The sequence below is a fragment of the Thunnus albacares genome, chromosome 1, assembly GCF_914725855.1.
Source record: "Thunnus albacares chromosome 1, fThuAlb1.1, whole genome shotgun sequence".
Taxonomy (NCBI): domain Eukaryota; kingdom Metazoa; phylum Chordata; class Actinopteri; order Scombriformes; family Scombridae; genus Thunnus; species Thunnus albacares.
The window spans coordinates 11548780-11670675 of record NC_058106.1 but is presented as its reverse complement, the minus strand read 5'-3'; the positions used below and the strand labels follow the sequence as shown (position 1 = coordinate 11670675).

Genomic DNA, 121896 nt, shown 5'->3' with positions numbered 1-121896 from the left:
GCTTGTATAATTGAATGCACTGCTCTGCACAAATTAAAATGGGCCTTTCTGTAGGCTGGTGCTGCTTATATTGAAAATGTTTTACTTATACCCATGTAATTCTGCATGGGCTGAAATCCATTTAATAAATATGTTTTGTACTATATGTATTTGTTATATTAAATGGCCAAACTATGTTTGTTTGTGTATGACTCAGCAAAATGACACTATAGCACATAAATATGATATGTAGTTCTTCAGAATTTGTTTAATTTAGTAAAAACTATTACCTGTATTTGTATATAAGAAATGCAGGGTGAGTAAAGAATTAACTTGGGCTTGTTGAAGCAATAACTTTAAAGGGAGTTTAAAGCTGCCAATAAATGCCAAACAGTAGCACCGAATCTCCCAATCATTTTGCAAGCATCAAGAACCTTTCAGTTCATTAACTGTGTGGTCTCGTCTTATGAACATGTCAGTGATCTAACTCTAAATAATGGACCTACTGTAGGCCTAATTCTGCTGTACTTAGCTGTACCTGTGTATTATCAGGCTGTTTTTATTTAACCCCTCTTTCCCCTCCCTCACAGACTTATCGCTTGTTTCCGGCAACTGCAGCCTCTTGTAAGTCAAATTGATTGAGTTGTCCTTGAACATCTGTTGTTCAGCCAAGCCTCAAAGGTAATCCCGCTAATGGCCCTCTAAGCTATCCACATAAACACACACATAAATAAAAATGTTTCCAAAGAGATTTGGTCATTGACTTGCTACTAATCAATTCTGCAGCCGCATGTGTTGATGAAGGTTTGGGAAGTACAGAGCAAGATATATGTAGCGATCAATGCCTGGCACTAGGCTGGCTGGGCAGTGAGTGACAGTCACGGCTCCACTGGGAGTCAACATTTACACACAGATGGACCGGGCCCGTCGGATGTCTTGGCAAAAAGCTGCTGTATACACACGCACACACACAACACTGAAACACTGACCGACAGAATGTTGTCCATCAACGACACAAGAGGGAAAATTACGGGCTTGTGTGAAGCATAGTCGGTAAAGTGAAGAAGTGGCATTCCATAATTTGAGCTGCTAAGCTCTGGCACAGACAGATATGACTCCTGTTGGATGAATGCCACTTCAGAAAGCCAGTGTTTCGAGATTTGGGGTAAAAAAACAGCGGGGAAAAAAGCCTTTTCAAATTGATGGCCATGTAATTTTTTTATATTTTGTCGACAGCTTAAAATAACTTTTGTGGTGTTGGTGCTTTCTTCTATCCCATATCCACAGGATGTACACCTTCAGCTCAAGGGGAAAATAAATTATGATTACCAAAACTGAGCTGCAATATGCTTACCGTTGAATAATCACACATACAAATAATAAGCATCAAAATATTGCACTGTTAATTATCACAGCCCCATCCTGCCTTTGGCCTAATGCTTTTAATGTGGTGCACAGAGCAAGATAATCACACAATTAATGTTTTATTCTGTCAAAAGCCTTCTGTCCAGTTTGACTGAGGTAGCCCACAGCATGGCCTGCTACTTTTGAACAAAGAACAAAGACAAACACAAAAGGACCGAAACATACCTGCTGCTATCTCAACATGATACTTATGGGGAGAAATTTCTTCAACACCTGCAGCTTGCAGCTCGAGAAATATCTGCATATGACAGACAAAGCTGGGCTTTTTTGGATCACCCCTCCTGCCAAGCAATATTCATAAATTTAATTTCCAATCTGCTCTCCTTTTATTAGTTTGGGTGTTATTAAATGAGATTGCTTCATCTTAATATAATATATTTCCAGGGCTTGCGAATGTGGCTAGGAGCTGATATTCAAATTCAATAACATGGCCTGTACTTAGTGCATGGCACTAATAAATGCCAATGTATGATGCATATGAAGACGGGGCTCAGCGTGGAAGTCACAGCGGGCAATATTAATGCTGTGAATGTCCTTCAGAGGTGAGACATGCCTCTCTCCACCCCTGTACTGCACAGCTCATATGCTTGAAGAAGCCCAGGTGACCTACATACAGCGATAGGCCAGATGGAAGTGCTGAAGAGAAGAGAGGCGGCTGTTCATATTTCCCTGTATTTTATTAACTAGACAAGACAAATCCCTGAAGAATGTATACACTAGCACTGATACTGTATGGCAGAGAGAGGACTATGTAAACCACAACTATGTGTCTGACCTCTAACCTTTACATTGGACACTGGAGAAGACTGACCTGTTGGATCCATCACTGAACTGACATCAGTGCTGTTTGGGTTATGACAAAGACAAACAAATGACCAAAGAGCTACAGTTACAGTACATAGCAGTAGCCTGGCTGCAGTGTCTCACCTCTTGGCCCCTCCAGGGTTAAAACTTGACGCCTCTCTTTTTCCTATTTTATCACCGGAACCTGACAACTGCTCTTGCAAAGGTTGCAGCTTAGGAAGCTTAGCTGCAGCAGCGAGTGACCTTTACTTTTATTATGAATATTTCTATTTCATCATTATTATAAAGTGAAATCTATGCATATGATCAGTACAATGGATTTCTTTTTCATTAGTTGTGTAAAATGCCAGTCAGTGAATGAAGGGGCAGCCGGGGCTGCCTGCCAGATTACCCTCCTCCCCCACTGGAGGGATCTGACAATTGGAATTAATATGCGTGGAGCTTTCCCTCTCTATTTGTTGGCTGAGGTTTTCCAGGCAACTTTACCAGGGGTAACATTATCAAGAGCTTTGCCGAGAGCTTCTTCATCATGCTCACATCCGAGCCTGCCCAACACTTGTCACTGTCAATCACAAGGTGATAATACACAGATGATTCTCTCATTTGGTTTAATAAAATCTCCAGGCTTATTTGAACTGCAGTCATTACAGCAAATAATTGCTGCATTGAGGTTTTAGCCAGGCCATAGCCTCAGGGATAAGGAAAGACTATTGCTATATGAAGGATTTGGCTGATGTTTTTTTTAACCCTTACTCCCCAGTTGTTCATATTTCTAAAACGAATATTACATTTGAATCTTGATCTGGCTTTCTTTATTCAAACTAACATTGTTATTACATATTATCTGGATGTGGAGTCATCAGTTTTCACTTTTTTATGCCCGTGCTGTCAAGACAGGTTTCACCAAGGGACTGCCAATTGTAATTTTGAACTGTCATTTAAACCAAATTGTGGATCTGAATCAGCGGGCCTAAAATTCTCTGAAGGAATGGAATGATAGGAGGAAACATATTTCATCTCAAATTTGAATTCTGGTGCCAGCTGACGTTCTGTAGCTGGAAAATGCAGCTGAAACAATATATACATTTTTGAGTCAAGAGTAATCAGACAGTAAAACATCCCAAATAGTGTACATTGTTGACCAACATGAAAAATTTAAAAGGATCTAATGAAGATATGATGCTTTCTGTTCAAATGTGTGCAATGAATTGGCTGTAGTATAAAAATGTGTCTTACCACTAAACAGTACAGAGGGACTTTACAACTCTTAAACAGTCATATGTATTTTAATTTAAGGTAGAAATGCACCTGATAGAAAATGTTCTAGTATAAAAAAATACAGCTCCAACTGGTCACACATTCAATTATTTAATCCAATCTCCCCACTTTAATTACGTTCATTAGTGTATTTGTTTGACCAAACAAGGTCACAATAGTTGATTAGATAAAGAATCAATGACAAAGACAGAAAACTCATTACAAAAGCAATGGTGTGGATATTTGCACCCTTGTTTGTGTCAGACACTTTATCTCAATGTCGATGAAGGCAAAACAGGCATAAACTTATTTGTTTTGAGGTGGTCTTTGATTTGTACGTGTCAAAAGAGTGCTGGTGACCTTGCCTTCTTGGCTGCCCCAATAAAGAAGCAGGACACTAATTACCTTTGTCAGTGAAGTGTACTTGGGACAATATACAATCAGATAACAATAATGGAGTCAATAATTTGTATTTACTCTGAAACTTGGACAATGTCATTTCTCCCAATTAATGCAACCACTCATCCATTAAATTAGTTTTTTTTTCTCACCCAGAAAAATAATTAGGGGTAATTGTTAGGAAATCAATCAATCAACAGAGTGAACTGCCAATGAAGCGTGGTCAAAAACTAAAGAAATGTGTGACACAGATGGCTTGGATGCGTCCTACCCTCAAGAGACTTTTACTGTGCAGTACACCGAAACATTAAAATGAAGGCAACAGAAATGGAAAGTGTGTATTACTTCATCAATGTGCCCTGAAGCACTTTTGCAGGACTCTTTGTAAACTTCTCTGGAAAATGAGCAGATTGATAGAATAAAAAGATACAAAAAAGACAGGAAGTGACCAAAGTGACTATGCAAAATTGCAAAAAGAAAGTTCCTTTTTTTTAATCTTTGGAGAGCACATGATCTGAGAGACAAATGCTATATTATCAATATTATTTTAAAGTGGTATTCACATGAAAGTGTACTAAAAATAATCCTTAATTCATTTGATCCAAAGTGTTATTTCAGCAGTTTCAGCTGTTAACTTTATGCTTGGTTCATCACAACCAAAATCTATTGCTGTATTAATGATATTTATTCCATCTTTGTTGTAACCCATACGGATGATAGAAGGAGAACATTTACCATCCTAAATAGACTGCACCTAAGTATGTAGTTTATAAAGCAAAACAAAACAAACTAAACAAAGCACAAGGCTACATTAGTCAATAAAATGACTATAAATAATGACTGGGACATTTAATTACTTTTGAGTAATTAATTTAGCTACTTTTACAAATACCACAAATTTTATGTCAGCATTAAAACATTATCAACATGACAGGGTAGCCACAAATAAGAGTGGTGATTGGAAAAAACAAAACAAAACTAATTAAAACAAATTTCTAATTAGCAAAAGTGTTTGGCTCAGGTCTCTCACAGTTTGATTGACAGCAAGCCACGGTTTCATTAGTTATCTTGTTTCATGTTTTTTCGCTCTCAGTAAAGTTCACTTAAAAACAATAACAAATAAACAAACAAAAACACATAATAAAAAAAATAAAGTAAAATAACATTAAAAAGTCCTTCTTCCCTTTCACGTGACTAACCCAGCAAATCATATGCGAAAACGGGTGATCCTGTAGACCAATGAGAATACGCATTCGTAAACGGAAACGCCCCTCATTATGTTAGATTGAACTCTGTCTGTCATATTATCCAGCTAGTAGCTAACGCGTTAGCCGGGATGACACCTTTACAAATGACGAGCAGCTGAACAGTTTCTGCGGCAATTACATCGAGACACACAGTTTAACACTTCTGTTAAAGGATTTTTGTTACAGATCTCTAGCAAATACGGTGAGTTGCATTATTACGCTTGTCTACGTGTAAAATTAAAGGGATAGTCAAGTTGTTAGCAACGGCCAAAGCTATCTTCGTAAGCTAATGCTACATATATTGTTAAGTGAGTCAAAGGAGCAAGTGAGACGGCATTAGTGTGTTAAAATTGACATATAATATGCTTACGCCTTAAAGAAGTATTTGGTCAGGCTCCCTGTCAGCTGTCGGCTAAAATGGCATCAGGTTTAAGTCGTTAAGTTACCCAAAGGTAGCTCCACACCGCTTGCTAACCTAGCACTATAACACAATAACTCGATATTCTATCAGAAATGCCACCACATTAACAGCTAGATTTATAAAAAATTATAACACATTCTTGTAACGTTACTGCCACCCTACACTGATACTACCACAACAGCTAGCCAGCATACTTATTTTGCCGAAATCCAAGTTAGCACAAAGCTAAGCTAGGTTATCCCAAACAAACCCTGCTCTAAGTTTAGATCAGTCCGGAGTAGTAACGTCTCTCACTTTGTACTCTGCCAGCAATTGACGCTAAGATATTTTAATACTTTACAAGTCAAGTTGCTAAGATTATGCTATGGTGACATTAGATTAGCATTACGTGCTTGATTGTGCGTATGTTTCCACGTTGTTTGTGTTTGTTTGACCTCAGCTGCATCAGCACATGATGTGTTTCATGGTCTCTTTCCATCACAGCAGCGGATGGCCTGGACAGAACTTGTCGTGGGACCTACTTAAAACAAGAGGGACACCAACCCGAACCTCTGTATGAGTAATGAACCTAAACCCCTTCTGGAGCATGTCTGCCAATACAAGTCGCAAGGTAAAGTTAACCACATTTAACTGTTGCGTTGGCTACAATAGAACTGGAAACTAGTCAACACCCATTTAAGTATTTTGTTTGTAAACGCTTCAAAGTTGATAGCAATTTGCGTCCACCACGACTGAAAACTTACATTAAATGATAGTGTGTAAATACATGTAGGCCTTACTCTGTAATCTACAGGGCACAGCAGCCATACGTGCTTTACGGAGCCGAACATTATGTACAATACTTTTCAAAAGTAATGGTGCTTGATATGCATAGGATGAGACATTCAACACATTTTCATTTGTCAAAAAACATTTGTGTGAATTGTGCCCATCATGCTTTCATTTTAGATTAAATCTAAGTTGCATCATATTTGTAAATATTGTTCTCTGGTTGATACGTGGACTTTTAAAGGCTTCCTCAAAGGTTTCATAGTGTCATGTTAGAATGTTTGCAGAAAAACCAGAAGAGGTTAAACTCATCGACTTTTGTCACGGAGGAGTGACTTTTTAAAGAATTAGAAGACTGTATTAGCGTCACCAGCACTCTGTAAAATGAAGTTGATGGGTTTGTACTAGTAGGGATAACTTTGTTGCAGATTGTAGACGATAATCATTTAATATAGAAGAAAGCTGGCTGATCTTTCATTTTGATACTATGTCCGATTTATTTTGATTACCTCCATCTTTTGTTTGAACAGCAGGTCAACAGAGGTCCTCAATCCTGCACCTGTTCCCACTTGTATTCATTTTCTTAGGAATCTCTGTATTGCTTATACTCAAGCTGAGGGCATGGTCTTAAACTGTACATTTTGATGACTATAATCCACTCTTTCGCAGTGTAGAATATCAGGAAATATACTTGTTTCAATGATTTAGTCCAGGTAGCTTGTACTAGACTAGATTTCTACCAACAAAGGGGAGTGGAAGTAAATCTTGGCATGCTAGTGCAACTGTTGTGAGGTAGGGAGGAGGCAAACAGTGTACCTGGAGCATGGGCGTGAGTTCATTTTTCCCTGACTAGTCAGAGGAATATTTCCAAAACATTCTGTAGTCAAGCCTGCCTTCAGTGAATGTGCATGCTAGATCTGTTGCATTAATGTCCAATTCACGGCAAGCATTCCTGTCATATTTGTACTAGTCATCAGCAGTGTGGGTTGTAGCTTCCTGATACATTCCTGGCATCCTGCTGCTGTGTGCTTGAAATGCGCTGTGACATTGCACTGTAACTGCTCTGCTCATTCTCAACAGCATGAGCAAGAAAGCATAGCTGTACTTACAAGTGCTTTCTCTGGTCTGGACACTGTTTCTGACTGATAAGCTGCAAACCAGATGGACAGTGTAACCTGAGAGGTTGGTCACAGCACATGGTCACCACCCTGGGCCATCGGTCTACTCATAAGTGTGCATAATGGATCATAAACAGAAGCCTTCTATAACCAGGCTCTCAATATGTCTCTTCTGTTTGTTTTTATAACACAGCTAGGAAATATGTTACAGCTGATGTGTTGAGATTCCTGTTGTATTTGTGTCATGAAACAGCAGAGACCTGACAATGAGGAACAGAGTGGGCATGGGGAGCAGAGAGCCAGCCCAGCCCGGCTGCCCTTTGGCAAAAAGCAACTTCCAGCCATTCCTAAGAATGCAGCCCCCATTACCAAGCCTACAGCAATGGGTACCCCAGCCCAGTCAGCCAATGGCACACACGCCTCCTATGGCCCCTTCTACTTGGAGTACTCTCTGCTGGCTGAGTTGTAAGTAGTAGTCCAGTATCAGATTTATAAGTTTAGTTGATTGGTTTTTGGCACTTGCCACATGTGATTTTCTATGTTTATACTATTCTGTTGGTAGCATTTGTCTTTTAAATCAGTTTGCAAAGTTGTTAACAAATTGGGCTCAAACTATCCATTTCATTTGGTACCTGAATAAAAATGAGTTGCATATATGTTTTTCTCTTTTTTTGTATTGCTCTGACCTCTTTTCATGTGATCTGCAGCACACTAGTGATTAAGCAGAAACTCCCTGGAATTTATGTCCAGCCATCCTACAAGTCAGCACTAAGTAAGGACCTCTCTTTGAAGTTCATGCAATGAATGTTTCATATACACACTAATCAAATCTCATGGATTCCTTCTGGAATGTTTTACAACTTGAAGAGCTTTGTTATTTCAATCTTTAAACATATCTGCACATTTTCACTGCTTGATGTTCATTGTGAGTCTTATTTGTGTTGATAAAAGCAACAATTCCAAACTACTGTGTGTTCCTCTGTTTAGTGTGGTTTGGGGTCATATTCATCAGACATGGCTTGTACCAGGACGGAGTCTTCAAATTCACTGTGTATATTCCAGATAACTATCCAGATGGAGAGTGTCCTGTGAGTAGTGTAATTTTGGCAATATGATTTGGGGCTGTTAAAACACACACACACACACACACACACACACACACACACACACACACACACAAACTTGGCAGAGAATTAAAAGGTGCTGTGTGCACCCAATCATGTAGTATTTTTGCTGAGGGTCCTGGACAACATAAAAAATCTTGAAATTTTAAAATGATTTTCCAGGTCTACTAAGGTTTGGTAAGATTATGAGTATCTTAAAACATCTGGAACCGTCATGACTGGGAAAGTGTTCATAGTCTTATGTAAACTGTTAAAGTACACATTTTTAAGAAAGATGACAACCATGACTAAATATTAAAAGTACAACTCTTGAGTCATCAACAAGTTAACGTTTTGAATAATGATCATAGGAACTAAGCTTTGTGTTATAGCAAAGCAAAACCCTCAACCTTTTCTGCTTTTTGCCTCATTTCAGAAATTAGTATTCGACATCCCAGTCTTCCATCCACTTGTTGACCCTGTGTCTGGAGAGCTTGATGTCAGAAGAGCTTTCACCAAATGGAGGTACTTTCTCTGCTTTTATGCTTACGTAATTTATTCTTCTATTTTCTCCTTCAAAATGCATATTTGAGTGAAAACTAAATAATTAATTTTTTGTGTGCTAAATGCCACCCCCACCTCACACACCCCGAGCCAGTCCAGCCCAGTCAGTGCTTCTCTTTCACTGTTTACTCAGCTGAACATTCTCTGCAAAGTTTTCTTTTGGGAACCAAAGAGAATGAGTCAGAAGGAATAAAATTGTGAAAACAAATTCAGTTATAATTCAAAGAAGTGTGTATATATCTGGATATAGTCACCTAATTTCATATTGCAACAGATTTCATTACCTAGAACAAGGTTATGATTGCAATTAAAATTCTTTGATGTTGGGGTATTCACTATTTTTAGTAGTGGACAAGGAAACAAGAATATGTAACACTTTTATGTCGTGTTTGTTTTCTTAAATCAAAATATCTCTATCCAGTAACTTCAGGTATCCATATTTCTGGTAAAAAAGATTATGTTGTCAACCTCCTATGTTTTGTTTTTGTAGACGGAATCACAATCACATCTGGCAAGTCCTCATGTATGCACGCACAATTTTCTACAAGATCAACACTGCAGAACCACTCAACCCAGAGGCTGCTGTGCTGTGAGTGTTTGAAGAATATTACCTTCATTTTTTTTTTTTTTTTTTTTTTTTTACAATATACAATATTTGCTTTGTCTGACATGTGACACACAAAGATAAATTAAGGATCCTGATGAAGGTCGGCTAAATATAATTCAATTGCACATCTTGGCTCAATAACTTGGGTTTTTTTTAATCCACTGAGCTCAAAGCATAAATGTTTGAAATTAGGTTGTTGCTAAATGGCTCTAATGTCACAAATGTTCAATACTTAAATAACTTAATCAGAACATGGTACATATTTATGAACTTTTCTTGCTTCCTCTCAAACATTTGTAGAATAAATGCCGCTGCAGCAGACATTTTGACCTGTTGCAGGAACTTAACAGGTGTAACAAATAACACTAACAAAGGCTCAGTTCTATTTAATCGGAATTCAGTCATTATTAATTACACCTGTGATTTTCCTGCTGTAAATATTCTTTAATTTTTTTTTCAGCTGCCTGCCTGCTTTTTTCAGCTCTATTTTAACCTGATAATTCATATAGCAGAAGTTTATCTGCAATCTTTTAACCTCCTCTACAGTAAAGAAAAAAATCCAACAGCCTAAAAAAAGGTTTTAGGCTTAATTTGTCACTCATTTCTCACATGTTTTACAAGGCATTACTGTTTTTTTTTTTTTCTCTCAGATATGAAAAGGACGTGCATTTGTTCAAAAGCAAAGTGGTGGACAGTGTGAAACTATGCAACAGTCACCTTTTTGACCAGCCCAAGATAGATGATCCCTACGCAATAAGGTGGGTGGTCTGTCCCAATTTTTAACATTTCACAACCTTCAGCACTACAAGAAAATACATCCTGTCATCATACGTGTGAAGGGGAAAAAATGTTGATGTTCACGCTCTCACTTTCCCCCTCTGATCCATTTGTTACAGTTTTTCTCCATGGAACCCAGCTGTTCATGAGGAAGCAAAAGAGCGAATGTTCACGTATAAAGTAAGTTTTTACCATACTACAGTCACTCAGAGTCCTTTGGTTGTGTATGAGCCTGAGATTGCAGTCTACTGCAGTTCACCTCCCAGCTTTAAAACCCAAAGGGTTTTGTTAGACCGGAGTGTGAGCTATAAGCACTTTGATTGGTCGAGCTGTCTCTGTTATGTGACTGGTAATTTGTTTTTGTTGTTCTAGAGACGACCTGAGGATCACCACAAGGGAACGCAGGTGTCGGGGCTGTCTTGGGTGAAGCCTGGATCGACACAGCCCTTCAGCAAAGACGACAATCCTCCCCAGTGCTGAACATGCGCTGTCGCTGTAGCGGCCACTAGAGGGAGGCACACGCATCAGATGCCACACCACTGGGCTCACCTCAGCTGTTTGCGAACTGGATCCTTGAAACAGTTGGGAGAACTTTTAAATTAACTCTCCACATTATTGCTTGGCTTTAAAAGCTTTGTAGGCATCTCCTCAAACAGCTTTAGAAACAGGAAACAAAGTTTGTATCATATGTAAATCGACGATGACAAATGGATGTCTCAGCAACATCAGTTAGGCTGTGATGCAATCAAAGAGCTTTCATTCATATTTTCGGATCCATGCACATGTTGGGCTAGGTGATAAGATACTGTCCCAAAAGGAGATGAAAAGTATGAGCAAAGCAATTTGCATTCATACGGTAAGTATAGTGGACTACATGATCTAAACCACTTGTTGAAATTGGCTCAGGACTGTTTATTTGTCAGACTTGGAATGTTTGTCAGTCACAGCCATGTGATATCCTAATCTCCACCCATCCCAACACACAATTAGATTTACAGGACATGTTTTATATTTGTTTCTTATTGGACAGTGATTTATTTTTAATTCTGCTGTGTAAACTATTGTCTTACACAGTTCATAATATATAAATATATATATATATATAATGCAGAGCTCACAGGTATGGTTTTAAATGAGATGCTAAATGAGTTAGCTTGTATTTTATTGTCTGATTTTAAATCATTTTGAATGTTTTATGTACCCTTGGCTATTGGTTATTAAAGGTTTGATGTGTAAATAATGGATGCCGTGCTAAGGTTTGACTTCCAAGAGTTGTGTCTGTGTCGATGCTTGGATTTTCTAAGTAATATTTTGGTTTTATTTGCTTTCTTTGCAAATGTTACTTAAGCTCCCTTACAGATATTTTCTTCACAAGTCAAATAAGTTACTGCAAGATTCCTACATAGCTCTGAAGAAATGTATTTTGATATTTTTTAGTTATTCACTTTCGTCTGAGCAGCACAAAATGGGTGATAATATTGTAGAGATTAGTCAAGCTGCAAGACGACACCTTTTCTGTAGTTGCAGGCCAATATCAGTTTGTATATGATGCCTATCTGTAGAGGGATCTGGCTTGATAGTGATATTGCTCAGCACACTTTCAATATGCAATTCTTGTCAAACTAAGGATGTGGAAACAGGATGGCATTTTTAAACTGTGTGGGGACCTCACAAGGAAATTACTATATGAGAACAGCAGATATGATGCTGAAACCTGTTAGATCTAATCATAGTTGCTGTGAAAGGCAAGGATGTAACACACACACACACACACACACACACACATACACACACACACACACTGCCATTTGGGCTGTTGGAATCTTCAAACGAGTGAGTTTGTAATGTGTTCTGTATGGACCCATTTCTGCTCCAGTTTGTGAATGATATTACTGCATAGATGACCTGAGAATTAAATGCTTTTCTCTGAAATCAATAAAATGATTGAAAGCTCAGTCATACTCTGTATTTCTGTTTATGTTCTTGGGTTTGCTATAAATGGTTTTACTGACTTGCAACACCAGTAATGCCCAAACAGGTTATAGGTCCAGAACTTTATGAAATTAATCTGACAATGAAAAAATAGCAATGACTACTTTCATTTAGTACATCAGAGGTCTACATTGGTGGAAATATCACTCTTAAAAGATATCTTTGCATACTGGCGTTGTGTTCACCCAGAATTCATATTTACCTATACTAAAGTCAATTGCACATTTTATATACAAAACAGTATGATACTACATAGCTGTCACATTAATCGTATTAATATGATTTATTAATATAGCAATATTGTATTGATACAGCAAATATTCAAGGGAGAGACCTGAAGGAGTCCTTTCAGAGTAGCTGGGCTCCCTGGCAAAATTAGGACATTGAAGTATGGTTTTATTATACTTGTGTGCCATAAGAGTCTAAAAGTGTCATGAATTTCATACAGTCACAATGAGAACACTGTTGAACACGACAGACAGTGTGGTTAATGACTCAATGTATGGCAGTATGTCGCTTAGCCAGTAGAGGTCGACATGTACCCACACTGGAGGGCAATTCTCCCGCTCCTGTCATGTGTGCACTGAGGAGAGACTCCGGTCCATGTGCGAAAGTAAAACCTCTCCGGATTGGCTCTGGCTGAGACGCGGCCATCTTATGCACTCTGTCAACACAGGGACTTTAGATATGAATCCATTATTTAATCAGCCGCTGACCGGTGCTTGTTGGAGGCGACACTGTACCATAAATACTGGGAGAACAGGCTTTTAATTAGACATGGAAAGGCTACAATGTGGCAAATTGTCAGCGGTCCAATCAGAGAGTAGGTCACTAATATGCAAATGCGTTGTTATCACAGTCACGTCAGCAGCAGCGGTAGAGCCGCTGTGCCGAGGTCGCCAGCAGGAGTACAACTAACAACACAGTCACAACTTCGCCGATAACACTTTGCCCTTTGGGGTTCCTTTCAGGTAAGAAATAACACTTACGTAGGTGTTTTTTTTGAAAGGTGTTTTGTCCTCGAGAGATTGCGTTTCATTCAAGCGAGGAGCTGTCAAATTTCTGACAGTCAGTCAGTGAGGCTCGCCTCAGCTGTCTGATGACACACCGCCTTGCTGACTGTGTATCTTCCCGATGGAAACAAGACTGTCGACTTGCCAAACTTGTCCATATTAGTTTTACCACAGTTCGCCATATAATACAGCTAATGTCATCGTACTTTCTCACAGTTTGCCGGGTAGAAGACAATGCGCGTGTCTCCCAAAGTAGTCCTCCGTGGTTCGTGGTGGTCATGGTGGTCCTGAACTGACAGCGACCAGACGGGCTCAGTCAGCACCGCACTTGGACGGGGACGCCGTAACAGTTCGCGGAGCCAATACGTTGGATATAGATTATAAATTAAAACGAAAGTCGTTCGGGAATAAACAAAACTAGTTGTATTATCACGGACATCATCCATGTCGACCTCTCCATCCATCTCCGCCCTCATATCCCTCCCTCCCTCCTCTTCCTCAGTGAGGAAGCGTCACGACACCTTTTGAATGCCGCTTCCAAAGTGGACTCGTCTCAACACCCCGGGGCTCACGTTTAATCTCAACCCAAATGTCCCACGTGCGTTCATTTTGTTCCCACTTGGCGAGCGGCCGTGCAGAAAGGAGCGCAACACATTGCCGCCTCGCTGGCTTATCAAACACCGCCGCTCGCAGCAGCTGAAGCCATTGCTGGACGAAGATGAAGAGCATGCTACTGACTTCAGAGGTGAGCCCGGTGTCCAGCTAGGAGGAAAGTAAGACTGCTTAAAAAGCATTCAAAACACGACGAACGAGTTCCAATTAATATATTTAAAGACGAGTCTTTGAAATAAATGAAATGCGCTACCAGTTATATCAATACTTTTGCTAACTTTACGCTTTTTAAATTACATTTAATAATACCACTTCTATTTTTATATCAACCTTGCTACTACTACTTGTTGTTTTGATGCTGTTTGACTGAGGTGCGCAGAAAGTGGCCATGTGTGGCCATCAATGGCGACCTCGGGACAGTTATGTACACAATTCTTGTTGATATTAGGCACGAGTTAGCCTACACGTGCCTGGATGGTGTTTACAGCGTCATGATTATGAAGGAAACAGCTGGAAGTCGACATGCTGTGGGGGGACTGGTCTGTGCCTCTGGGCCACAGAGGGATATTTAAAGGTTAGCAGTGGCTTGGCTGGCAGGCTCAGGAATATGCTGCATTGATTTAGGCCACATGGGAAAGATTGCGTAGCTAAACGTGTGTTATTTAAAAACACATTACGTTTAGTTTTCATGTGCTACCTGCTGTTTTATCTGCAGTTTACCGTTAACAGCTTGAATGGACTGTTTGTTTCACCTGCAATCTTTCAGCTTGGGTTTGGCTGTGTATCAGACTTGCTTTGAATGTCACCAACAAGGAAATGTCTGCCAATCAAGTGTTGGAAATAATTTCAAATAAGACAAATGAGTTGAATTTCCATCTCATACATTTTTTACTCATTAAATGTTAGAACACAAACACTTGATACGTTGTCTTACAAACCTAAAAGTGTCATCCTAAATGATTAGCAATGATCAATGAGTACCCTTATTTCCATAATCTGAGTGCAAAGATACAACTCTTTAGATACTTGAAAACCCCTTTACTAGGGTTAGAAATGGTTTAATTAACACTTGAGACTGGGAAAGAGTTGTAATTTTCTACTGTCCTTAAATTGCTGTTGTGATGCACATTTTTTCCATCTCAATTCTTTTTCAAGCAGCATTGTCTGTCTCTTATGCAGTGATTTAACATGCATCCCGATTGGTGTGTTGACAAATCATCAGTACGATGTCTGTGATTATAGGCATCCAAAAAAGCTAATAAAATATTAGTACGTGGGGATGTCACATTTCAAGCAAGTCACATGATCCCCCAGTTAAAGCACTAAAGAGAACCTGAAGTTGGAAGCACAACCCAAACTAAAAACAGGAATGGCTTCATGCCTGTGTGAACACATTTTTTTAAAATTGGGAGCTGGTTGTGGGGAGAGTGGTGTTGTATTGTACAGGCCTAGTTGCATGACTACGAGTAGGAATTGAACGCAGTGGTATCAAACCAGAAAATGTGTATCCACCCACGTTTGTTCAATTTATGATTTCAGTTTTGTTAGGCGTCATGTTTCAAATAATTTTAAAGTACTTTGCCATATTCTGAATATGGAAATAGAACTTATTGCTGCAAATTAAATTAATTAGTGTCAGGTGCGAATTAAGTGTCAAACACAGTGCTCATATTTACCCAGCAGCATTCTATAGCCTGGTTTCAGTCCTCAGCAGAAGTTCTGGTAAGAAATATATTATTGCATTTGTTGTAGTATCCTTCCTGTATGACACATTTTTAAAGGATTTAGAGTGTAAATGTAATAAAGGTAATTAGCTTAGCAAACGAGTGTGCTCCTTGACTTGTCAGACACACCTGGGTTAGGTGAAGTGACACCTGAACAGGTCACAGGTGTGACAAATTATGGTTAGTGCCCAGTTATTTTGAGACTAAAAATCATGAATTATTTCACAAACTGCCTGCATCAGCCCACATAAAACTAAACTGCGAGTCAGCCGCATTGTGACAGGTAAATGAAAACGATAAAGATAGATGATGTTGGTGTTTGGTTTAATATGGTCCGAGCACGCTACATAGGCTAGTTTACCTTCTAACAACATAGCCTAAATGTTGGAAAGGTGGTTATCAGACTAACATTTTAGCGTAATGGCTCAGGCATGTTGCCTGTGTTTATCAAATATGAGGATCCTGATAATGCTGTGCCTTGGGATGTGTATCAGGATTTCAGGATGTTGAAAGTTAGTATGTACTTGTGTGAAATAAATGTGTGTATGTATGTGTGTGTGTGTGTATAATATATATATATATATATATATATATATATATACATATATATATATATACACACACACACACACACACATTTGTTGCTGGCTCTCAAAATAAGTCTCTTTATTTTGCGGTTTATTTGACCTAATATTTCAAATCTCATGTGCAGCTGCTGATGTTTTGAACAGAAAAAACATGAGCAACACCTAGTGTATTTAGAAGTATGCTACAAAGAGGATACCAGTTCCTTGTTAAATCTAGTGTTCAGTCTGTACCACCAATCAGTCATTTGAAATATGTATCAGCCAATAAAAGCAATGCAAGTATCTCTACAAGTTACACAAAGATACTAGAGAAACGTCTGTGCGTATTTGTGCATGTGTGCATAGCAAGTCAGCATAATGACTGACCCAGGTAAGTGTGTCATCTTCCGCTGGTCTGCGGTTGCAGAATACACACACACACACCCACAAAGGATCTCATCTGCCTCTGTCCCTAGCTGTTGAAATTCAGCTGTCTGCACCTCCCACACATTCTGCAGTAGCATGACAGGCAGCTTCATTGGTTGTGGGTATGGGGGGGCTGAGGTGTGTTTGTGTGTGTGAAAGGGGAGGGGGTACAGGAAGAGGCATCTGCTGGTGGCTGGTGGTTGGTTTGCACCAGCTGCTTTGCTACACACATGAAAGGCACTGCTGATAGATAATTGACAGTACCAAATTTCTCCCAGACCCTTCTGACCTAGCCATTACCTAGCTTTAGAAAGCTTTTTTGTCGACTCTGGATGGGCATTTGTGCAATTCTACTAACATGCAAGCATGTATCACTGATGAAGGAATGGATGATAAAAATACACATGCTGGGGAAAAGTAAGTTGTCATGTCATTTCAGACTGAAAAGGATTTGCATCTTTCTGTGTGGGGGGAATTTTTGATTCATTAGCTTGTAATGTGTTTGAAAGCTGTGATCCAGGCCTCATCTGTACCATCCATTAGTTAGCAAACACGCAATCCCACATTCCCACATTAAAGTTTTATTTTAATATTTTTTTTTCTCTCCATTTTTGGACAGGGACGCAATATAAAGGATATGCTGTAGCTCTGTAGAGAGTGAGGCTCATTGGGACCAGTTTGGATCCAGTGGAGTTCTGAAGGTTCCATTTACCCTCCGAGCTCTGCCATGGACTTCTTTGATGACCCTAACCTCTTTGTTGGAGGTTTGGATGGGCTGGATGAAGAAGGTTTCCCCTCAGCACCGTCACTCGTGGATGAGCTAAATCTCAGTGCTGACTTTGAGCCCCTCCAAGTGGAGCCTCTAGGCCCGGGGAAGCACCAAGACATGATGCCACCAGTTTCTTCCACATCCACCCAACAAGCCATGCCCACTTACAGTCATCAGATAGGCCACTACATTGGCATGAAGGCACAGAATCCTATGGGGCAGGCATTTTCTGGTCCTGGGGGCACAGGTGGTGGAGATGGTGGCATGATTGCAGAGCAACATGGCCAGTACCATAATGCCACCATGACACAAGTACCTCAATCCAATGGGCTGTTCTGTAACAGTAGCAGTCCAATGTGGGGCAACCAGGACCAGAATGGGAATATGTACCACCCCTTATCTCAACAGCAACAACAGCTTTGTCATCAGCAGCAGCAACTGCACAACCAGCAACTGCATGTAAGACAACAACAAACACAGCAGCAACACCACCCCTGTCATCATCAACAACAGCAGCAGCACAGAATGCGGCAGCAGCAGCTGCAACAACAGCAAAGTCATCAGCAACAGCTGTTAAACCAGCGCCAGCACCAACAAATTAACACACAGACTATGTCCCTGCAGCAACAACAGCATCACAATTTCTCCTTTCACCAGGGAAGTCAAACTCAGAGCCAACAGCAAGTTCACCATAGTCAGCAGCAGGTTCAGCACCAGCTAACTGTAGGAGGACCAAGGTTCCATTCAAGGGCTCTGCCAAGTAAGTCCTATCTGGATAGTCAAAATGCTTCTCTGACTGGAACTTGCTTACAACAACAGCAGCAGCAGGGTAGCTACCAGTTGAACAGGGGAGGTCAAGCCTTCTCTGGATCAGGACTGGAAGACAATAACCTGCCCTTCCCCATGCATTCATCATCTGTGGGTCACTCCCTGCCCACGTACTCGGTCAGTTCTGCCAGCACCTACCAACCGGCTCAGTACCCTGCCTACCCTGGAGAACCAGAAATAACCAGTCTCAGTCAGCAGTCTTTGTCATCAGCATCGGTGTCTAGGCCCACCACAACTGTTGCTCCCCTCACTTCTACAGTGCCTGAGCTCTCAGGGACAGTATGCCCGTTTTCATCCACATCAGTTATGGGTCAACAGCACATTAGGACCCCGGTTAGCCAGGCAGAGGAATGTCCTTTCCGTGCTTTACGCTGTTCTGGAGAAACCCAGGGAAGCTGTAAGTCATCTGAGATGTTTGGTGATTCTATGAGCTGCTACCCCAGCATGGCCAGTCAGCTGCCCTCCGAACAGCCTCAGAGTTGCGTTGCCATCAACACTAATGGATTTCAAGCATTGGGAGACAATCTCCTGCCATCAGGTGCTCAGGATGGGGACTTGGAGGGGTTGGAACCTCCTGACCTCCTGCCTGACCTACTGCCCCAGCTGGAGGCTGCTCTTAGCCAGCAGGATGAATCCAACTGTTCCTGGGCTGATTCCAGCCATGAGAGGGGACATGAGCACCGGAAGTCACCACCTGTTGAGAACAAGGATGACAAGGTAATACAATGATACAAACCAACATGTTTGTTTCGTTATTAATTTTAATCATATACATCAATTTGATGAGCTCGATGTGCACCAAACTTACCAATTTCCATTTCATTTTCGTTGCTAGTTACATGCAAGTAATTATTTTGAGACACATGTATGTCAGAATATTTTAGGCATACTATAGCAGAGCAACTGTCTTTGTCCCAGCCTGATTCATATCCTTACAGTCTGTAAACTCAATCCTTTATCCCTATTTCCTTTCAGTATACATAGATTACTGATTGAGGACTGATACATTGAAATTAATTGAAGAAATTAGATGTTATAAGTGCATAATCTCTGCTTTACTATTGGAGAAATTTTTTTTGCTGACATTAAGAGATTTTTGTGTGTTTTTACCCATATATCATGGCACAAAATCCAACCAGTCATGTAATGTTTAACTAACTTTCCCAGATAGAACATGTGTTTGTCTAGTAGGAAACCTGCAATCAGTGGTGGAGAGGGGGAAGGTGGAGAGGCGGTACCTAGGGACGCCTGAAAGCCTTCTGAAAATGATAATGGTCTGTCCAGCCTGGCCTGTCTATCTGCCCAGTGCGCCGACAGCAGGTCAGGCCTGATTAGGCTAAGAGTGGCAGGAGTGTCTTCAGGACTTAGCTGTAAGCATACTTAGGGCTATATCAAGATGTGGGTCAGGGCAAGCCAGAAGCACTTGCACACTGCCTCGCTGGAGTGTGGGGGAGGTTGCATGCTGTTGTGGTAGCTGCCACAGTTTCTGTGTCTGTGTGTGCAAGTGCATGTGCACGTATGAGAGAGCAGGCGGGAGGAAAAGAGCGTGGTGAAGGAGAGTGGTTAGCACTCGAGGGAGGGGGAGGGGGTTTGGGAGATGGAGAGAGCAGTAGCTCATGGAAAAAGACAGACAGCTTAGGAAAGAAAGGGAGGGAATGAGACAGAGAGGAAGAGCATGAGAGAGAGAGAGAGGAGACACGGAGGGGGAGGCTGAGAGAATGCATTAGCTGGCTGTAACAGGCTTGAGGCGGTTCCTGGACCTCAGTTGGCTGGTAACTTAGTAGCATCCACAGAGACTGCAGGCCCACAAGTGACACATGCCCAGCACCAAAAGCAGCAGACGTTTCATCATGGTCCACACTCTTAAAAAAAGATATGAGAATTTCAACATGTTCTTTTTTTGATAATGTTTGTGTGAGATTTCAGTAATGTTACAAAAACAACATATGTTTTACCAACAATTAAACATATTATGTCACATAGCAGAAACCAATCATCTCAAACTAGACAATGCACATGATGGAAATTCACACATTTTTCATAAGAGCACTTGTGTTTTCCACGGCCCACTACTGACAAAGAAGTCTATTTCATTGCCACTGACAACATAGAAGTGTTGTTTTGACATTATCTTACCAACCCCACCTTTTCTGTATCTGCATTTATCTTAGTGTAGTAAACACTCGAATGACTACAATTTTTACAGTTATAGTTGAATGACTTATTTAAATCTCTCTAAACAGTGTCTTCTTCCTGGCAGCAAACCCCCTGGTTTTATTCACCCCCCACTTCTAAAAACCAAACCAATACCCATGAGCCAAGACACAACCTGTGTGTTGAGTACTGGCTCGGCTACCCCACAATAGGCAGCAGGCAACAACAAAACTGGTGGTCTGTCTAAACCAGAGCTCATCCACACAGGCCATTTGCCCATCTGCAAAGGTCCTTGATTGAAATGGGGCCATGAACCACAGCCGTACAAACGAGCCTCTCCCTGTCTGTGTCAACATCCAGCCCTGTGTTGATGCTTACAGGCTGACTGTGCTATTCATGTGCACTGATGTGTGAAGAGCCTGCTGATAGTGTGTTTGCTGAACAGGCAAGGCATCAGGGGATAGCTGCCCACTCTTCACTCCCCCGCAGTGAATGTGGCTAATTAGGATTTCCAATGGTTGTAATGGTCAGCTGCAGCTGTGATGAGCACTTGGGGTTCAAGATTGAACCATTGTCCTAGGTTGCTGTATTCAGAGGTTAAATCGAATATAAATAATGTCTTCAGCCTTGTTGCAATGGATCTGAATTCAAATGAACAGATGTGTGTAGAACTTTTGGCTAGCCTATGAATCATTTCAGTAACCCTGCTGGACTGGACTGCTAGGGGCTTTCTCTGAGAAGATAGTTCAAGCTTACAGGCATCAAGCACTCAAGTGAGACCATTCTGAGCTGGATGCCAGTTTTTTATGCTTACTTGTACTCATGTGAGTAAGCAGTCAGGCCTTATACTGTGACTGAGAGATCTGATATCTTGAGATCAGATCAGATGTGCATGTTAAAATGGGAGACAAAATAATTGTGAGATGTAACATGTATAGCTTGTTATATACAGTTGCAGACTATGTTGCAATTCAATTAAAAGGACTGCTTTGTTGCAATATTGGATTTTCACATCAATGTGATGAAGTACCTCAACCTGACAGGTTTTTAATTCACTGATCCGCCAAAATCAGAGTTCTGGATATTTTATCTATATAGGAAACAGTTTCTTAATCGTATTTTCAGAAGATCTACTATGTCAGACAATGTCGCTATCGCAGTATAATATACTGTATTGAGATAGAAGACTTTCCATATTACTCACCCTTACGGACTGAGGGTAAGCTGACAAACTGTTGCTCAGCACAGTATGCAGTACTACTGAAGCATTGCTGAACAGCTTGATTATTTTGCTTTTTTTAATTGTGAACATGTGAAATAATTTTTGCATTTTTTCATAGGGATTTTTTTTCTTGGACAGAACAGTTGTGGCTCATTTTAGTAGAATCTTAGTGTCTCCCGAGAGTCAAAAAGAAACTTATTTTAGAGATTTGCTGGGCACCAGTAGCACATGCAAACCACCCCTTCCTGGCAACTCAAACTGAAAGATGATGTTTGCTGCTGTGATTTTAGTTCCAGACACTGGTACTTAAATATCTAAAATCGGTAAGTTGATAAATTGCTATAAAACGAGACCAGACTTGGATACATTTAAAGGGGAACTCAACTGATTTTATGCGTAAAAGTTTGTTTACAGGTTATTGGGAGTACTACTGCATATGTGGAAAAAGTAGTATAAAGTATAAAGCCTTTTGTGGCTTCAGAGGGAGCTGCATAAAGTCTAATAAATGGTTGGGACTGAAGACTACAAGTTTGAAAAATTAATATAAAAAAAAAAATAATAATAAATAAATCTGGGAGTGTGGAGTTAGAAAGAAGTGAGCTTACCAGACCTCTGTTGCCTGCTACTCATCTCTGATTGAAGTTAGCAGCTCGAGGCTAGCCCCCACTAACATAACACAGCCGAATTTGTACAGTTGAGTGAATCGTGTCGAGTTGCATTGTGGGTAATGCAGGTGCCAGGTTTTGACAAGGAAGAAGAATGTGTGGAATAAAAAGTTCTGCTTTTTTTTTTTTTTCAAACTGTCCTCTGAGTGCAATGTTAAATCAGTTCAGTGCTCTTTTAACAGTTGTCAGTTTTCTAAGCTGCCATGTAGCCTCTCTTTCTCTTGTGGTGCCAGGTGTTCCCCATGTGATGTCATATCATCCTCATTGCATTTTAATCTGTTCTGGTACATTTGTACCCCTTTTCACCATTATATCATTATTATAACACTTTTATTTTTACTGATTGGCCCTGCAGGTTTTTTTTGCCTTGTTACTACGCTTTGCAGTTTGTAATTTTTTTTTATTTTTATCAGACCTGAGGATTCAAATATAAGTGTACAAATGGCTCCCTTGTTGATTAAAGGAGAAACAGAGATGGAAGTGGAGACTGATTGATACTTATGGCCTGAGCTGCTATAGCCGCTAGTAGGCCCCCTGGCAGTGACACGGAGCAGGTGCCTCCTCCCTGTCTGCATTGCTGGTTTAGATTTATTATCTGACCGGGTTTCGCTGCTCACTCCGCTCTACCCTGCCTTGGCCTCTGAGCTGTGTCGCCAGTAAGCAACTGAGGGCGTGTGTGTGTGTGTGTGTGTGTGCTCGCAAGTAGGGTTGGCTCTTGTATGTGTGTCATCCTAGCTTTGTTGCTTCCTGACCTTACTGAGGTTTATATAACTCCTAGCCAACCAGCCAACCAGACTGGGCAGGCAATTCCATAATCAGCCCTGAAACTTGACACCATGCAACACCCCAGCCCTCACCCCACCACCCACATGCGCGCCAAACACACACACACACACACACACACACACACACACACACACACACACAGACGCACACGCAGATATTGCACACAAATACACACCCCTTGGAAACCTGCTCCTTCTGTGGCCACATGGTGATAGGTTGTCTCATTCACACACTTTCTCTGACCACCTCCCCCAACATCCACACACAACCCACCCTCACTCGCGCTTGCTCGCTCTGTCAAGTGTTCTGTCTGTTTGCATCCGGCCTCATCAGCCTGTCTGTTTGGAGGCCTGCCAGATAAGGGTGGGGGCGGGGGATAACTAAGGGTCAGAGGTAAACAGGAAGTCAGGCGGTCTTTGCTGTGGGCGGAAGGGGTGGGGCTGTGGGGGAAGGTGGGGGAGGAGCCGGGAGAGGAGGGGGAGGAGGGAGTTGTACTTGGATTGAGAGTGTCAGGAGCATGTGGGAACTCAGCCAGCCCAAACTGCACAGTAGGTCTGAATTTAAAGTATGCTCTTTTATTCTGCTTTTCTTTCCTTCCTTCTCTCTCTTGCCTACTTCTCAAGGGATTAAATGGCTTTGAATATTTTTTGGTGACAGAGGGTGGCTGTGTGTGTATTCTCCACGGTCAAATGTGAAGTTGTTTTTGTGTGTGTGTGTGACTGGAATGTGAGGCTCCTCGGTTGTGACGTGAGGCAACCTCCTTGAACTCATGTTAACCTTTGACTGGTGAAGAGGGGAAAGCTGGGTAGTTAGACTACTGCAGTGTCTCTGGATATGGAAAGAGTCAGTTTGAGGAAGATGGCATGAAAATCAACTGTAAATGACTCTCAGTGTATGGTGCAACAAAGGAAATAAGAAAAGGCATGAAATGGTAATGACCCCTTTGCCCTTGTGTTTACAACTGAAACAATGGTTGTCGTCTTGTAGTATGAGGGAGAGACTGTGTGAGGAAATCATTGAAGAAAACATCTTAATATCAAGTAAAATCCAAATAAAGTTAGCTAGAGTAAAACTAGTTGAAGTTAGTTGGGTTGTGTTAAGTTTGTCCTTTTTACAGATGGTGTATGTTTTCTGTAACACGCAGTTTGACTTTGAAAGAGCTTTATGTCGGTCACATTGTCCACAGAGTTGGCAGTTGGCTTACTGGTTACTGATTTGTAACTTCAGCAAAAAGGTTCGTGTCCGTGGGAAGTCATTAGGTAGTTGCCATGGATGCAGATGTCGTAAGTCGAGACATTGTTTATTGAGCGTTATGCTTGTACTTTACAACAGTCAATTTTTATTGACAAGGCATTTCACTCACTCAGTTCTCTGTTTACTTTTGAAGAAGAAAGTTCACTGTTGGTCATCGATGCATCATCACTCAGTATGTAGTGAATCAAGCTACCATCCAGTTTCACCAAAAGGTAAATTTAAATATAAATAGGTGAATAGTTTTAGTTATAGATGTTTTAATCAACCCGTTCACTACTGACATGATCCATCGGATCGCAAAAAGGTTGCTGTGAAGTCCTCAAACCTTGAAGTCATACAGCAGACTTTTACAGCAGGCAAAGTGCAGAGCACATCTTGGTATTCCTGTTAATGTGAGGTTTCCTTGTCTTGGTCTAGTAAAATGCGGCTAGACTCCAGTATACCTATTATTAGTGTACCACACACCACCAGCTCTGACAAAACCATTGTTGTCCCTGTTGCCTTGATGTAGCTTTATTGTGCAAGTATGTCTGTAGTTCAAAGTGCCTCTACTTTGCTGCATGGAAAATTATTCAGAAAAATTGGTCTTTATTGACAATTTTATTTTGCTTTTTTTTTTTTACCATGGTAGCCTCAGTGAGAATTTAAATACTGTAGTTTTCCAAACTGAAAACCTACAGATTTTTAATGTTTTTCATCCATTTTTTAACCACTTTTTTTTTTTTACCAAATTCACAAGTAAACCTAATAAATCTAAGATTTAAACACAACAGATGTAAACCAAATTCTGCTGGAAATGTGGCCTGCACCAGTGCCCATTTATTGGTATAACTTTATTGTGTGAAATAAAATGTGTTATTGCCAGTCAAGATGACACTTAAATTCATTTGCAACTGAAATTTTACATCGTGTTGTATTAAATCTGAACAAAATTAGCTGCAAAATTAGCTTAGCTATATAGATTCAGCATCTGTATTTGATTCTGAGTACATCTGATCCAATCATATATTGAATAGTCTAAAAGGGATAGATGCACACCTGTGTAAGACCTTTAATCTGTGCCATAGAAGCCAAACTGCACAGTAGAGTGTCCTCAAAAACGCAGGTCCAGTTTGAAGAAAAGCCAAGGCCAGTTCATTGGGAAAATATGTAAACCTAACATTAAAAAAAGTGACATTATTGATGATACAGTATATGAGTGATTAACTGGCCATTGTGGTTAATATATCACCAAATGGTTGTATTTCAAATAACTTTTTTATTAGAGATGCATTGGATCACAAATCTCACGGTTTTAGTCATGGATCGGATCATTTTTCGGATTAGCAAGAAAAGAAAAAGGGACACAAATGTAGCTTTGCTTTTATTCTGTACCTGCAGATGTCACTTCAGACCCTTTAAATGCTGGTTTGGTTGTTGCTCTTCAAAATCCCTGTTAGCAACATGCTGTCTGTCCATGACTTATAGCTACAGCAGTTTGTTTACTTTGTCTACAATGGGACATTAAATTATGCCATTAACCTGCGGTTCACATGCCGTACTGTGGGGGGCGATCTGTACGGATCACAGATCAACTACATTCTGTTATACCACTACTTCTTATTTGTATTTCATTGTATCATTGTACTTTGAGAGTAAGTGCAGTAGTTAAGATTTAAGTTGTAGCAAAGTAGGTTGAAATTAAACTTTAAACAAATCTCAGTATGTTTTATCAAACACAGTTCTCTCTTCCTTGTCACGCAATAAGTCATTACATGATGAGAACTAAAGTGGTCGTTTCCTGGAGAACTCAGATTAAGTAATGATAAAAAAGGTCAGTTTAAAAAGTAAGAAAAAGTATCTACTGTGTAATGTTTGGGGTTTAATCCAGCCTCTGATTTTTTTTCTCTTTATCCATTGACTTCCCCCCATTCAGTGACAAAAATCAGTTCTGCTCATGTTTTTAAACATGCGTAAATAGTCAGTACAGCTGCTTTTATGTGCAACATTAACTTGGGATGTCCAGATCAAGTTTTTATGTCCCAATCCTGATCCAAGGCATTTAATTTTGGATATCTGCCAATACAAAGTCAGATCTGATACTTATATTCAAGCAGCAGAAGATATGCAATGTTGATTTAATGTACATCTTGCAAACTGAATTAATAGGTGTAGCCTATTGACTTTGGCACACATTTTTCTTGGGTTACTTAATCCAAATAGAAAAGATCCTGGATCAAAACTATTAAATTGAGCTTAAATTATTTACATAATATGAATGAAAGTTAACTGGAGAATGCGACTCCTGAAATGACTGAAAAGACATATCACTGTGTTGGAGGTGTTGAAACTACAGAAACACCCACTCCACTCATGATTGAACAGCAGCGTTACAGAACGGAGATTCTTCCCCAACAAATGATCTTTGGCCGAGTACAGACACAGGCTTGCAGACAGCACACAAACCCAACAACAGCCAAGTTTAATTTTGGCCTGTTATCAAGTTACTCTCAGAATTAACATTAAAGACCCAGTGAAATAAAACATTTATTTTCCCAGTTTTAATCCTGTGTCCCTGTGTTAATTGTTCATTTATCTCTTGATATATGACAAATATATATAAAAAAACAGTATCAGAGTATTTTTACATCAAAATCGCATGTCTTTTCTCTTCCCGTACAACAGTTTCAAATGTTTGATTCATCCTGCACTCAGGGACGTTTACAAAAGTTCATCCAATCAAATGTGACTTTGGGCGAGTAGCTAGCCACACCGGTCATATAAAACCACACCATTTGTGTGTCGTAGTTGCTGAGAGCAATATGTAGAGAGATAGGAAGAGATATGTGTTTGGATGTCAGTGGGCAAAAACTTTGTTTTCATTTCCAAAACAATGTGGCTGATGTCTAACGCCTGGGACACACAGCCTGCGTGAGCAGCACGCGTACGTCACGGAACCTCTTTTCATTTCGGCGCCCATGTTAACAGATTAGAGCAGCCACACAGTGCGTCATCTAGAGATTCGGGGTCTCGCCTATTTTTTCCACATGACACGTGCGGTTCTCAGCAAAAATAGACAGAAAATGATCTGTCGACAGTCATATTGACATTATACCAGCAACATTACACCTTTCACTATGGTTTCAATATCTATATCTGTAAAATATGTCACAGACATGAAGTGTCACCACGGCGGGTCAGCCTGAGCGGTGTACGCCAGGGCAGGGAGCCTCTCTGGTTGGGAACTCCAGTACGGAGAGTTGGTGACACACGGAGCTTCTTTTCTCGACTCCTATCGCTTTCTGTGATATTAGTTCAAACTGGCGCTCCTGCTTGTTGTTTCACCTGCTTCCAGGTGGAGATTTGGTGTTGTTATTTTCCTTTTTTGTTGTCAGTTTCCCTCCTGACAGTTTTGAGGTGTGTTTGGCTCTTTGGGGAACTTGGTGTCGTCTGGAGGGATTTTCTTCACTTGGAGCGGTGACAGTAGGGTTTAATTGGCTGAATGATTAATATAATCTATAAAAAAAAAAAAAGACCGTCCTTTTGTGAGGAGTTTATGTCGCTGACACAGAAGTATCCCCAACCAGACCCCACCATACCTGTCAGAAAGAAAACCGTTTTCATCTCACATATTATTTATTTTTAACAATTGAGCACACGCTTCTTAACCTTTTACTGTCTAAACTAAAGATAAATAAAATTTATAATTAAATGATATGAAACATGCTGTTATTGATGGCCATTATCAAAGCCAAACTCTATGTAGAAAGGTAGAGCTGGCAGCAGAAGCGCCGCAGCAGCAATGCTGTCTGTGTGGACGCTGCAAGTGTTCGAGATGCAGCAGTTCAGCGACGCACACGCACTACTGACGTTCACGCAGGCTGTATGTCCCAGGCGTAATTCATTCAACTCCCCCTCATCATCCTCCTGAACTAACAGGTGAGGGAGGTGTGTGTGTGTGAAACCAACAGTCCTAAATCATTCTTGTAACGATACATTGCTCAAATATCCTGTTTCACTGGGAAATATGACACAGTACAGAAGCTAAAGACGCTCGAACTTCCGTTTCACTAGGACCTTAATTAGCGACATAGCGAATCCATGTGTTTGGTCAATTAGGATGTCAGAATTCAAAGTCACTCGCACTGATGTGCCCAATTAGTTTTTCACAATCGCACACTGATTTTCACTCGCATTTACAAGTGAAATACTTGCACTGTAGGCTGTTGTAAAGGAGAGAAGTGCTGCAACACTAGTAGTGTGAGGTGGACAAAACACAGAGTATAGTGATGAAAGGATATTCAATTGAGTGGCGTTATTTTAACCAATACCAATGCTTAAATAAAATGCCCAGATCAGCTAAAGATACCTATCCTTAGGAACAACTCAGGACATCTCTATTAACTTGTTATTTTTCATTCATATGTGTCTTTGTCATCACTTGCAGCTCTATTTTTGTTCTGTTTCAGAGCCTGGCGGTCGCTCTGATTGACACAATGATTGGCTGTGCTGAAATGAGTTATGTACTGTATATGCATGGCTGCAATCGGATGAGATGCAACAATTGAAGGATACTGAACCAGTCCAGCTTACCTTTGACAGCCCACTCTATGAGATCAAATGGTGTCTAGTGTCTGTCCACAAAATAATCAGTCTTATACCAACCTTTCAAAGTGTGAGCAAGTGGTGTAGTGTAAAGGTGGATTTATACTTCTACATTAAAGGGTTACACCATATCTACAGCTGCTTCTTGTGTAAGCTCGAAGGTTACTTAGTTAGGCTTGGCTGACATGCGCCTCCATAAAAATGTAACTACACATTGGGGTTCCTGTTAATCCCTTGTGTTGACCATAAATTTGCCTCAAGTCCATTTCCCTTTGTCTCAATGCGCAGTGTGGATCAGTCAGCAGCCCTCAATAGGCTGTCTGATTTTAAAAAATAAAGAAATACATAAAACCCAGACGACACATCATAATCAAGATTTAAGATTTATTTTCTCATCCAGACACATCATCTTTCCAAAACAGAATCAGAGAATATTCATGATAATCTTATTCATGGCACAAAGGGACGAGCAAAGACCAGAAAGGCCTCATTCTGCACAAGTTTACAAATTAAATTGAGAATAAATTCAACAAAGCAAATGGTGACACCTGCACTTTTTGTTCCATTGATGAAACATTTTTGCTTCAGATGTAGTAGTAGAAGTACTTGTATTTCAACATACACTGGCACACAGAGTAGTGGTGTAACAGAACATAGTTGTTCTGTGATCTGTACGGATCCTCCCCCGCAGTTCGGAACTCATGTGAACCATGGGTTAATTGCATAATTTAATGTCTCATTGTAGACAAAGTAAACAAACTGCTGTAGCCACAAGTCATTGACAGACAGTGTGTCGCTACTCGCTAACAGGGATTTTGAAGAGCAACGACCAAACCAGCATTTAAAGTGTCCGAAGTGACATTTACAGGTATGTTTACACACTGTTTAGCTATCTAGCTGCTAACTGACGTTAGTGGTGCACTTTTCCCGGGTGAATGTTTGTTTGGTGGCTCGTTCAACAAGCTAAGCTGACAAGACACACAAGACGTGTGTTCATGTTTGCAAATGATCATCAAGCTTTGATGATGTGGACAAAAGCTGTTGTTTCATTCACAACATGTGGAAGAAATTATCGTGCCTCATAATGCACTTTAATTTAACAATTGAGTATTAGATATTTTATATATTCTAAGATTTTATTTAAACATTGGACATCTTGAATCTTGTTTTCATTTAAGACTATGGGCAAAAGTTCCTTGCTTTAAGTACACTTTTTTTTTTTGGCTGATCTGAAAAATGATCTTATGCATGACTCAAAACAATGACGAGATCCGAACTGTGACTTTTGTGATCCGTTGCACCCCTAACACATAGAAATGTGTACTGTATGTGCACAGCTCCACCGTGTTCAGATATAATGTTTTAATCTTTGTACGTGTGTGTGTGTGTGTGTGTGTGTGTTTAAGCGCTCAGGAGACACATGTACTTGGTTCTCAGCTTGAAACAAATTATTATTTGAAATATATTGTTTTGACTTTGACAGAAAACACAATTCTGAACACCAGCACTATAACTCACAATTTAAGCTAATGTAAATGGGGGTAGGTGTGATCCAATCCATCATGTCCTGTCTGTTGCTGGAAGAGAGCCTGTGTGTCTGACCTCTACAATTCCAGCGGGGATTCATTCCACACACACTTGCCTTGCACTTTGCAAGATTTCCCCTCTCTGGAAATCAGAGCAAGGAAAAAATCCTTACTTCGTCAAATCCTGAAGGCCGCTGGTTGACTATGCACCCACTCTGTCTTGCTTGTGCGCTGATGTTCGTAGTTGCATCTGTGTGTGTGTGTGTGTGTGTGTGTGTGTGTGTGTGTGTGTGTGTGTGTGCTTCTGTACGCAGGCATTGGCCCTGCTCTCCCTTTGCACTGCTTCAATAATGAAGGAGTTGTAAAGGTCTGGCAGGAAGCCCCTTGCTGAATTCCCCTCCACCTCGTCCCTCCCTCCCTCTCTGTCTGTTTCTCTCTCTTTCGCATCCTAAGGGACCTCCTCTCAGCTCCACTCTTCAGTTTGCACCGATGTTCCCATTAATGAATGGCATCATACGGCTTGCTTGTTTTGCACAGTTCAGCTTCACTTCACTGCCTGGTGTCTGACCTGCGGTGCAATCTCTGATTCAAAGAGTACCACCTTATGACTCAGAACAACCACTGTTGAAAACCAGCCATGACGAAGACGGTTCACAATTCAATTTGTGACCCATCATGTAAAGTACACAGAAACCTTGTGCTGCTCAACATGCAAAACACCACCTGCACTACTTTCAGGTCCAAGTTATTGGAATAGTCTCATTTCAGTAAAAATCAAAACACCTCCAGTTTTCCAGTTCAGAAAACCCCATATGTAGTTTAAGGATAATTCAGATTTTAAACAAACCCCAAATTGAACCTAATTATTTCCTGGTTTAAACTAAACCTACAATATGTGTCATAGTTTTGAGCCTACACAGTTTTCCCTTTGCAATGAGGGATTATTACCAACATTACTGGTGTGCTAACTTTGGGTTTAACTGTTGGCTTGTTTTTAACTTGTCTGATCATCTGGCCCCTCATGTTTCTTGCCCTGTTGAACTTTGCTGTCACAATGAAAATAAAATTAAAGGTTTGATAAATCAGCTGCTTTTAAGACCTTTTCCAAAATGCCTTAGAAGAAATTTCACATCATTCCTCTCTGCCAGGAACTTGCATGCAGCTACTGATGTTTTGTTGCAGTTCAACAAATGTTGAGAGTAAAAGTCATGACTGATAGTATGTGAGTGATAACTACACAAGTTCTAGACTCCCTTAGAATAAATTCAAGTATACACTTTTTATTGACCATGAAAGAGGCCTGCATTAGAGTGATAAAATGGGTTTGAATAGGAGCGGATCTACAGTGGCATTGCTGCTATGTAAAATTTGGAAGTCAGCTACTTTTTGTAAAGGGTGTCCCTCTGTGGATGGATGGCCTCTTGCTTTCACTTTGGCTCATGCTCACCAGTGCACGCACACAGTGCTAGCCCTTAAAATATCATCTTAAATCTTGCTGAGCGACTGCCCTCTAAGCTGACACTTAAAGAAGCAAGAAGGACAGATGCCCTAGTTAGAATCACTCCCTTTTCTTCTCAGTCACTGGGCTTGACTGAGACAGAGCCAGGACTAGGAAATACTATATGTATTCTGCACAACACTGAAACCCAAGTCACAGCAGTTTTTTTTTTTTTTTTTTTTTTACAGGTGTCAGTGAGAAAACGAGCATCATGTGGAAGCCAAACTAAACTAAGATACAGAGTTTTATTGCTGTCTGTGTGGTGTTTATTCAGTACAAGCCCTCCATCAAGATGAGGTTTGAAAGGCCTCCACTGATTTAGTGAATCTGAGTGATGAAGGCCAACGTCCATCCACATTGCTGATATTTTGATTGCACTGTGGTGATTTCACACTTCTGAGGGGCAGCACACACAGAATTGGCTGTTGAAATGCTAAAAAATAAAATGCAAAGAGACTGCATCAGTTCAGTCTGTTGTTAATTAAGCTGCCAATTACGAAGATGAAATGACTTCCAATTAGGATTTTCAGTCTGGAAACCTCTTAAATGCTCAGAAAACAAAGTTAATGGTCTTCTCAAAAACTCGAAGATTGGCTTTTATTTTAAAAATCAATCTTAGAAATAAAAACTTGTGGAAGCTACTTTTCTGTCTATGATTGATTATGGTGACATATTGTATATGAATGCAGCCTCCTCCATCTCACAGAGCCTTGATTGAGTGTACCATGCATCTCCACATTTCATTACAATGTAAAGTCTTATTCACCATTGCGTTCTTTATGATTCGGTGGGTTGGACATCATTTACCACTCACAGACAACAGCACTGGTATATTTTTATCTATTGAGTGATACTGGGTAAAGCTTACGTCTGTACCCTTCTCCGTCTCAGCTCTGGTGGTAAACAGCTACACTCCTCCAAGTGGTTGCTTTTTAATGTAACCCAGGTTTTGACAGATCTGGGGAAAACTGCATTTTCCTACTATGCACCTTGGGCATGGAATAATCTGCAAAAAGATGTAAAGTTAGAAACATGTACATCCATTGATGAATTTAAGGGCATCATGAAAAATGTGTTGATGGAGGCATGTAGTTGTTTTTCTTGAGAGGTCACTATGTTTGAATAGCTGTTCTTCTGTTGAATTTTTGTATATCATGTTGTACTTTAACATGTTGCTGCCTTGTCCAGGTCTCTCTTGTAAATGAGATTTTTGACCTCAATAGGACTTCCTGGTAAAATAAAGGTAAAATGAATAAATGATTTCAGATTTGTCAGTCATATTGACTCTACTGTAGTGGGCAGCATGTGAAATTTATTTAAATACATTCCTTAAGGCTGATTAAGATATCACAGGTTTTCACCTAGCATTGTGGGTTGTTTCCCTCCAACCTCCCCTTTTGTGTTTTTCTGAAAAAAATCTTGTATTTTCATTAGACTGATTCAGATTGAAGGTGATGGCAGACGTCTTTTCTTTTTACCTTGCATTCCTGCTCTCTCTCCTCACAGTCCCCCCCTAGTGTTCAGTTCTGTCCTAGCCAGATGAATAGGTCCAACAACCTGTATCAGTAACACTTGGATCTGTCTGCACTCATAAACCCTCTTATCAGCAATAGGAATGGCCGTCTTTGCTGAATTTAATTAAAGGAGTCAATTAGCTGATTACATAATAGAGGGCTAATAGGTTGTCTTTGTTAAAGCTTGTTAGATTGGAGTTGCTTGGGAGAGCAGCAGGGCTGTAGTGGTGAGGCACATCCCTGCTAAACCTAGACGAGTTTGTTTTTTTTCTATCCAGTATACTGATTGTTTTATTGGCACAGACTTAACCTGGTGTAAAGATTACTGTGTGTACTAGAGAGTGAATCTGTGTGAAAAGAAGGGTGGGAAGAAAGAAGTTGTTTGTATGTGTTGATGTTTTTTTTCTGTTTGTCTGGCTTTGTGGTCACAGACCTTGGAGCTTTACGCATGTATTGTATAAATATAGCAGACGTGGGCTTGTGCACACACACACTTAAGGAATGGAAGTCTGCTGGCAGTGTTGTATCTTCTGGGACCCATACAGTTGTCAGACTTGAACTTTGCTTACTTCCACGTTTTATATTTTGGGCTTATTGCATGGCTAACCCACAGGATACAGCAATATCAATGACTGTATCTTACTGTATGTTTGTTTTGAAATAGGCTTATGGTTCCCATATGACCAATAGTCACTACTTGGAACCACTTTATTGTTAGAAATCAAAGAAATGTGATTTTTAGGAGTTGTCTTTTTTACTAACAAAATGATATTCGATTACTCAAATTGTCTTTTTCCCCAGTAATCCTGTACAAAACTATATTGGAAGTTTAAATGGTGCATGTCCATGCAGTTTGGATTATTTGAATTATTTTTATTTGAATTGGTTATTATAGCCAAGACACTGCACAACAGCATCAGCAGGTTTGTGTCCCGGAATCAATGTATGTATGTCTGTGTGGGAGGTGAATGAGGTACCTGTTTACTCAAAAACTGCTGACCAGGTGCTTTTCAGTATGGCAATAGGTCAGTTTACCACCAGTTACCTGTCAGTGGTAGTATAGTAGTGGTGGTTTAGGACATCCTCAGGAAACTGATCACGATAAATAACTAAAGAAAGTATAATGTTTTCTAATAGCTTGTCACCCACTCTGTGTTTTCACTTATGTTGCCTGATTAGACCTCTCCTTGGCTACACTTTTGTTGTGCTGCTTGTTATAGCTACAAGGGCAGGAAACCCACTTCAATGGAGTGCAGGCGGCATATGAGTTAGACATTGAATCTCTAACAGCTGACAATCAAACAGTAGCACATGGTAGAGATGTTGTGATAAACTTAAATTTAATCTTTTCACAGCTTAAAAGTGTTGGCAGAGACAGTATTATACATTTTTCCATTTGGATTCCGCCACAACAAGCCATGTGAAATACGTATTTATTAGTCGGGAACGTTTACAGTGCTGTTGGTACACCTGGTATTATGTTTATTTGCTGCACAGAGTCATTGATTCACGTCTGCATAAGCGGCATGTGCCATTGTGTGTGCAGAATGGAAATGGCCTGTACCTGTTGGGTTTTGGAGTGCACCCATTGTTATTAGTTCCCCCTACTGTAGTGATGTTTTTGAAAACACTTGTGTGGGTGTACAGGGCCCTTCTAATGTGACATTGCAGCTGAAGTGCATAACTTTTGTACCGTGAGCATGGACTATCCTATTTCTTCTAAGCAGTTCTTCTATCTGGCTGAGGAAGGCTGTCTGGTCACAGTAGAGCGGGTCAGAGTGTAGAACGGGCCCAGTCAAATAATAATAATGCTCTGTTAGACTTTCAGCAGCTTTTCTAGAGGGCACCATGCTCGGCCTCAGCTACTATATCTCTCATTAATACATGGTTCTGTGTTTAATTGGTTGAGGAAGCATTGCTGTGCATCATGTCTCCTTTCATTTATCATTTATCCTTTCATTAACCGTGCCGTTGCCTCACACTCCATTCTGGCTGCAAACTGGCCGGCAGCCTCAGGCCCAATTAGTGGGGCCTAATCACACCTAAACTTAACAGTGCAATCAGTGTTATTAACTGAGCTATAGGTATGAGATCCGCTTATGGTTGACGAGGCATCTCTGATGTTTTTATTTCTGGGAGGGACATGAAGGCCGAGGCTTTTCTTATAAAACACTACTAAGAAATGTTTTCAAGGATGTCTGAAAAATGAGGTAATGGCATCAGACGTTGTTTTGTTGTTGAAGAAGGCAGCTTCTCCTGTTGACTAACTCAAACTTGATCACTTATCCTTGATCACAGATGTGTTGCTACAGTGTTTCCCATATAAATTTTTGGGACACCCAGCCATATAGATCTGCCAGCACCCTCCTCCCCCCAGAAAAATTATATTTTGTATTTCCTTCTTTCCCAGGTCTGCGTGGACCTGCATTTTAACATGAGGATTCATCAAATTGCTCCCAGAATGCAGCATTCATGCATTCAGTCAGTCTTACAAGTGCCTGAAAAATGTCTTTGCTAATCAGCTGTCAGTCTGTGTTGCAGCAGACTCTCAAGTATTGGATATCGGACCACCAAAAATCAATTCTGAACCTGTGGGAAACACTGGTTGCTGTCTGATGGACGTTCACTCATTTCGAATGAGATAATCCAATATCGCTGCATTATTTTGTTGCAAGGTCTGGTTTTTATTTTTCTACTATTGATCCCACAGAGGAAAGAGTCAGTGTAGGAGATTTTGGTCAATTTTAAATGATTAATTGACATAAAATCTATCAGGGACAATTTTCATAATTTTGAGGATGATCAAACAAAATAAGCAAACTGAAGACATTGAATCAACTTCTGGTTGCCTTTTTAAATTATTTTTTGCATTTTGGGGATTTTGAGATAAAATGTTATCATCTAAAAGTAAAATTACAAAAGAGGAGATTAAAAAAAAGTCTATGATGGCTTTAATAGCTGAGAACATGACTGTGGAGCTAAGGGGTCAGCTACAGAACAGTAGCTCATGATTTTGTGTATATTTAATACCTTGCTCAAGGATATTTTGTATTGTTTACAATGCCATTGGTACACCTGTTGTTTATGTGATTACACTGGGCTTGAAACCAGGTCCTGGATGTTTTTCTAATCACCAATTTAAGCAGCATTACTTGAGCCAAGTATTGTTTTACTGCTTTTTGCGTAGTATTTAAAAGTTTAAAGCGTAAATAACCAATAACCATACCAAACCTGTGTATTGTCTACAGTGGTGCATAATAGATCAAAATACCTTTTTTTTTTTTTTTCTCATCCACTGCACCGTGGATAATGTTGCCATTAACACTGGGTGACATTTGATAGCAGTTGGCTGTGTCATCTGTGTATGAGAATAGCAGCCTGCTGTAGACTCTGAAGCACCGATGGGTGTTAGGTATCTTGTCATTTTCAGTGCATTGCTAGCTCTCTTCTCTCATTTCCCTAATGGTGAGTTAGTGGGGACTCTCACGGTGGTACAGGCAAGAAATGAGAGCAGTGGCGCACTAATACAGGCCCTTTGATGAGGAAGTAATGGAGTGTTCAGAGCCAGACACCTGTGCCTCTGCAGCCACCCTATCTCTCTGCATACGCAAACACACACACACACACACACACACACACACGTGCGCGTGCACACACACACACACACGCGCCAACACATTTTTTTTTTCCACTCGCTTTCTTTCACCAGCTCTGCTACTCCCCTCCCCTTCCTCTACTCCCCTCCCCTCCTCTTCCTCTCCCCTCCCTCATCTCTCTGTAAAGGAAGCCACTCCCTCTCATACAGAGCTGCCAAGCTTGTTTGCATATTAACTGTTCAGTTGCCAAGGAGCTGTAGCTTCATGCCATGTGACCGTTGAAGCATGTGTATGTTGTTGACTGCAGCTTTTTTTCTTCTTTCTTTGCTTGTTTTGACCCACAAACATTCTTTTCCAGTGAAGAGAAAAGGCTTTATTATTACTAACAGCCACTCAGACTCTATAAATGTTTGTCATTTCTTGCCTTTCATTTCCTATCAAATAGTCTGTTAGTTGTTTGTATCATAAGTGGCAATTGACACTTGATTTTTCTCTAAGCATTACAGCATTTCCACCTTTACAGTGGAAAGGCTAGTATGTGCTGTTGCAAGAGGATGCACAATTGTGCACACCAACGGCAGATTCAATAGTGAAGGACGTGGTTTTGTTTTCGTTTCAAGCTGTTCAAGAGGGTTCAGTTTTCATTTGAAAAGAGCTAAATGCCTATATGACTTAACACCCATTGCACTGTTGATGTGTTAGTGGTCAAAGCTCTGTACCTGGTGGCCATTATCTGAGGGTGGATTTGTTTAGTTTGGAGAGGACGTTATTGCTCAGCTCCCTGTAAGCATGTGGTCTGCTTTAAAGTCCAAACTCCAAGGCCTGGCCTGGCAGGTGGATCTGATGCCTGCTGCTGCGGCTGCTGTGCACACTTGGAAAGAACAGCCATTGTCATGAACACTTTGCAGATGTTTGTCCTTGTAAGAGATATACAACTGTAAAATGTAAAACTACTCAAACCACAGCAATGTAGTAAGAGAATTTCCAATGCCAGTATCATACTGGCTCATGCCACCAGTCTTATAATCTCCCCCTTGTCTACTTACACATACACACGCACACACAAATTTTGAAGAAGGCTGTCCACAGCAGTCCAGTTGGTCAGTTGCATAGGTTTATTTAGGTTCTATATTTCTACATGCAATGTAAAGCCATATTGTGTTGTAGCCTACACACAATAACCCTCAGATTTCACACCGTGCTTAAATAAACTAAATAATACATTCACAACAAGTTGTATAGTTTGCTTTATAGGGCTGAGAGAAATCAGAATGGAACAATATGATAAGTTATACAACAGTTAATTAATACAAAACAGTACTATATGGGACATTTGTGTTTCATCTTAAGCTCCTGCCTTGAATTGGATATGGTCGTCACATCACATTACATTGTTATCTAAATGAACACAACAAACGTTTTGTGTTTTTGCCAGCATTTGATATTTTGCAAGTCTTAGGTCAGGCAATCAGTGCACCATTTCCAACCTCTGTTAAGACATGTCTTCAAAAGCATACCCCTTCCTACCCCCTGGTGTGTGGGCAGCAGTCCTGGTTGAACTGCACAACTCACATATGCCGATGTGTACAGCTGCATGAAAAGTGAAGCAGGTTGTTGGCTGGAAAAGAGGAATGCTCAGCTGATTCTGCCCTGTAAATAAAGATTTAAAAACTGATGGGGTATCTGTTTGGTAACTCAGGCCTGACCCAGTAGTGCTCTGTACTGTACCTGGCTTCAGGCCAGCCGTGTGTCTGCATAATTCCCAATACCATGTGCCAGCCGTTGCACATGGCCCCTGTATCATGCTGTCAGGAGTCCTCTGAAAGGCCTGCTCTCTCTTCCAAGATAGCTTCTGGCGCACAGGAAGAGCCGCATGTGTTGGGCACATCCCAGTTTCCCAGTTTTTTTTGGTTTTTTTTGGAGGAGTCATAGCAGGGTGACCAGGTCTTGACCCCACAAGTGCTTGAATTCACCACTGGAGACTCAGTGCAGCGTAGGCTGCATGTGTCTTGTATTGAAAGGGAGTAGAAAGTCTGTTAATTTCCAAATGTATGAAAGTTAATGTGTTGTTTGTATCAGGAATATATTTTTAGCCTCTGGGAATTTGTTTATCTATTTGCTCATGGAGCACTTCTGACTGATGCTGTTCCATAAATAAATCAGCACGTTACTGGCAGTAACCTGCATAGGCACAAAAAAAGCTACAATGTTGACAATCTGTGGTGTGGGAGAAATCCAGTACTTTGGGGGTTAAGTTGTGAAAGTTAATGTAATAACTGCTAGCACCATCTGCTGGCCTACTTCCTTACAAAGAGAGAGAGAGAGTGAGAGCGCGAGTGAGCGAGCGAGAGAGAGAGAGAGAAAAACGAGTCTGGGTTTTAACGACATCTCTAATATTCATGCTGATGCATTTTGCTGCTTTGTGCTTTCATTTTCCGCCGCTCTGCCTGCCAGAGTCTTGAGCTCGCCACACACGCCCCAGCCAGGGAGAGGGGAGGGCAGCGAGGGAGAACGAGGAAAAAGACAAGTGGGAAAAAGGAGGAAAAAACAACCGGCCAAACAAGTAGGCAAGCTAACACAAAAGCCTTTTTGTGTGTAATAAAAGGAGTAACCTACCTTATCCTGGCTGGTGAAGAAGACGAGGAGAGGCGCAAAAAGGGAAACGGCAAAGCGGAAAGAGCAAGAAAGGACAAGTAATAAGAGGGAGAAGCTCAGAGAGGCATAGAGAGCGCACGCGAAAGGCAGGCGGAAAGAGGAATCAATGAGAGGGGAGGAGAGAGGAGGCAGGGGAAGGCAACTCTGACACACACGCACATAGGGAGAGTGAGGGAGATTTGGGTGAAGCCGGACGACGGCGAAGCAGCACGCAGCAGCAGAATGAGAGCTTCCTGGACTGCCACGCACCTCCTCTACCGCCCACAGCGCTGCTCCCTCATCACCCTGTGAAGAGACAAACGAGGGTGAGAGAGGGAGAGAGAGAGAGAGCGGGAGAGAGAGAGAGAGAGAGCTCCCATGCGCTCCTCTTGAGCCCTGCCCGCTGGGGGAGGAGGAGACGAACGGCACCAGCGCTCTCACACTGCCTGAGGAGAAGAGCTGACCGGGGAGGAGGAGGGGAGGCAAACGAGGAGAGAGGGAGGGGAGGGGGGGACACACGGCTCAAGGAAGAGTGAGAGAAAACGACTGTTGAAAGGGAAAGAGTGAGTGCGTTTGTAAGAGGAAAGCTTGAACGAGCAGCGGAGAGAAAAAAAACCGGCGAAAGGGCAAGGCTTTTGTTAGCCGGTTGGAGAGGGGGAGGAAAGAGGAAGAAAAAAAAACACCATGTCTACAGTGAAGAGGCCAAGAGGAAGGGTAAGTGAGCTGCTCTGAGAGCCGGGAGGGAGGAGGAGGGACAAGGGGGAGGAGGAGGGGCCGGCAGGAACTGAACAACCTCCTCTGCTACTGGCTCATGCTGCACTGCCGCCATCTTGAACTCATTGCTGCTTTTTTTTTTCCTCCCTTCCAAACTCATTTGCATTACTGTGTTAGACCTTATCAAGGCACACTAGATTTATAGTGCTTTCTATTCCCCACCCCCACTACCTATTCGTTCCATACATTGCTTTCCCATCCTGCTTTATATTCCTCTGCCCATGCTGGCCTGTGCTGTAGTTGATGTACAGTGTACGATGTTTGCGCGCGCGCGCGCGTGTCCTCCATGAGTTGAGCCTGTCAGTCACCAGAGAGCTCACTACATGTGGAAATGAGGGGGTGAGAGCGAGGGAAAGCTGCCTGGCCCAAATGGAGCTTACTCTACCTTCTCATGGGTTGTAATGGTCTCCACCGTTTTCATGGGACTACGTGCTGCTAGAGAGATTGAAATCACTGCAGTGCTGGCAGGCTGTAATTTCAGTTATTTATAGATGTATTACACAGCTGCAGTGCTCTCAGTTTTGGTGCATTTTATCTCTCCCTCACTCTGCCTCTCTGATAGAAGCCTGTTTTCATATTTTTTTTTTCTTCCTCTTGCTGCTTCTTTCATTTGCCCTCATGTTCTTCCGCTCTTAAGCATTACTTTCAACCCCTCCCCCTCTTTTTTTTTTTTTTTTTACCATTAACTTGAATGAGAACATTCCAGCATGATCCAGTAAATTTCTTCCTAATAGCCTCAGCAGCGTTGCACACGTGAAAATCATAATGCAGCTCTTGTATGTATATGTGTGTGTGTGTGTGTGTTTGTTTGTTTTTCCCCGTCTTTCCAAATGAATTGCTAGTTATTCAACTCCCCCCGCACCCCCACTTTGTTGGTGAGGTTAAAGCTAATTCTCTTTATTTAGCTAGTAGTATGGAAAAAAAAAAAAGCAACCAGCCGCGCCTGGGCCATGTAGGCATACGCAACTCATTTTTAGATTAGGTCATCCATTTATGGGTTCCCTCTCCGCTGGGCTCAAGGCCCACCACAAGGCGCTTGTGTAGGCATAACTGCAGTCACGCCATCTATTATTCACATATTATCACGTATCAGGCAGGCTGGATTATTTATGTCTGCAAGGCTCAATGTAACCTGCTACACTGAGCCAGTGTTTACCCTACCTTTTGAATAGCTTACTCCACCTAAAAGAATTTCATGTGTATCAGGCTCAGAGAGTTTTCCATGTCACACGGTTTCAGAGTTTCAGAGTCCTTCCCACCTGATCTAAATGAATTATTTGGAGAAACGCCAGCCTTTCTCATGCTTGAATGTCTGCTAGTAGAGCTAGATAGGAGGCTGGGAGTTGAAGTGAGCATCATGCTGAGAAAGACAGGTCCACCCCCCACCCCCAGCATCTGAGATGGGGACAGCAACAAGCTCTGCTGTCTGAGTTGTTCACACAGCCTTCAGAAGGTTGTGTTTTTTTCTGAATGAGTGATACATGCAACGGTCACATCGCAGCAACGTTGCAGTGTTTTGTTTTTTTCACTAAGCCCGTATTTCATATTTGATGATCATATTTTCCTTTGCTGGTTGTACAGTGAAATGGAAACTCAGTCTGTTGGTACTCCTTTCTGTAATGTAAGAACAAAGGCTTTCTTGTATTAGTTATCTATTAGCTGAGCTGTATGGCTTTGGAATAGACCCATTCTTGTAGCAACATCACTTTGTTTTATTATTTTTTTTATCGACATCATTGATAACATCATTTCTTGTTGTGTGTAAAGACATGTATTTTGAACATCCTGCTGATCTTTTTTATACAGAAAAGTAACCTAAGAGGTCTGATGAATTCAATGCCAAACCTGGCTGAAAATATCTTATTTGATACATCTGTATGTGGAGAAATGCATGATAAGATGGTTGGAGACAATAATCTATGCTTATGTAGCACCTGCTTTGTGTCAAAATCCATGTGTTTGAAAACATTCAGTGTGAGATTGGACCAACAACAAAAGTTGTCTTATTTTGTATGTCCGTCTTTGTTAGTGGTACAACATTGTCCTCAGTCACTCAACTCTACTTTAAAGGTCAAATGTCATCTTCATAGATTTTTGTGTCACTAGGTCTCTGATTAGCATTTATACCCTAGCAACTGAGATTGGTTTCCTGCATCTATGAGATATTTTCCTTAAAGAATGATCATAATTGTAAAAACTAATCATTCTGATTTTTCTCTCTCTCTCTTAAGCCTCGAAAGAACACTAATGGTCCTGGTAGCCAGGTACGGGTCCTCAGTCCCCCAATGAAGAGCAGCTCATCGTCCTCCTCCTCTTCCTCATCATCTTCATCCTCATCCAGCTCCTCATCGGAGAAGAGGACTTCGCGGAGGGCGCATCATCAGATGGAGTCAACTCAGCTGGAGAAGCAGGAGAAGGCCAATAGGATAATATCAGAAGCTATTGCAAAAGCCCGGCAGCGCGGTGAGAAGAACATCCCCAGAGTCATGAGCCCGGAGAGCTTCCCCAGCTCTTCCTCTCAGTACAAGACCCACCGTGACCGCGAGCATAAAGGAAATGGCAAGGCAAGGCCCAAAGAGAAGGCCTGTAGGAAAGCCTGCATTGTACCTTCCTCCAAGCCCAAGCAGAAGGCCAAGATCGGGTATGTAGTCATGCAGCCATTACTACTGTAAAGCACTGAAGTGTACTGTCATTTGTCAAAAAATAATCCAGTAAGTAGAGCTTTGATCCAGTTCTACCCTACCCAAAGCAACGTGGCATTTCTTTTAAACCAAGGCGAGCCTGAACCTGCAGCATTTAATGAGCCCCCACTAACAAGTGACATATGCCACTGCAGGAGGTAGACTCCCCATTGTACTACCTTAGCCGTTTTTTTTGCATATTCGACTCAGAGATAGGGCTGCAATAAACATTTCTTTTCATAACCAGTAAATCTATGGAGAAATGTTCTGTATTAATTCTTAGTTTATTCCATGATATGGAAATAATGATAATGACAAATACACATCACAGCTTACAAAAGATCACTGTGATATCTTAATGGAATGGAGAAAAAAAATTACAAAAATTACACAGTGATATTCATATGGGGGGAAAAGTAGCAAGTCTCACATTTTCGAAGCTGTTACCAGCAAATGTTGGGTATAATTGAAAGAATAAGAAGATGATTAAAATTAGATTTTATTTTCTATGGACTAAATAATCAACATAATTTCAGCACTGTTGACCCACCATTTTATCCATACAGAGAAAGGTTTAATGTAGACTTTCCCTTCTTTAAGGACTAAATTAACTATCTTGAAACCTCTTCATTTGCATCCATTTTTATAGTTAATATGCATAATCAAGGACAAACTGAGAAATGTCTCTAAGTACTTGCCAAACCAGATATGCAGATGTGCAGTGTTAGCACAAACACTTGTCTTACTTGCTCTGATTTAGGGGGGCGGGGGACTGACAAATAACATGAAACCTGATCAAGCCTGAGAGATTTTAAGGGATAGTTGAGATTTTTTTGACATAAGGAAGGTGATATGAGTTACCTACTGTGTGATATTTTTGCATGGTTTTGGGTTCAGGCTTCAGATCCTTTGGATGGAGATACCTCAGGAAGCTGGCAACTTGTCTGATAGAAATGAACAACATCATTTAGGAACAAAAACATTGTAAACCACAACAAACTCACAGAATTAAGCAGCATTTGTTGGTCAGATGTGTAAGGAACTGAAAATTAACTAAAATTGTTGCATGCTGTTGTGGATGGTGTTGCTGTTTTTTAAATGTTTTTCTAAGAGACCTCCTCCGCTGCTGCCTATTTATGTCTGACAAGCAACCAGATTGCTGGAGTATCCCTGTCTATGTGATCCATCGAATAATATCTTGTTAAGTACAAATTGATTCTAAATGTATTTGAGCTGAGAATCAAAGCCACTACTTGGCAATTAAAATAGTTTTTGTTCAGATGGTGCTCATATTAAACAGTGCATATGTTTTAATGTGTTTGGATTGAGCACTAACACCTCATGCCATTTCTGGTTTTGCCTTGCACTTCCCATTACAGTACACACATTTATCTATAGAGAAATGGAGAGCAGCAGTGGAGTATTGTACTGATTAAGCTCGATACTAGTTGATTTTTCTGGTACATTTTTACTAGCGCACATTTTCTGCCTGTGGTTAACAAGATGGAAGCTCAAAGTTCAACAGAATTTACAGCACACCATAGCAATAAACCAGGCTCAGTCATCAGCATACACATGGGAGGAGCAAACAAAGGCTACATTTACATGTGAGACAGTGCTGGCTTGTACATTCAGGCAAGTAGTGCTGATGTATAGATAGTATAATCCGCCTCCCATTCCTATGTTCAACTGCCATAAGCAGTGTGTAGCTATAAGCCACACCCAATGCAAGCTATAGAAAATATCAGTTGGTGCAGATGTGAGGGCTGAGGCAGGGAGCTGTAGGAAAATGGGAATGTAAAGATATGGTAATGTCAGATTGTGCAGCTGAAAAAGAACTTGGTTTCAAACCACCGCCTGTATTTTTGATACCCAGCCATGAGAGTAACTGACAATTGTCAGCAATAATATCTAGCTGGATGCTGCGTTGATTAATAATTAGATGAGTTAATGAGAAAGTAAAGAATGGCAGTATTTGGGAGAATAGTGAGATGATGAAGGCATGGGCCATGGTGATACAGTCCCACTAGCTGTGCAGCTTAAGTTGGATGTATTTGTCTGGTGATGCACAAACTCAGGCCTCTTAGCTTTTCCATTAACTAAAGAGTTGTTAATCTGGTAGCATCAAGCTCAGTTTTGATCATTTAATTAAAGCTCTGTTTGATCACGTAGTTTAACTTTGAGGCAAAGCACATTTGAGATCAGAAAGCTTAACTCTACCTTTGTTTGTCTGTGCAGACCCAGATCTTTTTCACTCCTAACCACCTTACTGTCGTGGAGACACAGTTGATGAAACCATCAGCATTTAATCAAATGCAATCTTAAACTTCTTAGTCTTGAGGAGCTGTTGACAGTTGGTCCACATTCAGTTGTTCAAAAGTACCACTGATAACAATCCTTGTTGTTACAAGGTAATGAGCTGTATAACCCATTTTTATTCAGTGTAACCATACTTGGCCTACATGAGGAAAGAGCATCAGATCAGGATGCATGCAGCATAGCCCGCTTATGGAGCCTAATATTGTTTCAGTCATCCTTTTTATAGCACTCATTACATCATGCATTCCAGCCATTTTGAAACGTCAAACTAATTCACTCAGGTCAGATGACAGACTGGCTCAATCTTACAGAAAATTCTATATAGGCCATTACCTTTAATACTTGTTTGAGAAATGGTTTTTGTGATTTGTTTATTTTAGTTTCTCAATACAACAAAATGCTCTCAGTTTGTAGAGTTAGAGGTAGTACTGCAAGGCTTTTTGCTGTGACGACTGATCTGCGTAATTCTGGGCAGGTTACCGCAGACTATAGGCGCACATTATCTTCAGCGAGTCTCAGACCAGTCAGAACTGTCACAATTACATCAAACATGCATGATTACACCATTAGTCGGGCAAATGCTGTGCGACTTGAGTGATGAAATTACACCATTGGTCGGGTGAATGCCACCACTTCCTGTATCCATTTGAAATGAAAAGGCTTTGTTTCAAATTAAAATTCCTCTAGTGTTTCATACACGGTCCGGCCATATACTAAGTTTTGACCTAGTCTTGTTGTTTTGAACTGAGAAAAGAAGTCCAGATATACAGGATCTTGGTGAGTGTTGCAGTGACGTATAGCTCGGTTTGTTCATTACAAGATGCTTGCGGGAATGTGTGAATATTTCATCTAAGGTGTGAAGATTCTTTGTTGGCAAATATTCATGCTAATTGAGTGTTTACCTTTCTACTAATTAGATTTGTGTCAGATTTTCTGAAGAGCTGTACGTATTGATGAAGGTCTCTCTGAGCAACATGGATACTTAGAAGTGGAGAGTTTATCTTAACTTATCAATTATAACAAAATTCAGCTAATAAACCTCCTTCTGTTGTGTTCCATAATGGACAGTGGCAAAAACAGCATGTCCAGTTTGATTGAGGCAGGCAGGTTTAGGCCTTGAATCATGAGAAGTCAGAACATGATCAGTCACAGGCTCATGGCATTGTAATGTAAACAGGAAAACTAAAACATAAATACAACTGTTTTGGTCTGAACTCCAAATGGCCTGATTATACTTCCTCTTTATCAACATTTGCCTTTGGACTTATTTAAGAAGCTAAGAAAATAAAAGTAGGCAAATATATTGTATTTACAATAATCAGAAAGTATTGTCTCATTTTAAATAAAAATAAGAAAAAAAGTAGATAATACCTGTAAATGAAATGAGGTTTACTAGACACAAGTCATACATCATTAGACATCTCACACTGGTACTAGTGAGTTCATGTTGACACAAGACAGACAAGAGGAAGCTTGCTAGCGGAACAAACATTGTACCCGTAATACAACACGACTTTGATATAACAGGTGTAACAAATAAAACTGTGACAAGTCTCAGAATAGCTCACTTCAGTCAAAAGGGAATTGCTGTTGTTTTGAATTCATAATGATAATCATGTTTTAAAAATGTATTGTCCTAAAAGATTTGAGCTGGTGTAATTGCGTTAAGGCCGTGAGTGTGCTGCAACTTGTGTTTCAAACTCTACCTTGGACTGCACCTCCATGTCCTCTGTGTGGTGGATGGAGTGGTGGCAGTGCACTGACTTCTGTGGGGTTGGCCTGAACCACCAAATGCAGTGAAACCTGGTGTTTGCTTTTATGTATGTGTCTACACAGAAGCAGTTGCAATTACAACACACATCACGTAGGTGCAGTGCTATTAAAAGACAGCACCGATGGGGAAAGAAGAACGACTGCACACTTAATCCAAAGCCGCAGTTTGAATAAATTTTAATTGAAACGGACAATGTTTCGATCCAAGTTGGATCTTGATCAGGTCAAAATGTTTTTACTCTTTTTCCATCGGTGCATGTGTCTACACACCTATAGAGAGGGATAGTTGTTGCTAATGTGGGGTGATAGAGACAGCTTGCGTACATGTTGACAAGAGGCTCCGGGGAAAGATTCATACCGGAGGAGAGTCCTGTTCGTATGCATGCACCACCCAGGGTCTCCCCATGAAATATTAATGCATCTCAGCTCCAGCGATACTAACCTTCCACTAAAGTCATTACTTCAGCCTCTGCTCTGTCGAGGATGTGTGCAATTTTGTCTTCAGAAAGCTTGTGTGTGTTTGGGGTTTTAGAGTTGGCTCTCTCTTCCATTGTATTTGACTGTTCTTTAAGCAGGGAATGGGGCCTGAGATAAGACTATTATCCTAATTGTCTGTGTAGTTAAGGGTCTGTTTCTCTGAGACCACTACACTGTCATGACCACCTTGGTTTCTACTAGAATCATTAATTCCATTTAAATGGTATTAAGAGCCTTCTAGATTACTTGGCTAGTTTACTGTTCAGGCTGCTTGCAAAGTGAATTAGGGGTCATATCATCATATGTAAAATCTGTTTCACTAATGATGAACATAAATGAAAGCAGCTGATTTAAAATATGGATGCACCAGCCGCTGTGACAGGTGGAGTAGGAACATGAACAAGATAAATGTTATGTTTTTGTCAGTGATCTTTCTTTACTATTGTGCCTTGACATCAAGGAAATTTCTTTACAAGGTTACAAGTTTCCTTTATATTAAAAGAGAGTCTGCAGTGTTGAGCATTGGTCTGTGGTAGAGTGGTATTACAAATATCAATATAAATTTCAAGGGTTTACAGATAATCATCAGATAATAATGGTTTTGAAAAACTAGAGACCGCATTTTAATTTCTAGCAGACAATAATTTATGTCGGGCATAACAAAATAATCTTTCATTTAACGTTTTAAACAAATACATTGGTAGATTGTAGTTGTGGTGTGAAACTGCTCTACAAGGCACATCTTGTATATGACAAGATGATCCCTTTGGTGAGGCAAGGGTTATTGTACAGGCCAGGCTTGACTGATCACAGCTCTCTGCAGGCTGGAATTAGCTTTTCTAGGCAGCCTACCTGCTGAAAAATAACCTAATATAATCATCAGATGAAAGCACTGTGCCGCTCATTCCCTTTTTTGTTTCTCCCTCCCCCTTCTCCTTTACATTTTTTTTCCTAATATAAATGTGGTTCTTCCAGCATGCTCAGAGCTGTGGATCTAATGTTTCCTGTGAGCAGGCATGTTCTAAATATGCTGATACTACAAAGCAGCAGGGTAGCAGGGAAATATCAAACAAAATGGTGCTCGTGAGATCAATTACATGATAGAAAATGGAGGTTTAAGTCTAGCCTATATACCATAGCATATAGCTGTTCATATTTCAGTGCTCGCCTGCAAGCTAATCTAATCTCTTTTCCCCCAGTTTTTCATTAGGAAAAGCCAAAGCTGTTTTTTAATTGTTTTCCTAGTTAATCCCTTGCAGGGTGCGCGTGTGTGCATGTTCACATGTGTGCTTGTGTGTGATATATAAACATGTTTGTGGGCTTGTGTTGCATGTCTTTGTGTAGAAAGTCATGCAAATGTATGTGTATGTGTGAGAGCGTTGCCTAATTTTTTAAATGTTTGCTGAATAAAGCAGAAATCCCCTGTGTGGCCATGTGCACTGCGCTGATACAGTATTTGTCTTTGAGAGGGGGCTGGATTGTGCTGTTACTACTGTTTCCAGTTGTATGCTGCTGTGTGGCACTGAGATTATAGCCTTCCATTCATAAGAAGGGGGATTTCCTGACAAGGACCAGCACTACTGTCTCAATAAGCCCCTCAGGATGAGAGACACACACAGTACACTTAACAGCAGTTTCAAAGATGAGTCAGTCCCACACGATCCAAATTTCTGAGGTAGATCATCTTTAAGGGAGAAGGCCTTTCTGCGATGCTTAAGCAGCACATCATGGTCTTGGCCTGCAGAGCACTATCATATCTCGATTCTATTAAAATCAAACCCTCACACATACACTCCCAGTGGCAGCATGCCAAGTAGGGCAGTACAACACTGGGGGGACAAGGGATGGAGGTTATTTGGCACAATAGGAGGATGGGAGCCAAGCAAGCCTTGAACAGCAACTAGCCTATCACTCTCAGGAAAGAGCTACTGGTAGCCTATCATCAGGGATCACTCTAATGTCAGATCAGGGGCAGCTGTAGTCTAATTAGAGATGCAAGCTTATGTCTGGATGGCCTCTTTAAATGCTGATGAGGAGGCAAATAAATCACCTTTTCCTCTTTCAGTAGTAGCAGCCGGTGCCATGCAGGTGGAAATGCAGCTAAATGTGTAAATATGAAACAAGGTGGTGTGCAGTTGTGAAATTAGATAAGATAGTTCTCAGAGGATGAAGGTATCAGCAGGAGTTAGAACTGAAAGATGTTTATTTCAGTGTCTGTTACTAAGGGGATTTTTCTTTTTCATACAATAAGATATTAGTTTTGTGTCTGCATCAGGACATTTTTAATGAAGAAATAATTTAAGTAATGACATGTAAAAAAAGGAGAAAATTAAATGAAATATAATTTGAAAGTAGAGATTTTGAAATTAAATGTTTGTTTTATTTCTTGTTTCAAAATAATAAAACATAAATCAAGCACAGCTTCCCTCTCATACATAAGTGCTGTCATCACTCCAATCTCCTATTGTTATTTCCTGTTTGAATTATAGAAAATCAATCACTTCATTGCCTCCTTAAGTCAGAATAAACAAAGCAACGATCATAAAATACAACTAAAGTTAGCCTCAATCAGTCATAAAGATGAAAAGTTTTGGATCATCGTGAGTAATTTAGGAGTAGTTTTTTAGATATTTTTCTCAAAAACAAGTCCAGCTCAGCCTGAAGAAATATCTTAATGACATTTAATCCACCAGTGCTGTTGTTAGGGTTTAAAAGTAGGGCTACTCTTCCACTATTTCTAGTTGAATATTAATCATAGTTTAATAGCGCACCAGCTCACAGTTGTATAACATTTGTTTTAAAATTTTTTACACATTTACATTTTTGAAATGAAGAGGATTCATATGCCACACTTTCTTTATACTGTGCTTTAGCAGAAGACGAAAGATTGACTTTTTTTTTGGTATTATTGTGGTTCAATATGAATTAAGTGGGAGTTGTTCACATAGTTTCTTGCTTTGACATTTGCTCACATGCCTTAATGTGCCCACAATCATTTTTTTAAAGCAGACTTTCATAAAATAACCATCGTGAAGAAGAGACTAAATGGAACGTACCCCTCACTGTTGTGAGGAGCAGATTGCACTGCGGACTGTGTGAGGTGAAATACTGAGTAACATGAAACTTTGCATGTGTGTATCTCTTTGTCAAAGTATATTGCAAAACATTTGAGGCCCTGAATGTGTTGCAGTTAGCCCATGATTAACCCTGAGTATACTGTCTTACTGTAATTCTTCAGATATATTTAGACATTTTTTAATTTTAATTTTAATTGATTTCTACAGAGTTTCATTTGTTCTTCTTCTTCTGCAAGTGAACAGTGTAGAAAAGAAAGAAACTGAATTCTTGAAGTCAGTGACCCGGGTTAGTTTGTTATGCATCATTCAACCAGTAAATTTGTTTATTTTCTTGCAAGACATGTTAGATTTTGGGAATATATGGCTATGAGCTTGTACAGGGTGTTAGCCTCTTTCAAAGAAAGAACTTTCTGCATAGACACTTCTTTCTTTCTATGAAAAGAACTGTCTATGCAAATGAACTATGTGTAGTTCATTGCATCAGATAGATTCAAACTTGCCCCTGAAGAGTAAAACCGACTGCTTTCAGGCTTCTTTTTCTCAGTAAGACACTGATTTGAGCTTCCTCCCTGTCATTTGGGTTAATATATGTCAGCTTGTCGGGCAGCGATTGAGTCAAAGGGCGTGCATGCACTGGTGTTAGTAAACCCCTGGGTGGTCCACAGCAGGGTGGAACAGGCTGTAACCATTACTAAGATGTGGCTTTCGCTTTTGGTGTTTGGTTTGGTGTTTGGTCTCTCTCTCTCTGTCTCTCTCTCTCTCTCTCTCTCTCTCTCTGTGTCTCTGTGTGGAAATATAGTTTTCATCATATCAAGCCCTCACTTTGCCATGTTGCCCTTGTGAATGCCATACTTACAATACAGTAAGTGGTACTACCAAGGTGCCACCTCGCTATCAATGTTTTCTGTCTGTACTGGCTCAAATGATGATTTCACAGCCCTCAAATATCTCATTTCACAGTTCAAGTTTACCCATATGTGGATCAGAGAGATGCTTTAGCCCTGTTGTATGCTGTTAGCTGCTGAGCTGCTGCCTGGTGATGTGACACTGTTATTCTGCAAGGCCCTTATCCTAGCCAGCTTTTATTTGGTCGAGGAAGAACATTGTGTTCTGTCCCATTCAGCTGCTTTATAATGTTTTTCTTTCTATTCTTCTGGGTGTCACAGCTGGTTAATTTTTTTCTTTTTCATTGTGTCACACTGACTTGGCACATTTGTCAGCCATTCATAGTGTCAGTGGACATGTACTGGTGTTGTTTTTCACAGGAAGTGATGTCACCATGAACATTGCCGCCCACATTGCCAAATACACTCCCAAGGGCACGTTGCATGGCAACCATAAATTGTCATTGTCAAGAGGATTTGTGAAATGTAATATCATCCAGAGGGGGTAGGGATTCCAGAAAGAAGGGACAGTTCTTTAGCATCATGCTGCTGGAAGAATCTGCTGTTTCCCTCTTTACGTGGCCACCCAGTGCAGTACTGACATTTGAGCGTTTGTTTGTCCAGAAATGTCTTTAATAGAGATTATCACATAGTCTGTATCGGCTTGCTATGTTTTTTTTTCTCAGTTAGGCTTTTTGGTTTACTAACCCTAACCTCTGTTGGCCAGGTGTTGCTGCTAATTTGATAACTGATTAGCTAGACCAGCTTATCGAGTCTGAAAAAGTCAACTTTTTTTAGAAAATGTTTGTATTTTACAGAAACCTGTAGAGTTGCGATAAAAATGTACAGACTGTTCCAGATTTTTGTATTGTGTGGGTCTCTGTTCTGCTTACATGTCCTTTGGCACTTGTGCTCGGGGTGCATGCAGACTAAAACTACAGGGCCATTAACGTTCTTCATCTCTGGATTGACTGGAGAGCCAATCACCACAATTGCTGGACTTGAAAGCTGAACTAAAGCTGGATTTAAAAATACTTTTTTTATATTTAAATTTTATATTTAATTTTAAAATTAGGAAGTAGAAACAGTAAAAAATAACCAGGTTGATTTGTTTGATGAACTGATTTGCTGTCTCAACAAGTTTTTGTACAGCAGGCTGACTTCCTGTCAGACACTAAGTAGTAGTGTCTGACCTTTAGACACCAAATAGAGGGCCTGCTTGGTGTCTGAAGAACTGACTTGCTGGCTAACAGCAGAAGGTATTGGGTTAGTGTGGGAATCTTTGTTCACACTTCATATGAGTCTCCAAAGTAATCTCATGAACAAGCCTCCAGGGACCCAAGCACACTATACTCACTAGAGACATACCTGCTCATGCAATAGTCTCTCTGGGTTGGCCTGCATATACTATAGACCTTTTACACAGTCCGTTCAAGGCGGGAATGTTGCGCCATTATTCCGCCTCACCGTTCTGTATAAAAGGTACGAACACAGAACGGGGGGGGGGGGCATTGTTCTTCCGCCATTAAGCCGCCGGTAGCGGAGGTGGTCACATTGCTGGATCGACGTCTGTGTAAAAGGGACAGCCGGCATGGCAGGACTACACACATAAGACGCCGACGCTGTTGTGTTACATGTCACCCTTCTGATTCTGGAAAGCTGGCACATTATCTAAAATCACACACGGGGGCGGCATTATGCCGGCTTTGTTTGGCTCAGTGTAAAAAAAAAAGCAAAGCCGGCATAATGACGGGTCTTTACGACAATATTGCAGGATCTCTGTATAAAAGGGGCTTTTGATCTTGTGTGTGTGTATGTGTGTGTTTTTGTGTGAAGTATGGAGCATGTTTGCCGTTGTGGAAAGGCGGGGGTGGGTTTGTTGTGCATGAAAGTGTGTTGTTGAGTCAGAGAGGGAAGATGCTGTGTGTCTGCATGATAGCAGTGTTTTTTTTTTCCCATTAACATCACACCAAGCCAGAGATTTGGCGCCTGTGGCTTGCAAGAGATAATACGTGTGGAGAGACGCAGGATAGGAAGTGTGCGCATATGTGGTGAGAGAATATATGGGGAAAGGTCACAGAAATAATATGTGAATATGTGTGAGAGAAAAGAGGGAGTTAGAGGATGAGGCACTGGTGAAAAGTAGAAGCTTGTGTTTATTCATTGTGAAATCTGCTGCTATGTAGGCTCCTGATATCCAAAACACCCCAGCAGTCTGTCTTTGCACTACAATTGTACATAAAGCCATGATAGGAATTTTATCACTCACAAAGTAGCAATGGCAGCTTAATGTGCAAAAGTTTGGCCAAATTATGAGCAAATAATGTTGGTGTGAATCTGTCGACAAAGTAGGAGCTTTAGCAAAGCACAGAATTCCTAAGTCCATAAACCTCAGCAGCTCCTATTGTGAGCGTGTTTTTATGTGAAAGCATTTCCTTCTATCCTTCAAGTGCCTCCCAATCTGTTGTTGTATGTATGTTGGGGTAAAAACTTCATGCTGACGACTGCACAGTCATGGATTCTTATAGAATATAGGCTACTGCTGCAAATGCAGTGAACGGAAGTAAATCTATGAGCACGTGTTCCTCTCCATCTTGCACGCCGGTGCAAACCTACAGTGGGCTATGTAAGTGGAGTCTACTGTCAAATGATCAAATGGTTTTTGAATGTCTCTGTCTTCTGCAAGACATGTTTGACTTTGACAGCACAATGCTTATTAGTTTGTCTGCCATTGTCTCGCAACGTAAGCCTCTTTGTAACGTCTGTGTATGGCTTTGACAACACAGACTCATTCCTCTCTTCTAATCCTGTACATACAGACTTTCATCCAAGCAGTTTCCTTATTAGCCAACTAAAAAGCAGTTAAATTATTCAAATGTATATTTAGCCTTAGCTAACCTACACTAAACTACTACCAGTGAAAATAACTTGACGTTCGGACTATTTTGAAATAAATGCCAGTTGTACTTACCTGAAACAGCTATTACAATAATTTATATACTAGAATTCCTAATTATATTTAATATTATTATTTACCTTAAATTTTACAATGACAAGGTTTTACAAAAATTGCTGATTTTGTGTTAATAGTGTGTCAACATTTTAAAGGGTTGATGTCTTTCATTTTCAGCATGTTGTCACAGTGATGCTTGAGAATTATTCTGATTTTATTTATTTATTTAAATTGAATTGAAAAATGGTGGTTGAGAAGTAAATGCACTTACTGTAGGTGGGCTACTTTACATTCACACAGCCATGGTTCATTTAAATTGCCTTCATGGTTGTGGCCTCAGGCCTAAATTGATGAGAACATGATTCAGGACACTGTTGTAAAAGTGTCTTATTTTGAGTCATTATCCCCCGATCCATACATGCAGAATAGCTGAGCGCATGAACAAGTTCATTTCCACATGCAGTATGTTGAATTTGATTTTGTAAACACATTGTTGTATCCTGTTTTTTTTGTTTGTTTGTTTGTTTTTTTTCCACCAGACTTAAGATATTTTTTCATTGTCACACTATTTTAGAACTTTTGACATGGACACTGATTTTATTTGTGAGGTTCACAAACACTGGAAGTTAAATATATCTCATTTGTGTTCAAACAAGCCCCCAAAGCAGATTTGATTTCATGCATATACTCCTCAAATACTTCAGGTGGTCACCAGTTACCTCTGGGCAGCATCTTTAAGACATTTGTCAACACACAATACTTGCAGTAAACTTTACATACAGGATTTCATTACTCTGGCCTTAGTCTTATTGTGTTCACACTCTGTTTTCCCTCCCTCAGGAAAATTGTCATAAAGATTGGGAAGAAAAAGAAGAGAAAGCCACCGTCTTCAGAGGAGGAGTCGGATGATGACCCTCCACCTCGACACACTTCTAAAGACGACGACTCGGTAAGATTCATCATATATACATACACTCACAAATAAACACAACAAACTTACAAACATGCAGTACATTGACAGTTATTTCGTTTAATTTCACAAATTAATCCTAAACTGAGATAACACTTAGGTTTTAGGTTAGAATTGAGCTATGTTTTGCTGTGTTTAAATTCCCCACTTCATTCAGATGTGGTTTTGGTGTTATTATCTGTGGAAACATACCTCTGCTAGAGGAAGACAAAGGGAAAGTCCGGCTCTGTTTCTGTTACCTTTCTGGTATTCAGTACCTGAAGAAGGTCTTTGACTGAAACGTGTATATATTGAAGTATCTTACTTGAGCAAGTGAAGACAGAGTGCAGATTTCCCTCCTTCTTTTTAGTATGTGGCTACTCCACCAACGCACCCGTCACAAAGACTAATCAGGGGTGTAAGAGATTTTTTTGATGATCTGTTACCATTCTGGTACAAGGCGGTGAGTGAAGTGGTGTTGTCTGTCTGACTGTTCACACTGCTGATGAGCAGAAGGGAAGGTTTCACAGCTGTGGATTGAGCCCAGGAGGCTTGACTCTGTGGTTCAGGTGGCGGTCATGCAGTGAGTGGCTATCTCAAGTACACATTCTTATCTCTGTTGACGATGGAGTTGACTGACAGCAGGGAGGCATTATTTAGGTCAAAGCATCAACAATAGCACTTTCACACGCACATAAAAACAAATAGAAAAAAACATGTGAAGAACCGATGATGACATTAATGTTTATTTAGATGTTCAATATGTTTAAAAAACTGTAATTCAAAAGAAATGTGAGCTTCCATTGGATTTTAATTATATTTTAATACTTCTGTTTTTTCTCATTTTCTGTTGCCACAGCAGCTAGTGAAATTAGAATCCTCCAGGGATTTGTTTGTTTGACAATATAACACCTGAAGAAATTAAATTAACTCAGTTTTTTTTTCTTAAGAGTAAGCAATATCACTTTCTATTTTCAACCAATCTCACCTTGAGTTAAGATTTTTGTAAGAAAAAAATGCCAGGAGAAGGTGTCCGTACATCCTAATGGTATACTCCAATATGTACAGTATAAAACAGGAGTTGTGTAAATATATATACAATTGTAAATAAGGTGAATTGAATTTTACATGTGAATTACCAGGGAGAGGAAATATAATTTCTGTTATGTAAAACTGTATCCATAATATGTTTAAATGTAATGCAGTCTCATCTCAGTTGCTTGATAATTAAAGATAAAAGACAATCAGATTTCAATTTATCATTGAATATGGGATTATGTCACTATAGGTAAAAATGTTTTAAGGTCTTGTGAAGAAAAAGGTTTATGGAATTGTTAAAATCAAGCCAAAACCTCTTATTCATATACATGAAAACATGAACAGCTGCTGTCTGGTGTTGATCAACTGCCACATCAAACACCCAGAGCAATATTATGGCTGTTTTCATCTATATGAAATCTGACCTGGTCAGTAATAACAATTAAAGTAGGTGACACTTGAGTTTGTCATCCATTTAGCATCCCAAACACAGTTCTGTCTCATGTGCTTTTTTGCTCACTGCTAAATCATGACAGATATTTTCTATGTAGAGAGTAACATGTCTGAATGAGCGGGAATGACTAGTGACTTTGTCTTCTCCTCCGCACCACCACCATCTCTCTTTCTCTACTTTTGCGTCCTATCCGGACTGTTGCCTATGATATAATTACGTTAAATGGCGCCCCTGGCCTTAATTAAAACAGTCTGTTGATGACTCATTTAGGATGATCCTGTGAAAGAAGTCAAAGTAGCATGGCCGACAGCTAGGAGAGAAGCATGGCCACCTGAGGGGTTCAGCCCTAGTGTCATGGCATGTAGCAAGTTTGACTTTGCGGCTTCTGGTCAGCTTGGGTTTGGGGATGTGAGGGTATATCTCCATGGGGATATTATATTGCACACCTAATTAACTTTGGCTCAGTGGCATTTATTCCTAATTAACTACATATTATCATTAGGAGGGGCTCATGTATTTATGCAGGATACAGCAGCCCACGCATATGATAATTATAAAGGCTTGACAGGAAGGAATAGAAAGAAGCTGGATACCCTTTAAATCCTTTTTTGTGGTGTTCTATGGAGTGTACTGTTCTTCTGGATCTCTTGCTTGGTTTATTGAAATGTCATTCATGGGTTATGGTTGTTGTCATGTTGTCATTTTCAATGTGGGTTAGTGTGACGAAAATGTTAAGTAATTTTAAAAATATCTTTTTTTTGTGATGCATGTTTTTGTCCAGTAACAAGAAATATAATATAGGGACTATTGGTGCAATAGTGTTGGAAGAAATATACTTGAATGTAGACAGGACAGTAGGGCTGTAGTCTGCTGGTCGACTAGTCGATTAGTTGGTCGATATGCTCTTGTCTGACTAAATTCTCATTGGTCGAATAATCTCCGTGGTATTTTCATAAGGAGAAAAGTGCTACATCAATAGCTTTCCAGGAGTAATCCATTATTTCCTGCGGCGGGAGGGACAGACTAACAAATTACCTGTGAGGTGTATTCAAAACACCCCCGTTGTTTTCACAACTTTGAACTCAACCCAACTAATGGAGACTGCTGGGTCTAACTGTACTCAACGTTTACTGAGCGTTTACTGAACATTTACTGAATCAGTGTTTCTCCTATAATAATCACAACAAGAACCCCGCCAGGCCAAAAAAAAAATGTTTTAATGCCAAAAATAACGTCAAATATCCATTAATTCAGAAATCAACAGCGTTTGGGAGCCTCTGTACAGCGCTGTTTGGTACGTGAGTCTACGTCTGTGTCGTTACCAAGGAAACTATTGGTAGTGTTTAGGAATAGGGCATTGCTTGCTTGTTTGCGTAGCGAGTAGGAAAGAGTGAGTGGCAGAGAAGTGATGGTGGATGCGAGCAGAGCAGAGGAAAAGGTTAGTAGTAAGTTGTCAGTCTGGCAGTAAATGTACAGCACAGACTACAATGTGTCAGTTAATAAATGCTAAAAAGTTACGTCTGTTGTTTCCTTAAATGCTGGAAAAGTGAAGAGGGTTAGCAACAATTGATTAGCTTAACCTGAAGACGCGAAATAGAGAACAGAGAAATGTTTGGCTGTGTGCTGAGTTCACTGTGCACTCTGTGCCTGTTACATCCCCCACCCCCCCGCGACTAATCGATTAGTTGAAGATTATGTACGATTTTAGTTGACCAAGATTTTCTTTGGTTGACTACAACCCTACAGAACAGTTATCCTATTGTAATTTTCTAAACATTTGACATCATGTTAATAAAATGACATAGCTAGTGACAATTTTTAAAAAAGGACAATGAGAGAGTTCAGATCTTTATATGATTTAAAGGTTTGATCAGTACTATTGATTCAGTAGCATTACCTTTACCACAGCGTCTGCACATTGTTTCTGTGACTTCTGCTATGACCAATAAGTTGTCCAGGCCGATATCAGCTTATTGCAGATATAACCTGTTGGTGTGTATGTCAGCTGATATGTAATTTAAGAAATTGCTGTACAGAAATGAATAGGGAATGAATGAATGAATGAATAGGTTTGAGGTCACTTATAGTTTTTCCACCAGACAGCAGAGGGGTTTATTTTTTATTTTGTACAATTCCTACTTGTTGTGTACATTATTGATCACAATAATAAAAAAATAAATTCTAAGGGATCATTATTAAGATTTTTTGTGTTATGCATCTATCAAAAAAAATGACTATCAGCTTATATATTGTTATCTGACTCCCAAATATTGATATTGGCCTTAGAAATCCAGCATTGTTTGGGGCAAGCTGCAGAAGTAGCACAGGAGATAATTTAACTTATCTAAGCGTAAGCTAAGCAGGAAGTAGTCTCACACTGAGAACCTTGATAATAAATCTGTCATGAGTCATGATTGAGGGAACATTGTGTACTGTGCTGCCTGTAATTTCCTGATGAAGATTTCAACTTATGAGTTTTCATCCATATGATTTGTAGATTCTTTCGGCATTTGAATTAATCAGAGGCCATTGTTTTAAGTGACACATATTAAAAACATGAATTATGTTGTGTATGTTTATATTATTAGTAGAATGAAAAGTATTGAAAAAAAATGATGACATAAAATACTTCAGATATAAACTTGATGATTTAAGCTTACCACTTAAATGAACAGTGTAACATTGGAGCTTTTGCTGATACACAGTAGGTCAGTACAGAATATTCATCTATATAATGCTGCGTGCACCAGAGTACTGTACATGTTTAAGATGATGATGACGACGATGATGACGGTCAGATCAGTGGTCCCAGCAGCATCAACATCTCAGTCCAGATCAAACCTGCCCTGATTTCAGACTTCCTTAAGGGAGCCAGCTTAGACATTTTAAGACATTAAAACTAATGTAATTCTTAGATCATAGCGGTTTATTTTCTATAACTACATCTGGAAGACAATGAACCTTTTATCCTAAACCTTAAGTTTTTTTGTTTGTTATCATATGAAGTAATGAAGAAACAGTTGAATATTCTGTGAACTTCTCCCTCCATGTCCCCTGGTTTTCTAGAAGAGGCGATCTAATCGCCAGGTGAAAAGGAAGAAGTATGCTGAAGAGCTGGAGGCCAGGCTGTCAGATGAGGAAGTCAAGGTTATTGTCAAAGCCAAGAAAACCAACACTGCAGCATCCAAGCAGCCTGCTGTTCAACTCTTTGTAGTAAGTAGTTGCTTCTCTGTGGTAGCTAAAAAGAGCAAAATTATTTCCATTACTGATGAATCACATCAATTAATGAGACAAATGTTTGTTGGCTTATAAACAGTTATTCATGCAATGGATTGTTCTTTTGTGGCAATGATTCATGGAAATATTGAAAAGGAACTTCTCTACATATGGAAAAACAAAAACACATTTCGTGGAAGAACCAACAGGACTAAATGATGAGTGAACTGCAGCACAGCCTGTTCTTTTCATCACCACATTGTGACGTACAAACCAGGACCCCTGCAGTATGGCTGTACCAAGAGGGGAAAATACATATTCAGTGCTTATTTTTAATAATTTAGCTGCAACAGCAGAGAAATTGGGATGGAAGTAATATGACGATGGCTGAGCTCAACAACAATTTCCAAGAAATATATTGTTTGAAAGCTCCATCCTAGTTTTTGTTGTCTAAATCAGTCATACATTTGTTTCTCTGCACAGGTGGAAGCAGTGCTGGAGTAGGCAACTCTGTACCCTCAACTCAATTATTTATATATTCCAAAATCACAAATTTACCAGATGGCTTCACAATCCATACAACACAAGACAGCCTCGAACCTTTGATCCTTGATTGAGATAAGAAAAAAAAAACTGTAAAAAACAAAACAAAAAACTAGGAAAGAAAAGGGAGAAGCCACAGATGAGCAACATCATGAACAGACTGTGCAGTTTTACGCTGTTGTCGTGAACAATTGAGTTTTTGTATTATGAAATGTGCTGAAGTTTATGCAGATTTCTGCTCTGGGAGACCATTTAATAGCACTTGACATTAAATGTTTCATTTTCACTGCCTTTGTAGGAAAATCCTAGTGAGGAGGATGCTGCTGTTGTTGACAAAATCATGTCCTCTCGTATCGTCAAGAAGGAGGTAATAATTGTTGTTTCCTGGTTTTAGTGTTTGTTAAAGAAAGTAGCTACACAGTCATGATTGCAATTATTTTGCCAGATATATAAACTTTGTCAGTATGTTATTTTACATGGTATTTATATCTTGAATTTGTCTCTAATTATTATATTCCTCTTTTACTTTAAACCTCTGCAGGTCTCTCCAGGAGTGGTGGTGGAAGTGGAGGAGTTTTTTGTAAAATACAAAAACTAGTAAGTACATCGTTCAGTTACATGTATAGCTTCTTTGAAGTTAGTTCAAGTTAACAACTGTTTTTATGAATTACACAGAACAGAAATATTGGAATTATTATTTCTCTTTTTTGAATATTTTTTCAGCAGTGATTAAGATTGGATGAACTACATTTATAAAATGTACAGATGTCCTTTATGAAAGGATGCTGAATAAGGACTCTGCAATCTCACAAGCACACAGGCATCTCAGGCGTCCTTGGGACATCTTTCAGTATCACAGAAAGATGTATCAGTATCATGTATGTTATCATCACATTTTGCAACAGTGATTTCATTTTTATTCTTCTAACTCAGGGACATTATTAATAATTCCAGCTCCTTCCCACAGCAAATTATCAATTTGAGAGTATGGAAAATCAGGATTTATGAAACAGGTTTACTGCTTCAGCCTCCCAGAGAAATAATTTCTTTTCACATGACGGATAATCTGTCATCAGCCAGATCACATTCATTACTTTTTCAGGCCGATGATGAAAAGGATGGAATGTCATATTTGATTTTATATAGTTCAGCAACTGTGTGAACAACATGTCAGTTAAAGCCTCTATGATCACATCTGCAATCTGTGATCACACCTGGTGGCCTCAGCAGTTGCCCCAAATGATATTTAGAGGGTGTTTTTCAAGGTTTCTCACCCTGGTCTGATCGTGTATTTGTGTGTGTTTTTCTGTGCGTGCGTGTGTGTGTGCGGGTGTCAGCTCCTACCTACACTGTGAGTGGGCTACAGAGCAGCAGCTGGAGAAAGACAAGAGGATTCAGCAGAAGATCAAACGCTTCAAGATGAAACAAGCACAGAGGGCGCTCTTCTTCGCAGATGTAAGGCTGTGTGTTTGTGTTTGTGGACATACTGTATACTGTCTTTGTGTGGATACACTTATAGTATGTGGACATTTGGTATGTGCAGGTGTGTGTTAATTTGGCGTCTGTTAGGACATGTGTGCATGCATAAAAATAGGATATGTTTATGTGTGGACGTTTAATATATATATTTTTTTTGTTTGTTTGTGTGGGCAGGCACATCTGTGTGCATATATTTGAATCTCTTTACTTGCTCAGTCGATAAAGTAGTGATGCTTTTCTCAGACTCCAGATGGTGGGTGGGCACAGGTTTATTATCTCTTTTTTTCCATCCATTCCATTTCTTTCCATCTCTCTCAGATGGAAGAGGACCCCTTTAACCCTGACTACGTAGAGGTGGACAGAGTGCTGGAGGTGTCATATTGTGAGGACAAAGACACAGGGGAGGTAAACCTAATGCTTTTTCATTTGGTAATCATATCCGTTTGTAGTGTGTGTATTTATGTGTCTGAACATGTTTTACTCTTTTTCAGTTTTTTGGTGGTTTTGTTCCTTTGAGTTATATTCTCCACTCTAGCGATGTCTTTGTATTTCAGAAGTGCCCAAGGCCATCCTAATAGGCTTCCTCGCAGCCTTTGTTAATATTATAAAAGCAGAGCTTGGCCTCGCTCTAGTCTTTCTCAGCGCTAATTCTCCTCTGCCTGCTGCAGGAGGTGGTGTACTACCTGGTGAAGTGGTGCTCTTTGCCTTATGAGGACAGCACCTGGGAGCTGAAGGACGACGTAGATCAGAGCAAGATTGAAGAGTTTGAGCAGCTGCAGGCAGCCAAGCCGGACTCATGCAGGATGGTGAGCCATGCCCACCTACATTCCTTACTTATCACCATATTTCCATTTTACCCTGTTGCTCTCATACTGTATATATTTTGTTTTGTTGATGGTGTAGGATTTAGAATTGCTGGTACTAGTGCAGTGGCCGTTCAAAATGTGCCTGTTTGGAATGGGCCAATTGCTTGGCCTCCGGTATTGCTGCTTGCAGCTTTCTCGAGAACTGCCCATCCAAACAATTTCACAGTTGACACTGCACTTCCTTGGGTCCTCAGCCGTACACCTGCCAAGTGTGAAGTTGATCAGATGAATGGTTGTAGAGAAGACAGACAGACAGACAGACAGACAGACAGACAGACAGACAGACAGAGACTCCTTCCATTTTAGTTAGATGGTATTTTGAAATAATTAATAAGGGAGTTTCCCTTTTAAAAAATCCTGTTTCTTTTGTATTATTTTATTTGATTCAGGTGGAATCGTTGATAAGAAATTGTTTATGCTATACGCATGTAACATTGCATCCTAAAATTAATGGGTATCATTAGTCAAACATGAGATTCATGTACACACAGCGAAGTGAAGAAACCTAAGAGAAACACACACACCTTGTGTCAGTTACTTCAAGAGCAGTGATGTTTCAGCTGGAAAAGTAAAAATAGTATTTTGTTTTTTATTAGAGGTTATTTCATTTTCTCTTCTTATGCCTTTTTTCTTTTTAGTTCATCTTGCCTTACTTTTAATAAGTGTATATATATCACTTCCTTGCCTTCCATAGAAATGTTTTCATATCAAATTTAAAATCACAATTAATTTCCAAACTGCTGTATGAACTCTCATTATAAAATTTGTCACTTAGGAGCGGCCCCCAGCCAATCTGTGGAAGAAGAGGGAGCAGTCGAGAGAATACAGGAATAGCAACAGCCTCAGGGACTACCAGCTAGAGGGGGTCAACTGGCTCCTCTTCAACTGGTACAACAGGTCAGTTATAAGTACGGCATATGCATACCTGTACACACCTACAGCCCTTTCACACTTACAAACCAGGGAAAACATATTGCCACGGGTGTGAATTGTTCATTGTGAATAGTACGTGACCAGTGTCTGTAACCCTGATTTACCAGGGTTTTTTGTGGGTGTAACACTGTTTATCTGCATCACTGTAATGCACCATGTCAGATGTGGATGTGTTCACAGATGTGCAAATAACAAGATTTTACATTAGTATAAGGTGTAGAATCCATGGATGAGATGAGAGTCAGTGTTGGTAGTGGTCCCGGGCCTTGTTGATGAGGCCAGCTGCAGTCGGGAAGAAACTGTTGTTGTGGCGTGAAGTTTTGGTCTCGATAGATTGCAGCCTCTTGCTGGAGGGGAGTGTCTTATTATTTGATTAATCCAGGTACATTGTTAAAATATTATGCTATTTTGTTGGAGGCTAAACTTATAGATATATGAATGAGGAGTACAAATGGCAGTAAAAACAGAAAATGAAGCAGACTAGACAATTTCTAACAACACCAGGTATAAGCCATGTCCACTCCCGGTACAAATTTGGATTCAGATACTAATACAGATATTTCTGTGACAAACCGATAGGGATACATATGTAGCTTTGTGTTACACCCCTAACATGTAGTAAAATTAGTATACCTTACACTTCAAGCAAATTGTACATATTTGCTTTCAGTAATCCCATGCTAATAAAATACTACACTATATTAATTGATTCAACGATTTTGTATTGGCCGATTTGTATTGCAAGAGAATTCTTGTGCATGGGGACCACCATTAATGAATAATGAATCACTTTCCCTGGTCTGTGTGTGTGTGTGTGTGTGTGTACCACGCCGTGACTTGGCTGTATTCACATTATTTGGTTTATCCTGCAAGGAGAGTCAAATTTCCTGTCAAGGTGCACATTGCTGCAACAACAATTGCTTTTCTTTGCCCACGATCACAAAAGAATTGAAGCACAGTACATTTGGAGTACAAAGTGTCAGTGTGCTTGCATTAACCCTGGGAATTGGCTTTGTTATGTGTGAGCATGCAGGAGTTTGTGTATGCCTACGCAGAGAGATTCATCAAAAGTAGAGAGCTGCTTAAGAGGCCAGTGGGAATATCTGCACGTTGCAATTAGCATCAAGACATAATACCCCCACCCACTGGACAGCTGAATAAATGGTTTGCCGGAGTACACCACACAGCAGAGGCAGTTGCATTTGCCATTATGTTGTATCTCATCTCTTTGTCTGTTATTACTGCCGATGAGGTCTTTTTCTCCTTCGTTGTTCTCTGTTTATTCTTTTAATATCTTGTGCTTAGTGCATTTCCTTTGTTTCCCTTTCTTCTTCCTCTATTTCTTAATCTTTATCACGCACTTTTTCTTCCAACACACATTTGTTGTGTGCTTTTAACCAATACAAGAACTGTTAGAACCAACAGAAATGCTCACCATAAATACACGTTACTATGTCCTGGTGGTATGGAGACATAATAACTCATGCAGCAGCATGGTCCAAATTTGAAGCACATTCTGTCTAATATACTTGCATGCCAGGAGTATAATCGTTAAATTTTCACACAGTTGACATTAATTTTTTAAGTGTCTCATCCAGTTTTTCTACACACAACTTCTCATTCTTGTTTTTATTGTATCCCAATTATGTCTCTTCTTCTTCCCCTCTAACCCTTGTTATCTCCATCTGTCAGACGGAACTGCATCCTGGCAGACGAGATGGGCCTGGGAAAGACCATCCAGTCAATCACATTCCTAGATGAAATCTATCGCGCGGGCATCAAGGGGCCATTCCTCATAATTGCTCCACTCTCCACCATTGCCAACTGGGAGCGCGAGTTCCGTACTTGGACCCATCTTAATGTCATCGTCTATCATGGAAGCATGGTCAGCAGGCAGATGCTCCAGCAGTATGAGATGTATTTCAGGGATGCACAGGTAAATGAGCGCAAAACACAGAGATCTTTTTGCCTACAACTTTCAGAGTGGAGGTGATAGCTGTATGTTTGAGGTATAGAACCTCAAACATACTACACAGGAGTAATGTGGCACATAAATTATATCACATACCATTCTCAGTATGTTCCTCTCTTTGAGAAAAATACAACATCAATGGAAAGCGTCTGTGCTTTGTTTTATTGGCGGTGTGTCCTCTCAAGGCTCAAGACACGTCTTGTTGTAGCCAGTGAATTTCTGTTTAACTTTATTTCATCATATATTTTCCTTGAGCAGTAGGGCAAGAATCAGTTGTAGGCACAGCTTGGCCTCCAGCTTGTCTCTATCTAATACAAAAGGAATTGAGAGGTTTGAGAGGCCTTTTAGTTTATCTCAACATACCTAATCTACCCTTTTGAAGACAGGCACGCAGAAAGCAACATCGCTGTGCTTACCTTTAGACCGGAAAGCAGTGATTCACTTTGATTAAAATAATCACAGTGCTTTTTTAGAAAACAGCAGCACAGTGTCAGCAACATGAAGTCCTGTGAGTAATCTAATGATATGTTTCAAAACAGGAGGCCTGCATACAACAATAGGAGTCAGATATTGAATAGCCAGGCAGAACGTGATTACCACGTGTAACATAAAGGCCAGAAACACTCAGAGGGACTCAGTAACTACTGCAGCAAACTCATATAAACCACAGTTTCAGAGGAAAACAAATCACCTTTGGATAGACAGTTATACATTTTAGAAAATACACATACATTTTGGAAATGGATTCGTAGGTCAAAGAGCCATAAAAGACCTACAGATATGCTTCTAAATGTGGGTCTTGCTACATTAATCTAAAGAAAACATTTACATGTATTCATGTAACCTTAATTTGTTTATGAAGCCCATCTTTGCTTAAAAGGTAGGGCATGAGAATGTTTTATGAATAAGGGGTTTATAGTGCTAACGTCACATATAACAAAAGATTCAAAGAAGGGCACATGCCTGCCAGTAATAAGTAGGCTGGTAGGTAGTTAGTGAGCCTCAGGCTGAGGCGCTCTGTGGTTGGCAGGCCATGTGATGTGTCGCAACAGGCAGTTAGGAGCTCTTAGTATTCAGACGATCCGTAAGAGGAATGAACTCGAGCGAGAGTAGAACAGAGCGCAGCCGCCACCAGACTGTCTCTCAGGCAGCCTGTGATGTCATAGCAGCCCCCAAGGGGAACTCTCTGTCAGTGCTGCTCAGGCATATCAGAGGGAGAGGCTCCTCTACAGCAGTCTGTTGGCTGGCTGGCTGTGGGAGGGGGTTACTGAATAGCAGAGTATCCCAGGAGGACTGTTGTCAAGGCAATAGATACAAATGGAGAGGCAAGGTGAGGCAATACCACCCCAGACAGACAAACAAACAAATAAACAAACAGGATAAGTACTCACTGGTGGTTGTGCTCTCATGTCCTTGTTATACTGTAGATAGCTTCCCAATGAAAAGGTGTGTTTTTAGATTGCTGATGAAATCTAAAACTGAAGTAAGCCACGTGTACTTTAAATATTCATGTGTTTGCAGCATTTCTGTCTGCACTCTTCTCTATTTTACAGTTTAATCATTTGCATAGTTCTCTGAATACAGTTTTTTGAATGACTGCACACATTCTTCATAATTCAAATTTACTAAAAAAAAATCACAGAAAATTGACATACCTTCACCTGTAAAACAGACACTATTTCTGGTGCATCATAACACAAAAAATGACCTCTCTAAAAATGTTGAGTTTTTTTTTTTTAGATGTTTTATGAACCAATCTGACAATCTTCCCTTTTTTGCTTAAGGGTCGTGCGATACGAGGTGCTTACAAGTTCCAGGCTGTTATCACCACATTTGAGATGATCTTGGGAGGCTGTCCCGAGCTCAACGCCATAGAGTGGCGCTGTGTTATCATCGATGAGGCCCACCGCCTCAAGAACAAGAACTGCAAGCTGCTAGAAGGCTTCAAGCTCATGAGTCTGGTACGTAAACCATCAGCTTAGAGGGAGAAATGGGAATGAAAAGTCATTTCAAATAACACACAGTGCTGTGCAGAGTTTCACTGTGTAGTTTTCAAACTAATACAATCTATTTTGACTTGAATGAAATGCTCAAAACATTATGTCTAGCCCTCCTGTTACACTCTGTTATGCTGTTTAATTAAGTAGGCAAGCCTTGATACAGAATGTAAGAAATGATCATTAATAAACCAATAATTGAAAAAAGTTTGTTTCAGGAGGACTTTTGATAAATGAATCTAATTATAAATACTTTAACATTCTACTCTTGTCGTATTTCAGGAGCACAAGGTCCTGCTGACAGGAACTCCTCTTCAAAACACAGTGGAGGAGCTTTTCAGCCTGCTTCACTTCCTGGAGCCTGCGCGCTTCCCCTCAGAAAACACCTTCATGCAGGAGTTTGGAGACCTCAAGACTGAGGAGCAGGTGAGCCTGCAGATACATGGACAACATGGCCTAACATTTTTATGTTTTGTGAATGATCAGAATCAGTCATACAACAGATATCAGAGTGAACATACAATGTAATAAGAGATGAAATTATCAAATAATGTAGTTTGAGCTTCTGTTGTTATTTCTGTCACCTTAAGGTTTACAATTGTTTCAAGGAAAGACAATTTTTAGTGTTGGTGTATTATATGAAAGGACAGCCAAATTGTTGTCTTTTTTAGACCTTCACAGCACACATCGTTGCTCAGATACAAAGATCCTATTGGTACAGATGGAACCCTTGAAGTGGAGCTTTTTTTAACTAGGCCACAGTGACATTTTGTACAGCACACACACACACCATATGGTGGATAATGGTAGGAGATAATGGAGTATTATGCTACTCATTGTATTGACACAATTGCTCACAAGAAAAATGCCTTTTACCTTTCCTCTACATACTGCTGGTATTTGGCATTTCGTTCGCCAGTAACACTGAAGATAAGTCTGGGGAAAGACCATTACAACATGTTTGAAGTGTCATTCTCAGGCTGAAAGTTAAAATATTTGGAACAGCTACAGCTGTACACTGGATACTAAAACTAGAAGCTCTTAGTGCCAGTGGGAATGTGAAGTCCTTTTCATAGTAAAAGCTCTTGATGTTAAGAGGTTCTCGTTCACCATCACAACATAACTGATGTTAGACAAGGGCCTGTATGTGTAATGCTGTGATGGTAAATATGGAATAAAGAAATGTATTAAGTCTATAGTCAGATATTAATAATATACAGAATATGATGTAAAGCCTTTGATATAAAATACTACATTCTAGTTCTGTGTTTGGTTACTCCTACTAGATTACATGTACTTTACCCAGTTGTGTAGTTTTAGTGGTTCTTTGCCTCTGCGTCATCCATTACAGTCGTGGGAGTTGAGGAAAGGAAACTGAAATGCTTGGTCTGATGCTGCACTGCAATCAAATTTTGGATACAATTATTGACTATAATAAATTATTCTCAACTTGGCAATGGAAAACTGACTGGAACACATCAAAACCTTTTGAAATGTCATGTGACACTGTTTGTTTTGGCTCCTGCTCTAAACCAAGTCAAGTGCAGCCGTTAGTGAATTTCATAACTGTAACCGTCATCTTTTTTGGCCCACAGGTACAGAAGCTTCAGGGTATCTTAAAGCCCATGATGCTGCGTCGGTTGAAGGAGGATGTGGAGAAGAAGTTGGCCCCTAAAGAAGAAACCATCATAGAGGTTGAACTCACCAACATTCAGAAGAAATACTACCGTGCCATCCTAGAGAAGAACTTTTCTTTCCTGGCTAAAGGAGCTGGCCAGGCAAATATGCCCAACCTGGTCAACACAATGATGGAGCTGAGAAAGTGCTGCAACCACCCCTACCTCATCAAAGGTAGGATGATACTTACCAAGTGACTGTTTTTATTTTTAAATACTGTTGAAATATACAGTTGTAATTTTGGCAGGCAAAGCTGCAGAAGGCCTACAATTCCACAATTTCCTGTTTAGTCTTGTGGAGGAGAAGTGGACACAGTTTAGCAGATTATGGTGATCACTATAATTTGATGCCTCAAGGGATCGTTACATCAAACTCTGCATACCGGTGATGTTGGATTAAGAAAACCATGAGGATATTTGCATCTGCACTGAGTCTGCCTAGTATTTGTCACCAGTATCAAATCTGTAGGATCACATTTGTAGCATATACTCGTAAAATTCATGCTGTATATATTACACAGGCATGTAAAAAGTTGACAGTAAGATGAGGAATGTATTTGATGCAGAGATATTTCTGAAGTTTCTCTTTGTTCATCTGTATGAACAGTAGAGCCCGTATCTTCATGAATGCACACTGAAAAGCACAAAGACACAGTAATGCTAATGTATCAATTTCTTCGCTACGCCAGGGGCAGAAGAGAAGATCCTAGAGGACTTCAGGGAGGTGTATAGTCCTACTGCCATCGACTTTCACCTGCAGGCTATGGTGCAGTCTGCCGGGAAGCTGGTCCTTATTGACAAACTGCTGCCCAAGATGAAGGCCGGAGGGCACAAGGTGCTCATCTTCTCCCAAATGGTGCGCTGCCTGGACATCTTGGAAGACTACCTCATTCAGAGAAGGTAATGATGACAGATCAGATGATTAAGGACATTCTGACTGAAGTCTGGAAAAGAAATCATGCATTGCAAAAAGTGGTGTGTGTGTGTGTACATGACAACAGATCGTAATTAAACAGTGTGATATTTATTGTTGCAAAGGGTAACAATTTCTGTCAGTGTATGTAGGGAGGAAAATCAACTTGTGCTGAAAATTTACTGCAGAGATCGTCCCCCCCCCCACTTCTTTTTCCTGTTGAACCGCTGCTGCTCAAAAATGTAAAGCCACTTTTATCCTCTGGCTTCATATGGTTCTTTAAGATTAAAAAACTTGTGCATGTGACAGTTAGGATTTAGTGTGAACGTTATAACTAGGATTTACAATATACTGGGAACTATAATTCATATGGCTGCAAATGATTAGGAACAGGATATCTCTATTTCTGTAGAGATGTGTTTTAGCATGTGATACATGACGGCCAATGGCCAGTGAGAGCAGTTGGCAGCAATAACAGATACCAGCAGCATTAGCAATTAGAGGTATGGAGCCTCAAAACAACACATCCATCCATCTATTATCTGCAACCATTTATCCTGTTCTGAGTCACAGGGAGCAGGAATCTATCCCAGCATGCACTGGGCAAAAGGCAGTGTGTACACACAGACGACACATATACAGACAAACACCTTCATATTCTCACTCTTCATTCTTGCATATCTTTGGATTGGTGAAGGAAATTGTCTTAAGTAATTGCTCTGGAGGGGAAACATCGAGTAGTATTTTCTTCTCTCCTCTTTAACTCTGTGTATGGCTAAACAGATCTCGAATCTCGCATCGTTTTGCTAAAGCATAAAAAAGTCAGTCCTTTTCACAGATGCATTGGTAAACATACTAATTTAATATAACATCTGGTCTGCACTATGAGGGTTCATTTTCAAAGATTAAGGGTTAATAAATAGAGCTATTTCACTATCTAAATAATGTAATATGATTTTCTTTTATTTACAGTATTTGTTGATTCAGGTCAAATCAGTCTCAGTCTTTTTCTTGTTTTTGTGCTAAAAGAGTGATTTTTCTTTTTGATTTTTTTTTTAACCTAAAACGGGTGTGAATTAAAAGCTTTAAAAATGCAAGTCTGTTTCCTTGCTCACAGAGCACAGGAGCAGCTGATAAAGATGATGGACACCATTTGTACTTATATCATGGCCATAAACCTACTATACAACTTAAGTACAACATTGCTTTGACACTCAAATTGTGAGCTTGGTCACCTTGCTGTGTGTGTCTGGTTCTGTCTGTGTCAGCAGTGTCTTGAGTAATGTCCGAAAGCCCCATAAAAACCTGATGGAGTGAGTGTTCAAGACATTCTAGCCAGACAACAAGGGGGAGGGTTAGGATTTAATTACATTTAGGAATTTCATATTTACAACTAAGCGTTAGGGTCTCTGGTTCTCATCTTTGCCTTTATTTTTTATTCATTTTCACTCCTCTTCTTCCATCTTTTCCGTTTCACTTTTCTTACTCTTTTGGGTCTTTTTCTCACTTTTCTTTTTGTTGCTTTCATGTCTCTGTTTCTGCCTCTCTCGCTTTTTCTTCTGGCTTCCCTCCAGCAGCTGGAGCACACCCTAAACTATTGTAAACACGAGGTGCTGTGCAGCACAGACCTAGACAAGGTTCAGCAGCAGGTTACAGAAGCCCTCAGGGCTCCACCACATTAGACAAGAAGGAGTTTCTCCTGACTGGAAGTGGATTACCCCGGGGAGGGTGGGGGGTCAGAGTGTGGGAGGGGATGAGAAAAGATGAAAGAGGATCACCACACAGAGAAAGAGTTTTACCTTTTGAGGGTGCCTTTTTTTAGGTGTACATCCAGGCCCAGTCCCAGTCCATAAGTACAATGGCTGTTTCAGTTATGACAGGTCAAGATAGTTTTTAAGAGCTTAATTCACTAATCAAACTACTCAAGAAAACACAAACATAACCAAACTTCTTATATTTAATATTTAAGTATAAGTGAAGTATCTTTCAGATAAGCCACGTATTGAATGCATTATTGTCACAAACAAGCATTTTTTGTCTTGCAGGTACTTGTATGAGCGGATAGATGGACGTGTTCGTGGAAACCTGCGGCAGGCCGCCATTGACCGCTTCAGCAAGCCTGACTCAGACCGCTTCGTTTTCCTTCTGTGTACAAGAGCTGGAGGCCTGGGAATCAACCTCACAGCAGCAGACACCTGTATCATCTTTGACTCTGACTGGAACCCGCAGAACGACCTGCAGGTAGGACATACATACACAAACACATATACGCACACACGTACACGCAGTAGTCTATGCAATGTACCACTGTGGATATGTACCACTAATGTTTAGGCATTAGAGAATTCTGGCACACTAACGGTTATCTCTTGTGTGACATCTGCTCATGTAAACACTTGCCAGCTAGACTCATCACCATGGAAAATGCTTTACACTGTGTCCAATCAAGAATACATGAGCATTACTTCATTATTTACATTAGCCTTTATCATGTAGAAATTTTTCATTTTGATCAGTGATTTAAAAGCAGGTGTCAATTAGCTTAAACTTCAGATATAGAAATGAAACCTATTTGCACGTGTATTGCACTACTCCGTTTTTCTGTTCTTCACAGGCCCAGGCTCGCTGCCATCGGATCGGTCAGAACAAGGCAGTGAAGGTGTACCGTCTGATCACCAGGAACTCGTATGAGCGGGAAATGTTTGATCGTGCCAGCCTCAAGCTGGGTTTGGACAAAGCAGTGTTGCAGAGCATGAGTGGCCGAGATAACAGCCTGGGAGGAGGTACTGGGGGAGGGGTAAGTTTGAGAATTGTCCAAATGGCCTGGAATAGAAATGTGGAATTAAAACATTAAGTCTTTAAAATTATGTTCAGTTTATTTCCAAAGAGAAGTGTTTGTTTTCAGACAGTGCTTGTGATTATAAAATCCAATTTCACAAGTTGACCTTGGCTGGACATGACATTTTTCAGTTTAACTATTGCATCATTAAACAGCTGTATTTTCTTCTTAACATACTCTGTCATACCCACCAAACTCATTTTACAACTTTTTTTTTTTTTTTTTTACTCAGCCACCCTCTTCTGCAGCTACTCATTTTATCATCATATTTAAAATGAATTAAAACCTTTAAAATCTGGAAAGGAAATTAAGAATTTAAGTTTAACCAGAGTCCTCACAGGACATTGTCTTCTCAACAATAATAAGTCAACACTTTCCGATATCATCAGTCCCGAATGACACCAGAGAAACTCTGTACCATACGGCAGACAACAAGAAGATGCTAAGCAAAGGAAAAAGAACAGTTTAAACACCCTAAAACTTGGAGCTCACTCTTAAAATTTCCACTTCAAGTGTAACCGATCCTATTAGAGTCTAATCTCTCTCTGAGGGCGTGTGTCAACAGTGTGTGAAGTGTGTAGGTGGATGTTTAGCTGCAGTTGGTGTCCTCTGAGAATTATCTGAACTATAAGGGGGTTGTTAGCTATTAGCAGGTCGCCACATCTGGTTTGACTGAACATATTTGCATACTAAACAGCTGTTGGGGTTAGATACAGGGCTGCTGCTCTTATTATTTTAATACTCCGTGTGTGTGCGCTGTGTATTAAGCAGGCTATTTCTGAGAACACTTAGACTTTTGTAGGTATTAACAGTAAGTTTTTCCTCAAGCATGTATGTAACATGTACCTTACCAATGAATTTTGCAATATTATTTGGTAATGTCACTTATTTTTACTCGGTGGCTGTGTTTTCTTTCCCCTCACTGCCAAACATTCTCCTTACCTCCCAGGCGGTGCAGCAGCAGCTGTCTAAGAAGGAGATCGAGGATCTGTTGCGACGTGGTGCCTATGGGGCCATCATGGATGAGGAAGATGAAGGGGCCAAATTCTGTGAGGAGGACATCGACCAGATCCTCCAGCGCAGGACAAAGACCATCACCATTGAGTCTGAGGGACGAGGATCCACCTTTGCGAAGGTGGTGCAACATGCACACAACACTTTATATATGATGATTCTGTTGTAGCTTAATATAGTGCATTGTGTGCCACTATATTACTATGCCGTGGCTTTTTCACTCTCACTCTCTTTGACCATAAATGTATTTTATATAATTCAACAATAATGTCTTTTGAAAGTGATGTGAATATTTTACAGGTCACTGACTGTTTTTGATTGCCAACCAATAGCAGCTCATAGTTAGACGTACAGACAATGGTCCAGATCATTATGAATCGTTATGATTCTGATGTCTGCTTTCAGGCCAGTTTTGTGGCATCCGGAAACCGCACAGACATCTCTCTGGATGACCCCAACTTCTGGGACAAGTGGGCCAAAAAGGCAGACATCGATGTGGATATGGTCAATGGCAGAGTAAGTACTGCACCACAAATGACAGAATACACTGAATAAAGAATAATAAGGACATTACAGAAATGGCACAACTCTCCAGATCATGTTTTATATGAACGGAAAACCCTTTGCTGAAATTTTGATTGCCCCTCCCCTCTACAGAACAGCTTGGTGATTGACACTCCCCGTGTCAGAAAGCAGACTAGGCCCTTCAGCGCCACCAAGGATGAGCTGGCAGAGCTTTCCGAGGGTGAAAGCGACAATGACGAGACCAAACCTAAACTCAGGCGAAACCATGACCGCCTCAACAGCTATGGACGCACAGAGTGCTTCAGAGTAGAGAAGAACCTGCTTGTATACGGGTAAGATGATTAAAATTAGTTTAAGCCACTATCAACCTACAGCAGCCTGACTGAAACACATGTAATACAATGCAGGACAGATAAATCTTCTACAGTCAGTAATGTTTCCTCACAATGTTCCCCACTGTAAATGGCCAATGGCAGTTTTCTACAAATGAACAAAGCCATCATCAATGTAATTGTAAAACCATGTACATGTTGAGTTTCACCACTGAAGTGTCCAAATAGTATACCCAAACAACATTTTAAAGTTCTCAGGCACCATGCCTAATATCAGGCATAGAGCAGTTTTAAATTAATATAATATTTAATTCAATAAATTGTACACATTTCCTCCTGGACAACTTTTCAGGCTCACAAATGTTTTCTTGATTTAATCCCTGTGTAAATAAGGAATTTAATAAAATATTTTTTTTTCGTTGTCCAGCTGGGGTCGTTGGAAAGATATTCTCAACCATGGGCGTTTTAAGAAGCAGCTGACAGAGTGGGATGTGGAGGCCATCTGCAGGGCCCTGCTGTCCTACTGCCTGGTCCATTATCGTGGAGATGACAAAATCAAAAGCTTCATGTGGGACCTGATTGCTCCTACTGAAGACGGACGCACTAAGGAGCTGCAGAATCACCTTGGTGAGTCTCAGGATGTATAAGCTTCATTTGGCTGTCCTAAATACAACAGATGGCGGTAATATCAATGTATCACTATGAGTCTGCAGATGATATCACGAAAAGGTTATTGCAGTACAAGGAAAGGTGATAAAAATCAATACACATGGAGAGGTTGTACTAAGTGGGATATGACTTTTGACCCCCCTCTTCTTCCATTAGGTTTGTCTGCTCCAGTCCCTCGAGGTAGAAAGGGTAAGAAGATGAAGACCCAGTCCAGCTCTTTTGACATCCACAAGGCTGAGTGGCTAAGGAAGCACAACCCAGAGCACATGCTTCAGGACGACGGCTACAAGAAACACCTTAAACATCACTGCAACAAGTAGGTGTTTCCTTATCCAGCTATGTTTACATTGTACACTTAACATTTTAAGCATTTAGCTGACACTTTTTATTAGTTACAGTGTGTATATTCCTACATCTCCAACAGTACAATAAACTAGAATTCGTTTTCCTTTTTATAACCAGCTCTTTATAAGAGACCAGTAGTAGTAACCACACAAGATAAATATTATTGGCTACTTGAAATGATTTTCATAGATGAAAGAGACAAAAAGGGTTGGAATGTCTTGTATTTTTCAGGATTTAACTCGCTTCATAGTGCACATGGTGACTAATAGTCTACCACTTGGATATTTTATCTCTTGTGGGTGAGAATGTGTGTTCTTTTGTGTCTGTGTTTAAACCTTTATCCTATTATAGCAACTGGCAGGTGGTCATTATTCTCCTCTAGCACAGATTGTATCAGTTTATTTTAATAGAATGAAGCCTAAGTGTATGAAAATACAATTTGCACGTGGTTCAAATTTTAACTGCAGCACCTCCAAGCAACAGTAATTAGGAAGCACTAACACAACTATTGGAGCCGACACTTTACTGATTCATTAACGGACATGCATCACATGGAGACCAGCTGACTGATACAAATCTTAATGAGACTTCAGCCCAGCTAATGGCTGTCACAGATCTCTCTTATTTACAGACAGAGGGGAAAAGATAGGCCGTTGAGATATAAAGCCAAATAGATGGCTGCTTCTTTTTAAAAGGGGGGCTTGTGTCCATAGGGCTTTGGACACAGAGCACTGCAGCGTCCATAGAAAGTTCCCCATTGTTTCCTGGTCCAGTAGTGCTGAATCCAGGGATTGTCTGATATGTGACAACGGGCAAATGGGGACACACAGTCAGCAGGATTTGCTGACTTCTGCGTTTTCACTCTGAGGACCTGGAATGTGACTGGTGGGGTTGGGGGGGCGTTCACTGGCTTCCTTAACAGGATCATAAATGTAGGATAGAGCTCCTACAGAGGACTAGAAAGTCTAGGAAGTAATGGGAAATGATTTTGACACTTTCCAAAAGTTTTGGAGTTGTTACTGTGTAGTAATATCATCACTACCTTCAGTGCATGCTGTAATAAAGATGTGAAATTGTGATTGATAAATGCTCTATAGTATGTGTGATAGGATTTTGAGAAAGCACATTAAAGAATGCTATGGTGCTTTGAATTGCATCTGTGAGGCAGCATCTGCCTGTTACACTGGCTTTTGATGGATTGCTTTCTGTGAACAGACCATGAGGGATTCTTTGCATGACGCTCATGTCATGCATACTTTGCTCATTTGCTCCCGGAAGACTGTATGACTAGGCTGAGATCCTCTGCAGCCTCTCTGAGTGAACCACAGCACACACACACACACACACGCACACACACACAAAGTAAGGACTTGGAAGGAGAGTGATGAAGGGCTGTGCTGACAGGCAGAGGAAGCGGCAGCTGCTCCTGGGCGGGTCCAGTCACACAGGAGGATAGAGGGTGGAGGAGGGAGAGGGAGGAAGTTCAAGACTTTGATTTAGCTGAACTCCAAGTCCAGACTGGTCACCACAGACATCCATCACTCAGACAGACCAACAGACCTCGGCACTGCAGTTTTTCTTGGTCCTGTCAGTGAATCAGGGAAGGATTTTGGGCTCATTTATAACAATATTTAGCTGAGTTACAGTGTAAGAAAGATGGAATTCCTGGCATGCTGTATTTCAGAGCGACATTCCTCAGTTCTTTCACTGCTGTTGAGCGAAGCGCACAGCTCTCAGTCTGCAGACGTCAATAGTTTGGCAACAGAGGCTGGACACCTGCAGCCATAAAATTTACTTGGCAAATTATTTTTCTTATCTAATTTGTATTAATTTGGTTTGTAAAAGTTTTTATTATATTTTAATGAAGAGTGAGATTTAAGGATTTTCATCCAGGAAAGCTGTATGTCTCAATTTGGATAAAACTGCCTAAATATCCCTGCTCATTTGAAAATGGCAGAGTATGTCTTCTGAGATGTAGCCATTCAGGAAAGAATAATCGTAAATCAGCTAATAATTCAGCAATGTTCATAGAGAATTTTGTTTTCATGTGTTTTCATTGTGTCATGTCTTTCTGGTGTTGCAAAACCTGAGGGCCTTGCAACAGCAGAAAGACATGACACAATGGATTAAAAAATTATTTTGTGTTTATAAACAAATGTTAACGTGAAACACTTTCTACATTAAGCAAAATCTCAAGCTGTACCAGACGTTACAGCGTGGCACACCACCGCACCGCCGTTCCCACCACTTCACTCTGTCTCTGCTCAAAGCCTTCTGGCTGTGATGTGTGATCATGCATCACAGAGCTAATGTCTCCCCTGTGAGTCAGCCTCTCTCTACCTTGTCAGCCTCGACTTCCCAGCCTTCATCTACTGCCAGAGCACGACCACATGATGATTGGAGAGAGACTGTTGTCTGTTGATTCAGTCCTCAGAGCCGTGCGACAGAGCTGCTCATGACTCCCTGTGTGGTTGATAAAATAATGTCGACTTCAGTGATAGTTAATTGATCAGGGATTGTATGCATTGGTCACGGTGACTCACAAAGTGTGTCCTGCTCTGTGGAAGGCCTGTACAGATAATGATTTATAGCCGTACACTGTTCATCACAAAAAGGAATAACCGTACAGGCAGATCAATTGTAATGTGTGCTGTTAATGTTATGGCAATGAAATGATAGGACTTCACAGTATAATCCTGTTTGTAATTCATTTCACTCGTGTGCATTGTGTTCATCAGGTTGCTGTGTGACTCTGGGAACGTGTGTGTGTGTGTCGGTTCTGCTCGCTCAGCGTTTGTGCATGGTCAGGGCTTTTTTGTGACCAGTGGGCTTTCTCTGTGCAGGGTGCTGCTCAGGGTCAGAATGCTCTACTACCTGAAACAGGAGGTGATAGGAAGCCAGGCCCAGCAGGTACTAGACGGCGTGGAAGCAAGGTGAGCTCAACTTTGACAAACTCAGGTGTTACATTACCTCACATACACTTTCCCTATGCTTTATCATTGTTGGCTTTATTCTACACCTTTTACCGCTTGGAACAGAATCACTTAAATCAACTAACACAAATACAATTCACAGAATATATTTGTGCTAGTTACACATTAAACAGTAGACGGCATGTAATTGCTGCTCAGAAATGGAATTCCTACACAGATGGTAAGATAAATTTAGCAGCTTTATTACAAGAGCTTAGACCAGGACAGAGCTGTCTACTGCCAATAGCAGTGTTTCCATATCAAGGTGAATTAGCTGCCTCATAATTTTTCTTCCTTTAGTGTGAGTGTGGTCATTAGCATATAGTATCAACCTGTTGAAGGAAGAAACAGCTGATCAGCCAAATGAATAAGAAAGCTATAGAGCTCCACCTGCTGGTGAAAGATGGGCATTTTTCTTGTTTCTGATATAATGCTGTTCAAAATGGTTCATCGAAACTGTTAACAAGGAAAGCGTCATGCAAAGTTACATAGGGCTTTTATTGTTTCACAGGTCTTATGTTGTTGTTTTATCAAAAAAAGCCTTCCAGAGAAGATACATGTTGGCCTCCTGAACAGCCAGAAGTCTTTGCATGAATAGTAAACTAAAACAGCAATGGAAACAAATTAAAAAGCAAGTGGGGGTTCTTTTCTAAATCATAATCAAATGTAGGTTTTTCAAAGAGAGGACTTGTATACAATATTTGCCTGTATCAGGAAAAGCAGAATGAAAATCTGCAGAGCTCTGGGCCCAGAGATGGAACGGTCTACTGGCGTAAATTTACGTAACTGCCTCTCACAAACCGCGTTGCAATAAAGGAACTGTGTTTAAGCCAAAACTGCAGTCAGAGTGCTAGAATATAAGTAAGTGTATGAAATTTCTTCCCACAATGTCTGTCTGAAACTCCTCCTCAGTGAGATAAATATCTGGGTGCCAGAGCCTGATCATTCTGAGCTTCCAACCTTGTGGTGGGATACCGTCTCTGATAAGTGTCTGCTGCTGGGTATCTACAAGCATGGTAAGTAAACTCAGTGCTTACTGTGACTAATTATTTGAATTCCCATATTGTATAAAGCCATGTCATCTGGAGGTGGCATTAAATCCTACTAGCCTCTACTGTACTTTTAAAGCAGAAACAGAAGAGGAAATAGTCAGTACCTGACAATTTTATTTTCACTGATAAATTTTGGTGTCACTTTTATAGTGTATTTGTGTATGTGTTTTCCATTGATAGCAAGTGATTGTGGGAAAATGTCCAGCTTGTGTTTGTGGCCCTATCTAAGGTTTCCATGCATTATCCTTTGCTAACCTTGGTGTTTGCTTATCCTCCTGTGCACTCCCAGGTTATGAAAAGTACAACACTATCCGTGCAGACCCTGCCCTGTGCTTCCTAGAGCGTGTGGGACGACCGGATGAGAAGGCCATCGCTGCCGAACAGAGAGGCAATGATTTCATGGATGGGTGGGTACATGACCTGGGCCTGAAAAACATTATTTGGTCTTTGTTTTATCTCGCTTGACTAACATTTAGATATTTTTTAAATTTTCTCCACTAAGTTGTCAACTGCAAAAATGAAACAAATTTTATCTGCATGTGCAGGGATGTAGATGATCCAGAATACAAGCCTGCTCCAGCCCTGCTGAAGGACGATATGGAGGTAAGACCACAGGAACCAAAAGGGAATATTGGCCCTCTGATAAGGCCCAGTAACACTCTATTGACTGGCTGAAGACATTATTCCCTTTGTACATTTGTGATTTACTATGCAATCCATCACTATCTTGTATGTTTCCTGTTTGAATATGATGTGATAAACGCACACTGTCTTCTCATGTAGGATGATGCCTCTTCTCCTGGAGACTTGGTTGTCACTGACAACGCCGGAGGTGAGTATTAGATGCTTGTAATCCACCAAGGATTATCATCATCATAATTAGGCTTCCCACATACAGGAGCAATCTAGAAAAGTTCTGAAATTTTAAATGTTCAGGTCTGGAGTAAAGATGAAATCTGCACATGCAAAATGTTCTTTGTTCTGCACATTAGTGGAAAAAAACAGAAATAATGGCACTTTGTCACAAAACTGGACTTATCTCATTTATTATTAATGATGTGTCAAATTTGGCTGCAAACTTAATTACTTACTTAAATTAATAGTGACTAATTTTCATAGCAGTGTTGTTACTCACTGTAGATAGAATTTATTAAAAAAAAAAAAAAAAAAAAAAAATAGTGAAACGGAAAATTACTCTGTTCCAGATGCAGTTCCAGTGACGGAAGGTGAAAGTATCTATTGGCCCTCTTCTTCGGTGCTGACTGCCAGGCTGAGGCGTCTGATCACAGCCTCCCAGCGCTACACCAAGAGCCGGCAGATCCTCCACATCCACCAGGCTCAGTCTCAGCAGACCATGATAATGTCTGCTCCGCTCTGCCCGCTGCCCCCCACACTCAACGACACCCTCAACCCCAAGATGGCTGCTAAGATTGAACGCCAACAAAGGTCAGTGCACAGATCAGATCAATGATTGTTTGAGAAAGAAATATATCTCGGATGTTTAGACTAATATTTCTGTGATAAAGTCAGAATATATTATTGTAACCACAGAATATAGATGTAAATTGGAAAATTTACACTGTAATAACACTGTCAACAGATGGACCAGGCGAGAGGAGGCTGACTTCTATCGGGTGGTCTCCACTTTTGGTGTTGTTTTTGACCCAGACCTTGGACGGTTTGACTGGACCAAGTTCAGGGCCATGGCTCGACTGCACAAGAAGACTGATGAGAGTCTGCAGAAATACCTGTGTGCTTTCACCGCCATGTGCAGGCGGGTGTGTCGCCTGCCACCCAAGGAAGGAGGTCAGAAGCCTATTTGCTTATTCACACATGAACACACACACATATAAACAAGTCTTTATTAATATACATCTGAAGTGAAGAGGTCTGGATACTCAGGAGACCACATCAACATTTTGCTTTTGACATTCAACAGTTTCCCACACAAAGTGTTAGCCTGCTAGACCCTATGATCATGAAATTATGTGCTTGTCCAGTTGCTTTTTTTATTTCACTGACAAATAAATGAGATCTGAGTACTTTTGAATGTATGGTGTTGTCAGAACACTGCATATTATGCTTTGTCCGTTGTCACACACACGCACACACTTCTCAAAATGAGTTCACCAGCTTTTCACACAGAAAAGATGGGAGCAGACATAACTAGCATACATGAACCCAACTGGCGAGAGAAAACAATTAATGTGACGTTGCTAGTGGTAGAGGAAACTAAATCAATAAAATATTTGGGTTGCAACCATTACAACATCTAAAACCATTTTACACTCATTCCTGGCTGTAAATGGTTTTATACCGGTGAGAGGTCGGTAGCACCTTGGTGAACAAGCTGGCTCAGCAGTACTGAGGCAGAGGAACTGATAAGGTTAATCATTTGTGGAAAGACAAACAGTGTGCTGTTTAAACTCCAGGCACAAACAGGTCTTTGGTTTGTACCTGTAGAGCAGCCTTTATTTCCTCTCACACAAGTTTTCTCGTATGTCTTTGTTCCAGACTCTGCAGTGGACCCATCTCTGACCATCCAGCCCATCACAGAGGAGCGAGCGTCTCGCACACTGTACAGAGTAGAGTTGCTTCGCCAGGTGAGAGAGCAGGTCCTTCGTCACTCATTACTCTATGAGCGCCTGTCACTGTGTCAGATGAGCTCTGACTTACCCGTGTGGTGGGAAGCTGGTACTCATGACCGTGACCTGCTAATTGGTGCTGCCAAGCACGGCGTCAGCCGCACAGACTACCACATTCTTCGAGACCCTGAGCTCTGCTTCATGGCTGCCCAACGCAACTACAGCCAAACAAAAGCTGCACAGCAGCAATCACGCACATCCACCCCGCTCCTACACCCTCAGTACCAGGCCACCAGCTCAGTGTTGACAGGCTCTCCGGCGCCTCCAACAGCCCCGAGAGACCCAGAGCCCTGTGGGGTTGTACCCAAAGTGGAACCAGCCTCAGAAGGGGAGGATAGCAGGGAGAAGCATGGGGAGAGTTGGAGTCCTCCTCGAGCGCCAGCTACTCCTACAGGTCTGGAGGAGAAGCCTATTCCTGAGATGAGGGACAGTGAAAGGCAGATGGTTGCAGCACGAACGAAGCCTCTCACTCCCAACTCCTCAGAGAGGAAACCCAAGAAGACCAGCAAGAGAAGCCGCAGGGAGGCCAGGCGTGGCTCAGAGTCCGACTCAGATGGCTCCTCCTCAAGCTCTTCATCCCGCTCCTCTTCCTCTTCATCATCATCGTCTTCTTCCTCGTCACATTCCGGGTCCAGCTCTTCCTCCTCTTCATCGTCTTGCTCCTCTGGCTCTTCATCGTCATCCTCCTCTTCCTCATCATCTTCTGATGACAGTGAAAGTGAGGGAGAGGAAGGAAAGAAGAAAGGTGAGTACCTCTAACCCTTTTTAATATGTAGGAGACAACTAAGTAAACCATATATACCATGCAAATTCGATTTTTCTGTTGCTCTTTGGTACTTTTGCTTAGTATTCAAGAAGTCTCTGACACTAAAAAGTTTCAGGTGTGTTTCTAATGTCTTTCTCTGTGTTCTGTCACGTTCTCAGTGCCTGCAGCAACAAGTGTAAAGGGCTTTGATGAGGACAGTGTGGCATCTCTGAGCACTACACAGGATGAAACGCAAGACACCCATGTGGCTGAGAACGGCATCACCAACAACTCTTCGCATCCTTTCCAGGGAGGAGGATACATGCTTGCTGCATCATACTGGCCAAAGGTGAACCACTGTACTGTAAACACGTGCAACCCAGTCGCTGTTATTGATATATAATGACACTGCATACAGTAGCTTACACAACATCTAAAGTTAAAGCTATTTAGACATCACTAAACTAAATGGTGATCAGCTTGAGTGTGCTGATCTTCTATGCTGTTTTATGTAGGATCGAGTGATTATCAACCGCCTGGACAGCATCTGCCAGGCAGTGCTAAAGGGCAAGTGGCCAGGAACACGCCGGGCCTACGAACCTGGAGGTGCAGTGGCCTCCTTCTACACCACCAAGCTGCTGGACAACGCCAACAGCCTGTGCGAGGACCCCTCTGCCTCGCCACAAGGGTCAAAGGTGACCAAGCATGTTGCAGAAAACAAGGAGTTCTCAGTAAAACTGAACGATGTATGTTGATTTCTCCCTTCCTCCCCTCCTCCCTCTGCTTCACCCTAATCGTAGGACCCTACCACTTCTGCTGCCATGACCGGTGTTAGTTGCCGTGTTCAGCATGTTTCTCTGGTCTTCTCCTTTCTTTCCTTTGGGTATGATTAGTGGTTTTGACTGCCTGGCAGAGGAGAGATTAATTGAATAGCAGCCTTCCTCTCTTTTCCCACACACTCAATTTGAATTGGGCTCTGAGGCTGTGATTACACGAGCACAAATCACTCAGTCATGAAAATATAATAAAGTTCAGTCTGAAGCCTCTCTAGACTGAAGGGGTCTTGTTTATAATCTGATTGAAAAGGAGACCTCAGCTGTGGGTGTTCTCTAATATGCTTCTAGGCAATGTGGCTATTAACTTGGCAGGCTTAAGTCTCGCTTCAATCTATTCCTCGCTTTTGTGTTGCTTTATGGCGATAAGGATCTTTTCCCAAATTGTATGGTTTTCACCATTGCTGATCATCAAACACCTGCTGCTTGTTGTTAATGAAATCTGGATTTTTTTATGCTGACAGCAGCTATCCCTTTGGCATGGCTTTCCATTACAGTCCAAGCTATGAGTAGACTTTACCCACTGCCCTAGTAGCCACTACCCACTGTGTGTCATGTGTCCCAATACCACTAACAAGAAAATACCTAACAAATATTTGCTGTTATTATAAGAAATTCTTATTTACAAGTTGATACTTTATTACATAGATTTAAATTCAGTATACCTACCAGGATATAGCATTAGAGCTATGAAAATAACACAAGACACATTTACTTTGAGATCCTTAAATCATTGGGGAGACAAACAGGTAGAGAATGCTAACATACAGTATGTAATCAACATTAGAAGTCTGATAAAAAATTAAGGATAGCGTTTCTCCTTGTTCATAGTTCTGTATGTTAGCCTTGTGACTATGCATCTGTCCAGACTTGTGACTCTTGTGCCTGTGTATGTGTAGCAGGAAGGAGGTCTGAAGTTGACCTTCCAGAAACAGGGTCTCCCTCTAAAGAGGCCCCTGGAGACAGAGGAGGGCCCCCAGGCCCAGCAGCAGTACCTGGCCCGGCTTCAAGAGCTGCAGAGCGCCTCGGACACAGGCCTGGCAGACATCACCAAGCCACACTGCAGCTTCCAGAACGGTGCGTCTATTTAAAATACAGAAAATACCTAAAGACCTGTGCATTCTGAATGTGCTGGGATGGAGCCAGCCTGTTTTCCTTTACCACCACTAGATGGCAGCAGAGTATAGTTTTGGTGATTTAAACACATCTTGACTTCAATTGGGAGTCTTATCTTTCTTATCCCCCCCACCCCCCCCCCCCCCCCAAACAAAAAAACAAAACAATAGTCATATAAATCTCAGTAAAGTCAAAAAATGACTGCTTGGTTCCTCTGCAGTGCCTCCAGGTGTTGCTGGTCAGATGAGGCTGAACGGAGTAGTAGATGGTCAGCCGGTGGTAAAGAGGCGAAGGGGGAGGAGGAAGAATGTGGAGGGGATGGACCTGCTCTTCATGAATAAGAGTCGAGCCCCTGCTGTCCCTGATCAGGTAAGCTGTTTTTCTTTTTTTGCTTTGTTGCAAAAACAGGAGCCTTAATACATTGAAAAAGAAGTACAAATGTTCAACTTGAAATAGAAATGGTGTGTTGTTGATGCTTATTTATACAAATTATGATGCTGACTTTGTAAAAAGCACACGTGAGTGTAGTGATTGTGCTGTATATGATGAGCTGTAATGGAAAACTCTATAATGTGCACATGTATCTCCAGGTGCCTCCAGGATGGGGTGGTATTGGCCAGGTGGGCATGGCTGCAGCTGCTGTGCCGGGCTACAGTCAGAGCTCTAGTCAGAGCCCAGCAGACACAGAGATCAGGGTCCCTGTCATCAACCTCAAAGATGGCACCCGGCTTGCTGGGGATGACGCTCCTAAGAGGAAAGATCTGGAACAGTGGCTGAAAGAGCACCCTGGCTTTGTTGCAGACACAGGAGCCTTTATACCTGTGAGTCCATATTTTTTTACTGTCTTTACAAGGTTTCTGTAGTGTTACAGTGAAGTTACCCAAAAAAGACAGAAGATTCCCTGCAGCTGACATTTTCTTAAAATGAGTGTTTTCTATTTCATGTCCAGGGGGTGAATAAGATGCAAATGCAGTTCCACTTCCAGGACGGTCGGCCCAAGCAGAAGAGGCACCGCTGTAGGAACCCCAACAAGATCGATGTCAACAGCCTGACAGGAGATGAAAGGGTCCAGATCATCAACAGGAGAAACGCGCGCAAGGTGTGTTTGTGTGCGAGCTTGTGCGTAGATTTGAGTGGCTTCTGACATTAGGTGTGAATAATTTCAAAAAGTGAGTTTTACCTCTGTTCATTTTAATTTTAACAGATTGCATTGCTGTAGCTGTCACATTGTCCAAATGATTTGCGTTTATAAACTATAATGAAAATCAGATACTCTGTAAACATCTATGCACAACACTGTAGAAAAATAATCCAATCACAATAAAATGTCTATTGTGCCTTTTACAAATGAGAACGTAAATGAAGTAATATTTTCATATATTTAATCTGCAGTCAGAGTGCAATATATGTACCTGTGTGCTTCCCAAATGTAAAATATGTATGTTGCCGGTTGGTTCATGTCGCCTGTAATCTTGCCTGTAGGTCGGTGGAGCCTTTGCTCCTCCTCTGAAGGATCTGTGCCGGTTCCTTCAGGAGAACCCAGAGTACGGAGTCCCACCTGAATGGGCAGATGTTGTCAAACAGTCGGTGAGTCACTAAATAACGCATCCCTCAGACTAAAACTTTCACTGGGACTGTCACATCAAGAAAGACTGTTTCAAACAGTGTTGATATACTGTCAGTTGCCAGTTTATTAGGTACTACTAGCTAAAACAAATGCAATCTAATACAGCAGTCCTGCAATAACTTTCATTAATGTTCTTACCTGTTATAGTTAAGTTCATTCAACTTTGTATCAGTGAAGGCTGACTTAACCGTGTTGACAAAACTGAACATTATAACTTTCATGAAGGTAGGATTTATTGTAGTGCTGTTGTACTAGACTGCATTAGCTTTAGCTTGATGTACTGCATTTGAGACCCCATCGTTATTGCCTTCTTCAGCTAGCTAACCCTGCATGTGTCACTTCTCAGGGTTACCTCCCAGAGAGCATGTTTGACAGGATCCTGACAGGACCCATTGTTCCTGAGGAGGTGAGCCGGCGTGGACGGCGACCTAAGAATCCTCTGGCCAAGGCGGCAGCAGCAGCTACAGCGGCGGCGGCGGCAGCAGCACCAAACCCAGCAGCCTCCACCCTGGGCCTGAACCCCCTGCTGACCAATGGCCTCCTCTCTGGAATGGACCTAACCAGCCTGCAGGCCTTCCAGCAAAACCTGCAGAGCTTACAGTCCCTGCAGCTCACCGCAGGGCTTATGGGGCTTCCATCCGACGCAAGCAACCTGGCCGCAAGTAACTTAGCTGCCATGTTTCCCATGATGCTGTCTGGTATGGCGGGATTGCCGAACCTGCTTGGCATGAGCAGCTTGCTTGGGAAGCCTGCTCAGGAGGGCGCAGCTGGCACCGAGGACAAGGCGAAGGGAACTGCCAGCGGTGGAACAGGAGAGCCGTCTGCCTCTAAAGCCCCTTCTCACACCTCAGACACCAAAGGAGAAAGGACCGAGGGCTCGAACACAACTCCTTCCTCCACTTACAGCGCCACTTCCTCTGCCACCGCCCCACAAAGTGCTTCAGCTGCCTCGGCAGCCTCCGGTCACCCACTGTCTCTTAACCCCTTGTTACTCTCCAGTATGATTTACCCAGGGATGCTTCTCACTCCAGGCCTTAACCTTCCTGTGTCTGCCACACAGCAGCAGAGCTCAAACAGTGATCCCACCCCTCCTGCAGCCTCCCAGTCATCGCCACAGGAGACACAGCGGCCAGCAGCAGAGAAGGACAGAGAGGAAGAGGAAGAGGAGGAGGAGGAGGAGGAGGAGGAGGATGACGAGGCTTTGGAGGAAGAAGAAGAAGATGACGATGAGGAGTCAGCAGAACAAAAAGAGAACAGTGGTCCTGAAGGTTTGGGAAAAGCAGAGTCATCTTCATCAGAGTCTGGGAGCTCGTCTTCATCCTCAGACAATTCAGACTCCAGTGATGAGGACTGATCTATGAATATATAATTACAAATTTATTTATGTATCGCCTAGAAATGTATACATATATTCACATATATATGGATTTTCCAGCACTTATGTTGCTATTTCTTTACATGTACATACAAGAACTAACTAAAATGTTGTGTAATAAATATTCCAAAAACATGACAAACAAACAAACAAAAACAAAACAAAAAAAAAACAGCAAAAAACTGACTTAAAAGGAACTGAAATAAAATTTCAGTGTTTGTTCACAAGGTACAGTCTTGTTTTGAGACATTTTGCATGTCAGACTTTAGTAGATTTCTGAACTCTGTGAACTTGTACCACACGATTATGTACAATTGCAACAACAAAAGGCATTATTGTAATTATGTCAGGATTTAATTTTATTAAAAAAGTGAAACTACATCAACACGCTCGTTGAGCTGTACTATTAATATATTTTGATTGTTGGGGGTTGGGGAATGACACTTGACAAACACTTTTCTCTTGTAAATAGTCAGTACTTTTACAGGTTCGTTGACACTTATGCTTTGCAGATCATACGTTGGATATGTCAGCAATAACTTGGGCAGCTAATGAATGTCACTGAAGCTGTAGATTCTCTGTCTGCCATGTTCCACCCCAGTGCACAACTCACGCAGCCTCACCTGTTGTACCTGTCATTTACCTTCATATCACGTTGAACAGTTCATTCCTGCATTTTCAGTTCACCAGTTCATCCATTTTGGAGGCAGAATTACCTGAAGCTCCCTCTTCAACATGGCTTCGATTATGGGGGAAATTCTGTAGAAGTATTATTTTTGTAAATCAAACAAATAAGCTTAAATTCCTTCTGAAATGGATCATAATTTAATTCTCTGCTGTGATTCTATTTATTTTTAAGTTTTCACGTGGATATCTAATTTTTAAACCTCACCATCACCTTACAAACATGCCGCAACATGCTCAAGGTGCACTTTAGCTACCCACAGTAGGCGTACACGTTCACTTGCACATCTGTTGATTTTGACTACGGTGTCAGAGTCTAATAAACTCCTCAAGCTGTGGGGGACAGAAAACAACCTTTTACTGTGTGCCAAAAACTGCCCTTTGACCCTCTGAGGTCCTGACAGAGTTTTGTGGTCTCTGTGTAGAGGAAGAGTTCAGGATTCTTGATAACATGGATATTATTACCACAGCCCCGGCGTATTTGACTGCATCTTACCTCAGCTGTGCTAAATGGATTGGCTTCACTGTGCAAATGTGCATGGGAGTGTTTTCTCTGTGTCCATGTACATATTGTCCTCGTCCCCTGCTGGAATGTGTGTGTCAGAGGCCTTTTTTGTTTTGTTTTTTTTTGTTTTTTAAACTGAGAGCTTCCACTGTGTTGTCTTGTTTTGCTGGACTGCTCCTCTCACCTGGTATCGACTACTTCCATAACTTCCAGTCTCAATGCTGTGTATTAAGAAAGGGGCCTTGCAAGCTATTACTAGTAGAGACTACATTACTAGTGTAATTACAACTGTTTTTGACCTTCAAACACGTCTCATTGCTAATCTGTTGCAAATTTGAGTCCTTTGGATTTTGGGCTGCATAACCACCTGTCTACCAAAGTCTTACACAAGACACATGGCACAAGCACAAACTAGTTCAAATTATGGCTAAGATTGTAGTAATTGTCATTGTCTTTGAGTATTAAATTTTACACAGTGCCAGACGGGCTAGCGCAAGGAAGGGCTCAATATCGCAGCTTGTGTTGCTGGGAGTTTGCAGCTTGTGTATTTCACGTAGTCCTCGACTCTGTTCTGCTGATGAACGGAGCCTCAGCTAGATGTAGAAGTGCCCTTATCCCGTACCTCACTCTCATTCAACTTCTGTCTTGCTCAGATCTGTCTGCAGCGCTCAGTGTCCATGCTTGTGGGTTTTGTCCATCATCTCCTGCACGTGTTCATTTTAAGCTGTAACCAGGATACACATAAACACTGGAATTCACTCAAGCCGAAGTACCTTTTTGTAATTTTTCTCTAGCGCAGCAGTGCTTGCTCTAGGACTGCTGTTACACAGTGGACTGTTAGATACACAGTTCAGAGTTATCTCTGAGGTGAGGCAGGGGCTTTTGTTTTGACTGGGGACAGCGGAGCACCTCCCTCCCCCCCCCCCACCCCAGCAGGGTCCCTCAGTGCTGGAGAAACCCACTGACTTATCTCAGTCTGTTTTAGTTCTGAAGTATTGCTGTAGCATCGTTCTCTAGTGGGTGAACCATGAACAACCCTGTGATCTAAAAACACAAAGACTGAAGACACATCTGATTTATAATGTTGCTTTAAAGTGGTTTTCTTGTATGCCTGTTATATAGACCTCATCATGGTTTTTGCTTGCAATGCAATTGCATTTTTTGTAATATTATTACTAACAGTACGGTATTTTTCTATGTCTGAGCAATGAACTTAAACATGCCACTGTCATTTTGTATATCTGCACCTCTGCTCTCTTTAAACTTGTAGTGCCCTTATGCAAACACCCAGCCATCGCTACTTCTGCTGTAGATGATTGAACTCAAAACTTTTGCTACTTTTTGTTGCCCCACAGTGCTGGGTTGATGGATTGATGACTGTGCTGAGCCTCTTAAGGGGACAAATGGGGGGAGAAAAAAAAAAAAAAGGTAGACATAAGATTGGACATTTCGCTTTCATTTTGCTTTTTCTTTTGATTGTGTTTTTCCTAAGTTGTACTGTACAAGGATTTCCAATGCACTGCTAGTGCTAGAGTAACTAGAAGCAGTGTTAAACCTGCGTTAAACACAGACACAAGTAAACAATGACCAATATGCAAGGAGAACGACAACACACACTACTGCTGTACAGGGAGGTTCTCTTTCAGTTTTCATACATGTAATCACTGAGATGACAAAACTAGCAGCATTGGTTTTGTATTTTTATTTCAAGCTTGATAATATCCTAAATGTCACCTTGGTCAGTTTTTGTCTTTTTTTTTTTTTTTTTTTTTTTTTTTTTTCATTGGACAGTTGTAATATTTGCAAGTTGTGGTCTGTGTAGTCAAATAATTCTTTATGTAGTGCAGGAAAAAGCATCTTAAGTCATTTGTAATTTATTGGATTACTTTCTATGAAGTTCTATAGAGGAAACTGAGGTTTAATTATTTTTATTAAACATATTCTTCTGACTATCCATAAAGTGTGCCTTTGCCTGTTACTTTGTCTGGGACCTTGTTCAAGAAAACATCAGTATCAGGAACTTTTTGGCACTTGTCCACCTCAAATCTGTAACACACTCTCACTGTTCCACTTCTTCAACTTCAGCTTCACTTTATTTAAAATGTAACATCACTAGATGAGTCTCTGCACACTTTACAGGTTGAATAAAACAACAGACACAATACTGAACAACGTACAGTATAGAAATCCAACACACACACACACACACACACACACACACACAGAGGCAGGGATAGCAGTTTCAGGTAGAGGGCAATTGGATCATTACCCAAACAGTAAAACTAGAAGAGACCAAAGCACAGAGAAAAAAGATGAGTTTTCAGCCTGGATTCAAAAATCTCCACAGATCCTGCCCCCCCAAACATGCAATAGGAGCTTATTCCACAGCAAGGGGGCTCTGAGAGCAAAGACTCTACCCCCAAGGGACATTTTCTTGAATCTAGGGACAGTTAGAGCGTAGAGGACATGATGGAGTATATGGAGCAATAAGGCTGGATATGTGGGGGGGTGGAGGGGGGGGCAATCCGATTAAGGCCTTGTAGGTCAGCAGGAGGATTTTGAAATCAGCTCTGGCTTGTATTGGTGGCCGATGTAAAGACATTAGGATAGAACAGATGTGAAGATTGTAGCTGCTGCATTTTGGACCAATTGAAGACCTCTTGTTGCACTTTTATGCTCCGTCATATTTATCAAACTTAGTTTTCTACACTGGCTTTCACTCAAGTGAGCAGATCCGGAGGCACTGGAGGCAGCACAGGAAAGAGCCTTGACCTATGTGCATAGAAAAGTTAACTTCTTGTTTCTTAGGTTCTCTACAGTATGAGTTTCATTCTATCAGTTCCAGGAAATAGACCTTCAACTTCCTTGAATCAAGAGAATTGAACCCTTAACTGTGGCAGGTGAAGTTGATTCTCTCTTCCCTCTTGTTTTTTAATGTGAAGGGGTTTTTTTTTTGTTTGTTTGTTTTTAATGAATAACACCAATCAATACTCAGAGTGCAGGTAGCAAAAAGATAAGTTATTTAGTTAATGTCTCCAACTTTCTTTGCCCAGGTAGCTTCTTTTAGAATGTATGGCTGTAATTGGGAAAATGTCCTTGACATGTCCACATTATCTTAGCAACACTTCACTGGTTAGCAAGCACATGTTTGTAAGTGCTCCTTTCCTCCTCTTGGTGGTGCTCAGTGGCTTGGTTCAGTCACCTCCACTGCTCCTCACTGCTTCTTACTGCTACTAGATACAGTAACAAGTTGGGGCTTGTCTGCAGTGAGAGGCCAGTGGGCTGAACTTCCTCAGCCTGCACAGCAGCAGGTTGACTGCCCTGCCCCACTCTCACCAGCCGGACATAATAAAGCATTATTATTAGATCAGGAAACCCTCGATCTAGCTGATGAAAATTCACCAAAACATCTCACAAGAGTCAGCAACACCGGTAAGTGATTTCTACCGAACTCTGAACTTGTAAATAAGTGTCTTGTGTTCAGTAAAGCTAAAAGTCCACTGACTAATGAAAGTTTAGTTTTAAACAAAATGTATCATCTGTCATCATCCACTTGTGTACGAGTGATGACCACATTCTACAAGACAGACCGACCCTCAAACAGTTAATAAGTGACTATTTTAAAGAGCTCTATTGCAGCCAGGGCTGTCTGCACTGAAAGATAACGTCATACTGATAATCAAACACAAAATGAATCTGCAGTTAACTTGAGCACCATTTAAATGTTTAAATGTCGAAGCACATGTCTGAAAGTGAAAGCAAGGCCTAGTTTGATGTTTTTGAAGACCAGTGTGGGGAAAACAGGAAATGGGTGTGAGCCAAAGAAATTGGCAACAGATTATGCAGAACTTTAAGTGTAAATTGATTTGTGACTTCCTACTGAGTTACCAAAAAATAAAAATAACTCTGATCTACATTGCAGTCGGAAGCAACACAGCAGCCCTGCGACAAGTACTACTTCTTTAAAAGTGAAAGTTGTTTGATACACTGCATTAAAGATAAAATACAGAATAGGACAGATAATGATGCATGACAACAGATTTGAATGAGTCCCCTCTGAGTTAAATATAAGTTATTTTCCGGTGTTTGTGCTGCTCACTGACTTTCTTGTGCTCTTTATTTTCTGAGACTCTGAAACTCTGGTGTCAAAGCAGGACAAACAGACTGGAGACAGTAGCAGTAGCAGAAGATTTCTTGACAATTAAGGGTGTATTTTAATCAATAGTGCATGGTTGAGCCAGAGGCTCAAACTGAACACGACAGGCTATGATTCATATGTGTGAGTGGTTCCAAGTTCCCATTTATCTGCGTTGGTTGTAGGTGTTGTCTGGCAACATCTGGTCTCCAACCTGCAGCTGTAGAGATGAGTCAGACGACTTGGTGTTTAAATCTGCCTTTCACTCTTATGATTTCAGTGATTTTCCCTGCAATTCTCCTCTCGGTGCCCGATTCTGATTGTTATTGTTGAAGGTCTCGCATAAAAAACAGGCATAAAACCAACAATTTAGAAAATTCTTGATTTTAACAAACTGGAAAGTGCATAGGCCAAACTGCTTTGCAATAGAAAACTGGCTACTGGAATTTTTGACTATTTTGAGTTTGGAAAATCTGACTGACCACCTATTTAGCTCTAGCAATCATCCCGTTCCTTTGGATCAGGTTAAAATAGTTTATTAGCTCAAATTTTGAAGTAATTTTATTTATGAATGTGTAATTGTAGTCTACTCAACTCGCAGTTATTACTTTTTTGTGTTTCCTGTATTTATCTTCTTAGAAAATAAGTCTGTTATAGAGACTTTTGATGCCATTAAATACAGAGTGACAAAAGGTAAATACTTATGTCTAATTCAGCTAGACAGCATATAGATTCACCATATGATATGATATGAAAAACTTTTTTCTTGAGACATGTACCTTTCACTAATTGATCACTTTTTTATACTGTAGACCTCCTCTTCCTTATCTGTCCAATTTTTTTTCTGTATCTGATTTGTTCTAAATTGTATTTTTCTGTCTATATTATAATGAATAAATTGTAAAAAAAAAAAAAAAAAAGAACCAGGCAATACTGACAAAAAATTAATAATTTGACTCCTAAAATGATAAAATAAAATGTAATGTGAAGACATCATAATTTTTTCTCTGTGTTCTTCCCTTTCTCCCCCACTTAAATGAACTATAAAAAATGAACTGCAACTACAATATAATCAAAATAAAGATGGACTGTGACATGTTTGAGGAAGCAGAGTGTAGACAGCTATCTGCAGTCATCGGCAGACAGACTAACTGTAAAGTGTCTCTTTATGAAAGACAATAACTGGCAGGAAGGTTATTTCATTTGGATTTTTATTTTTTTAAATTTTTTTTTTACAAAATCTGATGAAATTACAGTACAGGATGATGCTGAATGATGATGATACTAAGTAGAAGTATCAGGGAAATTTCCATAAAAAATGTCTAAGTTCCGTTGCCACGACGTCATGTCCTTCTAATGCAATAATGTTTGATTTGATTGATTGATTTAAGTGTCCTGCCTCATAGAGACTTACATAATTACACACACACACACACACACACACACACACACACACACATTTTTTTCTTAAAAGATTACTCAAAATGATTCATCCATTATTATTAAAATAGTTGGTGATTAAATCAGGGTAAACGTCCCTATTAAGCCCACGTACCATATAAGTCATATCCATAAAATAAAAAATAAAAAAACAACAACAACAAAAAAAAACCACAGTATCATTTTTTGCTGTTTGATGTTTCTTCCAATGAAGCTAGTTGTTACAAACATGACACTTTTTATTGTAGGTCAATCAGATTTGTCAATATTGAATTATGGAAGGCCATGTGTGACATGTGCCTGCTGATCCCGGAAGAAGTTGCAAAAAGACTTTGGTGATTTCAGTCCCTCAGAAAATTTTTTGCATATTTCTACTACTGTTTTTAGTAAATACTCATTAATTTAAGTGATTAGTGTTTTGAATAAGACAAATGTTAGAATATTACTTGAATCAGACATATTGTTTCTTTTGGAATCAACATATGAGTTTTAGCACATCAGCAAACAGACCACATGCTGCATCAGTAGCTGCATAGTATGGTTCATTGCAATGACACAAAGCATGATAAACATGTATAGTTTACATTTTTGTATGCAGTTTATATTATTATACTGTTAAATAAAGTAAATGTGTATGTTTATCTTTATTTATTTTTTAATTAACATTTTTAGCTGGTGGGCTTAAAGGGGATGCTACCAAAAAAATCACACTGTTCGGGTGGATATAAATGAGCACAGATAATTATTTATCTGTATGATCAATTAATACTTTTCATATTATGTTAGCACACCATTTATTTCATATAGTTGTTTTTTTAATATAATGTATGTAGAATAAAATATTCTGTCTTTTAACCATAAATTCACTGATGTTCCCTTTAAGCCCACCTGCTCCCCTTAAGCCTACTTGACTGTATTTCAATGGGGAATTTGTCCCTTTTGACTTTTGAATCATTTTCCTCCCTAATTTTAACCTCACCTCATTAATCAGCTCAATAAATCAGATAATTAATATCCATATTTAAATATCAGTGATATTACATAGGTCAGTTCATTCTGGACAGGCCTATATTCTATACTAACATATGCAATATTTTTTAAATCTTTTTTAAAGCTTTTCAGATGAGTTTTAGTTTGAGATGAGTTAATGAGCTTCAAGGTGTTCTGACTGATGTCTCCTCACAATGAATTGTATGTTTTAATGTATATCTACAATGAACTGAATGGTTTTAAAATGTGTTTTTAGTGTTTTCAAACTATTATCCTAAATGTGATTAACATTTGAAAATCAGTTCAATTTATTGTTTAAATGTAAATCCTGAAATTGACTGATTTACTAACCTTAGAACATTAGTATTGAACCTGAAATGTCGGTCGGTCTTCAGAATTCTTCATAAAAACATCTTTGCACTTTCAACCAGCTGGCTGGACCAGAACTTTTGGCCAACTTGAAATGCCAGCAGCACACTGCAGCATAGAGATACAGACACAATGACAACACATATTGAAAAATGAAGTATTGAAGAGTAATTTCCACTGTAGTTTTGATTTTGTTTGTAAATAGTTTTTTCGGCTATATTCCGAAGAAGACATGTTGTAAGTTTAGCTTTTTGTGTCTTGACAACACAGCAAAATGTCTGGTCACGCCTAGCTATTTCAAATTCCATTTACAGGCCACAGGACTGACGTGGAGACAAAATGAAAATAGTTATTGAGAGATTACAGATTTGAATAGAACAAGTTTGTATTGTTGTAATATTTTTTAATATATATATTTATTTATCAACAAATCATAAAGTAGGTTTATTTGGAACACCCATGAGCTTAAAGGGTACATTAGGTACACCTTAAGCCTGTGCCAGACTTTTGACATATTTTGACAAATTAGACAATAAAAACTGTAGAAATCGGTATAAATGAATTATTGACACTTGGAATGAGAGATTAAACTTTCATTTTAACAAAAATATTCTCACTTAAATTGGGGCATTATATATTAAAAATATCTGAAAAGCAGATTTGATGGGCTTAACAGGGATGTTTACCCTAATAGTTGGTAACTAATCGATTAATTGTAAATATATATAAATATAATAATACATAATATAATAATATACAATAAAATGAATAAATAAAAATGGGCATATTTCTCAAATGAAGAAACAAAATCACAGTTCTCACAGCCACCCACGCACACACCCACACACACACACCACCACGTGTCGTCTGCAGACACCGGAGACTGAGGTCTGTCTGACTCTCTGAGGACTGTAACCCAGAATGATAAGCAGCACATGTGGAAATCATTAGAAGAACAGAGTCTCCATTCAGGCGGGACAGAGGAGGCACCACACACACACACACACACACACACACACACACACACACACACACACACACACACACACACACACACACACACACTTCCTCTGGTTCCATAGTTACTCAAACTTTTGGACAAAAAAAAACACATCACCTGCGACCATTTCTTTTCACATCATACAGCCTAAAATAAAACTGACAAAGATGAAAAATATGTTGTTTATAACTACGCTACACGTAGGTGGAGGGACGAGTGACCAGGAGCGCCGCAAGACTGACGTCATACCGGATCATAATGACACAAATCAGAAACCTTAGAACCCTTAGAAGAAAAAAAAAAATTGCATCAGCAGTAACAGCGAGTCCTGACTGTCAGTTTAAACCTGAGGCCTGTGGTTGTGTGTTGAGTCCTGGCTGACTGTGCAATGTGTCACAAGAAGCTTAGTATTTGTTCATTAATTCTAATCGCTGCTTGTAGACGTGACTCTTCTCTGGCATCCTGAGGAACAAAGGATTACTCTTGTTGAACATGAGAGCTTGGTCAACGGCTCAACATTCTCTAACTGGCTAAATAAACAAACTTGTCAATCGTACATCGCAGTAACCTGTCATGTCTGGCAAGATCTCCTCTCAGAGATGTGAACACTTGTGACTGATCAGAATGAACCGTTGACACCGTGCAGACGAAGTTTCTTTATTAAGTGCAGTACATGACTGTTTTCATTATGACTAGTTTCTTATAATAGTACCAGCCTAATGAAAGTATAAAGATACATAAATGGTTTAAGAAAATAAAGCTGTTCTTAAAATATGAGACATTTTAGCATTCATTGTTTTATTTTCTAAGCTGTTGATTTTACTGGGCTGCAAGGCTTTCATGTGCACTCATTTTCTTCACAGTGTTTTTCATGTTCCTTTCCTTGTTTAGGTGCACGTTCCTGCTCTGACTCTCATCCTGTGTGAGTGTGGAGGTCACCATGGCAACCAAGCCTCAGGGCAACATGGGAAAGCCAATGTTTGGCCCCAGTGACAGCCTGATCGCTGTGTTCAAGTGAGAGTTACAGTCACACGGTGTTGCTCATGCTGTGGCCATTTTGTGTATGTGTGTGTGTGTGTGTGTGTGTGTGTGTGTGTGTGTGTGTGTGTGTGTGTGTGTGTGTTGTGATTTTCGGTCTTTACAACATTCCGTAAACATAACAATGGGCTAGTTACTGCATCATTGGTGTATTGGTAAAAAGGCACAGAGGGTGTGGTTTGCATCAAGACAAAAGGTCTGTTTTACTGCCTGTAAACATTATGGTCAGTTTAGGAGGTTTGTGTTCACTCTCATTAATTCTTTTGACTGTTGCACTGAGAGTTTGTGTGCTTTTTTTTAATGCACTTCTCAGATGTTTTCCAACCAAGCACTCCAATTCATAGATATGAAAGATTACCATTTCCTTGCTTTTTTCCTATTTTTTTTGTTGTTTACCTGGTCACATTCCTGCTTTGATTCCTCTAATTCAGGCAGTGCAGCAGAGATCCAACAGAGGCCATTAAAACAAGACTGAGTCGTATGTTGCACACATTCCTTCGACACCACAAGGGCGATGCAGGACATGAGAAGACCAACGGTATGCTAACATGTTCAATGATTTCACATGTTGAGTGCGTGAGTTACTTGCATGTTGGTGAGAAATGCATGAAGGGTTTTCCTCCAATTTACTTTACAGTATGTTCAATATTAACCAGTGTATGACCCAGATTTTTATGATTGGCAGTAATTCATTAGTCACTCATTAGTCATTAGACTGATGAGTCATTACAGATACAACATGACTGAAAACTGTACTGTGTGTTTAAGCAAGGCAGGGGAATACTGTCTACTCCTCCACAGTAATTTAAATCCCCACATGATTGTTTTTTAACGACAAGTATGACATTCTGGAGTGAAGCCCATGTTCTTGATATGTATCGCTTATAACTTATGTCTTATTGCTCACAGAGTTGGCAGCAAAGTGCTGCTGTGAGGCTGGGATCTGGTATTACAGGATACTGGAGGTTCTCGTCAATCAGGAGATGAAAAGACCAGGTGTCAGAGATATCTTAGTGAGTAAACTGCCCTCCTGTGGCCACAAATGGAACTGCTGTACAGCTTAATAAAAACCTTTTGAGCCCCAGTAGGACACTGTATGACTGTAAGGCAGTAGGTCTCTGGGTGATACAGAATGTGTTACTTTTTTTTGTAATAATAAAGCACTTGTGTTTGTGATGTGTTTGATGCAGAGCAACCTGGAGAATGATCTTTTCCAGTGCTGCCTGGTGGTCTGCTGTCTGGAGATCACCATAACCTCAAGTTCTCTACCATGTGACTTCCCTCTGCTCCTTCAGATCTTCAAACTAGCAACATATCACTTCTGGAAGGTGTGTTTGCAAAGTTGTCTGTGTACATGTGGACAGTACTATATGTGTCGCTGTCTCCGTGACATTTAATGAAAGATGCAGAAAACGTACAAAATCTCAAGCCAGGATTTTGCAAATAGCTTTTCATGGCTTGTATTGTCCTGTCAGTTCAGTGTTCAGAGTTCACAGCTAAAATATCTGTTGTTCATTTAACCTTGACTGTCTAAGTATCAAATCTATACCACTCTATGAGTTTTGAACAGCTGTTTCAGTATCACATGCACTCTCGGGGTGAAAAACAAATCAGCAGCTCTAAACGTTTTGGACTTTATGGAGGGCACAGGGGACAGAAAGGGTTAAAACACACACTCACAAGAACTATTTTGGGACAAGCTTGATGGCAGTTACATTCTTGTCTTATGAAAACATCAACACTAGTTACCGAGTGGCGGTCACTCAATTTTTCCCACATATTCCCAGATAGTTTCCCATCTGCTCTGAGATTTGAACCACTTCTAACTTTTTGTTTTCCTGCTCTCTGACAGGTGATTGAGCCGGTGTTGCGGGCTGAAGTGGGGCTGCCTCACAATGGGATCAGGCACCTCCAAGAAGTGGAAGAGAACATTCTGGAGAGTCTGGCCTGGACTAAGGACTCCCTGTTGTGGCAAGAAATCAGAGCCAATGGGGGTCTTCTGCCTACCTGCCAACAGGTTGCCAATGACACACACACAAAAAAAACCTCTTTACCTGACTTATCTAACATTACACACTTAAGTTTGTCCCAAGGTGAAGTGACATAGATTTACCTGATGACATTTCCGTGAGATGTTGAATTAGAAGTACAACTAAAATGTTTTTGTTTTTTTTTGAGCGAGTGGTGGATCTTTAATAAAAATGTCAAAGTGCTGTGAATATTTCTTCACACAGACTGAGCTTTAATGAGGGATTTGTGTCATGTGCAGGTGATGTCTCCTGAACAGCTTGAAGATCCAAAGAAGACAGACATGCACCCACCACGAGGTATAAACAGAGTATATTTCACCCAACAGTATCTACACAATCTCCTTAACAGTACTCATCAAGAAATGTTGTTACTTGAATCACCAGAGATTTTAGTTGTTTGTTTAGTTTTTCACCTTTGTATAATTAAAATCTTACCAACTTATATTTATATCACATATTTCAATCAATGTTTTTTATCTACCCATAATTATTCATTTGAAAAGGGGAGATAAGATATTAACTGACCCAAAGCGTTGCAATTAATACAGTAGGGTGACAGTAATGAGTCTATGCAAAAACCACTTGAGAAAAGAAGTTTTGGGGTTTTTTTTATAATAGCTGTAATATATGGAAGTTTATTGTTGATTACATTCTTCTGCATTTAATTTTATGTTAATACATTCCTCAACATATGACACTCCTCTATTGCACACTGACTAGAGTATACTGTACTTATTACGTCCTGACTGATCAATCCTGTGTTTCTCAGTGGATCTAACTGACCCATCAGATGTAAACAGGCCTCAGAGAAGCAGCTCCCTCTGTCTGTTTGTTCGCAAGGTCAGCTGATCTACCGCACCGACTCCACACACACACACACACACACTGAAGAGCGGTTTATGAATGTTGTTTTCAATTATGCAACAATTAATTTTTTGATTTGACATAAGTGATCCTGGCCAAAATGACTAAAAAATTCAGCACTACACATGTATGTATGATAGCTCTGTTATTTATACACTCATTAGTTCTTGGACTGATTTTTCTTCCCCCACTTCTCCCCTTGGTGATATGGAATATCAAATCATTTTAGATGCACATACATTATTTCACATGAGACAACTATGGGGAATCATTTCTCTGGGGTAGTTGTGGGGAGTTTTTGGAGAGAATATGTTTAGTGTGCTCATGTTTTCTCTTCGCTTCAGGTTTACAGCTTGACGGCCAAGCGTCTGAGGGAGCTGTGCGCCACACTGGAAATTTCCGAGGAGCTGCGGTTTAAGATCTGGACGTGCTTCGAGAACTCCCTGGTGCACCGCACTGACCTCATGGTCGATCGACACCTGGACCAACTGCTGATGTGTGCCATCTACATCATGGCTAAGGTGGGCTTTGATATGTTTGAGAGAAGTCTCAGTGTCTATTATGACCATGTGTTGAGTCAGTCCCTTCCCTATAAACAGAGAAACAGTGTCACATGTTTATTGTATTTTTGTTGTTTTTATGGATAATGCCATGTTGTTTTAACAATATCTCATAAGAATAAGAATTCATGTTTACTGTATGTATCCACGTTTACCACTTTGAGTGATAAGAACAGACAACCTGCTAACAAATTAAACTGATCCATCGTATGTAATTTGCATTATTTTCACAGATTACCATGGTTGAGATACCCTTCAAGCACATAATGAATTGCTACAAGTCTCAGCCATATGCCAGCAAAAGTGTAAGTTTTTTTTAGATTATTGTTGCAATTTCTTTAGTATGTAACTACATCTCAGCTACTGTGAATGAACAAAACATCAGGAAAGAGCTGCTGAGTGATTGATACACAGACCTGGGGTAAGTATTCTCCCATATCAGGAAGCTGATTTGCTTAAAAATTGGATAATTCAAATATATGATGTGTGACTTTAAATGCCTCTTATTTATCTTATTATGGAATCTTATTATGGTCACAGGGACAGATGAATTGCAATTAACACATTGGAAGTGTGTGTGTGTGTGTTTTGTTTGTTTTAACAGGTTTATCATGGCCTCAGTTTTTAAAAATAGTTATGAACACAGACTTTTTCTGTCCTCAGGTCTGCAAAAATGTGCTGCTTTCACGAGGAGAGACGGAAAATTGTCCCATTGGAAACAACAACAGTAAGAAGGAAACACACTCGCTCATCTGTGTTTTGAGATGATTTGAATGGGTGGAATTAGGACTTCCTCTGATTACCTGATGACACAGTATGGTACAATGTGATCTGATTTAAACAGACTTACAAATACATCACAACATATACAGTATATGATGCTGTATATGGATGTATATTAATTTTACATCCTCCATACTCATCTGTATAAATGTAATTGTGCCTTTTTATTTAGCCTTTTAGTCACATTTTTTTAATTGATTTTTTTTTTTTTTACACAAAGTTGCCAAAGCAATTTAATAAAAGATTACACATGCTCTGCCCCCGCTGTTGGCATGACACAAACACTTCCTCTGTAAACAGCAACAGGAAGATGAGTTGATTAATTAAACTCATAATTAATCATGAACATCAGTAACACATTACTTTTTTTTCCATCTTTCGTTTCCTCTGGCTGCCATTCTGCTCGTCCACCATGTCTCCTGTTTATACAGCATATCCAGGGCACAGCTACATAAAAGCAATGCCTCATTGTTTGATGAATTATCACACATGGAGCAACCACAGTAATTTACAATTTATGATCTTCATCATATCAGTAATGTAAGAGGAAACACTAATTCCACCATGAGGTGTGATCATTTATTATATTGTTGATTACAGATAATGGAGACCACAGAGACAGTATCCCCACCCCCAACACACCATCCACACATTATCCAGGACCTTGTCAGGAGGAGAGGGGCAATCTTATTTATTTTTACAACCAGGTCTACACAACAGAGATGAAGCACTTTGTGCAGCAGTTTGCTCTGAACTCTGGGGTAAGTGAGTCATTTTAAGTGTCTGGATTTAGAGTTTGAAACAACAAGACCAGAAGCCCAAAAAGCCAATAGGGGAGAACAGAGTAAATAGAGCCAGTGGGTAAAATGAGCCACCCCCTTTATCTAGGTAACCATAAGCTAAAGTAATCATGTGATCACAAATTAAGAGAGCACACTTCACATTACTCAATCCATCTTGGACTCAAGTAGGTGTTCAAATAGGTTGAGATCTGGTGACTATGGAGGCCTTAGCATATGATGCACATCATTTTCATACTCATCAAACCATTCATTGACCCCTCGTGCCCTGTGAATGGGGGCATTGTCAATGGAAAGATATATATTTATGTTATTGTCTTAAGATTATGTTACACTGCCTTATAATCAAAAGCTCATTGTAAGACTTTATGGTCTCTGCTTCCCCTATGAAAATGTTCCTAACAGATACTATCAAAGGTGAGGTGTGGGACTCGGTCACTGTAACTTTAGAGGGAATGTCCAGGAAGGAAAGGCAGATAAGGATTTGGCCTTCAACTCTTAATTCTCAGCAGAGACCGAAAGACCGAAAGAATATGGGATGATTGTGATGCATGTGGCTGTATATGCAAGTACCAACACTGAACTTCATTCAATATCTCTTCAGCCTAGCAAACTGGGAGATCTGGACTTGCAAATATGTATTCTGGATATTGCAATAAAACTTTGAAAGACAACTTGCTCTCTGAATTCATCTTAAATTTCCACTACAGTCATCCTGGAAGAAACAAATCCCATCAACGTAGAAATGTTTGATCATAGGATAAAGGTGATCACTCACAATAACTTGGTATTGATTCACAGTGACCCTTCCCTCTAATGGGACAAGTGGACCTGAACCATGCCAGCAAAATGCCCCTCAAAGCATAACAGAGCCACCAGATCCCCTCACTGTAGGGGTCAAGCATTCAGACATGGACCAGATTTTGCAGTAAAATCATCAAATGTAAAAAGTGGCTCATGTTCCCCATTCTCCCCTCTATGGAAATGTGAAATGTTGTAATAAGATAAATAAGACGGGTTTTTCTAACATGCTGTTTAATTTTTGTGCAGGGAGACACTCCTCCTTTGTCCACATACCCCAGACGGTGGTATTCATCTCCTCGCAGATGTCGGCTCTCCAGCAGCCACACCATCTTCATTTCACCGCTGAACCCGGAAACCTCTCCCCCCCGTACACCCGGACTCAGCTACTACTTCAACTCCAGCCCCTCAGAGGTAGATTGAAGATATTGGATATACATTTTCATTTACTTATTGAACACTTTTAGTAGAGCTAAAGTATTGATTTCATCACGATTGAATGGGATATTGTTACAAATATCATCCACAGCGTCTGCGCGAGATCAACAACATGATCAAGACGGGCAAGTCACCCAACAGGCGATGCCGTGAGATATCGTTGGATGAAGGGGAGGAGGAGGAGGAGGAGGAGGAGGGAGAAGATGGCCCTTCAGCCAAGAGGCTTTGTTTGGATGGTCAGTCAGTCTTGCAGAGGCGACTGAGGAACGTGGTGGATGATCGTACTCACAGATGGAACCAACCCTCTCCAGATACCAACTCTAACCTGCCCTAGAAGCATGACGTGTCACTCTGCTCCATTAATATCAGCTGTTAGAGGAAAAGCACACAGTCTTGTCTTTCTTCATGGTTATCATCATTTATCCGTTACGTGTTCCTTTGGGCCAAATTCTTTATCAGCTAAAGGTATTCACTGTATTCAGTCTGAGCTAAAATGACATGTTTTTGCTCTTTTGCTTATCACTTCTTTGACACCAACTGTCCAGGTGTTGTTATATACATATAAGGCATTTCATCCCCAGCTCAGCAGCCAGTAATAGTAAAAAGACTGGTCATCCTGGGCAGCTACCTGGTGGAAGTGTATGGTGGTGTTTACATTTGAAGTAGGGCATGGCTGGAAATTGCTTGGTTGACATTCCTTGGATTAAAAAAAAAAGTTAAAATAAGAAAGGATGTTACCAATTGAACTGCAGTTAAACTGGGACAAGCTAGTCTGCCTCTTACATGGGACATATGTCACCATGGCTTCACCAGGATCCTTCATGAAAAGTGATTCTGATTAACTAAGTTGTGAATTAAAGAGGGAAGATACAAAGTGTTTACTTAGAGCTACTATAAAACAGTTTTTAATGCATTCCTCATGTTTTATCCTGCACTGAAGCTTTCCTAAATGTATTTAAAGATTTTAGATGAACTATGTTGAAAACCTAGCAAAACTAGTGTTTTCACTTTCTTGCAGGAATGAAGGAAAAGGGCAAAAGTGAAACCAGCATGGAACTTTATTCCATGGCACATGAAGGATATAGACAGATTTGAGAAACTAAACGCAACATGGATGATTTTATAAAGTATCGATCAAAAATTGCACAGGTTATTTGTGTTTTTATTCTATTTTTAAAAGAATCTCATGAACCAAAATGCTTTCCATGTATTCTTCAGTTTTTGATAAGCAATCAGTGTTATATTAAGATACATGTGAACAATAAATATACATTTGTTAATATGTCTCATCTTCGTGTCTCTTTGTTATGCTATTATTAAATTATATCATGCTATATATTCTCTTAGAATATCAGACATTACCAGCAAAGGTAGCTTGGATTTTATTGAATTCACAAAGCTGTGTATCTATCAAACTATCTGCAGTTTTTATTTTGTACCTTAAGATACTATTAGACTCGTAAACAAGAAGTTGCTTTGACACGAGCTGACTGATGATAAATAAAATTCATAAATTCCTCTGGCTGTACTGTGTGAACAGAAACTCCCAACACATTACTTACCATTGTGAAAAAATTGGTAACCATGGCTGCCCTGTGATTCACACACAATCCCCCTTGGTGTTTATCAGTAACCATGTATTGGCACACTACTGAGTTAATTGTCAACCAATGTTGCTTGGCAGGTAATTACAAAAACGCAGCACAGCAGCAGACAAAGGCCCGTAAAATAAAACCAGGGAGACAAACACACAGCCAGGTAGCCAAACTCAATGCAACAGGAAGTCTCAAGGTTGCCATAGAGAACAAAGGCACCTGATCCCACAACAAGTCCTGGAGGTTTTAAGGTTATGAAAAGTGTATTAACACTCTACACACCTCTGGACTCCCTTCAGCTGAACAGGGCACGGTAGACTGTTAGATTTTGCTAAATCATGGGCTGCAACACGAGCCGGGGCACCACGGTGGTGGACCCTTCTGAAAAGCCAGAGGAAAGGCCGAAGACAGCCGCTTCAACCAAGGAGGCGTCTACGGAGGAAACCAATGGAACAACAGAAAAAGACAAAGATGAAAAACCCGACAGTTCCAGCTGAGTGTCATCTTTACACCTCATCCTAAACTCTACTCAAAGTAAGACATTTGTCAAATAACCTACAGACTATTCATCATTTCACGTTTCATAAAATATCTCATTTTATTCACCATCTGCATGAAAAATGTTTTTCCTATTTTACTCATCAGTTGACTGTCCCTTCACTCACTCAGTTATAAATAGAACAAGGATATACAGCACCAGTCAAAAGTTTGGACACACCTTCCCCATTTACCTGACTGAGAAAGCGTGTCCAAACTTTTGACTGTGCTGTGATACCTCATCATAAAGCAAGCAATTTATGACCATCGCACTGGGGTCACTTTGATACAATCACCTCTATAACTTGACCGCCGTGTCTCTCTGAGGCTATTTGACATGACAAATGGGCTGAGCACTGACTGAGATGGGCTCTGTGTGTCTGTGTCGGTGTGTGTACAGATTGGCCTGTCCAGGGTGAAGGAGGGCCTGTCAGCAGGAGGAGGCGATGCTGCACTACTGTCCATCAACCTCTGTGTCATCTGTGTCCACTCACACACACACTACACACACTACACATCCTTCTCCAGAAATACAGCTCTTATATTAATAAAACTATTTTGTGATAGTAATTTATCACTCAAATACTGTGTACCTGTGTTGGCTTTATATTCTTTTTTAGCCTTCATTTAGATCTCTGCACAGCCTCCTGCGGCGTACTTTGCATCATCTTTGTTTGTCTTTCACAGCTGCTATATGTTCATTTTCCTCTCTTCCTCCTCTGAAGCGCTCACACCTCTGGTCAGGGCTGATAGTTACAACACACTCTTTCAAATGCTTCCAATTGTGCTGCAGGCTAAAGCAGGAACCCTTTAAGATAGTCAGCTTATGTTTCAGCTGTGGGTACCTTGCAGCTCTCCAGCTAGATACAGTAACATGCTCTGCATATCAGAAGACTGCTACTGCTGTTCTTTTGGACAGTCAGAGACAGTGAGTGCTTTACACGGCAAATAGTGAAACGCTGCCAAGACGTGGGTTACAGTAATGCTCCAGCCCTTTCCAGTCTTTGCCACCAGGGGGCACAGACAAACACTGAAGCAGTTCACCCTGTCGCCACCAGGGAGCAGAAGTGGTCTTTCCACTTTGCTAGGGGACATCTGAGGCTGGCTCCATTTGCTGAAGACATTTAATCTGAAATATAGGTTGTAAGTTTATTACCAGCTAGTGAATGGAGCTGGAATGGAATAGCCATTTCACAAAGCCATATCAAAAATACCCATCTCAGAGGCAGTGGGAAATTACATGAAAATATTACCATTATACAAATGGAAAGTGTGATTGAATAATGTGCTGGAGAAGATAAATGAAAAGCACTTTGTTGGAAAACGTGGTACTAAATAGGTTTTTAATTTCAGTAGGGGGATAAAAGCGCATTTTTACCCCATTTCACTGCCAATTGATTAGTGGTTCCACACCTGCAGATAGAGAGAGGGCCTTATCGTCTCATTATCAGTTAATTAATATGCATGCACACATGCCAATTATCTTTCCTCTGCCATTTAGCAGAAATGAGACATTGATGTTTTAATGGTGCCGGAATGGATAACTCCTCTGTTGCTTTAAAGACAAGGCAGGCATGTTGATTGACATAGCCGGGAAATGTTAAGAGAGACAATTGAATTAAGAGCAACCTGAAACACTTGATTATTGTATTAATACTTCTCAGCAGCTTAGCCATTTGCTGTCCATTTTCAGCGACTGTAATCCTGTGATCTGGCAGAGTTTTTTTTTGATGAGCTCTCTTGTGAAAGATACAAAAAGGGCATAGCTTATGGTGCAGTATATGTATATATGTATATATATATTTATATATATATATATATATCTACCAATGAGAATTCATTATGGAAACACTTTATTTGAAGGACATGCAGAATAGCAAGCTATTAAATTTTTCCACTGTGCCATGACTATTAAAGTACCCAAGGCCACACCAAGTGAAGCAAACCCAAGATGAAAGTTATATTAATCATTATTCGGTTTACTGTACTGTGTGCACTGAATTTATGTTCATGAGTCACAGGCCAGTGTTATGTGCCAGCGAAATAGGCAATATTATGGAAGGAAGCACTATTGACATTTTTCATTTCTGCATAAATGCTCCTGGTTGCACATTATGCCCAAGGCTGTTAGTTTTTATTATTTTTTTTTTATATCAGTGCTCTTTGAGCTCAATGCCACAATGCTATAACGTTGGAGTGATTCTGTGTGATCAAAAAGAGAGATAGAGCTCTCTCGGCTAAATCCAAACCTAGGATCCATGACTTTTCCACACATAAAACATCACAGAGGACAAACTCGTGCCACTGGAGGCAGCTGCTCACAGGATTGTGCCAAAAAAGAGGGCAAACAGAAAATGAGAAGGGCAACTAAAAAAAACTCTCTGGGGTGTAATCTCCTTACTCAGTAATAGACCATTTATATGATATGTATAATGGGCTGCCACAAATATTCACAAGTAGTGGTCTTATTTTCAGCCAGCCTCTCTTTAAAGATGTGTTCTTCACAGGGTATCTTTTGTGAATATATGATCAGAGGCACGACAGCCTTGGTCTTTAATCTTACGCTGGCCTTGAAGAATGTCACTGATTCCAACCACCCTACCCCCCCTACACCACCACCACAACTGCAGGCTACAGAGACCGTCCTATTCACATTGCTGTGCAGGAACACATCTCTGATTGTTTAGAGGAGCACTGCTGTCTTTATTTTGAGGTTTAAAAAAATCACCAGATATTGAGACAAATTTTGTCACAACCATCTGATCCTGAAGTGTCACTAAAGCCTTTGGAGTGCTGGACCATAAACTTTTGATTGAATACAAAGGCTCTCTCAATGAACTAACCTCTTTGAAATTTGTTTTTTTGACACTTCTGGAAGACATTTTTTTTCCAACTTCAGGCCAATTTGTACAAAGACATCTTCTCTTGATTCGAGGATATCTGCAAGCTGGTCACTTGATGCAGTTATAGGAAATGTTTAGTGGTTTTCTTTATGTCTGGAATCAAAATACATCTTTAGTTGTTTTCCAGCATTAATCATCTTCTTCAGGCAAAAGACAAAAAGGAAGTAATGTTCAGCAAAGTCTAATAGCAACTGACCGTTAGCTAAATTTGCCCCAAAACAGCAATAATTCAATCATAGCAAAGCATCCATAAGTAGGCACGGCAGGCCTGTCATGCAGATAGTTTGTACTGGACTCTAATAAGAGCAATACTCAGTATCTAAAGAGTTTGGAGGCTGGTGTCTTATTTACAGTAACTGTCTTTCCAAAACCAAAAACACAAGAGTAAAAGTGTAAGGTATGGATTGAGGAGTTTGTTCGTCTGCTCTTATGTAAGATGCAAACATTAGCATGTCCAGCTACTATTACTACTTACAGTTGTAACTAGCGTTACTTGCACAGGCCGCCACATGTTATTAACTAACTATACTGTTATGTGGGGTTAGAGCTTACATTAGTAAAAATATCTTTTCAGGACTGGAACATCCATGTGGGAGCCAACGTACTGGAATATCAGAATGAGAGTAATGTTAACAATAGCAAATCTGTTCTGTTTCCATGTTATGTTAAACATATTGGTTATTCTTCAACATTAAAGCATAAAGCTAATCACCGTACTAATTGTTAAAATGTTTTATAGTAAGCTTTCAAACCATTCAAGGGTTATGTTAGAACAAATACATGTTAATTACATGTTTATTCTTAATACTATAATATAGCTAGGATTCAGTATAATTAGCTCCACACTGCTATGTGAAGAATGCTGCTCCTTTATTTCTACTTTTTACCTGGGACATGTAGCCTTGGTCTTTTAGCATTATATCATGTACGTAAACAGTAAACAACATGCATATGATTTTCATTTTAAAACAAATTATCCAGAAACAAACACAAAAGTCAGCAAGAGACTTTTTTTGCTTTGGCATTGGCACTAGCTGGCTAAAAGTGATAAAATCTGCTGGCAACAGTCGTCATTTCAGCCGACAACTATGGAATCCATAATTGACTAGTTGTACTTAAAATGATCAAGAAGCTTGCTTTGTTATTTCAAATGCCATCTGCCACCATTATCACGGTAAACTGCATATGTGTGGCGTGAGAACTTGACAGACGCAACAACAGTAACTTAAGTAGGATGGGGCTCAACAAACAATTAATTAGTTATAGATCTAATCAATGTGTATCTACTGTATAGATCCATAAAATTGAAAAATAAGAATTATCATAACCACCAACTACAATAATGATACAGAACAATGATTTGGAGACAGTTTCAAGACAAATGTCAGGTGTCAGCTTATACAGTATACCAGTTGAGGAAATCTACTAATCAACTGACCTATACAGCACATTAGAATTGTTAGACAATGCATCATGCTTGTTAAACACCTATGTAACTGAAGTAACTCATTTAATCACCAATTTTATGATCTATGACCTTATTATGTTGTAATCGCATTGTTTTGTCTTCAGTAGATGTCTTGCTGTGTCTTGTGTAAGCAAAATTAGAGTCTCGTCAGTAATGAAAGGAGAATTGAAAAAAGGTTATTTTGAGGTACATGATATACATGATGACCCTGAATCTAAGAAGTGATTGTTATAGAAGGGGAAGTGAGACGGGCAAGGAGTGAAACTGATGTCACACAGGAGTTGCGAAAAGGTCACACAAGTTTTATTCTTGGAAGCTGACATTAATGTATTGCTTCCCACGCACATGTAATAAAGAAGTCTTGAATTCAGAAGCCTGGATTGAGACTTTTGTTTGTTTAAAGCAAATTCAAGACATCTCTGCAATATTTGCAAGAGCTTTCCACTTTTCCACATGAAATGGCCAAATCAACAGACCGCTTGTTATTTGGACCAATTGTTGCATCTCATATTGTGATAATTTATGTCATTGCGGTGCGCAGGAAGTGATTACATATGACTCTTCCTTGGTAGTAGTTTAAAAACAAAATTGCATTATTTTCCTTTGCTTACAATTTTTTCCAATTCTTGCAATTTTACTGCAAAAAGAACACAAGACATTGCAAATTGTATTGCAATTTTTGAGAAAAGTTGCTGCAAAATCAAACATTTTTGGCCGCAATAATCACAAAAATACTTTGCGAAATCCTTGGGGGACTGGTATACTGGCACAATACATGACCTCACACTACACTATCCACAGCAGTGGATAGTAGAAGACATCATATGTACAGCAGGCTACGTATAGATTCAGCTTTATATAACTATGTATACATTTGAATTCTGGTTTCTGTGTTCCTTTCCATCATTGCTTTTCTGCTGGGAAAGATGGAACAAAAAAGTAAACCTGACATTTGAAAAGACAGGAAACACCAGTGGTGAATCATCAGTTTATGTAGTCCATTAGATTCTCCTTTTAGTGGACAGTAAACAATAGCAACTCCACAAAGTCTTTTTTGGACTGGAGTATTTTCAAGACTTGAGGAGCTGCTTAATGGAGCACACATCCAAAAAGGTAATCTCCTTGAACTATGAGCAAAATGTCCCTGGAGCAAAGCTGCTCACAATCCATCTCCACACTGCTTCCAAGCAGATTCACTCAAAGTCAACTGCAAATGAATACAGGGCCTGAAATATCTTACCATTAAGTTTTTTGTCAAATGTCATAGCAATGAAAAGTCTGTAGGACACTGCAAATAGATTATGAATGAGTGGAAAACCCTATAAAGTCCTGAAGGCAAATAAGATTTAGCTGGAGATAAAGGTCAGGGCGCTGGAGGAGAGATACAGGGAGGCATGTGGACAAGGATGACTTGATTATCCTGGATGGGAGCACAAAGAGACATGTCCTTTTGCAACAGGGTTAGAAAAAATATCATCCTCTTAACAACAAGAGCAAAAGTGCCAGCAATAAATGTTTGAAAATTACTTACAGCAGAAAGCCTCCATGTAATTTCTAGAATTATATTGACTGAAATCATTCATTATGTTGTAGTCTAAGTGTGTAACTAAGGACTGAAGTTTTTTCAATTGTAACAATTTGTTTTAATTTCAATAATGCGTTACTCTATCCCTTTTGAAATGGTAAATGTTTAAGGAGCCAGTCCAGGTCACAGTGAGTGTTTCTGTATCTTGTGTTCCAAAGTATGAGGAGAGTGGCTCTGGGACCCGCCGTCATTACTGTATAATTCACTGCAGTAAAATACAGAAGCTTAGTGGCAGGCAAAAGCCTTCTGTATGGTTGTGTGCGGATGTGTATGCATGTGGATGTGTGCATGGTGAGTTGATGTAGAGTAACGCCTTTCAAAGAAAATGGTGAAAAATAGGAAATTGTACTCTAAATGTCATTCATTCAGCTCGGATGTCGGGGTGACCTTCAGCAGAATCAGCTCTTCCTATTATGAAGGCGGACGAGTGGGCTGTGTAAAATATCAAATTTGATAAGAAAAAAAGCAAACGTGGGATGGTGACCACTGTATGGCCAGTATGGGTTCAGATGTGACTCTGTTATCTACATTAGAAGGGTATTATTGTGTATTATATGTGCTGTTGTGTTGTTCATTAGATTACCTTTGTGAATACATGACACAGATTGTGGCATGTCTTAGCTTTAACTACAATAGAGCTCACTTAGTTCAAAACCAAAGCACCAACAAAGCCAAGTGCAAAGTGTGTAATGTAGTATAAAATCTTTGCCTTTTTGACTGTTCGCTAAACCCCTCTGTCAACTGTCCAATCATAGCTTAGCAACTATAAGTGGGCACGGCAGGCCTGTCATGATTTGTACTTCATCACACACTGAGGCAGTTTGCATGTTTTGAGTAAAAATTGCAGTTTTGTTCTGCTCTTTATTTGGTTTGTGGACGTTTTCATTTCAGCCAATCTCATTTACCAGACTCATCTATTACTCCTCGTCGTCAAATCCTTTTCTCTTGTAAAACTGAAGCATACTGTTTGAAAATATGAACAATAAACCATGACCAAGTATGTTTTTCTTTAGCGAGCATAAAAACAGGGTTTTGTGAGGATGAATAACGTCCTGTAATGTCCTTATTTTCATGCCTTCTAGGCCTACATGAATTAGCTGGTGAGGATTTTGGACTATTTTCCTAGGACACGTAGCTTCAGCATTGGTCTTGTAGCATATTATCATGTACTGAATGTAGCAATTAAGAGCATATCCAAGTACCTTTTGCAGGGATCTAATTTTAAAAAGAGTCAGCTTGAAACATTAAAAGTCAGCTGGAGACCTTCTTTTGACCAATCCATAGAATTAGAGCTAATTAGCCAGTTCGCTACTGCTAATAAAATCCGTTAGCAGCAGTTCATTTCAGGCGACAAATGTCAATTTGAGAGAAATATATAAAAACAATCATATTAAAGTTATCAAAGCAAAGATGTATGTATGCCTGTTTGGTGTCACATGTTTTTTTTTTCCTCTGGCTGCTTCAACATTTAACATCACTAAAAACAAATCCATTAGGATAAGAAAGGCTTATTATCACAATAATTTTCCCCGACAGTTTGCTGGAGCCTTTAGTGCTCACCATGACAACAGGCCTATTACCCCTGAACATTACTAAACCATCTGTAGAGAGGTTGCTTAACGTGCATCAAATAACAGTAATAGTCTGCTAATGGCGTTATTGCCCGCTGTGTCATCATGCCATAGTCCTGCATGCCTTGAGGGAAAAGAGAGAAATCTGTTCTATTGTTCAAAGATAAAACTCTCATGGTCAAAATAAAAAAAAAAAAAAAAAATTGTTTACCTTTCTTTCTACATTTGTTTGTTTGGATATGATTATTATGACTAGGGCACAGACTCTAAGGACTTATGCTGAATGGATGCCTTTTAGCCAGCATGTTTGTTTGTCTGCAGATTGTCAATAACAAGCTATCCTCTCTCCACGATTGGGCCATGAGGAATGTGACCTCATCTCTGGGAAAAATAATTAGGACGGCTGTCCAGAGCATACTGAGAAACCCACTCTATCTCTCCCAGAAGCAACACTGCACAAAGACAGCCCTGTGTTCATTCTAGCCCTGCCTTGATATTTCTGTTTTAAGCTCTGGCAAAATAATCTTCATGTGGGTGCAAAACAGAAGCAAGTTTGTGGACTGCAAAAAGGATAGTTGCAATTAGAGTAAGATTAGCCAGAAGAAGGGCAGGTTTCAAACTGAATGCAAAGACTGATTACAGGTTTCACGAAATAAAAGCTACATGTCAGGTTTGATCTCTTTTCAGCTCGTAAAAATACATCTCATTGTTGTAGCATGCTATTAGTCTCCAATCATAAATACTACAAGCTGTTGAACAACTGTCATAAAGCACAAAACTGCAGCCAAAGAGAGGGAGAACATTTATATTTGATCATGCACAAAACAAAAGAATGCTTTGAATACTTAATATATGAGCTTTTAAATAGCTACATGACTACAGATTTTCATTATTACACTGTAGATATCATTACTGGATAATAACGGCATATGTGCCACTGTAGTTTTTCCTATAGAGTCATTATGTCACATAATTACAGGCTGCATTGTGTCTCCTTTAGGCCTATTTAAGTTTCATATTTATATGATAAAAAAAAACTGCACATGCCTCTAGAGCAGACTATTACTACAACATCTTTGATGTTGCATGTACAGTTCAATGATTTGCTTGGCATGTAAACATAAGTGAAGGTTTCTGTTACAACAAATGGTTTGCACATAGAAATAGCCTATTTGATGTTGCCTGCTTTCATCTTGCTCCCATGTCATGATGGGATATATACATCTCTGCCTTTTTTGCGTACATGCCAAATGAATCCTAATGGTCATTTGGAGGCTACGTTAGTCTTTTAATTAGCTGGAAAGCCTTCAGCCAAACTACTCTCATCCTTTACCATCCTTCAATCTCTACATGCGAGCTGTTAGGGGAGCCTGTTGTAAATGTTGTAATTGCCAAGGTCCTCAAAGCTATGCTCTGTGAGACTGCTGCACTGATACCGTGCATGCTTGGAACAGTGTGTGTGTCTGTGCACGGAAGCTGTACAATGCGCAGATGTGCGCTTGCACATTTGTTAACATGGTTACTGTTTCTGTCTTCACCATCTGAACAAAGAAAACCATCAGGCTATGTTCCGGTACACAGTGGTGACTGATGATATAATCACTTTAATGTTTAATGGTTTTAATGATCAGTGTAATGATTTAACCAACCTATTGGATAAATTTGGCTTGTGTGTGTTTATATGAAAATGTCTGTAGTGTTCTCTCTGTTTCTGGATGTCCACCAATTGTTCACCCCAGTGACTCCTAAATCTTTATGTTTATGCGTCCATAGAGATACCTGTGTGTGTGCAGGAAGTCCTGTTGTGTCTGTGTGTGTATATGAAGCATCTGTTCATTGTTGGCTGAGTAGTGCAGTGTGTGTCGGCGCTCAGGTGCAGCTGCTCTTGTCTCCTGTTGCTGTGATCTCTGAGCTGAGAGGCATTATTAGCAGCCTGCAGCTCTCGTAGCCTTTTCCACCCTAATTACATACCCATCATTAAAATGCTAATTCATACTGTTAAAGGGGCAATTAAAAGGGTAATTAAAAAGGCTTTGTTCCACCAGTCTACCTGCATGAACAGTCTGACCATTGCTGGTCTTTTTTTTTGATCTTTACTATTTCCATAATGCCTGAGGTCTAATCCCCTTATCCAGGTTCAACTGGGTGTCACTGGCCACTGGTGGAGGCCTCTTTGGAGGCTAAAAGATGATGATGTAAAGGATTCAAAACACCAAAATGGACCCAATATGGTTGCTGTAGTTTTAAAAAAGCATCGACTTACAGCACAAAATTAAATATGGACGCAACTAATGATTATTTTCAATATCTATTGATCTGTTGATCATTTTCTCAATTAATTGATTGGTTGTTTGGTCCATAAAATGTCAGAAAATGGTGAAAAATATCAATCAGTTTCCCAGAGCTCAGGGTGACATCTTCAAATGTCTTGTCCACAACCCAAAGATATTCCGTTTACTGTAATAGAGGACTACAGAAACCAGATCCTGGAATCAGAGAATTTGGACATTTTGTTTCTTAAACTCAAAATGATTAATCAATTATCAAAATAGGTAATTAATTTAATAGTTGGCAACTTATTGATTAATTGACTAATCATTGCAGCTCTAAAATTAAACATAATAAATTTGAGTTACTTACTTTTGCATCAAATGTGAAATGTGCATCTAAGTGATATTTTACCATTTTACCCAGTATAATGTAAACCATGCAATGATGCAATGAGTCGCAATGCTCAGCGAGTTCAGTCAAGCTGGTACCTTTCAAACAAACATGTAATTTAGCTTTAATCCTAAACTTCCTGTCAGTCTCTCCCTCTGTTTTCATTTTGTTGTTTGTAATTTTTCTAATATTAAGAGCTAACAAAGTGCTTTTATTATACAATAAGTCAAATGACACTCCAACCTATTTCAGGCTAAAATTCACCAGATCTCTAAAACTAAACAAAAAGTTAAAAGGCAAAGAACAAAGAAAACAAAATGGGATTTTTTTTAGGGGGCATTTTGTGAAGCACCAAAAAAAAAAAAAAAAAAAAACAACTAAGTGAAGCAGAAGTTTTTTTGGACACTGTTATAAAGAGCAATAAATCGTTTTCTGGGACATGGGCTCATTATAAAACTGAATAAATCATCCAGCAAATTATTTCATCCATCTGTAGCATTCAGAGCCGGAAATATCTGATTCAAACTGGAACACAGGTTTTTAACACAATCATTTCTTTGGCAAGACAGAGTCTAACTAACTGTGGCACAGTTAGCATGATCATATTACTGCTTTGTACATTATGAAAACAGGCTATTATTATGAAAACTGCTAGCTTTTTACCCATTAAGGTATTTCTAATCCTATACACTTTGTATGTTTTCATGTGATATCATACACAATGGTGAATAAGTAGTGCAGTGTTTATCTATTATAAAGCAGTTCACTGCAGATACAGCTAGTGTTAATGAAAGTTAGCACAGATGGAACCCTCTAAAAATGAGAAATGATGGATTCGCTCCAGCTTGCTGATGCTGCGGGCCCTATTTGGTTTCAGGGCCGGTGAAGTGTCAGTGGTTTAATTTTATAGTGCGTAGTTTTCCCTGATTTCCCCCCGGAACGGAGCGCTGCTGGGGAATGCGGAACATCTGCCGCCACTCAGAAAGCGATACATATAAAAACCATCATTCCTATCAGTGGTAGTTGCAGCCGAGTCAAGGAAGAGAGCCAAGCACACATTAGAATAGCTGCCTTTTTTCCCTGTCTCATGTTGGCTCCTGGGGATTGGCAGTCAGAAACCTATTAAATTATCCTGTGTTGCTACAGCATTTGTAGCATTTCAAATATGAGCCCTGAGGCAATGTTGGCTAAAGGTACAGTATCAAACACAATGAAGATAGCCTGGTATTACTGAAAACTCTATAGCTTGATGTTATTGGATTTGATAAATTCTATTATCTCACATTTTTTCATTGTGCATTTAAACAGAACTCTCTTTATCTGAGGTTAAAAATGTTTAAATATAATATCAAAGGGTAAATGCTTCATTGCTAAATTTACTCTCCTTCTTAAGAGCATAGGAATAAAAAAAACAAGAGGAAATATTAGCAGTAAAGGTTTTGCAGATACATGCTGAATATGAATGTTCTGTCTGATGTAGTGAAGAAAAACATAATAAACATAATCTGTGGCATTATGTTTCCTCCCGAATGGAATTTGCCAATTTAAAATAGTAGCATTTAAATGTAATTTGTAGGAGATAAAGCTGCACAGAAACACATTTTTATGATCATGTACAGTCCCAGACAAAATGCACTGGAGGACACAATATTATAAAAGCACAATTCAAGAATAAAATAATAACTACTTCCACTATGATTCCATAAACAGCTTTAATCATGTTTTTTTTCCTCTCACTAGTCAGACTGTTGTTGTGCAGCTTTATTGCATCATGATTGTATTTCTTGATAGTTTTCCCTGCTTCTCTATTTGTTATTTATCTGATGTGTGTTTTTTTCACAGAGGGTATGTAGTTCGACTACAGAGTGGAATTGAAGTCATTTAGTCTGTCATGTCTGCTTTCACTTCTGGCAAATCAGACAGAGAAGCCTGCAAGTCATTAGATGAGAATGAAGCAATAGACTGTGAAATATAATGTATACAGAGAGAGGAAAGCAAACAATGACCTTCACAAGGAAAACAGGATGAAAATAGAGGTTGGGATGACTGTGTGGAACATATTTTCTGGAGTAGTAAACACTCATCCATGCCCAGGGAATGAGGACCAAAATATCAAGTGGTGGGACTATTTCTTGCTGTTGTTCTACTTAAGTATGGCTGAATTATTTGTGAGAAAATAGAATATGTATTTTTATTTCTACTAACGATTACAAAGATAAAAATGTCTTAAATAATTGCGTCTGTTGGTTTCATTGTTGCTGTCATTTGTCTTTTTGCCACACTTTATCTTATTAATTTATCTTATGTAGAGAAAAAAATGGGGAAACTATATCGCTGCTTTAGAAGACGTTTCAATGTTGCAACAGTACATTTACACATTTGTGAGACAAAACACAAAGTAACACTTCCTCACTGTTTCCCCTATAATAGTACATAATACAACATAATATAATACAACGAGAACCCCCACAGGGCCAAAATATAATTTTTTAAATGTCAAAAATAATGCCAAATATCCATTCATTTGCAAATCAATAGCGTTTGGGAGCTGTTGAGCAGCGTTGTCTCGAAACATGAGTTAACGTCTGTGCTGTTGCCTGGGAAACTGCAGGTGGCGTAACTCCTTTTAAGGAATAGGGCAGTACGTAAGTGAGTGAGTGGTTAAGCGAGAGCGTGAGCAGCAGAAAAATAACGGTGGATACGAGCGGAGCAGAAGAAAAGGTTAGCAGTGAGTTGTCAGTCTGGCAGTAAATGTTCAGTACAGGCTACAGTGTGTCAGTTATTAAATGCTGCAGCTTCTCAAACCAAGAAAAGTCACGTCTGTTGTTTCCCCAACTACTGGAAAAGTGAAGGGGGTTAGCCCTGGAGTTAGCAACAATGGGTTAGCCTAACCTGAGGACACTAAACAGAGAAGATAGAAAACGGGGAAATGTGTGTCGTTGCCTGCTAATCCCCCCCCCCACCCCCCCAAACCCATAAGCCATCAACAACCTCCCCCCCACCAGGCCAAACCACTCAACCTAGAGGAAACACTACTTCCTCCACCACAAATGTTTGCATGCTTAAAAGTATGCTGTGTAGTTTTTGCTACGGATCAATGTTTTTTCAAGTCGGCCCCTGTTGTGTTTGTTTCATGCACATACAGACGGGTGACGCAATACACATTCCTGGCAAAGAAGAACATGCACTCAACATGTTTGTTAGACCTCAAAGACCCCCACAATGTGTTGGTGAGAAACACTGATGTAAACAGATCTTTTGTTTCTTCACAAGTAAACTCTGCAGGGTACCTTTATATATTAGCCTGAATATATACAGAAGCTGTTATTACAGACATACTAGCAGAAAGACCCAACTCCCTATTCCATTTCTGGCACGCACAAATGACTGTAGTGCCCACTAGCACCAGTAAGTGTATACAATGATGAAAATGAGTGGGAAGAATGGTGCCACATGTCTAAAGTTAATTAAATAATAAAGAGTTCCTTATTGTTTCCAGAGTTGACTGTACTCAAAAAAAGGCATTTATTTTTCTGCCAATTCTCAGGGTATTTTATCTTCGCTTCTAGATGTTTATCTATTGACTTATGTACACAATAAGGCACTAGAGCATTTCTTTAACCAATGTGTTTATTATTGCCTATAGTGAAGCTGACATAAATACAAATACAGTGTTTGTATGAATAAAACTCTGATCTCTTCAGCCAGACCACTCTTTAACTCTCCCAGTTTGGTTTTTAGTAACCTTCCCTTCATGCATGTCCGTGTGTTTGTCTGTCTCATCATCGATTTAATCTTTTTTTCAGTCAGGTCTGTTGTTTGGCTCATTGCACAGCTGGACCTCATGTCTGACTCATACTTAGCCAAACACTGTGCCCCGTGGAATCGTGGGATATTTGAGACAATGTTGCCATATGTGATGGCTCATGGTTCTGGACAAATGTAATTTGGACCGAACTTGCCCCCACTCGTTAAAAAAAATCGGCTCTATTGGAGGTCCAGAGATGCGTTTGCAAATGTCAAATTGGTCACGGTGCAGATTGGGAGAGGAAAAGACAAAACAAATAGACAGCTGGTTCCAATTATGGTTTTACTAGGCGCTGATGGGCCAGTAATTACAGGATTAGAGACGTGTAACTGCACACAGCTTTGGGTGTTGCTCTCCAAGTTTGGAGAGGCAGAGAGACTAGTGCAGGCTCAAGCCAGAACGGCTCAAACACTGATGTTTGCACATTACAGCAGCA

The 121896-nt window shown here is 40.2% G+C and overlaps 3 protein-coding genes and 2 long non-coding RNA genes across 14 annotated transcripts; 4 read left to right on the top strand and 1 right to left on the bottom strand.

Moving 5' to 3' along the window:
- Window positions 1–5148: 5148 nt before the first annotated feature.
- Window positions 5149–12424, top strand: LOC122966371 (akt interacting protein). 3 transcript variants are annotated; one of them, XM_044330750.1, is made up of 10 exons: window positions 5149–5313; window positions 6016–6142; window positions 7675–7883; window positions 8126–8190; window positions 8406–8506; window positions 8958–9046; window positions 9576–9674; window positions 10343–10450; window positions 10589–10649; window positions 10842–12424. In XM_044330750.1, the coding sequence occupies exons 2-10, from the start codon at window positions 6095–6097 to the stop codon at window positions 10947–10949; spliced, it is 888 nt and encodes a 295-aa protein (XP_044186685.1). In that variant the 5' UTR covers window positions 5149–5313; window positions 6016–6094; the 3' UTR covers window positions 10950–12424. The 3 variants fall into 3 exon arrangements, with proteins under 3 accessions (XP_044186685.1, XP_044186596.1, XP_044186509.1); XM_044330661.1 differs by having other exon boundaries at window positions 5150–5313; window positions 6019–6142; window positions 7672–7883; XM_044330574.1 differs by having other exon boundaries at window positions 5150–5313; window positions 7672–7883.
- A 416-nt stretch (window positions 12425–12840) lies between these two features.
- On the bottom strand, window positions 12841–15845 carry LOC122966330. The gene is made up of 2 exons (XR_006398372.1): window positions 15763–15845; window positions 12841–13125 (listed from the first exon to the last, which is right to left on the bottom strand). It is a non-coding gene; the product is annotated as an uncharacterized LOC122966330 (long non-coding RNA).
- On the top strand, window positions 13157–89276 carry chd9 (chromodomain helicase DNA binding protein 9). Of its 8 annotated transcripts, none has more exons than XM_044329970.1 (39): window positions 13157–13432; window positions 17422–19116; window positions 42838–43247; window positions 55611–55719; window positions 60278–60424; window positions 61269–61337; window positions 61512–61567; window positions 62308–62425; window positions 62768–62854; window positions 63118–63255; window positions 64091–64212; window positions 65941–66184; window positions 68005–68181; window positions 68500–68643; window positions 69813–70068; window positions 70583–70793; window positions 72852–73047; window positions 73421–73603; window positions 74595–74780; window positions 75065–75175; window positions 75317–75516; window positions 75944–76143; window positions 76342–76501; window positions 79374–79463; window positions 80415–80518; window positions 80844–80961; window positions 81100–81157; window positions 81338–81386; window positions 81760–82000; window positions 82155–82360; window positions 83069–83944; window positions 84124–84293; window positions 84460–84690; window positions 85677–85854; window positions 86114–86262; window positions 86484–86714; window positions 86843–86992; window positions 87376–87480; window positions 87867–89276. In XM_044329970.1, the coding sequence occupies exons 2-39, from the start codon at window positions 17530–17532 to the stop codon at window positions 88872–88874; spliced, it is 9075 nt and encodes a 3024-aa protein (XP_044185905.1). In that variant the 5' UTR covers window positions 13157–13432; window positions 17422–17529; the 3' UTR covers window positions 88875–89276. The 8 variants fall into 8 exon arrangements, with proteins under 8 accessions (XP_044185905.1, XP_044186006.1, XP_044185997.1 ...); XM_044330071.1 differs by lacking the exon at window positions 13157–13432 and adding an exon at window positions 13984–14219 and having other exon boundaries at window positions 84460–84639; window positions 85680–85854; XM_044330062.1 differs by lacking the exon at window positions 13157–13432 and adding an exon at window positions 13984–14219 and having other exon boundaries at window positions 84460–84639.
- Window positions 89277–91622: 2346 nt separating this feature from the next.
- On the top strand, window positions 91623–106614 carry LOC122966263 (retinoblastoma-like protein 2). Its single transcript, XM_044330362.1, has 14 exons — window positions 91623–93516; window positions 98910–99032; window positions 99488–99594; window positions 99966–100069; window positions 100247–100384; window positions 100909–101073; window positions 101326–101383; window positions 101856–101926; window positions 102295–102471; window positions 102744–102815; window positions 103174–103237; window positions 103894–104054; window positions 105144–105308; window positions 105424–106614. The coding sequence occupies exons 2-14, from the start codon at window positions 98959–98961 to the stop codon at window positions 105664–105666; spliced, it is 1599 nt and encodes a 532-aa protein (XP_044186297.1). The 5' UTR covers window positions 91623–93516; window positions 98910–98958; the 3' UTR covers window positions 105667–106614.
- A 374-nt stretch (window positions 106615–106988) lies between these two features.
- On the top strand, window positions 106989–108054 carry LOC122988207. The gene is made up of 2 exons (XR_006404732.1): window positions 106989–107461; window positions 107865–108054. It is a non-coding gene; the product is annotated as an uncharacterized LOC122988207 (long non-coding RNA).
- Window positions 108055–121896: the final 13842 nt, after the last annotated feature.

What these genes read in the sequence shown, in the direction of transcription:
- LOC122966371 (XM_044330661.1), top strand. Translation starts at nt 6,095, where the DNA reads ATGAACCTAAACCCCTTCTGGAGCATGTCTGCCAATACAAGTCGCAAG. An exon ending in ATCCTACAAGTCAGCACTAA is followed by an intron (nt 8,191 to 8,405) that starts GTAAGGACCTCT and finishes TCCTCTGTTTAG; the next exon opens with TGTGGTTTGGGGTCATATTC. An exon ending in ATCCAGATGGAGAGTGTCCT is followed by an intron (nt 8,507 to 8,957) that starts GTGAGTAGTGTA and finishes GCCTCATTTCAG; the next exon opens with AAATTAGTATTCGACATCCC.
- LOC122966263 (XM_044330362.1), top strand. Translation starts at nt 98,959, where the DNA reads ATGGCAACCAAGCCTCAGGGCAACATGGGAAAGCCAATGTTTGGCCCC. An exon ending in TTCTGCCTACCTGCCAACAG is followed by an intron (nt 101,074 to 101,325) that starts GTTGCCAATGAC and finishes TGTCATGTGCAG; the next exon opens with GTGATGTCTCCTGAACAGCT. An exon ending in AGCCATATGCCAGCAAAAGT is followed by an intron (nt 102,816 to 103,173) that starts GTAAGTTTTTTT and finishes TTCTGTCCTCAG; the next exon opens with GTCTGCAAAAATGTGCTGCT.
- chd9 (XM_044329970.1), top strand. Translation starts at nt 17,530, where the DNA reads ATGGACTTCTTTGATGACCCTAACCTCTTTGTTGGAGGTTTGGATGGG. An exon ending in CTGCTGTTCAACTCTTTGTA is followed by an intron (nt 60,425 to 61,268) that starts GTAAGTAGTTGC and finishes CTGCCTTTGTAG; the next exon opens with GAAAATCCTAGTGAGGAGGA. An exon ending in GCTGGGTATCTACAAGCATG is followed by an intron (nt 80,519 to 80,843) that starts GTAAGTAAACTC and finishes GTGCACTCCCAG; the next exon opens with GTTATGAAAAGTACAACACT.